At 40.5% G+C, this 144,179-nt stretch overlaps 6 protein-coding genes across 10 annotated transcripts; 4 read left to right on the top strand and 2 right to left on the bottom strand.

Moving 5' to 3' along the window:
* Nucleotides 1-6,567: 6,567 nt before the first annotated feature.
* On the bottom strand, nt 6,568-20,621 carry nol6 (nucleolar protein 6 (RNA-associated)). Its single transcript, XM_074670883.1, has 26 exons — nt 20,456-20,621; nt 20,025-20,237; nt 19,815-19,931; nt 19,512-19,691; nt 19,205-19,373; nt 18,917-19,051; nt 18,659-18,822; nt 18,424-18,544; nt 18,244-18,302; nt 18,052-18,153; nt 17,858-17,973; nt 17,598-17,775; nt 17,237-17,359; nt 16,631-16,779; nt 13,381-13,456; nt 12,178-12,318; nt 11,848-11,965; nt 11,434-11,588; nt 11,146-11,309; nt 10,769-10,921; nt 10,558-10,655; nt 10,278-10,402; nt 8,065-8,154; nt 7,738-7,938; nt 7,128-7,229; nt 6,568-6,941 (listed from the first exon to the last, which is right to left on the bottom strand). The coding sequence occupies exons 1-26, from the start codon at nt 20,492-20,494 to the stop codon at nt 6,792-6,794; spliced, it is 3,438 nt and encodes a 1,145-aa protein (XP_074526984.1). The 5' UTR covers nt 20,495-20,621; the 3' UTR covers nt 6,568-6,791.
* On the top strand, nt 13,402-16,556 carry LOC141790799 (E3 SUMO-protein ligase ZBED1-like). Its single transcript, XM_074670887.1, has 2 exons — nt 13,402-15,160; nt 15,280-16,556. Exons 1-2 carry the CDS (start codon nt 13,661-13,663, stop codon nt 15,835-15,837), a joined length of 2,058 nt encoding a protein of 685 aa, XP_074526988.1. The 5' UTR covers nt 13,402-13,660; the 3' UTR covers nt 15,838-16,556.
* A 919-nt stretch (nt 20,622-21,540) lies between the features above and the next one.
* c20h2orf81 (chromosome 20 C2orf81 homolog) lies at nt 21,541-24,294 on the bottom strand. The gene is made up of 4 exons (XM_074670294.1): nt 23,894-24,294; nt 23,154-23,430; nt 22,840-23,049; nt 21,541-22,753 (listed from the first exon to the last, which is right to left on the bottom strand). The coding sequence occupies exons 2-4, from the start codon at nt 23,385-23,387 to the stop codon at nt 21,902-21,904; spliced, it is 1,296 nt and encodes a 431-aa protein (XP_074526395.1). The 5' UTR covers nt 23,388-23,430; nt 23,894-24,294; the 3' UTR covers nt 21,541-21,901.
* A 50-nt stretch (nt 24,295-24,344) lies between these two features.
* Nucleotides 24,345-27,658, top strand: wdr54 (WD repeat domain 54). Its single transcript, XM_074670295.1, has 9 exons — nt 24,345-24,569; nt 25,231-25,293; nt 25,489-25,555; nt 26,043-26,099; nt 26,172-26,299; nt 26,434-26,534; nt 26,820-26,982; nt 27,083-27,157; nt 27,281-27,658. Exons 1-9 carry the CDS (start codon nt 24,345-24,347, stop codon nt 27,410-27,412), a joined length of 1,011 nt encoding a protein of 336 aa, XP_074526396.1. The 3' UTR covers nt 27,413-27,658.
* Nucleotides 27,659-40,416: 12,758 nt separating this feature from the next.
* Nucleotides 40,417-91,545, top strand: rhobtb4 (Rho related BTB domain containing 4). 3 transcript variants are annotated; one of them, XM_074670885.1, is made up of 12 exons: nt 40,417-40,556; nt 41,262-41,451; nt 68,952-69,153; nt 69,474-69,577; nt 73,114-73,299; nt 73,621-74,440; nt 74,593-74,812; nt 77,252-77,370; nt 85,090-85,240; nt 85,441-85,529; nt 85,703-85,808; nt 86,095-91,545. In XM_074670885.1, the coding sequence occupies exons 3-12, from the start codon at nt 68,962-68,964 to the stop codon at nt 86,271-86,273; spliced, it is 2,166 nt and encodes a 721-aa protein (XP_074526986.1). In that variant the 5' UTR covers nt 40,417-40,556; nt 41,262-41,451; nt 68,952-68,961; the 3' UTR covers nt 86,274-91,545. The 3 variants fall into 3 exon arrangements, with proteins under 3 accessions (XP_074526986.1, XP_074526987.1, XP_074526985.1); XM_074670886.1 differs by lacking the exon at nt 40,417-40,556 and adding an exon at nt 40,634-41,185; XM_074670884.1 differs by lacking the exons at nt 40,417-40,556; nt 41,262-41,451 and adding an exon at nt 62,244-62,561.
* Nucleotides 91,546-102,647: 11,102 nt separating this feature from the next.
* Nucleotides 102,648-141,629, top strand: LOC141791026 (uncharacterized). Of its 3 annotated transcripts, none has more exons than XM_074671209.1 (16): nt 102,648-102,987; nt 125,730-125,785; nt 125,995-126,107; nt 128,867-128,941; nt 133,635-133,778; nt 134,063-134,140; nt 134,246-134,397; nt 134,517-134,571; nt 136,464-136,538; nt 136,710-136,818; nt 136,965-137,486; nt 137,981-138,391; nt 138,564-138,650; nt 138,744-138,877; nt 140,321-140,372; nt 140,487-141,629. In XM_074671209.1, the coding sequence occupies exons 1-16, from the start codon at nt 102,896-102,898 to the stop codon at nt 140,621-140,623; spliced, it is 2,292 nt and encodes a 763-aa protein (XP_074527310.1). In that variant the 5' UTR covers nt 102,648-102,895; the 3' UTR covers nt 140,624-141,629. The 3 variants fall into 3 exon arrangements, with proteins under 3 accessions (XP_074527310.1, XP_074527309.1, XP_074527311.1); XM_074671208.1 differs by having other exon boundaries at nt 102,649-102,987; nt 138,558-138,650; nt 140,487-141,628; XM_074671210.1 differs by lacking the exon at nt 102,648-102,987 and adding an exon at nt 110,482-110,841 and having other exon boundaries at nt 138,558-138,650; nt 140,487-141,628.
* Nucleotides 141,630-144,179: the final 2,550 nt, after the last annotated feature.

The following is a 144,179-nucleotide window of genomic DNA, read 5'->3' as shown; positions in this document are numbered from 1 at the left end:
AATGTGATGTTGATGTACTGTGTTGTAATATGTTCAAGTAGGCCATCTAGTGTCTCAAAGTGGTTATAGCAATGGTTTAAGTTGTTTGGAAGCTTTCCGTAGTTATGAAGTCAGCCATGAGCCTTCTCTGTATTTTTTTACAAAGAGTTGATGTGATATGTTTCTGTGATGAAAGTTTAAATTCTATTCTGAAGCCGAAGGTATACTGATGTATGCTAACTGATAGCATATCAATGCAGTTTCCCATATATGTTAGCATCAAGCTTGCACTATTTTGTTATTTTGGTTAATAAGGTGATTTATACCATTTTGAATGTACTGAATATGAATCTCCTGAGAGAGAGAGAGTAATATAAATTTCTTTATGAAGTCAGTTCTTCAGTAAAACTTCAAGGTGAAATTCCTGAATCAGAGTTTTCTTGAGAAACGTTATCTAACTGCTAAGCTAAGATAGCTGCAGCAGACTAGTTGACGTAAGGCCTGGCGGCTCCGGTTGCTCTGGCACAATGTAAAGAATTGATAAGGGAATCTTTAAGCAGAAAGGCTAACGATATGATGAACGATTGATGGATTGAAGCATTTCTTATCGATTCTCAACAGGAACTGTGTTTCGATTCCCATCCCTAGGCAAGATTGTTTATCCTTATTTTACTGTCCAAAAGTTAAATGCATGGTGCTTTCAGCCTATATAAAATAACAGTTTTTGTGTAGCTTGGCTGTGGTTTTGTTTTGTGCTTCTCTGTCTGTTGTCTTGTCTGTTTTTTTATTGGCCTATTAGAGCCGGTTGCTTGCTGTGAGCAACATTTAACAAACCAAAGAAACAGTGGGGGTCACGATTCACTGGCACCATTATTTTGGGGATCCTGGGCTGAAAAGTTTGGGCTCTCCTGCCTCCAGTGAAAATATTCCATTTCCCCTGGCATGCAGAATGTGTGTCAGTGAGAACAGGTTTCACACAGTTGCTCAGGTTTTGATAGATATGTTACATGTTTCATCACTGCAAACACCCAAGAGGCATTCTGAGTCATGTCTGTCACAGCACTGGCGTCAAACCTACCTTCGTCATAATTGTTGCGCAACTATTCATCAAGACTGTTTCACTGCAGCCTTCGTGGAGATGGGAGGGGACCACAGAGTGAGACATCTGTTTAACGAAGATGTTAATGAGGTTTTTGGGAATACGATGATTGTGGTCCAAGTTGATGCGTGCATGATTGTATCAAACTGTTATCTTCAGACTTTAGGGGTACATGTTAAACAACACTGTGCCTCAGTGTTGCTTGAAATGTAAGCAAGCTGTGACTTTTGGGTTACCTGAATGACAGCCTGCACAAAAAATTCAGTTCTGTGTGATATCATTTGTTTTTTGCTGTCTCACCAGACTTTTTACCTAAAGATAAAGACAACTAAGAATCTTTTCACATAGTTCAAACAAAAGTATTGCTTTTTCACATTCATTGTTAAGTGCTTCATTCACAAATCCTGGACTGTTTCTGTGCATTGCTTTAAAACCAGGCACATTTTGTGAACCTCTCACTTTTTAACTTCCTCAAAGATTAAAAAGTGTGTTTACTTGATTTTCATTTCTGTAATTTAATCAACCTCTCCAGAAGAGATCCCATCCCATCCCCAAGGCTTGTGGAGCTGCATTTTTGGTCCACATGGTTTCAAACGACCCTTCATGGAATAGTTTGGCTCAGGGAGCCCACAGTAAATGGGAGAAGGAAAGGAATGGTGGCACCCACAAGCATTATGGGGTTACAGTAAACTGATGGGAATTTCTGTCGATTTTCTGCTATAACAAATCACAACTATTCAAATTTGTTTGACAGGCTCTGTTTTTTATTCATGGGCCTGAGGTCTTCAGGAAATGGTTCTGATAGCTGTTTTTAATGCTTGTGATTGGTGGCCATGTGTAGCATGTGCCTACCAGATGTGTTTGTCTCGCACATGTGCCAGTCTGACAGTTGTTTTCCATCAGGTGCTGGAGGACAGGGCGGGCGCAGACAGGTGAGGAGAGATTGATGTATGTCAGAGAGACATCATAGGCTGGCATTCTGCCCAAACAGAGACATTTTTCATATTGACTTGACTCTGGCAACAATAAATTAATACCTTCCACAGCTGGTGAGGAATTCAACAAAAACACAGGTAGTGCAGCTCATCTGTTCAAATCTTTGATGTTTTGATCTTTTAAGAAAACACACTTTTAACTTTTTTTTCTGTCTTCAATATAATTGACAAAAAGATAGAGCTTGTCTCTCTGTCTGCAAGAACACAATAAACTACACAGTTTCAGTAGTTGCCTGTTGTAAAAAATGAAACCTACAGTCATGTCAGGTCATGATAATCCTGACTAACCCACTAAGTAGTGCCATCTGATAACAGTGTCATGTACTTCAGAGTTAGGTAATTTCGTCACTGTCAGGTTCCTGGTAGAGTCTTTGTCAATTGTTTAAATGAATCACTCCAGGAAGGTCTGTGCCAAGTGTCAGGAAAACAGACGGTGACTGGTGACACCTGTTTGTGTGTTATGTGTGACAAGAATATTATTGATCATCACTTAAGTTGACCGTATTTATTAAACTCTGTAGATACTGCCTGTGTGAAGCATTACACCTGTCTCCAGTAAATTTCCATGTTCTCCACTTTCTCTATAATTACTGGGTGCAATAAAAAAACAACAGACTTTCTCTGTCAACAGCTGCAGACGCACAAGCACATAAACATCCTATGACACAGCTGGATGTGTCAGCTTGGCACTTAGGGTTTTTTTTTATGTGCGAGATTGTTCACAGTGCTGAGCAGTTTATCACCAAGCAGTACATCTCAACTTCCCAGCTATGTGTCTGCGACTAACTGACAGAAGACCTGTGATGCTGTCGGCCACCCACTTTTCATAGATCTCTTATTTTTCCCATTTATCAATATCATGAACCAGAGTCTTAATAAAGTTCTGCAGAGGAAGTAGCTTTGTATTAAGTATTCAAACAATCTATATGTTCAGCTTTTATTAAATAAAACAGTTTGCAGCCATATAGTCCCCCCCCCAAAAAAAAATAAAAATAAAATAATAATAATAATAATTTTAGAATAGAATAGAATAGAACTTTATTGTCATTGTAACAAGTACAATCAAGAAAACAAAAGTAAGAAAGTGTACAGAAAATGCAAAAGGTCCATAAGAAAATAGATGATGACAGCTCGTCCATCATTGTCCAGTTCAGCCAGTCTCCTCCTCCACAGGGTCCAGGACTGAACTTCTTCAGTCATGCTCCATCTCTGTCTCCTAGATCCTGTCTGCTCACAGCAGGTGAAGCTCTTCCAATGTGGCGTTGGTGTCTGATGTTAGCTCCGTTAGCCATGTCTGTGAATAGCATGATGCTACTCTGCCCTCTAGTATTCTCTCTGTTGCTGGGTTAGCACAGCTAGCTCGTCCATCTTATTGGAGATAGATCTTACGTTCCCAATAACGATGGATGGAAGGACAGGTCCATGTCGTCACTTCTTAGCTCACACCTGACAACCAGCAGTTCTCACCTCCTTCTCCTCACCTTGTGGGAAGACATCAGGCCTTACACCAGTTAGCATTGACATGCTACAGGCTGCTAACAGCTGAGTTCACATGTAAACAATGCAGCCATGGTTACATGTAGGATCTCCAGACAAACACAGGAGAAAAAGTAGTAAATATATCACTGAATCCACAAAAAGTTTGGTGTCCATGACCAACAAATGAGCCAAACAAAGTAATGATCCACTCCAAATACAAAGATTATTAAAAAGAGACAAAAAATTACAAGAAGCGGACAAAGAAGAGAGAGCTGCTGCAAAAGGCAGCCATAGCCAACAGGGCGGCGTCTAGCCCAGTATAAGGTTCATGTGTGTGTTTGTATTGTTTACAGTGACACGTACTCCATCACTCATCAATGACATTTTATAATGACACTAATCACAACCCTTGCCCGCAGATCAGATTTTATAGTCCTTTCAGTAACGGTGTTCAAGTGAAATCTTAGCTGAGACTGGTAGAGAGAGAGGTAGATTGTCACACAAGAAACTACCTCTGAAGCTTTGCATGAGAAGAAAAAAAAAGGTGTACCATTTCCGAATTACAGGGGTCGGGTTTAGTTTAAAAGTATATGAGTATTATAACACTTTTAGATCCTGTAGTTCCATGTATTTCTGCGTTGAGATGGTAAGCACTGAATTGCATGCCTGATCATAATGTAAACCCAACAAGAAACATGCAAGCATAAATTAAAGAATATGAGCTGAGATCATAGTTTAACAAGTTAAAGTTTAAAGGGACTCCTGGTATTCTCAGATTATGTGAATGTGAGGAATCAAGCGTGGTGGAAAACATATATTTTGCTGCAAGGTCTGTGGTGCTGATGCAAGGTGTATGTGGCCTATCGCTATGAACTCATTAACCAGATAACTTACTAACTCAATTATTCTAATCTATTCATCTTTATGTTCAAACAGTGACAATAAACTATTGTACGGCCCTCCCCTTTTTAAAATCACATTCACTTCCTGGCAAGTTATATGCTCAGCATTGTACAATTACATTTTTTCTAGATGTTTTCTAAAATACTATGCAATGTGATTTAATTCAATTATTTACTCAAAATTTACTCATGTTTAAGTTCCGATATCAGTTATTTCAGAGTCTCTAATACCTTTGAAAGTAAACAAAACTAAAATGGACTACTTGAATCACGCTGTGGATAGCTTAAAGTAGAGAACTTAGATAACGACTGAAACCTACAATGACTATTTTGAATGGTAGCTGAAAGCAACACCTTGTATAATAGTAGAAACTACCCTGGCTAGCTTAAACAATGGCTACAGTGGGTAGTTTAAATAATGGCTTATAGTCTCAATGTATCACATAAGACATTTGCATTCTAAAGCTTGCTAACGAGAGCTTCACTAGAAACTTAAACAGTGTTTGTGGGCTCTGCTGTTTAGCTTCCTAGCTGGTAGCTTAAATGCTAAAAGTTGCACTCAAAGTGCCTTAAAACTAAATAGTTTGCGTACAGGCTGGGAGCTAGACATGAGAAAGCTTAACATTCACTGAATGATATACAGCAGCAAGATAAATAAGCCAGATAATATTAGCTGCCAGGATTACAAATGACTTGCATAACTTGATTAAAAGCATGTACTAATTACTCAGTGTAGCTTGGTTGGTTGAGAGTGCCCCCATTGTGGAGCAATAAAACAATTATCTAATCGTAAGAGAAGGGGGTCACTTTATGAACAGACTGTAAAATTTGAGTTTCAATGGAATTGTTTAACGGCTCAAGGCCTCATTAAGAGCTACAATGCAAAGAAAGCTTAATTAGGTTAGATGACAAGCAAAATGCTTACTGTTCTGATGCACCTTTCTGCATGCTGTATTCTGTTGTGACACTGTTTAATCAAAGACAAAATAACACAAATGCTGGGATGAGTCACCTAGTTTGCTCCAGTTTCAAGGTCTCCTGTTGACGAAACGGCAAGTAAATAAATGCTACAGTTTATTCATTCATAAATAATAACAATAAAAAGGATTAGCATATTGCCTCCTTTTGGAAGAAAATGAATAATTTGGGATAATCTTCTTCTAAAACATTTTAACCAATAGTCGCATCAGTAGCCTGCTGTACATCTTTTGACAACAACCCTATGGATGGTACTTGTTTGCTTCTAAACATCCCAAAGAGGCAACAGTTTTGATTTCAGTCTGTCTGAATATTCAATCAGTTCAGGCTGGTATGTGTTGGTGTGGTTTTCTACGTTTTTTGTGTCAAACCTTTGGTCCATTCAGATACCACACACCACAAAGACAATGCAGGTGGCTTTGTCCATCCTTACATGACCACCATGAGTTCATTGTATCTGCTTCTGGCTGTTTTAGTGAGCTATCACACAAAGCTCAACTGGTTCAACAGTCCTCGGTCCATTTTGAATACCTTTGGGGTTTATAGTTACAGGAGATTGGTAGTATATGAGCACAGCTAAAACTTATCTGTTATAACTGTAGGACTCTTTTGTGTGGTGTATTTAATGTCAGGGGAGTGTGTCCAGCTTCTTTTAGTATGGTGCCTTCGAAAATAAAGATGCAAGGGAGACAAAACAAATGCTGATAGCATGTTAGATAAAGTAAAGCAAATATCACTACATGTCCCTCAGTGTTGGATCTTTCACACCTAACTACAGTTGAGTGTAAAAGTGTTAGATATATGACAAAATATTAAAACTATATACAACTGTCTTTACATAGTCACAGTGTACATTAGTCTAATTCAGGATATTTGACTGTTCTACATCCCCTTAATTTTTTTGCTCCATAAACTCTGGCCTTCTCATTGTCAAACTGTTGTTTGTGAAGACATCTATTCAACTTTTGACATTATTCAAATTGAATGAATTTGCCATAATTTCTCATTTTTCTTTGACCCCTTCATCTTTTAAGGTCTTTTTATATTTAACTCTTATTTTGCTGTCGGCGCCATATGACTTTTAGAAATAGAATAACCTAAACTCATCCATATTTCTGGAACAAGCAATGCATAAAAAAAAGAAATGTGTATCAAAACGTCCGATGCATTTATTAAGCTGAAAACAAGTACAATACAAACACAACAACTGTGTTAAACAGGAACATTATTCTCAATATATCAAAAATTCAGCTATGTTTGTTGTCTTGATATGTCAGATACAAACACAAGGTATCGATGGACCTTACATGTGTTACAGCTGGTGAAAGAGGTGTGAGTATGTGTGCTTTTGTAAACATCTCAAAATGACCATTTCTCAGTCCGAGCCTCCACTGATTTGACCAAGCCCTTTCCAATGATCTGGAAGTCCTCCAAAATTGCTTCAACATTCGGAATGGTGTTTGCTTCATCCCCGGTCACCTGTACACTCCGAGCTGATAGCTGTGACGTCTGCAGTGTGGGATGAGGGAGAAAGTAGAGCATTGGGTCAGTGGAGGGTGGTGACACGTGAGTGAAACAGAGAGGGTTGCTGGATATGGAGAATCATGTAAAAACAAAGCAAGCGGCTAATAGTTAAAAAGGCTTTCTCTTGCATGAATGCTCTGAGACAGAGATCATGAATAAATTAAGACTAACCTTAAAGGGTGCAGGGGCGAAGGCTTTTGGCTTCCATACCACTGCGATCACTGTTCCACCATAGGGATCACAGAAGAAGAGGGCCAGGTCTCCAAAAGCATCCTGAAAAAAACATGTTTAGTGATGCCGTAGTAAAAGTTCAGTGTACAAAATATGAAGTGAAAAAAGATTCTCTTTGTTTTTCAAAGCAAGACAGTACCATAAAAATGTATTCGTTTTTTATTCAGGTTCAACCCCTGACTTAGACGTAGATGTGCAATGAGGCAGAAATCCTCTTGTGCCATTAGTTAGAGACAAAGAGACATTCATGAAGATTACTGAAGATGTTTGATTTCAACATATCTGCTAAGGTAAAAAAGGCAAAAACATCTACATCGTGTCTTGGTAGTTTGTGAATAGTGTAAGTGCCACAAAGTATCCCTCATCTGTAATTAATTTTTACAGTCAGGAAGCATCTGGGAGTCTTATTCAATAAATTCTTTGCTTCAACAGTCCAGCTGCAATTAGCTTGTGTAAATCCTGCTACACAGCTCTTCTCACATCCTGTGTCAACAAGTATCAATTAAAACCACACCCTTCTTTTCAACATCCCTCAAAACACGAGACTCACCCTCAGCTCTGCCAGGTAGAGGGACACGGGGTTGTAATCGATGACGGGCATGGCCCCTCCAGACGAGGACGCAGAGCCGGCAATGACGCCCCTGTGGAAGGTGACGGTAGGAGTGTCCACTGCGTGGCTGAGCAGAGGAACCTGCTTGGGGTTCAGGTGGATCAACACATCGTAGGCATCCAGAGGAGGGCGCATAACCACCTTTACAAACACAGACCAGTGTATCACAAGGCTGAATTATGTAAATCATAAATCCTCAGTTAGTAGGCTATGTGCGAAGGAATGGAGTGGTTATTAAAAGATAGATTTGAAGTGTTATTTACTTACCTTGACATCTTGAATCTGGCTGCCGTCCATCAGCTGCTGTTCCAAAACTTTCAGACTCTCAGCAGCCATCATTACAACACGCTGCAGCATCTAAACACATGTGAAAAAAAATGCAACACTTTTTGTTAAACCTTGATTATTTTGATACAATAAGTTTCGAGTCACAAGATGTAACAAGTTGTTGAACTTTTGATTTTCTAAACAAATACAATAAAACAACAATAGCTGATACAGGGCAGTCACAACATATTAAGGTTACATAATGAGATTTCCAGAAAGAGTCTGAAAGGCTTCACTTTTATTTTCAATTAGCGGGATATATGTTTTGGTAAAACTTCTTAGATTTCAGCCAGAACACAAGTTGTTTGAATTGTATGTGTCTCCATACTTGTAAAGGGCAAAATGAAATTTCTCACACCTTAAATGAATAATACTTGCCCAATGTTGGCCTTACTTTTAAGACCAGTCTGATTTTGCTGTGTGCTGTTAATCTACTAAAAATAGAAGCTTCCAAGTGTTGTTAAAAGTTAAAATTCTGCTTGGAATAAACCAACCTTTGTGCTTTTGGGTCATATGAAGGTATCAAAACTAAATCTACACCTCTACATCACCCTGAGATAACTTGAAATAGCTTTTTAGTCATCCCCAACAAAATTATACAACAGCATTATCATAGATGAATGTCTACTGTGCATAACTTGAGTCCTTTAATGTATAAGTTCATGTAACCTTTGTAAAACAGAAAATTCTTTCCTTGCCCATTCATGTTTCTTCAACATTTTGACCCAATAATGGATTTTCTTCTTTCTTAGAAGATCAGCATTTCAGGCAAAAGTAGAATTAAATTTGAACTTATTTTTTTTCTTTATAAATTTTTGTAATGTGCAGTTATTTAATATCTCTGAGCAGTAGATAGTTTCACTCTATCACATCTGCTCCCTAGTGGCCAATCAAGGGAACTGATCCAACCACGAACACACTGAGCCATAACAGCCACTCACCTCAGCTTTTTGTTTTGAAACACTTTCTTGGTTCTGGAGGTCCGTAAAGTGGACATATGAACCAACAAAACTGTATCTAAACCAACCAAGCAGTTTCTACAGTAAATGAAAACTACCATGAATACTAATATTTAAATTATCCTGGGCATTATGAAAAAATGTGGTGAATTAGGCGCACAGTGACGCCTGTCAGGACGTCACAGAGCCCAAAGTTCCTGCTTATAAAGCAGGATGCTGGGAAAGGCTCAGTGTTAATGTTGGGCTTGTTGGAGTGAGGTGGTCAAGCACAGGAAGCTTATCTGGGTCAACTACGCACCATGGGCAGCTTGTTCGAGTACATTTTTTGTGCGCTGATGTGTGCCACTGGAGTCTTTTACAGCTACGCTCACATCCAAACAGAGGAGTACAAACCGAAACATTTACCTTATATCTCCACAGCAGAGGACAGCAATGAAAAGCAACTGGTGAGTTATACCTGATGGGCTCTGAAACTCATTAGTTTGGTTCGGTTTGGAAGGTTGTTGATGTGATCACTGGTTAAATTATTTTTGCCTTGGGGGGTTTCAGAAGGTGTTGTTTATTTTAATATTCCTGAAGAATTTTAACAGAAATCAAAATGATTGATATATTTCAAATTCTTTTTTGTATTTCCAGATCAATGATTTACATGAAGTTTTGGAGAGACTTCAGAATAATCAAATTCCAGCTCTGAGAAAAAAGCATGGCTTTCTTCCTGTGGTATGTACATCTAATCACATCAGCTGTTTTTAAATTTGACAAAACAGTATGGTTAAAGAATTTACAGGAATGTGTTGATTATTGTTCAAGATATCTTCATTGCCCACTTTCAATTTTAAAACAGTCTTTATCTTCTGTTACTGTTTCAGTGTGACCCAGGAGATCAGTGTGCACTGAGGAAAGGCTCCAGGATCGGGAAACTGTGTGACTGTTCCTTGCCCAGAACGTGCAACTCTTTTCTACACCGCTGTTTGTGATTGTGTGTTCATGTAAGATCACTAATGGAAAACAGTAAAAGAAGAAAAACCTTTAAGCTTATTTTCTATTTGCCATTAAGACATCAATTTTGTTTTTTCTTCTAAATTAACTCACTAACTTTAATATTTAAACGTTTTTAAAAATTATTATTGAGTGTAAATCTATTAAATGCTATGTTGTGTGAGTTGTGTACTTGTTCTTTGTGTGTCCACTGACCTGTACGCTTGGTGCTCTCTTGGTCCACAAAGATAGTTTTTTATCTTTAGGCGTAGCTATAAACATGACGGGCAGAGACTCCCTGGAGGCCATGAAATCATTTTTGATCTCTGTATAGTCAGCAGCTACACGTGAGGAAGAGAGAAAAAACAATCACATGACCCAGCAATGGATATGAGCAGGATGTCAAAGTATGTCGGGTGTGTAAATAGAAGGAGGTCAGAGGCGATTTGTTTATGTGACACAGAGGGAAAAGAAGTGTGTGTGAGAGAGTGCTTGCCTGTGAGCTGGTTGTTTAGGTTGACAACCAGCGGGTTGTTCCTCCAGTCAAAGGAAGAGAGCAGATGAAGAAAGCGAAGGAAGCCGACCTGAGGAGAACTGAGGAGGACAGACAAATTCATTCACATGACCTACTGAACGAACAAAGACAAGTAAAAAAAACAACAAAACAAATAAACAAATGAGATGAAAACTGGAAAATAGAAAGTCACCCAGGTGGTGTAAAGGGTGCAGGCTGCAGGAAAAGCGACGCCACCAGCAGGTCTGCTGTGTCCTCTGTTATGTCTTCACTGAAGAGCTGAGCCCCAAGCCAACGTTTGGCCAGACGACACACTGCTCCAAAACACTGGTGCTGCTGCTGAAGCCTACCAGCAGCACAAAACGTGACATGAAGCAAAAAGAAAAACAGGGAAAAAAAGAAACATTCAGAGACTAAAGTGAAAATTTGAAAAAACAATTAATGTTAAAATGTCTGAAGCTGCAACATGTGATGGAGAATGAACTGAGAGAAACAAGCACTCCAATTCCTGCTGCTTCACAGAGACACAGACAAATTTATTACTCATTTAAGGAACTGCTTCAGCTTTACCCATGCAACGTGCTGGTAAGTACGGGCTTGTGAATTGTGGACATCTCCAGAGCCTGAGCCTCCTCGTTATCCCTTACAACCAACATCCCCTCTGCAGTCACACTCTCCCTAAGCACCTGAGGCTCACGATGGTATGCCACATGGACACGGAACAACAAGCCATCCTGGATACGCAAACACAAGGAGGAAAAACACTGTTAATTAATGATGAGTGTAACAAAGAACAGTGATTACAAACGTAATAGTGCTGACTACTTGCACAACAGGTATAAAATCTCAAAAATGTACCTTCCAGACATCCAGGTGTGTTGGGCAGGGCTTGCATGTATAATTATGGTTCTTGTTAAGTAACTCGCCCAGGCGGATGTGAAAAGCAGCTCTGATATGGCGGATGGCGAGGCGGTCGTGTGGCCACTTTCCACTCCCCTCCATGTGGCATATCACTGCAAGTAGGGTGGCAAAATAAGAATTTAAGAGTCTATATGGTTGACTTTTATGCATAAGTAACTCTAATGAATGGTTGTAACTCTGAACCGTTTCGTCTGTCGTCATTTCAGCTCGTTAAAGAAAATTACATGTGCATGTGCAACGTGAAAATAACCACAGAAAAGAAAGTGGAATCAGGTGAAGATTTTCTTAAACTGGTCTTTTGTGTATATATTATATATAATTAAGTTTACTAATACATTTCTAAAACACTACCTGTGATGGGAGTGATATAAGCAGGGCAGGGTCTTTCTTCCTTTGGTACCAAAGAGCGACTTGTCTTTTCTCTGTCAAAGAAGGAGTAGTCCAGTTTCATTGGCACAGGCGGAAAGACCTGCAAGGCACAATTTCAGTTTTAGAACTTTTTCCATGTGAAAATTGTAAGTTTTCACATTTAACCTTGACTCTCAATGTATTAAAATCTATTAGTCATGGATTCTTGTTGTGATAGTGTTGGGAAATGATGCCAAACACTATAACATCTTATTCATTTTAACATTAAAATTAACAGAAGCAGGTCCCTGGTCAGAGACAGAGGGGAGTTACCTGTGTGTATCTCAGTGCAGGATGGGCTCCTTGCACTGCTGTGATGGATAGAGGTAGACCCTCCAGCTTCCACAGTTTCCTACTCAGGTCATCATAAGACTGAACCACTCGCAAACTCTCCTCCTCCCCAGTACTCGGCACCTTCAGACAATAACCCATGATTAGACCTTTGTATAATCTCAAGCAACTATATAAATCTTTATCTTGTTTTTATTGGTGTTAAATATGTATAAATGCATACACATAATCTTCTTTAATCTGAGAAAAATAACCACTGGAAAAGCTAACAACAGAGAAAAGCACAACAAGGTTAAGAGCAGAGCAGATTTTTGTATAAAGGAAGCTGAAATTAGACCCAGGGGAACACTGTTGTATATAAACACACTGAAAATTATTTGTCACTTGCCAAGATTAACATTCTCAGATTTAGACAAGTTAGATAACTTGCCTTGTTTTGAAAAGTGTTTGACTTGTCTTTATTTCCCTTTGAGTTTACAGTAAAATCTTATTTTGAGCATAAACATGCCTTTTTGTCTCAGTAAGTCAGGGGAAGGTTAAAACAGTACAAAACTGTTGAAACAAGCTCAACTGGTTCTTTTATCAAGTATCATATTTTTTTAAAGACTCAGTCACAACTTCAAACTTGATTTAAGATAAAACTGTTTGAAAACACATTTGACCAATTCATTGACTCAGACTTGTACAAACACATGAAGAAATTGATACAGAAAAGCCACAATATGATAAAAACACAAGTATTTATACGGGTGCACATCCTAACACATGGGAATACGTATGAGGGCCAATTAGTCCAAGATTTCTCGTCAAGTAAATTTAACTTGCAACATGGACAAATAATTTCATTAGTTATTAGAAATTTTCTAATCAAATGTAGTGTTTTTATCTGGTCTATATGCTCCAATTTTGCAGTGCATTATACATGAACTGCCGTTTTTAGTGTGCTGCTGTCATAAGGTTTGCTCAAACAGAAGCAGAGCAGAATATCAAGACAGGACAAGACTACACAAGGTCAAGAAAAACAAACTAAGCAATGTGCCTAATCAATACTGGCCCTTGGAAATAAAAACAGTATGGTGTTTTTTTTTTTTTTTTTTTTTTTTTTACCCCTGTCATCGACTTTAATTTGAATTTTAAGTCGATTAAAAACTGAATAAATTTATTTGCTGAGATTTTTCTATTTACCTCACTTCCCGTTTTGATGACGTCATCGGCCATCGTTCCCACATATCGCACAGATGACTCGGGGAGATCTGCATGTCTAATGGATAAAGAAAGCGTTATTCCCCTTTGGAACAATGTGGCTTCAACTAAGTCACACTCACACTCACCCAGCCTTCTCTCAGACCACATGCTGAAATTAACAGCACACAATCTGCTCTTTTACGACCCCCCAACCCCGTCCATGCTATGCCATTAGCTCCTCTGTTTACGTGCTAACGTTTGAGTCGCAGCTCCGCCAAACATGAAGCGCTCAGGGAGGAGACGGAGCTCCGTGTGGGACTGCTTTGAACAGGTGGGGAACTTCGTGCACTGCATTAAATGTGACGCTACACTCAAGTACTGCGGGGGAGCCACTAGCTCCATGATGAGCCACATGAGCAGGTACCATCCCTCTCCAACTCCACCTGACGAAGATGAGAAACCGGTAATCTGCAGCGGTCAGAGCATCGACGAGGAAGGTGCCGCTAATGCAGAAATCATGCAGGTGTCTGTAATGTCACCCCACGTTAGCTTAACAAGCAACCCCCCTGAGCGGGACTATGGAGAGAGGAAGCGCCTGAAGCGGAGCTCCGTTTGGGACATTTTCATCAGAAAGGACGACGAGGTTCACTGCACTGTGTGCGACACAAAGCTGAAATACAAGAGCAGCACCACCAGCATGATGTACCACATCAAAAACAAACACCCGGACACTGTGCCTGGTGACGGTGTGTCACTGGCCACACACGCGGGGGTGACGGAGCTCATATCGAGGATGATAGAGAAGGACATGCTCCCTATCAGTGTGGTTAATGGGGGTGGGTTTCGGGAGCTACTTGCATACACTGTACATAATTACAGAATTCCCACAGCAGATGAAATCACCCGCCTTATTGAAGGCCACTTCCATGAGAAGGTGGATGAGCTGGTAGGACAGCTTGGTCGAGTGGAGAAAGTGGCTCTCACTGCTGACATATGGACAGCTCTCCCATTCCAGAGGTACATCACAGTTTCCTGTTCATACATAACAGAAGACTGGCAAGGGAGGTCAGCTGTGCTGCAGACATGTAAACTATCCTCAGACAGTCTCAGCACATCAGATAACATCACAGAGAGGCTTCTCCACATTGTGCAGAACTGGGGTCTTGCTGGAAAAGTAGCTGCATGCGTTCATAATCACACAGAGGACATCTTGCTCGCCCATGCCAGTACCCCTGTCACCTGGGACTACGCCACTTGCTTTGCCACTATATTGCAGCTCGCAGTCAGTGATGGCCTGAGCCAGGATCTGATCCACATCATTGCTGCAGCAGGGAAACTAGTCAAGCACTTCAGTCACAACCTGCTAGCAGGTAGGGCTTTGGAGCTGAAACAGCTTCAGATGTGCCTGCCTCAGCACAAGCTCATCCGGTCAAACAAAGCCAGATGGGACACGATCTGTGACATGTTTGAACGGTTACTCGAGCAGCGGTGGGCGATAAAAGCTGTGCTCTCTGATCGCACCATCACCAATAGACAGCTAGCCCAGAATCTTGAGATCGGGGATGATTGTTGGCAAATAATTGAGAATTTCACACCTGTGCTGGCAACACTGAAATGGGCAACCACAGTCACATCTGCTGAAACAGAAGTATCCATCTCAAACGTCTACCCCATCACGTTCAGCCTCATTCAGAATCACCTTGTGCCAAAAGAAAATGATGTTGAACAAGTCTCAGAGTTCAAGCTGAAGGTGCAGAAGTCACTTAGAAGTCACATGGAGGTAGGCTTTCAATTTTCACCTCTATTCATCGTTTAAAATGCTAAAATGATTGGAAACATAAACCTGCATCCTATTGACACAACTGTGAATAAATATGCAATCAATTTTACTGTTCACAGGTTGACTCTGCTGACTTGGCTTCCAAACCAGCTCTGATTGCCTCCATGCTGGACCCTCGTCACAAACATCTGAGCTTTCTGACACCATCAGGAAGACTGGCTGCAAAGGTGAAACTGCATGAACTGGTTTCAAAACAAGATGCAATAACTTCGACTGTGAACACAAAAGACGAGCAGCAGGAGACCCCGGTCACACCTGATATCAGACACGTAGCATTACCCTCTCAGCTAAGAAGTAACACCAAAAACACCATGATGTTGCTCCTGGGAGATAACTACAGTTCCTCTTATGCCACAGACTCAGAGGCTCAGGTAGATTACTACCTGAGAGACATCGCTCCTTCCCTGGACATAAACCCTCTAGACTGGTGGAGGGTAAATGGACCGAGATTCCCCAAACTTGCCACTCTGGCAAGTCACTACTTGTGCATACCTGGGGTGTCTCTGCCTTCTTTGTTGTCAGAAGCTGGACAAACTTTTGCCACAATGCGTACAAGACTAAGTCCAGAGCATGTTGACATGATGATCTTTGTAAACAGAAACCTACAACTTGCATGACCCATAATATTGGAGGTACTACAGGATATAATAGATATACAGATATTAGGGCAGCATGACCTCTGTTACTGTTACATATGTAGTAAAATGTGCTTTTAAATACACCATACTACATTATCGTAACTAAATGTAGAGTACAACAAAGAAACCCAGTGATTTTTCTCAACACCTCATTTAACTTGATGGCTCTCTCTCTTTGCTTAGAACAGTGGCTTAAATCATAGCAATGACTTCTGATCAGACACATTGAGACAACAAACTCTTTGCATTCAACATTCAACACCTGGCATATGTATATACCTAGTGGCAGACTTAAATACACCTTATTTAAGTAAACACAGGTATGTACTGTGCAAACTAGGGATGTGGGCACTGAACGTTGATGAACTGATGACACTTCATCACCCTTGTTAGTCAGCACCAGTTGATAAGGAGCCATGGCATGCTTTAAGAGGACAAGTAGAGAGCAAAAAAGAGCTAAATCATTCTGGCATCATCATGATCCCATGTTGAATAAATTGTGTTTTTTTCCAGACTATTTTGTTACTTTAGTCAATTTGGACATTCAAAACCTTATTTCAACTGAAATAGATTAATCAACAACATTTTTCAAATGAGGTTAAAAAAAATCACGACTATGGTCTATGGATGAGAGGAATCACTGGGTTTTCTTTGTTACCATCTCATACCTAATATTTGTATAATCCAGTAAGTAAAAATTAACCACTTTATCAATACCACTTTTAATGTGATATCTGTTCTACTGTTCTGTATGCTATCTTTAAATACATACAGCTGTAGCAGGTGAGTGATGATCTGTTTTGGGACCAGTTGTTTTTGGTACATGCTCTTTCCCTCCCATAGCACGGCCTCAGTGATGGCACCGTCCTGGAAGCGACGCAGCTCAGAGCGAGAACCCCAGAGTTGACGAAACTCAGCTGCCTAAGAGAAGAACACTTGTTATTATCCCTGTTATCAATGAATTTTGAAAGGAGCTAAAAAAAAATATGTACAACAGAAAAATAGAAACAATACAATAAACTAATCATAAAAAAATGAGATGCAAGTTCAAATTCCAGAAACTCATGTGTGGAGAGTGACATCCTGCTCTAGGCTGTGGTCATGTCTGTTTTCTGTGCACTTCTTCCTGTCATGCTTTTCCCTTTAGGAAACTTGCATCAACATGCTTTTGAACAGCTCACTGCCACCACTTAGTAATTTGAAATACAAAACACCAAAAGGAAAAATGCTGCTTTCTGATACAATTGAGGAGAAGGTGATATAGAAGAACAAATTATTTATAGCATTAAACATTGAATTTATAGCAAAAATGACCTTTGAGCTTCTACCAAATGAAAATTATTAGACAGACGTGTAGAAATCAGACTGGTGAGGTTACCTTAGGGCTGTCTGCTGGGGGTCCTCTTTCCAGGACAGAGATGGCCAAATCTGGTTTTAAGAGCAAACCGAAAGATAGGGGAGGCTGGGCTTTATGTTTTGGGGCTTCACTCTCCACAGGCCACTATAAAGAATGAATATTTCAACAGATCAGTGACTGATTTGAAATATTGTTTGACTTTTATTTATTTAATTTAGAAAGGCAAAAAGCATAATGTTATGCTTTAAAATGAAGGATTATGCAGTGAACATTATCTTGAAATATTACTAGAACTGGGCTCTTAAATATCTGCATGAAAGGTCTAAGAAAGTGAGACAGCGTTAGATTTAAGCCTTCCCCCAATATCATCAATATTTCTCACCTCAGGGTCAGGAGAAAGTGAGTGGGTCAGAAGATGAATCCGTTGGCCCAGTCCTCGCTGTAGCAGAGACAGAATGAAAGGCAGTGCAGTGTGGATGTAATTTCCACTGTGGTCCATCAGCTCACTGAGGAGATTCAGCTTCTTACAGCTGGACTGCAGCTTTGCCAGCTCACACAGCCTGAGCAGAAGAAAAACACACACATCAGATGATCTGAGGATGAAGATAGGGGACCATACATGATGTAAAAGGTAACACATACTGGAACACATGGTCACTTGTCCTTATCATGGGTTTAGGGGTCATGAGGAGGCTGTGGAACCCATCCACGGTAGGGTCGTCCCAGAACTGCATTGACACAGATGCCTCATGCTGCAGCTATGGAATAAATACAAAAATTGTAAATACTAGTGCTTAATCTTAGCAGTGAAAAAATGCCTAACTTTTTTTATCTACCTGTTTGTAGGTGCAAGCAGTCATGTCAGCACACATGTTGAGATGTCCAGATGGGTCAACAAACACCACCTGGAAAGCATTGTGGAACTCTGACAGTGAGGGCTGCAGGAAAAAGAAAAGACAGATTTGACTACTGCGTGATGATTCATTAAGAAGTACATTCACATGTCTATTGTTAAAAATGTCACTCACAGCTGTAGAGTCAGGATCTTTTGCTAGGCTGATTCCATTTGCTGTCAGGTCTGTAGAAGCTGAGAGTCAAAAGTAAAATGTGTGAGTAACTAGTCATTTAAAAACCAGTGTCAAGCAAAAAGTGAATCCTTAATTAAAAAAAACAACTGTTTTTTTTCCATCTATTTTAAAATTTCTCACATAGGAAGTTCAAGCTGTTTCGTAGCAGCTGATAGGCTGTCATGGTGTTGCTTATTCTATGAGTCATCAGCAGATAACTCAACAGCATTGAAGCCAGGAAGCCATTAAAACCACCAGTACCCTGAAAAACAAAGAAATGCAGAGCAAAAATGAGACAAATTATGTTAGCAGACTGAGAAATAAACAGAACTCAAAAAGAAGGAAATAAGGGAGGCACTGCAAGCCTCATACCCACCTGGTCAAGCTCTCTTTGACGAAGCCAGACTTTGAGTAAAGCCACTCCATCTGCAAAAGCTGAACACTGGGAGCTAACAGCTGAAAGAAACTGAAGGTGAGCCCTGGGCAGCAAATCCCCCAGAACAGAGCTGTTGTAATGTGGTGTGGGAGGTTCACTGTTATCTGTAAGATTACAAACAAGACGATTAAATAGAGCCCACTAACAATAATGTTTTATTTGAAATATTACTAAAAAAAATGTAAAAATGAATAGTACCAGTAATGGAGGTTTGCAATCCTGTGTACCACTCTGTCCGGATGTTATTCCTCTGGGGATGGAAACGGCTGGGCTTGAAGAATCCGGGAGGTGGACAGGCGTGAACACGTACACTGAAGCTGGATGTGTCTTTACCTGAAAGAGGCCATAATGATGTAAATAAACAAACTATTAAGCTCAACAGATGAAAAAAAAATAAATCCTTCGAAGATCAAAAAAAAAAGTTTATAAACAACCCCGCTTTGAACTGTTGTTGCGAATCAAACTGTCAGATATCATTTACTCTACCTGAAGGGGTCAGCAGCAGGACAGGGCGGAGCCGATTCCCATGGAGACAGGAATAATGCATGGATCCGATGTCAGGAAAGGATGCAAGGTGCTGAGCCACACCCGCCAGGTAGAGAGCTCTTTTTCTGGGATACCTCTGATTTATGAAGTCCTTTGGGTGGAGAATCTCCTAAAAGCCAAGAGATGGAAGGAGAGAAGTCGCTCATATCTCTTCTTATCTGAAGTTAACACTGCTGACTGCATTCAGCACATGTTTCAAGTGTCATTCTGAGTCTAGAAAATAAATACAATGTAAAATATTACTTACGGATGGGATTGTGACTGCCAGGTCCACCACAATGCGTGGTTTGGTGCAGGTGCCAAGGGGGTAGCTGCCAATCAGGTCAATGGAGGCAGGGGGTGCCATGTGGAACCTGCCCTTAGACGTTTTGGGCACCAGGAGGAAAGGGACCTTCACTTCATCGGATAGCCATGACAGGTCACTGACCTAGACCCAAAGACAAATTAAATAGAGAATGGAAATAATGATGTTTCTGTTAGATCTGCATGGATGGATGAGAGCCTGTGTGGTGGGTCCGAAAACCTTTCTCACAGTTTTATTACTACACACCTCAACTTCTGCTGATTCTGGCACAATCTGGAGCAGCATGGTGACCGTCTGAATGAAGGTATCGATTTGCTTTTTCCTACGCTCACTTAGAGTGACCTCTTTCAGCAGCTCTTCCATCTGAAATTGGTGACATTGTAGCAGTTAAAAGTCCAAAGCAGACTCCATTAAAGGAAAATCTTTTTACATCTCTCATTAGGTCAGAGATCTCACCTGCATCTTCAGCAGGCTGCAGTGGAACAGGCTCTCGGTTTCTTTCAGCTGGTTGAGCTCCTCTGCTGTAGGAGGTCTATACAGATCACTACGGGACAGCTTCACTGGATGATAGATCAACTCCTCTTCTGCAGACTCTCGAAGTTTGCTCTTTTTGGCTTTGACTGGAGCTTCATTTTCACTCTCCTCACTGGAGGCATCTGAAGGTGCCATCTGTAAAAATCACGACAAAAGTTACATTAGTCGAAACAATTGCATAATCGAGTTAATGTGTAACATGTTTAAATTGCAACTGAGACATCAGATTAATCAGGGTGACATTAAAATGATATAAAAACACCTGTAACTTGCAAGAAAAAAACGTGTAATTCTGCCCCGGTTATTTATTTGCTAACAAGCAGTTACAATTAAATATATAGTTTTACTCTTACCTCTGAGGTGTCCTCGGTCGCTACCTGCTTCTTCTTCATGTCTGGTATCCTCACAGTATAAAGATAATGACAATATATATATATATATATATATTTTTTTTGGCTAACACTGTTTTCTCGGCATTGCCCTCTCACATGTGCAGAGGGTCAACATAACATGCTACTATACAAAATATTTCCCTGATTGGTCCAGAGGCAGCGGAAGTGAACGCTGATTGGATTACTCGTCGTTGTGCGTCGCGTCATTCTAAAGCAAGTTAGGTTGCAAGTGCAAGCGCTCAAATCCTGGATGAATTGTGGTTGCTGTAGTTTAATTTAGGTGAAGCATCCAACAACTGAAAGTATATCAACAATTAGTTTACGCTCCAGACATATCCTGTGTTTTCTACCGAAATACTTGACTCAAAATTTTAAATCTAACGGAATAGACACGACGTTGGATACCTTCAAACCAACCTTCAAAATAGTTTTTCTATTGTTGAGAATTTTTCAGTTGGATTAAGTGGATGTTCATCGACAAAAACGTAATTTGTGTTTTTTTTTTTAATTACATAAAAAAATAATGTAGTGTGTCTCTGGTTATTGCAAAACCCTGGTTTATATTTTGGCCTACACAAACTATCTTAAACACCAATAACTCAATTAATAGGCTAATGTTGGATCATTAACTGAGACCCAACACAGCGCAGCACTTTGCATCATTTTGCAAGTCACGAGGGCAAGGAAAAGCTTCCTTTAATAGGCTAACCTCAGGCAGTACTAGACTTATGTAGAAATGCAGATAGAATGATATAAATGATCCAGAAGAACCTACAAGATAAACCCAGGGACTCCTAGAAAAGCCTACAGTTAAAACTTCTAATAATGTATGGTAACTTTAAAACATTACATATCACAAACATTTCAAATAACATCCTTCAATTTTCTTTAGGGTTTCCTAAAATGGTAAAAACCTAATATTATGTTGGATATATAGCTCAATTATAATATTTAATGTGCCACTTTAGTTTAGGTATATAAAAATGGCAATAGAGTTTATTACAAGGCACAACAGTTAGAAAGTGTAATAAACTACACAAGGACAGGTTAATATTATATAGATTGTATATACAACATGGAAAAATGTTAGGCCATTTGAATGTGAACACTTGGACGTGAAAACAGAAATTGACTGGAAATCAAGAAGTAATGGTGGATATGAGCAATTCACTTGTACTCAGCTTTACGGGACACCTCTTTTTTAAAAAAAACTTCTACAATTTGTATCGCATCATTTCATTGCAAATCACAAGCATATGACATTAAACTGAAGTAACATTTTCTGCTCCCTCTCACAGCTAAGCCCAAAGCAGACCCTGTATCAATTACTTCGTTATTAGGCTAATTCTACTTTATTAACTTAGCTCCACATAGTTTTGTTACAAATAAAGCTGCAACAGTTTGTAGTCAGTTCTCACAGTTTCTGAATGAAACCAATGGAGTGACCTGAGGTGAATGACCTGCGGTAGCCTGATCAACTGAAAACCTTGGAAGAGCTGCATCATGCTGTATTGGCCGCAGCTTGTTCAGCTGAGCAGGAGGGTTCAATTTGAAAGAGTTAATATCGGCTGTTTGAGAACTAAGGATTGAAACACCTTTGGCCAGCTCAATTTTATCTAGTCTTAAAGGCATAGAGGAAGCTGACCCATCCCTTCTTTGTGCAGAGGATGAAATCTTCTTCAGCCAAATATCTGCCTCGTTTCTTCTCTGAAATTTTGCTGACTTGTCCTTGGAGCTGCTCAGCAACTTCGATGAGAGTTCTGTCCACTCACCTTGCGGTTTGTTAGTTCTTGGTTCAAGTTTGGATCGTGTGCTGGGTTTCTTTGAGAAAGATTCTGTAGAATTGTTTTCCAAAATCTCATACTGAGGAAAGATGCTGTGTTGAGGCAAACAGGTGGGATCAAGCTTTGATATGGCTTTGTGATCCTTTTGTTGATAAAATGATCCAGCCACATGGCTAGGAACAAAGTGTGTCCTTTTTTTATCCTCTACCCCAACATCCCCTATCTTTACTGAGCAGGACAGGGGTGGCAGTAATTTACTTTGAACAGGCTTTGGAGGTAGATTTAGAGTCTGCATTTTACTCCTAATTATTTTTGTTGGTGGATGAGGTGTTGACAAGCACTCTTCAGGAAGAGTCCTCCTAGGATCTGTTTGCTCTTCGTATTGCTTTGGGGAGCTGCTTATTTTTATTGTTGCATGTTGTTTCCGGTTGGTGCTTGCCTCCTTTTGTATTGGGACTTGGCCAGGATCAGTCTCCTGAAAAAAAAACAGATGTGTTTATGAAAACAGAAACAGGTGAAAACATACACTGTTTGAAGCAATGCTATATTTTTCAAGAGAACCTTCTGCAAGTTGGGGTGAAGTCTCTGTGTGGTAGCCTTTACAACAGGCACACATCCTTGTGCCCAGGTATCTGAAATTGTTGGCAAAGGCTCCAAGTCTTCTGTTTTAGCTGTGTCCTCTGGTCCCTCTCCTTTATCTAGGCACAGAAGCTGCTGATCTACAATCTGTGTGAGGTAGCTCTTGGCCCAGAATGCAGAAAAAGGTGCCAGCTTAAGAGCAAAGACAGCAAACAAGGTAAGTGTCATATTATGCATGTCGAATGTGTTACTCTCAACTGAATAGAATGATAAGGGAATAGGCCCTCTTCATTTACCTGTTGTTTAATGTAAACCTTGAAACAGCCTTCCATGACCTTACTCAGCAGTTCCCCCATGATCTCCCCCACTATGTCTTCTGGATCTTCCTGGATCAACAGATCTATCCACCCGGTTTTAGTTAACCAACCTGGGACAATATCTTCCACATCCTCTGCTTGAGGGGTGGCCACTTGCACAGAAGACCTACGCACAGCCTTGTCAGCTTGGGTCTTGGATGCAGGGCGGGGCATTTTGGCTCAGATTCTGGTTTAGCTTATGAAGACCGAAAGGTAGCTGGAAATAATAATAAACAAACAAACAAAACAAAACAAAAAACAACAAAAGCATCAGCACTTGGTTGTTGTTAATTCTGTCTAAGTATCACAGTGGTAAACACTAGCACACTCAAGTGGACATGACTAAAATCGACCCTGTTGGGTCTCTTGGATACATTACCGTAAAACTATGATGCACTGGATTTTGAAATTATTACTCTTCTTTGCATATTCATATCTATTTCTACCAGTATACAGTGAGCTTCATGTTTATTCTTGTACAAGCTACAAGAATAAAATTAAAAAACACCCGTTAACTCCGTGTGCCAACTAAAATCTACGAGGTGTGTGCAACTTTTTATCAGTTATGTAAAGTAATCATCCACTGTTAAAATGATAAGACGTCACCTTTTGCTCTAACACAACCTAGGACAAGTTACCGTTTAGAATAACATTTGTTTAAAGGTGTTCAAAAGCCTTACCTCATAGTCGCCTTTGTATTCTTGGCTCTTCGGTTGCTGCGCAACAGCGTACGCAGAGTGACGTCATACGTAGAGACGACGTTGTCTCTATGGCTGCGGAGGACGCTAAGGTAATCCTATTGCTAGCAAGAGCTACAAATGTGCTTAGTTAACGTTTACTCTATGTAATGGTCGATAAAAACAGCACTAATGGAAGCTAAGCCACTTATTTCAATCTGTCACACAACAGTTACGGTATCCTTATCTGCATTGTGTTGCTAACAGACCTAGCTTTCTGCTAATTGTTCAAGACTGCTAACCCATCCATACCTTTACTGCTGCCATATAACGGTATGTGTTATTTATACACCTTGTTGAACTTCTTGGACTAGTGAGTGGTTCCCTTTGATTTATAGACTGCTATCAGATCGACTACAACTGTCGTGTGGGACACCGTTGCAGAAATAAGACGATGTATCACAAGGAGAAGAGCATCCAGATCAAAAACAGCGCCTCGTCGCTCTACAACAACCTGAGCGTGCAGCGCATCGCCCCGAGGCGCCTCACCTATTTCACGGTGGTCCATGCCAACGTGGTAAACATGGTCAGCGCTTCCTGGGACGGTCTCAACTACTCCCACCGTCAACTGCAGTCCAAGGAGCCCAACGTTGCTACAAGCACATCGCTCATCATGCAGGTGAGGCCACGATCAAACACTCAATTTGAGTATTAATGGTCCATGTAGTGAAATTAAAACACTAGCTTATATGTTTCTTTGACGACATGGATCTTTCTCTTTTATCAGCATCTTACAAAGGTCTGGAAATACAACAATGTGCTTACAGAATTAAGATAGAATACTATTTAAGGAAAACAAGAATTATATACACCATTTACATTTACATTCCATACATTCTATCCTATGAGTCGTTAATTAGAGACTATGCAGCAGGTTGTTACAAAACTTACAGTGTGAGAACACACACACACACACACACACACACACACACACACACACACACACACACACACACACACACACACACACACACACAGTGAATCAAATATAAAAGTGTTACAGTTTGTAAATACAAATCACAAGAAATGACCAGGGAATACAGGAAACTAGTGGAAAGTAGCTGTCATAAAATACAGAGAGAGATTATGAAGAATGACTAGATATAAGCAAGAACAACAACTTGAACAACAAGAAAAAGTACACAGTTCAGTTTAGTCAAGTTAAGTAAATGAAATGTATTAAAGCATCATAACACACTTTTTTCCCTCCATGTTATGCATTCTTCATTTTGTGTAGCTGGATCAAACAAGAAAGAAATCCCATGTTTTGGTTGTTACAGGCTGCATTTTGTGTTCTGCCCTCCCGTGACCTGCTGGTGGTGACTTCTCAGAAAGGCATCCAGGTATGTGTTGGTGGTCAACATCACATTTGGGAGAACCATTGCCAGTTCTGCTATGTTTACACTTTAAGTTACTCCAAGTACATAATGTTATGGTTCTAGTTTCTAGACACAAGTCCTTTGTTGATACTTTAAAATGTTCTAAAAAGTGTGTAATTTGTTAACCTTTTGACTTCAAAAGTAAATTCATTCTTATAGATGTACGAATCAGATGGCTCCATCATGGTGTACTGGCATGCACTGGATACTCCGGAAACACCTACTGGTAAATCTTACACCAAAATGTGGATTTGCTGCACATGTAGGCATCCAAAATCAAAGGAATCATATTGAAGTTGAAACCATATGCTACACAGTACAGTAAGATATAATGCTATTTGCCATTATACAATGACGTGCAACTCAGGTGTTTTTTGTGTTCCTGGAAATGTGTCAAGGCAGCCAATCCATCCTTGTTAAACAAACATAATTTAAAACTTAAGTGGGAGTGCTTGATAATATAATCCAATAAAAGAAATCTAGGCTTCTACATCTTTAATATTTGATCTGAACTGTACCATGACAAACGGTAAGGACATTGTACACTCATGAACAATGTCTATCTGCATCGTCAAACTCTTGGATTTATTTGCCTATTTTTATATTATAGTCATTTTTTATGTGTAGATGCACTTAAAACAGCTCTGTGGGTAAGAGATTCTTCAATTTTAAACAAAATCTAGAAAACTCACATATCTTTTTTTGTGTCCCAGCTCAGGCAGTGTTTGCTCGAGGGATATCAGCCGTGTGGCAGAATTATATATGTGTGGGTAAGTTGAGCAATATGTTAATACATTAATTCAAAATACAGAATACGGCTCTGCAGTGTACTCTTCCTCCAGGTGTTTCATCTGGTTCAATCCTGGTATTTGACGTACCCAGTAAAGGCAGTAACATCACCTTGTCTGAAGTCCTGGAGGAACACAAGGAGTCAATCACTGATCTGGCCTCGGAGTGCTCAGGCAGCCAGGTGATCTGTCCATGAGTTGATACAGAATAGCTCCAATTTTGTCCATGAATAGCAGACATGTAATAATTCTAGGAAAACAATATTATATAACTAATACAATCCCTTTTCCTGTGTTGTTGTCTCTCTCCACTCAGGAGTGCATAGCTGATCTGGTTAGTGCAGATGATGCAGGGAATCTGTGTGTATGGAAGTCTGGGGAGGAATTCCAGCTGCTCAACAAAATCTCTGGCTTTGAGTAAGAAGTGGAACAAAAGTATCATCTCTTTGACTTGCAAAGCTTAACAGCTGAATGACAGCAAAACATTTCTATAAATAATCATCACTCCCCTTAATCTCCTTTGATAGTCTGAGTTCCTTCTTTTTATTTAATTTTCATACATCGTTTTGACGTACTCGACTTGATGTTCCTTTCCATTGCCCTTTGTGTCCTCTTTATTACTCCTCCTTGCTCCAATTCACGGTCCATTATCTTGTCTTTTCCACAATGACACTGATCCTCCATCCTGTCCCCTGCTCTCAGTATGACCTGCTCATCTGTCAAGCTGTGGAAAGGAACAGTGGTGGCAGGTTACGGTACAGGTCAGATTCGCATTTATGAGGCTGTGACAGGAATTCTGCATGCTGAAATCAATGCCCACGCTCGCTGGATATACTCCCTGGACATTGCTCCTTTTTCAGGACTGGTGAGTTTTAAATAAGAAAAGTTCTCAAAGATTTTTTGATATTTTGTCAACATTTTATCGTTTTTGTTTCCAACTCTTTCATCTGCTTTTGTGCTTGTAGCTCCTTTCTGCAGCTGAGGACTCTTTGGTCAGGGTGTGGCACCTGACACTGACCCCAGAAACCAACACTGTGGAGGTAACTGTACTCAAACAGAATACAAAACTTTATTTTACATCATGCAAAATTAAGGCACAGCCATATTGCAATAACCCTCAGATTTGATCTAACTTGACTGACTAACCGTCTCTTTTTCTTTAGGTTGCACATTTGCACAACGAGTGTGTCACAGACACACAAATCTGCGGGGCCAAGTTCTGCGATGGTGATGGTTATGCTTTTGCAGTGACAGGTTATGATCTGAGTGAGATTATCCGCTACACACAGACTTAGGACTTTAATCTTATCATGGCAAAGTGTATGAATGTAAATTTGATGTATTGGAGTTTATGTGGAAAGTAATGGTAGTCAAGAGAGAGTCAACAGGGTCAAAACTGCTGGATCATGGTCAGGTTGAAACCCTGCATGTGTGTATTTTTGAATTCATGTCTATATCACATAAGAAATAAGAAAATACCAATTTTAAAGATCTCTATCCATATTTTATAGAAGTTCAGCTGTATGCAGTTGTAGCATTGCAAGGTAATAAAGTATTCTATTGTTGTATGTGTCTGTGATTCTATTATTCTTTCATATTTATATGTAGGATTTTCCTGTAAAGTTTGTTTGGTGTTACTTGCACTTCAGAAATGCAACACTAGATGGAGCTGTGTGTTAATTTTTGACAGCATTAACTTGTAACAGTGTGGTCCACTAGAGGACAGGATTGAGTTGCCTAGAAGGTTATGAACCACATACAAGTCATTCGAGAAATTCCACATTGAGACTGTAAATTGATAATAATGTGACCTCAGGACACACTAGTGCACATCCACCAGGAGGTCATACACATTTTCATAAAACAATTCTGACAGTGCATCTTGAACACCAACTCTTTTTAATCTAACTTGTGAAAATTGTTTTATGTTTATTTCTACATATTTGATGTTTCCTCTTTTACAGTCAGAGAGAAGTTAACAGAAGTTTTCAGTCTCCTGCCTTAAATGTTTAAAGCATCCTTGATTTTTTTTCTACACTTGAATTTGTGACTTTTTTAAATGAAAAGATGGATTTATTTTATTTTGCAAGACCCTTAACAAAGGGTTTGGGGTGTGTTTTGCTATAAACTGTAAGCTTATCACAGGTCGGTAGTTTCTCATGGTTCATAACAGGTAACCAAGTATCACTGAAATTCCATTTCTCTTATCACTATGAGATAAGAAGAATCAGGTCAGTGAGGAATTGTGTGCTGTTTTTCAGCCAGTCTGGAGCTAAGCGTGTATTAAATCCCAGAGTTCTTTGCTGGTTTGCAGTCAACACTGGTCACATAACATCATCTGACAAGACTGTTGTGAGCCCACACACATGGCAGGTTATGTAACTTATATTTGGTAGGTACCAGCTGACAGTCATGTCAAAGCTGATGACCAGGTCAAATGTAAAGCATAAACAAGCACTCAGTGACATTAACACGCACACAGCTATCATAGAATCAATGCTTTTGAGTATTTCATGTTGTGTCATGCCTCTCTGCTGCCTGTCGGGGAGGGGTTGTGAACTACCGTGGCTGGAGAGGGTCACTGGAAGAGTAAACTGTCAATACCAGGTTCCAAATGACACAGAGATTACATAACAAACTTCATAACTAGCTAAAAGTGATAATGAAACTGATTGAAGGGGCAGAGGAGGTGTGATCATTTCAATGCAAACTTGTTAAGAAACTGCTGAGAGTTAAAAAAAAAAACAACCCAAATATCTCATCACATTTCTTAGAAAAACAGTAGCACTCATTTATTCCTTGCTAACTGAGTCGATTGTTCTTTGTGACGCCATAGTCCCATACATAACCTCAGGGCCACTCATGCTGTGCAATGCCACAACACATGTCAATAACCAGTTTTTAGGTGTAACACAGTGTAGAGGAAATGAGAGCCCATCCTGAAAATGAAGATGAAAGATCAGTGATATTTTTTGTCCTGGTTTTTATCAATAAATCAATCTTTATTTATATAGTGACAAATTGATCCCTTGCTCTTGTTTGGGTTGAGGAGATGGAGAGGCAAAAAGAGAGGGACAGAGAGAAAAGTGTCATCACAACATAGATGCAGAGCAGAAATTGAAGGATGTACTAGTAACTTCCAGTTAATGCAAAAAGGACAATATTAGGTCTCAAAGAAGTATTTATAATCATTCTATGTTAACAACAGGGTTAGGAGTAAAAGTGTCAATCATAGGAGCTGGAGTTGTGCCTGTCCAGTATTAACAATGGTGTTTTAGCAATGATGACATTGGTGATTGCAACAGTTGTAGCAGCTGGAGTCTGACAGGTTCACAGGCCAGGCTGTCTACAGCAAAGATCCAGAGGAACCTACTAAACAAGAGAGCTCAGACACTTCCAGACAGATCCATGGTCTGCAGCGATCATGAGACATCAAAATTTACTAGTATGTTCCCTATCATATCTGCTTGTAGATACTTAAAAATCTTTTTTTAATAAGAGTGATGTGGCAGAAAATTCTTTAGAGCCTCACTGAAAAGTCCTCTGAAAAAATAGTAAAATGAAAAACACTGACCATACTGTAAATAAGAAGGCAACACCTTTGAATCAGCTGTCCAACGATAAGGGCACGTGTCACACTCTTGAGTATTAAAGGTCACAACAAACAAGTTTGTTCAGGGCACATACAAAACTCTTCTCCAGTATCAACCAAGCCCGGCTTGTCAGATGTCACGCCACAGTTCAGGTTCATCCATCAGTTATAACCTTTTTTAATTGTATGTGTGTTTTACGGAGACTGTTTTTATGTTTGTGGACATTCGACGCGGTTTTAGAGCAATCTGTTTGTGTGTCAGCTCATTATTTTGCAGCAGGGTGAGCAATTTATCCCATGCCCACCCAACCTTGTGGCAGACACACCGTGGCCTGAGTCTGCTGCTAAGCCCTGCAGGGATGGAGCCTCACCAGGGGGGATGAAGAGCCTAAAGCCCCTCCAGCCTGCTTCCACAGACACACCAGCACTCCACCGAAGCAACCAGGAAACAGGCTCCCACAGACATGCTATATAAATAGATCTTCCATTTTAAACACACTGAGGGAGAAGGAGGGGGGGATAACAAATTGACAGACCAGAAAAGCTGCCTCTACTGACTGACAGATGCACAGATATGGAAAATATGACATTAAGGAGACAAATGCAGAGATGCAAATCACAGCTGGGTCAAATTCCAGTTGATTTGGAAATAGCATTTGTGAGTGAGATTTTGTATGGTTTATTGAAATTGGCACTGTAATCTCAAAACACCAAAAGCTGTTGAGCTATAAAGTCCTCTTATTCCATGGGAGATATTTTCTGATTTAGTTTGCATGCAGAGACCGATTTTTGGCAAATAATGAGCAGAGATGAGTGGTAAACATCAGATGCATGTATCACCAACCTTCAGATTGATTTGGATATTGTATATTGTCACCGTGTGATATCTGAATACTCATGAAGATATTCCTGTAATTACCTTGTGTTTTTGGGAGAGTTTGTCTATCTGTCTGTTTGTTTGTCTGTGAACAACATACCTCAAAAACTAACAAACAGATCTTGATGAAATTTTCAGTAAATCTTTGTAATGGGATAAGGAAGAAATGATCACATTTTGGAGGTGATCTGGATCACCGTCTTGATCCAGGACCTTTTTACAGAATTCTTTATCATTGTGAGATAGGGTTATTTTCACCATATGTGAATATAACTCCACGCTAAATGGTCGGATTGCTTTGCAAAACAATACAAGACAAGGTCACCATAATGTCTGACAGCTGTTGAAGTATGATAGGTATCTTGACAATATTCTGGATACTAAGATCCGGGATATAAAATATGTACTGGTTTATCATAATTTTCAACACTGCCAGGTCACAAATTATCGTACAAACCTGTAACTAACACCACATTGTAGTAGACAGTCTGCTAAAAGGGAGTATAACATTAAAGTAGGACTAAAGATTTGTGTGACAATCACAGTATGCTTGATGGAGGTCTGCGCTCTCTGAGTGATTTTCTAGTTTTTAGTTGTAGTAAGGTGGTGTCCAGTAAATTCATGATTTTTTTTCCCAGTTTAAACCAGTCATTCAAGTAGCTTTTTTAATTTAAACCTGTCTTGCGGGTTAATCGTCCAGTGTTCTGAATTTGGGCAGTATTAGCTTGTAGTACACTACTCGTCTGAGTACAGCTATGTTTGGAAAAGTGAATTATTTTTTGAAAAAAACAAACAAGCAAATTTTCTTCCCCCCTAACTTTTGCTTTCATTTTACAATAAAAAAGACTGATCCTGTCATTTTGTCAGATTTAGCTTATAGAAACTTATAACCAGGACTGGCATCATGCCACAACATTTGAAGTAGTTAAATGTGATTACACAAACTGATTCGTGTCAAATGAACTCAATTATTTCATGACTTATATGGCCTATTAGTGCACTGTAAAGGATTCATAAACACGGCAGGCATGACAGCAGGTGGAACAGGTTAAGTAGAAAAGAGAAAGGGTGTGTAGATCAATGTTATTCCATCATGATGATTATGATCAAGGGAATGTGGACAGACTGAAGTGGCCTGGTAACCAAGTGGTTCATCCCGTCTGCCAACACGCACCACTGACTAAAATAGGTGGATGGCAATTTAGCTGGGTAGATTTGTTTTTATGACAACTAGATTAAAGTTAAGCTGTGCCAACCCACCCATCTGTGTGCCACAGCTTCTGTACAATATTAGGCTCTATTATGGAAAGCCACAGCCACATGTCAGGTCAGGACAGATCACACTTCCTGTGGGCCTGCTGGAGAAAATGTCTCAGCTTACAATACATACCTTCTTCCTTTAAAAATTTTGTGGACAGGGAAGAAACCACTAACAAAGTGTCAGCTCTAGGGGTGTTGTTCTGAATGAAAGACCAGCTAAAAGTCTTTTTTTGAAAGATTTTAAATTCTAAAATTTAGAAGATCAAAAAAGGACATTGCATCATAATTTAGTTACTTTGGACCACAGTAACTTGTAAAAACAGCCACCATGCTGTTACTGTTACTGTCATTTGTGGTTTTGAAAGCCCTGAGGTGGAGCCAGAGGTGTCAATAACTGGCAGATGGGTGGATGTGTATGGCCAGGTTTCTATCGTGGTTGACAAATTTCAATCATAGGCACACCCAGAATCACACCTTGCTTTATTGTCGAATACATTTTTTTTAAAAAGATAGCAGTCAGCTACATTCAAACCTACTGTGGGGTTATTTTTAAAGCTGGCAAAAGCAGACAGTATATCAGAACCTCTTTTCTGATGGCTGCAGGAAGGCAGCCATCAGAAAGAACATGAGCTTAATATCCTAACTCTGCTTTTTAAACCCAGGAGCCTGGCTTAAAATTTCACATACCCCCTGAATGTATCCTGATCCAAAAAGACACATCAAAACTATATCATTTAAAATCAGGCCATAAAAACATATCCGTTTTCCATAAATGTGTATTTTATAAAGGCACGTCTCATTTATAGCCCTTAAACATACTTGTTGACCTTATGTGGCACCACCATTGTGATCACAGGACTGCGACAGCCCTCATAGGGGAATAGGGCTTTGTGGATACAGGTCTTGTTAATGTACACAAAGTGAACATTGGGTTAAGCAAACAGGCCGTTTAAGTACAGTCCGGCTTTCAGAAGGCCTCTTCTGACCTCTCCACACCCTCTCCACATCCCCAACATCATATAGAAGCCATAGGGAGGCACAGGGACTTAAGTGCATTAGATAAGAGTAGAATAAACATGATCAGACCTTGCCATCTGCACAGGGATGGCATGGTTGCCTAGCAGTGTGCACTGTTTGAACTGTGTGGCATTGATGTGCTGACGCTGGGGTGTGTGTTAGTGTGTATTTGTGTTTATTCCTTTGTGTGTATGAGGCTGTTTGTGCAGATGGCATCAATAAAATGATGATAATGTTCTAGACATTCTTCCAGATACAGTCAGTGTTTTGTCAAATTGTGACTCTTTTTCTTAAGAATTTATTTAAATAAACTGATTTAGGTATTCAATGAAATGCCGAATTCTTTCTAAATTTTATCAACAACGACATCAACACCACTCGAAAAAACAGAAACAAACAAACAAACAAACAAAAAAAAGAGTGTTACTACTGCTTTTGACCCTTCCTTTTTTAAAACTGCCTTATAATTTAACATTGATTGATATTGATTTTTAAGGTCTTCATTTGTCAAGCACAAACATCAGAAATGGGGCTGTGTGTGAGTGTATCATAAAGAGAAAAACAGGGTTTAACTTCTTTTGTCAGATGCAATGTTCCCTTAAGGCAGTCATGGTGAAAGACCAGGTAAACTTATACAGCAGAGGCATCATACAGAGGTTTTAAAGTTGTAGTTTCTGCAGTTGAAAGACTCACTCTACTCAGCAGCCACAAAAAATTTCTTTAGGAGGTAAAAAAGTGAAAGTAAACTGGCTGTTTTTTTTAATATGTTCTGAACAGTAGGACCACAGAGAGCCTAGTTCCCCTCAGCACCTGCTGTGTGCAGACAGAGGCTCTTCAGTTCAGCTCTGTGTGCATGTGGCTGAGTTGTGAGTGTATGTGCATCTACGGCAATGGAGGGAAGTTTCTCATTGATGAAGGCAGCATTTGTTCAGAGGGGTTACAAGCAAGGCTCAGTCTGAGAAAGTACAGTGCGAGGACGAGACATTTTAGTGCAACAGAGCATATCTGTTTCAAATGTCAAATTCATTCATAGAGAGAGCGAGACTTTTTATCCTTGGGGCCAGGGAAACATTTATTAAAATGCTATCCATTCATGGTTGTTAGAGCAACTGCACCAAGGCATGATAAACCATTTTACCCATTTTACACTACGATTAAAACACACAACTGTATTGCTCTACCATTCTTACTCTAACTTTTACCACTGAAAGTCTCCATTTACACAAGAACACATTTAACATTAGGGACTTTGAACTGAAAATGGCTCCTGTTCACATCAGAAAAGATGATTTGCAGCGATGCCCTACTGACCTCTTTACAGAACACATTCTCCAGCTGTTCGGTCGCTCAACATTAATGAGTGTGCACTGCAAATACACAAATAGACACAATAAAAGTGTGCCAAATATACCCACACATACACCCAAATGCTTTCAGAGAATAACTTATTGGCAAGTTCACACAGTAGGTTTAATTTAAGACGACTGGCTCAGTTGTATTCAATCTTTTATTTTTTTGAAAGGCATACTTTTGGGCAACAAGGCTCACAGCTTCTATACACAGCACAAATTGCCTGACAAGAAAAGTGACCTGTCTGTTACGCAAAAATCACTTTATTAAGTCTTTTAGTGAAATGTGTGGGTCTTTGGCTTTCCTCCCAGCCCACAAAATGTGACATTTAATGAAAAAACCTGTACTTAGTAGTGCTTGTGAATGTTAAATCCTGACCTAAAACGAGCTATATAGAAAGAAGACATGCCAATAAGTGGAGAACAAGAAGATGGAGAACCAGACGACCAGCCAAACTCTGAGGATCAGTGTCCCTCTTGAGGGTTGCTGAGTAACCCCTGTCCTTTAAATCTGATTTGTTAACTTGGTACCTGTCCTCTTTTCCATCTGGCCACTGGCCTCCCTGACAGGAGTCAGTAAATGATACTTGATCAAACACAACGCAGTAAATGGAGCAGAAGTACAAACACTTTTCTCCTGAGAAAACTGTCAGATCTCCACGAGAAATGCACTGACCCACACATTTGTCCATTAAGGCTGGTCACTCCCACACCACATGCCTGTGTAGACAGAGGGAGAGAGATGGAGAGGAAAGTTTGTCTTTTGGGGAAAATCACAGAGACATCTCAGTTTTACAGTTGTACAAAGAAGTTCAAGCCACCTCCTCACCTGTAAAAAAGTAGATCACAGATTACACTTGCATGGTTAGATCTTGCATTAATAAATAAATAACTGATAAAGAGTATATTACCTTCACAGTTAACAGTTTATCAGTATGAAGCTGTCTGAAACTTCTTTTTTCTGTTGATAGAGAGAAAAAGGAAAGAGAAATCATGACGAGGATAGGTAGCACGAGGAAAGAAAAATAGGGACAAATACAACCATTGGATGCCAGGGCAGAGGTAGCTGTGCTCATCCCTGTTTCCATGGCGACCTGCGTGTGTGACGCTGGTTGGGAGTGTTACGCTGCAGCCGCGCTGACATGAGCCACGAGTGCCATTACCCAGCTGACAGCCGAGCATACGCCAATATCTATTCATAGCACCTGCTGAGCGACACCAGAGAGGGACGCAGACTGAAAGTGGGAGTGGGCTGACCCTGGACTGGATGGTGACTCCACCTGATGGAGGACGATGGATGCTGAGGGAAACAAAAGGCTGAAGTGATGGGGGTTATGTCATCCCCTCTCTGATCTCTGCCCACACTGAAAGAGGGACACCTGGTCTCTCAATCCTCGTCCTCAGACATGTGCTGATTACACAAGTGAGCACACAAAGACAACACATGTTCAGGGTCATGTGAGGTCAGCTGAATTGGTTTGAGGCTAATCAGTTCTTGGTTCAAGTTCACATGAGCAAACTCCTGCCACATTATTCACCACATACTCAAGTCATGTCTGTTAAATGCACACTGTGTCTTCTTTATATACCATCAGCTATTTGCACTCACCACCATCCTGCACCTATACAGTGCAAAGTTTGTATGGGATTTATATATATAATTATACCATGCTCCATTTGAAGTTCTTTGAGAGTTGTAGTACTTCTGGTGATTCAATGTTTTTTAATGTGGTTCTGTAGCAACATTAAGCATAATAAGACACAGCATGATACACATGTGACCCAAAATGCACTGTCAGCTTGCAACAATGATATTTCAGAGTTTCAGAGGAGGGTTTTCTTTGGAAAGTGCCACTTTCTGGATTATCAGGGACTTTCTTTGAGTAATATGTACTATGGGCCTCCAGTGACCCATAATTTCTGGTTTTAGTAGAATCCTGGGATGAGGGAGGGTTAAACATCCTCTGACTCACAGTCATACTTCCTGAATAATGGGAAATGCTGTGTTCCACAGAATCTGAATGTTTTAGTTTTTACCGTCCCTTGCCTGAAGACTCCGCTGGCAGCTGTGACTCAGTGGTAAGAGCTTTTGTCTTTTAACTTGAGGGTTTATGATTTTGATCCACCCTTGCTGTCATTTGCCAAAGTGTCCTTTGGCAAGACACAAAACCCCAAATTTCTCCCTGTGACATGGCCTATGATGTGTTACAACAAGATTAACAATGTAAATGCGTTTTGAGAGGTTAGACACACATGGAAAGTCTGAAAACGAGGGCGAAAACTGGACCACTTTTATCATTATTTTGCCTTCTAGTTAGTTATTATTTTGGCAGTGTGATGCTGATTGCCTTACCTGACTCCAAGCTTGGTTTGATCTGGCAGCAGTGACAGGTGATAAGCTTCAAAAGGTTGTGTAAGGTAATAGTGTTAATCACCAGCAAATATCTCTTTTATCTTTATTTTACCGCCAATATATCTATTTAGATAAAGGCTGAATATAATGTTTACATATCACTTTCTCTAGACCACTCAAAGTTACGTTATGTGAAGTAGCCTTTAATATTTACTCATCCCATTCACACCCCAGTGGCACAGCCACAGATTTAGTGTGTTTTTAAGCGTGTTTAAATATGTACTTGGAGCTGTGTCAAAGAAAAAATTCTGTTTTTACTGTTGAAGGGACAAATTTTCATCTATCTATCTATCTATCTATCTATCTATCTATCTATCTATCTATCTATCTATCTATCTATCTATCTATCTATCTATCTATCTATCTTTCTATCTATGAGCGTTTGATAGGAGCTCATGTAGAGAAGAGAAACTGAAACTTAAGTATCAATCTCATCAGCCAACTATTGACTAAAACTGATCCCAACATTGGCACCAATATATCAATATTATAGACTGATCTGCACACCCCTACCAATAACAGTATATTTATATATATTTTTATGAACGGATCGAAGAGCCACACACCGGAAAGCAAAGAGCCACATGCGGCTCGTGAGCCACAGGTTGGCCACTCCTGCTTTAGAAGGACTCTGAGCAATGACAGTAGAATGTAAAAAATTTAGATTGAAGAAAAACTAATTTTCTTAGACACATAAAAATTACCTCACAAAAAGATTTAGTCCTTAACCTTTATAATCTTACATGCTCATAAAACAATCTTGGCTGACAACTGGGGGTCCCTTATAAAGTAAGGTGAAACGACAATATAGTGCACAGAAGCCAGATTCATTTTGTGGCAGTAAGACGTATAACTTGTGTATGAAACATCCTTAAATCTGTTAAAATAACAAACCTGAGTTTGACAATGACACTCATTTCAGGTGGAAAATCTCATTAGATGATTGTTAACAAATCAATAACAATGACACACTGAGCCCTCCTGCATGAGGCCAGTTTACCTTCACAGCACACTGCCCTGGATGTGTTTCAGTTGGCAGGAGGGCTGGAAACACCAAGTCAGTGCCTCCTTTGTGAGCGATTGTTCAAGCTCGATTGGTACTTCTGTAACACTGCTTTGTCGGGGAGATCAGGCAGAAGAATAACTGACACTCAGAGGCAAAGAGACGCCTATTGTGGCCGCTCAGGGTCCAAAGTGAGATGTCATTGTGGTCACTGGGTGGCTGGTGTCAAAGGCCATTGTAGCTCCTGACATGCCACAGCGGAGGTGCAGAGTTGCTGAGTGAAATCGATCCGAGTGGGACAAAGATCACAGCTTTGTGTAGCTGTGTGTAAGTGTGAGGGTTTTGTATTATTTGTTTATGAGTGTGGTAAGCACTGTTAGCTGTTTTTGTTTGTTGAAATTTAGCTAACGCAGGCCTTTCACACACATGAGATCAGCAGTTTACCCCCTCAGGAAAGAAACGGACCCACCGGGAGAGGTCAATCATGTGGACAACCCCGCTATGCCCCCATTGTAACCACATTGCAGCATCAAACGTGCTAAAGCAGAAGCTCCTGGAAATGGAAAAGTGCTGTGTCAGACACTTTGAGACAAAGGTTCAGTTCACCTGTATGCAACATAAAGAGCAAATGAGACAATGAGCCTAAAAAAAACTGTCATGTGACCTCCTATCAGAGTCAGCGGGACTCAGATAATATTATAGAGAGTAGAAATGAGGCTCTTTTCTTAGCGTTTACAAAGACAGTCCATCCCATCAGTGTGGTGTGATTGTGTGTGTGATGAGTCCTGTGCCTGCTGGCCACAGTCTCAGTTTGGTTGCCTAGGACTTGCAAACACGCTGAGGTAGGAGCAAGTCTGGGCAGGTCGCTTGGTTCCCTTCACAGGACAATGGCTGCTTCAGATGCTTGGCTGAGCAGGAGTCTGAGAGAATCCGTGAGAGGGAAGGGACCTCTCACGGCCCTTCTGTTTTCTGACATTTATGCTTCAGCCAAGTTCGAAGTGCAAACACAAAAAAACAGTTATCTTTTTTCCCCAACAGAAACTCTGATGCTGCTGTTAAGGAAAAAGTTTAAACCCAAGCTACCCAAGTTTCTTTTAAATGGATAAAGAAAAAAAATTAAGGGATGAGGAAAACTTAATTTTGGCTGTTCAGGAGACCTAGACTGAAAAGAAACTTTCTCCAAAGGATAACAAGAAACAAGAAAACAAGAAATCCTCTTTCAATGTTCCTCTATCTATAAAAACTCTATTTCAACATTAGAGGTCTATGTTTCATAACTGACAGGGCGCACACATACCAGAAGACTGACCAGCAAAAGCTCAACAAAGACTATACGGAGCATCCACCCTGGGTGGTTACCGACTGTACTACACAATAGTGTTTTTGCAAGCTTAAACATCCACCCAAATAGTTTCAAAATAAACTGGGTGGGTAAAAACAGCCTTTGTTGTTTAAAAAACAAAGGTGCATGAATGCTTTGAACTAAATGCTTATGTGTATGGTGTAATGCTATGCAGAAACAGGCAGGTTGAGCAGGTGGACGTGATGATTCAGCAGTGTGACTGACTGATCAGGGAGGACTGGCTCTAAGAAAATACAGGGTGAAACCAAATCACGGGCTCCCTTCAGGCTCCTGAGCAAGGACGAAGAAACTAAGCCATTGCATCCTCATTGGTTGACTGATTAAATATGTACCCTGTGTATCTAACCCCAAATGTCCACCATGTAACCTAAGTCAGACAAAGGGATAGGGATAGATGTGCAGCAAGAACCAGTACACCATCAGGCTTATCATGTGGACTTCTTGCTTCATATGTGTAAAAAGTTGGGGAAACACTGCTTTATATTATGCCTTAGAAATCAAGCCTAACAACCTTTTTTCGTAGCTCTCACCCTTTATCATACACCGGCGCAAGATAGTAAAATAACAGAGAAAAATCTCTGGAGAAGTGTTCGACAGATGACTTGGAAGGCAGAAACAGGATGAGAAGTGAGTTTAAAGAGTAGAGGGAAAGAAATGGAGATGGGCAACTGATGGTTACTTTTGATGAGTATATGTGACATTTTTTGCAATTTATTTATCAATTAAGTCTTTTTTTTGCCCCATTCATTAAAAAAAAAATTGATGAATAAAATGAAATAAAACGATAAAGGTCAAATAAACTAACAAAAAGCTGAGGGGGGTTGCTTTTAATTCCTTTCCTTGTTCAATCAGCACCTATACAACAAAAAGATGTTTCATAGACCATGATGGGAGAATTAAACTTAACTGAATCAGAGCCTTTTCTCTTATAAAATGTTACTTATATCTAAATATTTCATAGAAACTGATTGTTTAGCCACACATTTGGAGATGAAATTTTCACATAGGTTGCCAAATCCTCATGAGTTTACAAAGTACAGTTGTTGAATTTTGTGACCATTGTTCTATTAGTGTCTGCAGTTTATGCTTGTACGTTGTCAGTGATACTGATAAATTGTTTCCCACATGCTTGCAGCATAATCTTATTAAAAATAAAGATCATAAGTTTGTTATTTAAAGAGGAGAGAATGGGAAAATATATTCGGGACGTATAATAAAAATTGTTTGAGTCCCTCGGTGATACTCAGCCATTTAAAAGGCTCCTATGGGATTATGAGGGATATTTCCCGGTCTCCTCCTGTCCGGTCCGTGGGCTGGCACTCGCTCCACTTTATGAATGGATGGGTGTGGCACTGCTGCTGTGACGTCACTGCGCTCGCGGACAGACGCTGGCGCGCTGTGGGTGAAGGCTGGTCTACAGTCAGGCATATCTGGGCTCTACCACCGCATGTGAGAGACAACGAGAGAGGGAGAGGGAGAGGGGAGGCGAGGAGAGAAAGAGAGGGAGAGAAACAGCGGCGGCAGCCCACTCCCCAGCGTGGACTAAACTTCTGGCGACACATTTGGTGAGACAGGGGGGACCAGGATTTAAAAAAAAGAGAAAAAGCTTGACCTTTATTTTGGATCAAAGCTATATTTTTGATCACGGGGATGTACTTATGAGGTCAAATAGAGATGATTAGAGATGATATAAGATGAGATGTGACAGATGTGATGGGGACGAGCTGATCAAAATTTGGGGAGTAATCTCCCGTGCATCTGTGATGTACAGTAAATCGTTATTCAAGAAAGAAAAAAAACAGACTAATCCAGCCATGTCGGGACGCTGTGTAAAAACACAGACAGACAAAAGAAAGTGGAGGCAAAGATCCCCTCCTCCATGTGCTCCCTCCTTGTAGGTGTGACAGAAACAACAAAGGGACGTGTGGAGAAAACTCGCATCAGGACCACAAGGCGGACTACAGCCCAGACAGATCGCAGAGCACAATAGCTGCAAACAACAGCATGTCTGCAGGTTTTGCAATATGCAGCAGTCTTCATGTAATTACATTCCTCCCGGCGTCTCTCGGCTACAACAGTCGGGATTGTTTTTCTTCTGTCACTTCTTCACCAAACACGCGTGTTTAGAAACCAAGCCGATAATTTGAGATCGTTTGAGCCCAGACTGAAACAGAGCGTGTGTTTAAAAAAAAATGTGAGTTGTGATTAAGATGTTGTTATCCACACCAGAGGAATGCTCTGAAGTGATCGCATGTGTTTGTGCCTTGCAGTTTAATGGGGAGAAGCAGGAGACGAGCGCGGCTGCCCAGAATAAACTGAAGAGAGGAAAAGCAGTCGACAGAGAGAGAGAGAAAGAGAGAAAGAGAGAAAGAGGAGGGAGAGGGAGAGAGGTGTGAACTGAAAGTGGACGTCGAGCCGAGAGAGAGACCTAAGCTGATTCCAGAGGTGAATGTCTTAAAGGTAGGAGCATTTTCGCACTTAACTCTGTGTTTTACTCCTGATATGAACTGTTTTCTCGCCACAGCACGCGCTACAAAGCAGACCACATGTGGTTAGACAGGCGAGGGGTTGCATAACGGTTCACTTAGTTTGTGTTGTGCTCAGTTTTGGACTTACAGACAAGACTGACGCTGAACTTGAACGCTCTGGTTTCTAAGTTCCGGTTACAGTAAGTGGAGCTTTTCAAGGAAATAAACTTGTGCGGCATCTTCACCAACTCCTCTTCAGATGTCAGTTTTCTCACGTCTGCAAAACCTTTTTGGAACCGTAAAACTTCTTCTGTCTCGTCCTAACTTATCTCCCCACAGATACATTTTAAAGACTCGGAGTGGGTGTGTCACTCTACCTCATTAGAAGATCTGAGACTATGGATAATTAAAACACCGAAGTGCATTAAAGGAGCAGTTTCATGTTTTTAAAAATGTTTTCTCTTATAGGCTCTTATAAAATGTGGAGATTTTAAGGAACATATCTGTTTAATTGTGGAAAATCCAAGGGTAGCACCCAAAACCAAAAAGAATATGATTTTTTTTTTTAAAGTTTATTTTACTTGTTACAATAAATAACATAGTGGCAAATCCAGAATGAAAGAATGAAGCAACTTTCCCTCATAATAAATATGCAACAGGGAACATTAAAAAATCTGCAACAGTATTTTGCCCAATTCTGCTTCTAACCCCTTTAATCAGGTTTCCCTTGGCGATAATCAATCAGTTTGCCAGAGTGTGCTTTGCAAAGTCTAGTTTACTTGGCCTATTTAAACACAGACTCAGATATCTCCACCACCTGCAGCCTGGATGAGAGAGTCCAGCTTCAGGACATAGCTGTAGAGTTGAGTCACAGGGTGTCTGCGGCCGCTGTACTTAATGTATATGTAAGAAACACTCAAAGGCAGAGGCATGGAAGACGGATTAAAAAAAACACCATCCACAAATTAGCCCAACAAGAATGCCCAGAGTGAAATATTTTCCATTTTTTTGTTCCTGTCTCTTCATTTTTTTCCTTCACTAAGGAGGGTGAACAGATGGTGTGTGTGTGTGTGTGTGTGTGTGTGTGTGTGTGTGTGTGTGTGTGTGTGTGTGTGTGTGTGTGTGTGTGTGTGTGTGTGTGTGTGTATGTGTGTGTGGTGGAGGGTAGGGGGGTGGGGGCTGATGGAGCTGACATCAGTTCCTCCGCTCAGTCCCACTCCTCTATGTTTTTCTATCAACTGTGGAATTTGAACCATTCTTCCTTTGGGGTGAGGCCCGTCCCTCCGTCTGAGTAGGTTGAATCCAGAGTTGGCTGCGAGTGTGTGTGTGTGTGTGAGTGTATGTTTATGTGTGTGTGTGTGTGTGGGTAACTGGGGCTTTCCAGTAGAGTTGCACACCAAACATTCCTGGCTGCTGGATGGCCGTCTAGCGGGCCAAGTCCACACACAGCTGGGAGTCATATAAGAAGCTGTGTCTTTGTGTGGGTTGGGGCACATCGCACACACAATGTTGGTCACATGCACACACATGCAGACGCACAGAAACACACACACAAAACAGTCTGGCTGGAGACCACGCCCCTCTTTAACTGTATCGAGACTCATTGTTTGTATGTGCATGCATGTAGTGTATGTATGCAAGACTGGAGAGTTACAGTTATTAAAGTGGATAGGTGTTCCTCATAGAGAATGCATGCATGCACACAATGACACACATCTTTGCACGGCAGCACAGGCGTTCACACATAGAACAGAAAAATACAAACAGAGACTCACAGTCAGCGTACAACAGTCTTCTTCTCTTACCAGCACCACATGATGTTTGTCCTCTTAAGTAAGTTTCGGAAAAAGAGACAGTGTATGGGGGGGTTGTGCTGGGATGGCAACCGAACAGTTTGTTTCTCTCTTATTGGCTGCCTCTTTGGTTGTTTTTAAACAGGGTGTCAGTGAGCAATGAATGTGTATATAGAGCTAGTCAGCAAGGGGGAGGTCAAAAAGAAGATTCAAAAACATTTAAGAGGAAAATTAATTGTTTGAAGGTGAAAAACTGAGAAATTAAAGAGCAAAGAGAGGAGTAAAAAGAAGTGTGGATCCTGAGGAAGAGGGACACGAAGGGGTTGTTGGCTGAGGGCAAATTAGAGCAGAGCAGGCAGGCAGAGGGAGAGAGAGCGGATGTCAGGCGCTAGATTGCATTTGACTGTAAACATGATAAATCAGAGGGCCAAAACACATTGCTTGAACCCTCTTTCACCTCACATTTTTTCCTGCTTCCTCTTTTAAGCTTCAAAGGAAAAAAATAAGAAAGATTTGGAAAGAAGAAATGTAAATAGAAACAGTTAACCCTTTCACTGTCACACTCAGAGCTTAAGAACAAAAAAGGGGTCAACTTCCCTAAGTGAAACCCAGAACTTCAACCACATTCAAAACTCCTTTAAACATCTGTTTCAAGTTCCTCTCATGTGGTAATCCACTGTACTGTGACACTAACCCACACACACTCTCCGTTTTGAGTGTGAGAGTGAGCCTCTGCAGCTGAATTAAAGTGAGCAAACAAATTCTAACACACGTCTGAGTCACTAAACACACACATAAATCTAAAATTAATTCATAAAGTTGCAGTTGAAGCACTTTTTAGGCAGCACTTTCTATATGTTGCTTGTCTACGTCACATTATCTCCTGTACGTGGTTGAACACACTCTACAGTCACAGACAGCTCATGTGTGAGGGAATGAGCGGTGTGTGTCTCTGTGCACGTGTTGACAGACATGGATAAGGAGGTGTTGTGTTGCTGGCGAGGACAGCGCAGGCCGGAGCAGAGCAGGGCCGGAGCAGAGCAGGGCCGGAGGAGGGCGAGAAGAGATAAGAGAGTCAGTTCATTTTGAGGAGGCTGTTTTTGTCCGGTCCGCTCAGACAGCTCTGAGCTGGTCTGAGGCCAGACCCTGACAGGCTGTAAGGTCCAGAGACACAGGATGGCTGCGCTGATAGGGAGGTGTGTTACACAATCTCACTGCTGACAGAAAGTGGGGAAAGAGATCTGGGGCAAAGGTTTGAAAGCTGCAAGAATTCTGTTTTTTTTTTCTAGAGTAGATGATGCATTTACATGGGCATAAATAAACAGAATCAACAGTTTGTTTGTGTCAGCATCCTTCTTGAATCCTCAAAGACTGAAGCCTTTATGGTTGTTTCCAGCCTGTAACATGCGTCACTTCATGTTGCTTATGTTTGGCGTCCCTCTCTGTCACTTTGACACCGTCACCTGTGGGAAACTCTGCCTTGTCACATATTCTGCACTGTGTGACTTCAGAATGACTGATCACGGCAGACATGAGATAGGACGGGGTCAGGGTCAGGTTTGACATTCCAGCAAGATATTTCCTCAAAGAAGTGTCTGTTGCTGATAATGGAAAAAAAAGGACAGGGAGGGCTCAAATATTTTGGGACAGAAATTCTCCATCCACATAAAAGCGCACTTTTTCAACCATTGACTCTTATAAAACACAAACAATAAGTGAACCATTTTTCTGTTTAATTACAACAAATCTGTCCTTTTTTGTCCTTTTCTTTTCTAATTATGTGTGAGTGAGTGTGTCTTCATGTGTGCTCAGAGAAAGACAGCATGTTATGCCACACACACTAAGAGGCACAGCTTGGTTGCTTGGCTGAAGCTCCTCTCTATTTATGTTCCTGTTTGCGTGTGTGTGTGTGTGCGTACGTGTGCTTTTGTGTATCATGGCGGTACGGATGTATTGCTGCAGCAAATATATCTTCCTGTGTATCTTCGTGTGATTATGCATGCATATTTTTGTATGTGTGCGACACTGTATGCAATTTGATGCCTGGGTGTCTCTTTCTTTAGCATCTGCTCCTCTCATTTGTGGCGGAAAGCCGATCCCCTTGGGTGAATTGGCGCTTAAGTCATATGACTTAGGGTATGCCAGCTAGGTATTTGAGTGCGTGTGTGCTGCAACCACAGATTGAATTTTGTACCATAAGTTCTTTGAGGATTTTACAAAGATGGGTATGAGTGTTTATATGCGGCTGGAGAATGGTTTTCTGGGTGTAGCATTTAGGACTTAAGAGGCTGACCCATGCTTTTTTCTTCCCATGTCTGTTTGAGCGCAAACAGTCCCATATGTCTGGCTTCTATGTTGTTCACACGCAGTGGTGATCTCAGGCGTCTTTCTCTCTTTCAGCGCCTGAAAGTCTTGGCAGTCTCCTTATCTTCCTGTTTGTCTTCACGTCTTGTCTTCAAGTTTGTCCACCTGCTCTCTGTAATAACTCATAGCCCATCGCACTCTTCATCAGCTATGGCTGGGACTTGTTTGAGTGGCAGAGGAGGAAGGTGCGATTGTTTGCTTAATGTCATGTGGATGTAACTGCCTTCATGTAATTTTAGCACTGATTGCTTGTGTTAATAAGACACAAATAGATGTAAATCCATTATAATACCATCGTAGACCTCACCCTATTGTGCCCTCTCCACCCTGACAGCGTTACAAAGATAGCTTCAAAAATCCTCCATCACACCCAAACTCATTAGCAAACAAAACCACAGATTCAGACGCAATGACTCACAAAGAGAAGCATCTGAACTCCCTGCACGCCTTTAAATTGATGCAAACACTTTGACACTTGAGCATGCTCTCCGCCTGTTTGTGAGTATGTCTCCTCACTAGTTAGAGCTGCAGGCTTTAAACTAATCTGTAGTGAGAGCAACGCCCAAGGGTGCCATTCCTGCTAATCAGGGTCAGACCAGTTTCAGTGGTGGCCAAAGAACTCAAGAAACCACAGGATTTCCATCTGTAATTGTGTCAGTGTGTGATGTAGTGTAATCGTACACACCCACAGGTTGAGGTGTTTCCCTTTAGGTTTATTTTTACACTCATGCTTTGTTGTCTTTGTGCTCATAATCGCCTACATGCCATTTGATTGAGATTTTTGCAGTTTCAGGAGGCTGATGCAACCAGACTGACACTTCCACACGGTCTCTCTGACTCCCTCTCGCACGCACACACACACATGCACACACATACCAGAGTGGATGAATCAGATGATAACTGATGGTAGTGAGTTGCTGATGAGAGCTCTGTCATCATCTCAGGCAGTGTTTGTCTGTCTCCAGACTCTGTGTTTTGCTGCTCCATTAAAATATGAAATTGACTCATCATAAATGACGTGGTTTGGTTTACAGGTTTCAGCTTGGATTTTATTTAAGCCCGTGTGTAATTCAGAGACTTTTTTCCCTTCATTTGTGGGGGTATTCAATACAACTGGCATCCAAATAGTGATTGCACCCATGAATGCTATTTAGGCATATAAGGCCACACATCAAGTGCAACGGTAGAGCCAAATAAGCTACGCAAAAAGTTAAAAGTTCAACACATACTGTCAATTTTAAACTCAGAGCAAAAGTAAAAAAACCCAAAAAACATAAAATTAAACAAACCAACAAACACACCAACAGATTTTTTTTAAGTTATTCTTCTTGTAATTTTGTCTCTTTTTCGTAATCTTTGTATTTGGAGTGGATTATTACTTTGTATGTCTCATTTGTTGGTCATGGACACCAAACTTTTTGTGGCTTCAGTGATATTTTTACTACTTTTTCTCCTGTGTTTGTCTGGAGATCCTACATGTAACCATGGCTGCATTGTTTACATGTGAACTCAGCTGTTAGCAGCCTGTTGCATGTCAATGCTAACTGGTGTAAGGCCTGATGTCTTCCCACAAGGTGAGGAGAAGGAGGCGAGGACAACGTGCTGGTTCTCAGGTGTGAGCTAAGAAGTGACGACATGGACCTGTCCTTCCATTCATCGTTATTGGGATTACCTCCAATAAGATGGATGAGCTAGCTGTGCTAACACAGCAACATAGAGAATACCAGAGGGCAGTGTAGCATCATGCTAATCACTAACATAGCTAATGGAGCTAACATCAGACACCAACGCCACATTGGAAGAACTTCACCTGCTGTGACTAAAACTATGGGTTGGGACTTAACTACAAGACCGAGCAAGTCTCATCAAACAGAATTTAAAATGGTGTTATGGTATTGGTGTTCCAAGAACACTTGTGAACTGGTTTTGTGAACACCTGATTTTTACTTGAGTCAAAAAAACATGACAATCGTTACTAATTCTTGCAGCAAATTCCACTCCAGGGACAGCCCACAGGTCATATTGTATAATCTGTTTTCTTATAATCTGTTTAAAAAAAAATGGATTCCTGCCTGTTGACACTGTGGCAAAATGTTTTCTGTTTGTGTTTGATATTGGTAAACATTGTGGTTAAAAGGGGCAGGTCCTGAAAGTCAGGACTGGGAGGAGCTGCTGCTAAAATGAAATGTTTATTCTTTATTTCACAATTTTAATTATATAAGAATATATGCGTCATGTTTGTACATTGTGTATTTTCTTGTTTTTATAAGAATTGAGATTACATTGGAGATGATGACTCAGATAATGCTGGGTGATTTAGAGATTAACCATATTCATAAATTTAATCAATACAATTCAAGGGCAACACACAGTAACACACTTTCAGGACTTTCAAGTTTCAACTTGAATCTTCATCTATCTGACAAAAAAAAAAAAAAGAAAACATTTTTGAAAACACGAGGTCATCCAAGGACAAAGAGTTACCTAATGGTCCTACTGTCAAGCTTTGAAAAAAATCTCTCTCTGTTTATCCCTCTCTCTTCCTCTCCAAGGAAAACATCACTCTCATTTCATGGTTAATATTTAATCAATTTAATCAATATCACTCCTATTTTACTTCATGTGCTACTTAATACTGATGCCTTTCTCTTCAGAGGTCATGCTATGCAAAATCATTGACGTTCTGCTTGTTGTTATGCTCCATTACGGCTCTTAGAGTTCACTGTTAAATCGCCTTTTACCCCGCCCTCGATGCACAGATCAATTTCACAGCAGGGAAACTGTGCTCAGTTATCAGCATCAGTAACTTGCACAGGACGTATATGATGTATATATATATATGCAGTTTAGTGTAGGGGTGTGTTTCATCTGGACATTTCTCGAGTCTAGATGAGCTCCATTCACAAGTGGTTGGGATTAGCTGGGATCAACAGTAAAGCAGCATCCAAAAGAGCTTCCATCTCGTTGCCCCTTGCCCTTATTTAAATGATTAAAGCCTGTGTGGCCGTGCTGCAGCTTGGCCAGAGGATGACATGTGGTCACGATGTGCGGTGACTGTTGTACGTCTGTTGTATCATCAGTGCGGAAATAACTGGACACCCGTATAGATTTTTCCGTTTTACTATTTCAGGCTGCCTGTACTCTGCATATCAGCTGTGTGTTCGTGTGTATATGCATGTTTGCTCTTGTTTGATATTCCAGCAAACTGAGACACATTTTGACCTCTGTTTTATTCAGGTAGCAGGAGGAGTATTTTGTTTTTCTGCTGCTGAAGCCGTATCGCTGTGTTTAGAGTTTTTTGAGTTTTCAGCTAAAGGATCCCTTTGCTCATCTACTGGCTAGGAAAATAGTTTGACCTCTAAGGGTTACAAAACCTTCTGCAGGCCTTATTGGATAAACTCAAAACTGCGTTTCTGTTGAGATGAATGCCTTGCTCGTTTTGCTCCATCTGTGAGCAAACAAAACAGGTTTGTTTTTGTTTGTGCAAGTGCAGCACAATATGAGGAACTCTAACAAACAGAGCAGCACAAATGGATAAACAACATGCCGGCTATTTGAAGTACATACAACAAAAGACCTTCCTGTTATGCCTCAGCTCTCCGTTATGTGGTTTATTTGTCTGTCTGTGTCTCAGCCAGTCTGTGATTTTTGCTTTTTACACTCATGTTTCCCCTCCCCATTCATTTCCTCCTCTCTATTTCTGTATGTGTGAAAAACCCTGAGTTAAAATAGAAGCAGACGGATAATAGATTTTCTTTTAGCTTGATACCAATTTAGATACGTAGAATTAGTCATGAGATAAACAAAACATTTTTAGCAAAATTTCGGAATTTATTATTTGACTCCTGTTAAGAACATAGCACAATTTCATCCTGTACCTGGTAAAATATATGCCAATACTAATGTATTGTTTGTTTGATAACATAACACACAGTTTAAAGACCTAAAATAGTGTTCTGATTTTAGGGGATTAGACTGTTAACTGTATATAAACAAGGATGACAATCCCTCCCTCTGTGCAAAAAAATGAAGCCATAATACATTGAATGATCTATAGCAGAGGTCTGCAACCTTTAATTTCAAAAGAGCCATTTTGCCTCAGCTCACCTAGATTAAAGCCATTCTAGAGCCATAAAAACTAATTTTTCTTCACAATTAAGACAAAAGAGAGCATAAAATTCTTAACATAGCAAAAATCTAGTGAATAATTATCAAAAAAATAAGTTTTTTGTGTTTGTTTAAATGAATTTTTTTTATGTTGTACATGTCATAAATTTGCAAATATTTATGAAATTTTAGTAAGTTTCATTAATCAACGTGCAAAATTTGGGAAATATCCCCCCCAAAATTAAATAACTTGCAAAATTTGGGAAATTTCCAAAATAACTTGCAAAATTTGGGAAATTTTCAAAATAACTTGCAAAATTTGGGAAATTTCCAAAAATCTTATAATTTGCAAGTTTTCAAAAGTTTGCAAAGTCTTCAACCGTTTTGAATTCTTTTTCTACATTTGAAAAAATGTCAAAAATTTGCAAAAATTATAAAATAAAATAAATAATTGATAGCTTTATTGCAAGAGGTGATGCATAAATAGTTTAGCAATGTTAACCTATGATTATATTTAGTGTCAATGTTTTAAATCAGCAATAACCTCTGTAATAAAAATACAAATTTGTTAAGAAAGCCACAAGGAGCCACTGCAAAGGATCAAAGAACTGCATGAGGCTCCAGAGCTGCAGGTTGCAGACCCTTGATCTATAATGTCCATTGTATAAAAATCTAGTAACAGACTCAGACATGACAAATGCACAATGTGTGCATTAAGGCTGATGCTGACATTACTCTGCGTGTTCTCACCCAAACCCAGTTTTAACTTAACTAAAAATACAGATTCTCATGTTGTTTAGAGCAGATATTCATAGTTGTGGACAGTTAACAACCCTGGTGCTAGCGTCAGCTATAGTCAAGGTTTCTATTGGCCTCATCTCTTTGCTGCATATCTTTCCCTACTTTTTGCTTCCCACGTTTCCTAACTGTGTTCAGCGATCCTATCCAGTAAATGCAGCCACATCCCACCCAGAAAGAAGATAACCAATCTGTGAATAGTAATGTAAAACCCCCTTTTTTAAAATGAAGTCTCTAATTAAGATTAAGCTCAAGAAACTAAGCACTTACACATAACTATATTTGATCAGCATGATAAAAGCTAACTGTCATTACAGCATGTTTGAGGAAAAAAAAATCATTTTTGACCCAATTCTGACCTGTTTTAATGGAAGAGGCTTTAAGATGTTTATTGCAGACAGTCTGTAGTGTAGGCTTCAATTCTTTTGGCATCACTTCTGGAGAGATGTAGTGCCTACCATGTTTTTATACAGATAATGGTCCAGACTCACCAATGGGATTGCAGGATGCATCAAGATTGTGGGTTAATCACAATTATAAAAGGAAAGGTCAACAGAAAATGAAGCAGGAGTTGATGCTTTCCCCCTTTTTTTTCTTAATGAATTGATTTTTGGTGAAATACAGGACTTCTAATCTTTCTATGAATAAAAATGCGAAAAGTACATCCACTCTGTGTTACCTATGCAGGTCCCACATATTCTACAGTTCAAGAGGTGAACCACCTATGGTATAAAGCACTTTCCAGAGAGTACTGGGTTGATGCACTGACTGTGTGCAGTGTGTTTCTCGGCAGGCCTGCAGCTCTGCTTCTCTGTGCCAGACTGAAGTCCAGCGGTGTTTGTCTTGGCTTCACTCTCTGTTTGATCAGGCTGTTTCAGGAATACTGACTGACCTGTTCTGGGGCCAAATTCATCCCTGTCTTCACAACTTTATTTTTCCTTTTTTGCCCATCTTCTACTCAGGATTACTGTCAAATCTGTCAGAACGTTGCTCAGCATTATCTTGTTTGATACGTTTTTAATGAATCTTTAATCTAGAGACATTGATGTCCCTGTACATGAGTGATGCCTTACATACACCTGATCTATGATTTCCCCATATTTGAGAGGAATAGATGACTTGACTGTCTGATCTCAGTCCAGTGGTCCTGAAGTTGGCTGTGAGAGCCAAATGTGAGAGCATCTCCAGACCTGTCTTAAATTCACGGAGCAGTGTGGAAAAGTGAAATCGAATGATCCAAGGAAATACAATTCTTAGGATCTATCACATGGACATGGTGTTCCCAGTGAGGATAAAGGAAGATCAGCAGGAATTTACACTGTTTGCTGTTGATTTTTATAAGAAAGTCGCTGAAATCATTCAGAAAGATTGCAGCTCTGACAAACATCAACAGATTTTTTGATACAAAGAGATTATATAATTTTTGATAATCTGCAAAGGAGCTTTTGATGGATTAAATTTTAGCATGTCACTTTCATGTTTTTCAGGAAGGTATTCAGATTTTTAAATGTTTAAGGAGCCTTTTACAGACATATCTCAAGACAGTGTCTGTCAAATACACTATGGCCGTGAATAAAGTATTTGAATATTTCATATCGTATAAAATATCGTTTTATGTCTTGCATTTTTGTTTTTTGGTGGCATATGTGGAAACATCTAACTTTCCTTAAAAAGACAGCCATTATGGTGCCCTGAACCGTAAAAAACTAAAACTAGACGAGGTAGGATGACGATGGCAGTGTCCCTAGAGCACTTTGTGTCAGTCTAACAAATAGTGTAAGCTCTTTAACACAGACTGTACAAGTGAGTCTAACATCACTCCATTTATGTTTTCTCTGCTATCACCATATTAAAACAATATATCTAGTTTAAGAAGCTTTAAAGGTAGTCCGTGATAAGCCCCTCCCTGATCCCTTTTCTAGAAGACAAAGAAGTTACAGGGGACTGTGTGTGACAGATTAAATCAATTTTAAACAGACACCGAACCCTCTGTGTATCTGGGGAGTAGGTGTTATAAATCTAATCAGATGTGGCGTAGGAAACATGTTCAGAGGATTACACTTGTTAAACTTGTCAAAGCTACAGTCTGGCAGAGTTGTTTGACATTGTTACGACCTCAGTGAGTCAGAATCCCACATTTATGAAGGGATTCAGTGACTGTTTCTCTCTTCTCAGAGTATTCTTCAGACTCAGTTTCTGTATATGTCCTAAAAGAGCCTTTGAGTGGAGGGAGACGTTCTGCTGGTTTTTGATGATGGGTGTGTGGTACATGGTCTGCATGAAGAGTATGTATGAATGCAGAAATGACAACGACAAAAAACTCTGACATTTATAGACTTTGGGAGCAGAATGCTCTCTACTTTCAAACACTGACCAACCTGGATTCTGGTGCATATTTTCAAAGGAGTATTAATGGACTGCAGTTTTCTGCCGAAAGCCCTAAGCTTGACACGGAAATGTTTTCCCTGTTGGTATCACACGCCAAATTATCTATCAGATCACTCAGTGAAAGGTTTGACTTACGGTGACAAATGTGCAGAATGATTGTCCATTTCCAAAGTTATCCAAATGGGAGTGAGAGGTAGAAACAATGCGTCACCACTCGCTCCCTGTCTGATTCCAGCCCCGTTAACCCAAAATCACTTCTCTCTCTGACTGCATTAATAAGTGAAATTTGGCTTCATCTCAGAGCCAGCTGCTTCTGCATTTGATGTATTTCCAAGGTAAAACCATAGACTGCTTTACAGATGGCGGTAAAGCCTCAGTGATGACAGTCATTGGTTTCTGAAGCAGGGTTTTGAAGCCTGTAGAAGGCGGATGCTGACCCAACATCAGAGAAAGGGGTGCGGTTGAGGTGGGCCTTTCAGTTTCTTGCTAACAGCTACAGTATGCCTGACTGTCAATCAAGTCATCCATTACCTTGATCATGCATAATCTCAATATTCCAAATCTTATGAGTGCAGTGTGTGCTGAAGAAGATATTCTGACCTGCATCATTTTTTAAAAACCAGGCTGTAAATATGCTCTTGGGCTTATTTTAGTGAGTGCATAAGTGATGTCTGGTGCTTTTGGAGCCAACATTTGAATGCATACATAAGGACCTGCAGGTTTGCATTTGGGCATCTCCTCCTCTGCTTCAATTTTTAAGAATGGGAGGTAACACTTGGATAATACCTGCTGATACAGTGTCCCTTGCTAACATTTGGTCTATTGCATCCTCCCTGATCTTGATGTCTGTCTTCAGCCTGATGACCACATCCCTCTTTGAAGTCATATTTGTCTAGGGTTAGGGTTAGGGATAATCCTAACCTTAACCCTAACCCTTGACCAATGCATGTCTCTCAGAGCAGACCCTAACTGACTCAGCACTCATTTTGCAGGCTAACAGAAGTGATAGTTCACATTGCCAGAGGATTGTACACACTATAGCTGCGTTTCCACCAAGCAGACCGGTTTGGTTTGTCTTGGTACGGCGTGCATTTTGTGGCATTTCCACTGACTTATCCCAGGACATATCCCCAAATAACTGAGACGAGCCGTCCCACTTTTTGGGACCCTTTTGTAGGGGTGCCAAACTGAACCCCTCCACTCTCGAGAGGTGGAGCTACAACACTGCTGACCGTTGATTGGTCAAAAGAATCATCACTTTCCCCATAACAGCGGCGGCATTTCTCCTGGTGGCACACAGACTTCTCTGAAACAAAGCTTGATTGCACTTTGTATCAAAGAGCTACATGCCAGTCACAGAGAGGATGAAATGCTGCATGACTTCCATCTGTGCTCTTTGTTTACTGTGTCGTGTTTTTCTTCTTCCTTGTATTTATTAGCGGGGTTAACTGTGTTGCACTGCTTCGGCGTCAGGCTATTGTTTAACAGCTGCGGCTGTCTGCACATTTTTGCGATGGAAACGCAAACGACATCAGGCCTAACTGTACCAAATCGTGCCAAACCGTACTGAACTGAACCGGACTGCTTTGTGGAAACGCAGCTCTTGTACTACATGATTCTTTGTATGAGTCACTCTGACGCTTTTATCTTAACAAAATCTCCTTGAATCAATGAGTGGATTTCTGAAAGTAGACATCATTGCTCTATGTCTGCTCACAATTTTTAAGAAACAGTTTGAAACCCATACATTAAATATCCTTAGATTCCAATTTTCTAATATTGCAACTATTGCTTTAAGAGTATGTGGCTGAAGAGAGACTTAATCAGATTAACCCCACCACTTGACAGCCACAGCTTAAGAGTCACCTCTGCTGACCTGTGTGGCTCCATCCAGCAGAGTGTGTGTGTGTGTGTTTGTGTATCTATGTGTGTGTGTGTGTTTGTATGTGCCTCCAATCGTGTTTTGTAAGAGTATTGATGTGTGCATATTTACTTGTCATGACACCTGATTTACATTTGAATATGAATTTTTGTAGTTATGTGTCTTGTCCAGAACAACACAACAAGCAGGACATGCCTGTGCAGCTTCAGTCCCTTCAAGTAAGAATGCAAGTAGCCTGTTATGACTCCTGACAGCCTGTGCTCTACACACTTTGTCTTTTCACAGAGGATTTGTGCCATTTAGGAATTTAGAGCATCCTTTAGCTTTCAAAACACCTTTTTCAACTTCTCTAACTCCACACACTCTTCTGTTTGAGGCTGTGAAGACGAAACAGGCTCAAAATTACAGGCAGAGACTGTCAACCTGTGAGGAAATAATTCATCCAAACAAAAGGCCAGTAGACTGAACTGAAGAATTTCTCACTTAAGTGTTTCTAACTTTGAGAGGTCTTAACTACGGATAAAGCTACAGGCCTTGCCAGTGAGACTCTGCTCATAAAAAAGCTGAAGTAACTGGACATGAGTGTAATCTAATAGTGGCAGATGTTCTGTTGGTGGTAGTTTGGTGTGCCAGATACCACATGGCTCAGTTTTGGTGATCTGAAGGGACTGTGTCAATGACTGTTTGGAGTATGCTCTGTGTTCTTGTTCTTTCCAGAAACCACTTTTAGAAAGCCAGACACCTCACTGTGAAACATTTAAGTTGGCATTAATATCATAATCAGAGGTCTGTTTATTCTCAGGCAGACAGCAGGCAGTACAACACAAAGAGCCCCTCCATATCCAGCCTACCCCAGCGTACACCCTCAGCTACCCCCCTCCATCCATCCTCAGAGTCCCGTCTGTTCACTCTTTTCAGCTGCCACTTTACATTCCCCACGTATCCCACCATCACAGCCCTTCAACACCAGCATAGACTTGACCTCACCATACATCAGTGCCATGGTCAGTACACACACCATCAGACTCACAGCCAGACCTTCTGTGCTGATGTGGGATTATTATCTGATGGGATTTATGCTCTTAGATCTTCTCCTCTCTTTGTTTGGGATGATGGGGACTATAGACACAGTTGAACGGGTCATAAATCTAAGCATATCTCATTCTGCTTTAGGACTTTATAGCCATACAGATGGGATTGTACTACTTCAGGGATGTTTGAAAAAACACGCGATCGCAAATTAAACTCAGAATCATGATTTTATACAAGTGATCTGCATCTTCTTTGGGTCAATGACAGGTTTTTAAAGCACAGCTGCTGACACGTCCTCACCTTGCGATACAACAGTTACACCCCACATACCCCTTTGACATCAAATTGAAATTCAGTATTTCTCAAACAATGTTTCATCCACTAGTGTTAGGGTCTGTGTCCACTCATCACGCTCTTCTCTGCACTAAACCAACCCATTTCAGGTTTTTCAGCACTCAGCACCATCAGCTTTCAGTTTCAGCCACATGTATTTTTTGCATTCTGTCACTGACATTCATCAACTTTTGGAAAACTTGCCAATACAACTTCTCCATCCCTCACAAAGAGGTTGGACCATAGACTGTATATAGAGTGGACAGCGTGGCTCCGTCATTTATCATTGTACGGTTTTGAAGCAAAAATTCCTCCGTCACAGGTGCAGCCATTGTAGCAGTTGTGCAGTCAGAGTCTGCTCAGTAGAGACGATGAGGGATTCTGGGAGAATCTGAGTGGAGCTGGATGACAAAAATAATGATACATTTTTTCTTTCAAGAGTCTAATCACTTCTTGACTCTACCTCCCGACGTATTTTACAATCCCCCCCAAAAATACACGAGAACGGCAGCTGTCAGTCATCGTTAAACGTTACGTAAAGCCTTGTTTTAAACCTTGTATAACTACTGAAAACGAAGCTTTTCAAAAAAAAAAACAAAAAACTTAAATACAAGGCAGCCAGGTATCTTCAAATCACCACAACATTCGGACATGAGAAACATTTCTGCGAGGAGTATTAAATTTTTTAAGTTTGACCACAGCCCATCTGGAATGGCTGGAAAGCCAGATTTTCTAACCTATACTGCAACCAGTCACCAGGGGGAGCAGTTTTTGTGGAGACCTCACTTTGAGCCGCGCAAGCGGACGTCCATTTTTTTTACAGTCTATGTGTAGGACGTCTTATTTCAAGTCTACGATGATAGAGGTCCTTGTGGGGTAGAAACCAACCAGACTTGTTTTACTCTGGGAAAAAAGAAAACATCAAGCATTCAGAACATTTTTTAAACAGACATCAAGGTTGCTATCAACAAAAGTGGGATAGACTTTGGACAACTCTTACTGTTACTAACAGTAAGAGGGGATGAAACACACTCTGAAGTTGAGGTCGTTGGTGCTGTTAGTAGACATAAACCCTCCCTTTGGGTATTGACAGAAACTTGGCAAGAAGAAGAAGCAAATCGTCCAGCTTTCTTTTATTTTGAACTTTTGAAAACAGACATCTATGTATGGCCAGCTTACAATTTGGATGATGATCTTGGTCTGCAACTTCAATTCTTGGACAACTGGCTTGTTGTTGTTTGGGTTGCTTGCCAAATTATGTGGAAAGAGAGTGCCACCATCTTTTGTTTATATTTATTCTGCCCAGTATAACCCAAATTATCTTGAGAAGCCCTGATATATATATATATATATATATATATATATATATATATATATATATATATATATATATATATATATATATATATATATATTAATTCAAGGTATTAGAGACAATCCACACAAAAGGAAGTTAATTGAACTGAGTTTTTGAAGTTTAAGCAACAGGCTGTGTGTCAGATTTATTAAACACCAGCTAAGAAACTGGCTTGTATACATTAGTTTTAAAGTGATATCCCATGTTTCAGTAAAGTGTTTTTTATTTGTCTATAGTGTTCTGCCTTTATTATTGTGTAATGAGGCAACAACAGGTGGTCACACACAAGCAGTTTTCAGGCTTACTGGAGATAAGACAAACTCCTGATAACTGTGAGTAAATTAACCCCCCCCCCTCTTTTTTTTTTTCTTCTCTGTCTCTTCCTGCACTCTTTCTCAGGCCTTATCAAGTGCTAAATGTTTTTCACTTTAAACTCACACACTGATAACATGATAACATGCACATCACCCAACGCTAAATAGGCCGGCTGTTACAAAACATGCTGTAGTTCATGCCAGGGTGCTGGCTCTGGCAACGAATCATCTCAGATACTTCTACATGTCAAAAAAGGGAGGGAAAGATAGAATTCTGTCAGAGATAATCACAGATATATGTTTTTCTGTACATTTGTGAGTTTTACACTGCAGGAATGTCACTTTCCCACAAGTGCATTTTACTTAACCCTCAATTCCTTCCATCCTTGAACTCTGACCTCTGCATTTTCCCTCCCAGGGGAACATATTTAAATTCTTGTCTTGTTGCATTTTGCCTTGCCTCTTTGCAAAACAAAATCTGTGCCAAATCCCCCTGAAAAAACAAACAGGCTGATGATTTCTCCCAGCACATCCATCCATATCTATGCCTAAATGTGGTGTGTAAAAACCATTTATGCACAAGTGTGTGTGTGTGTGTGTGTGTGTGTGTGTGTGTGTGTGTGTGTGTGTGTGTGTGTGTGTGTGTGTGTGTGTGTGTGTGTGTGTGTGGCTGAAGGTAGAATTTAATCTTTGATACTGTTATCGGTTCCATGGAGCTGGAGGAGTGTTTGGAAGACCCACTGCAGCTCTGACCTACTTGTGTCAATGCACGGGGCTGAGTGTGTGTTGCATATGTGTGTTAGTCTGTGTGTTTATAGGCACTTGGGACAGTGTGTTTGAGGCGATCTCTCTATGGATGCGGGGAGTGTGAGAAGCTGGGTGTTTTGACAGCTTTAGAGCAGTTCCAGTACATTGCTGGGGCAGGGGGTGTGCAGGCCTGCTGGACACTGGGGGTGAGAACGGGGTCAACAAGGAGTGGACTGGAGAGGAGAAGATGAGGGAAGAGTTTCATTTCAAAATGCTCCACAGACATTAAAATGATACATGATATCCATTTTTTTAAGTCTTGAAAGAAGTACACAAACATGAAGAGCAAACAGCCGGACACTGCAAGTAACTCAAGTATAAGCGACACAAAGAATTGAAACAGCCTCAGAGAGAAATTGTTGGATGGAAAAACAACAGAAGGAACTGAATGAAAACAAGAAATAAAACGTGTTCATCAGAGGTTTGTGGTGACGCGTTTCTTCAGTGCATTGATTCCTATTTTATTGTTTACTGTGTTGAGGACCTCATGGATAGCAAACATTGAGCTTTGTTTTAAAAGAGAAAACCTAAAATTAATTACTTAAAACATTGTGAATATTGAATAACACAATAAATCAAGAAACTATTTCTTTATTTTTTTTTACATAACAAATCACATTACAAAAATATATGAGTGTTAACAGATAACTATGGTGAGGTTTAATCTTTTAAATTAAAAACAGATAAATAAATTATACTTGTTTAAAATTTTGATGGTTTCTGATATTCTTTGGGTGTCACATAGGGATGGGTACTTTTAAAGGTACCGACCAAATTCTGTCCGTAGTACTGTGTACCAATTCACTTAAAATCAAACAGTACCATGTTTAGGTACACATGGTCTTGTGACTTTGAGGGGTTAGAAGAATAGGCAATTTTCTATGCTGATCATGAACACAGCATTGCAAGGTTTTGTTTTTTTTGAGAAATAGCTGTTAAATCATGAAACTCTGAGATTCTATTATTAAGTAGATTCTTTTTTATTACCACATAAACGCACAGAAAAGTACCTAAAATTGGTACTGTTGAGTACCAATACCGATTGCCAGGTACTGGACATAAGTACCAATTTTTTTTGATGTGAAAGGCACCCATCCCAAGGTGACACTTAATTAAATGATGAAATTAATACAACTTTTGTTCACACAATTTTTATGAGTAAACAACTAAAAAAATACACAGCCATTCTTTGTAACAGCTAGTGTCACTTTCTTAAACAGTAGTGACCGCAAAATTGAGATCAGAAAATTTTGGGATGGAAAAGGGTATCCTCTTTTTGTCTTGCAGCTTACCTGGCTACTTATAAATCATTAAACTTTGATGTTTTTTGCTTGAGTCACACTAGAAATGTTTAAACTTAAATTCAGCCCAGTGTTTGAATGTAAGATAGGCTGAGTCTTTCAGTAAACCTTGAGGAAAATATTGGATGTCGTTGAATTCCACAGCAGACTAAAGTGAGTATTTGTCCAAGCAGCAGGACTCTCCTTGTCGAAGTAGTCATGCCAAAGAGTGATCTCAGCTCTTTCTCCAAACTTTAATCTCACCAAAGTGTAAAAGCCATGGGAGTAGACTTCCCACACAGTTAATAAAAGAGCGATAAAGCTTATAAACAAAGCTGCACAGTCCTCAATCGTACTACTGTAGCTGAAAAGGCCAGACACCACCTCAGACTGGGCTGCTTGAGAGTTCTCTCACAAGTACAGCCCTCCTAAAAAGGGGCTGCCTCTCCACTTTTCTAAACCTCCTCTCAGTGCCGCTGCTGTTGAAGCCTTTGCTTTCTCCTGCCCATCTTTCATGCTGATCCATTCGGGCCATGCCAGCTGGGTCAGGGGGCAGTATTTTCTCAGGGCTTCGAGACCACTCTGGACAAAAAGATGTAAAAGAGACATCCCCCTTAGCTGCACAGTGAGCGTCTGTTCACTTTATTTTGATGTTGGAGCAAAAAGGTGGATAAAAAAAACACACATTCTAGTGAGTTCCCATGGATTAAGGGGAATGAAGAGGAACAAAGATTAACATTTTTTAAATTTAGTTTGTACTTTAATTTTCTATATCATTATTCTGCTTTATTAAAATGTGAGCATAGTTTAAAAGCCACAGCTGATCTGCTCAAAGATCTGTCACAGATGTAATCTCTCTGTGTGCTGGCAGGCAGTGACAGCACTTACATAATCTAACAGACAGACTTTATCTGCTGTTTTTTTTTTCCATTAGAGATATCTCAGTACCACTTTTCACCAGTAGAGGTCTGTCTTCAGTCTTATATGACCATGAAAGACAGTTAGTTGATCTCTCAAACCAAGGCCTGCATGTGCCCCAAAACTAACACTTGATCTGAGTGGTTGGACAGAATAAAGTCTAAAAAAGAAGAAGAAGAAGAAAAAAAAAGGTTTTGAAGTACCTGCATGGTTTGACATAACACAGATGCTCTAAAAAAGATCCTGCCTGAGTAACATGTCCAGACAAGCCTTGAGCTGGATGGTATCCAATACACTGATCATTTTAGGTTCACACTATAAATACTCATGCTGGTTGAAGAGTGAGGTATTTCTGCCTCTTGGCGTTGTGGTAGCATTTTTCCTCTCTGGTGCAGATTAACATTCCTGGAAGGAATCCCAAAAGAATGAGATCTTGGAAAAATTGTAGGGGCAAAAGGTTGGATTTTTCTCCATGGTAATCTATGATCTGTCTGTTTTCTTTGCTCGTGTATTGCCTTTTGTAGAAATACACAAGTGTTGCTATGTGGAAGCTAGTTGCTATGCCTGAACACCCAGAATAACCACAGAGGGAAAAAAAACTCAGTCACTACTCACTGCTGCCTCATTTAGCTGGATTTGTGGTCTAATAGAGCGTGATTTGTTAGTTTCAACACAGATTACGTCGGTTTACAGCTTACATCTGTTACTTCGCATCTTATTTATTTTGGCTCTTGTGAACACTGAAATACCCTCCCCCTCTTTTCTCTGAATAATAATATTAGTGTAATAAAGAGAGTGTAAGCTGAGTGATGGATGTGACAGCTCCAACAAAAGTCAGCATGTTTTGTGGCATGCTTCGAGTTAAGAAGATAGAAAGAGCACAGTTTCAGGGCGGGGTTACTACAACCTCAGCAGCAGGTGATTGGCTGCTGCGTTTTTATCTCTGATGTCACCTTAAAGTGCAGCTCCTTAGGTCTGCCGTCTGAGCTCTAAAGTGTTAAACGGAGTTGTTTACAGAGCGCAGCTGACTTATAAAGACAAGAAGAGAAAATAATAAATTACTGTACTTTATTTATTTATTTCTTAGAAGTCACATAAAGCATCAAAGTGTCAGAATATTAAAGAAAATGCAAACGCCAAGGATCAACATGTTCATTCATCAATGCAGAATTCAGAGTTTGATTCATCACTTTGATGTCCTCCGCTTTTTCTGTTCAATCCTAAACTAAACCGGGTGTAATGGTTAAGTGGAACCGCTCTGTTTTAAATGTCCGATGTTTTGACGGTACCTGAACGCAGCACAGGATGTGTTGGGCGCCTTGTGTCGTGACGCGCAGTCGTGGGGGCGTGCCTCTGATGAAATCAGCTGGGGAAACAACAACACAAAAGGGGGTGGCTCAGACTAGAACAATCTCTATGCCAGTCATGTTTGGGTTTCATGCTAAAAGGCGTCAGTGTGAAACCATCACAGCGTTGTCTCAGGTGTGCAGCAGCGAGTGGGTACTTGTTGAAGACTGAGACGCTGGATTAAGGAGACGTTGAGGGGAAGTAAGAGGAGGATGTGACAGGGCAGAGGTCCTGTGCGACGTCCGCTGTTATATGTGCTCTTTTAAAAACAACGGGACCACCGTGAACATCGATACGTTCCTCGCGCGCCTTTGTCCGGTTTGAGAGACCGGCTGGACCACCAGCAGAGTGGCATGTGGGTCAATACAGGAACCGTCGGAAGGTAGGGACCCCTCCTGCAGCAATACTGGGTCACATGCTCTCAATGCACAAAGCAGTCCACACACTGCTTGTAAAATCCTTTACTCCACAGATTATGAAACCGCCAGCTGCGTTTTATCCAAACTATGGGACCATATTGCATGCAGGCACTTAATGGCTTAATCTTCTGTCTTATCTCCATAATGTTCCTGTAATGCTCAGAAAGGCTCATGTGTCCTATATGTCACTTAATTTCAGCAGGAGATGTTGCAAAGCGAGGTTATTGCTGTCTTTGATCTCACACGTGCTACATAGGCTGCTGTTAGCGGAGCATTTGGGGTTTTGTGTTGGTTGTAGTGCTGCGGATGGGCTTGGCACATTACGCAAGACTTATCAGCGCATCCTTTGGGATGTAGGCTGATATCCACCTGCCTTTTTATACTGACTCGCTGATATGAAAAAGAAAACATCCTACTGACGAGCTGAGTATGGTGTGTAACCTGCACTGTGACTACAAACGTGGATGACAACAGAGTAGATTGCCCGTTTTGTTGAATCGGTGTCCTAAAAATATGAATGAGCCAGGTGGTTATGAATGGCTACGGGGAGAGGGAGCGCACAAGGTGCTTTCATTGATGAGTGGAGTGATGCTGCACCACATCATGTACTCAAACCGTGAGTGGGTCTAAACTGGGATGATAGTTAACGTGAGGCAGAATCCCAGTTTGTAAAATCACACTCACGCAAGCAACTATAAGATTTCTGTCTCACACACACACACACACACACACACACACACACACACACACACACACACACACACACACACACACACACACTGTAATGCTGATCCTCTGGCCGTGACGTCATTAGAGGGATATTGTTACGCAGGCAGGTAGCAGGGTGACTGGAGATGCAGCCTCATGCCTCTACCCTGAGATGGATGGAGGAATAAAATGAGTTTTTACCTGACTGTTTCTGTTTTTGTAGTCATCAGCAGTTAATCATGCAGGCTTCAGTTGCGCAAACAATTTGGCACACTTCCTTTCTTTATTGTGCAATCTCTGTCTTTCAGCCAATTCATTTTTCTCCTGGAGAGATGCCTATAAATCACCTCAGTGAGTGTGGCTCATCTTTTATGGAAACACACACTGTTTTATTGTGGACTTTATTTCCCCTGGATCTATTAGAATGCCTTTATGGATTTGGTCTGGGGTCTTTTATCACCAACTCTGTTAAAAAATAAATGATTGGTGCTGTTATTATGTATACAGTCAGACAGATCTGGAGCAGAGCTACTTATTGTCCTGGTTAGGCAGTGCGCCCAACGCTTTGGCTGTGTCAACAGCTCAGAGATAACATGCAGTACAGCAGTGACAGACCCACATGGAAGAGTCAGCCTGCATCAGTGTTCTGACCTCGTTATTAGGCTTTATTATTAGTCTTTTATATTGTGGCCTATTGTTTTTATCGTATTTAACAATATGCACCAAGTTGACGAGTGTCATTTTGCCAAGTGTAACAGTGATTTAAGTTTGCTTTAACAAATATTGTGGACAAAACCAAGAAGCAACCCTTGGCTATGAGAAGAGAAGGAGGAGTACTTAAACTGCAGTTCCTCGAGTGTCCACTTGAGGCTTGCTCTGAAAGTACTATAAACCATGCACCTCCATCCAAAAAACACTGTTTTGTTCAGCAAATATAAACACATCTACTTCCTTGTTCGAAAATGATTTTGGTATGAGACTCTTAATTCTCTGGCTGCACAAATTGTGCAGGGGCTTAATTTTTACACAACACTGCAGTTTAGACATTATTAATTTTTCAAGTAAGTTCTGCCTAATTAGAGGCACAGCTGGTTGAGTCAGCATTTTCAGTACAGCATCATCTGATGATGGGCTTCAAAAGTCTGCCTCAGAAACAAATGTGTGATGTCACAGAGACTATGACCGTGCAATATAAGTGTATGGACAAAACACAAAATTAGCTACTGTTCTGATTATCTCGACTCTCCCTCATGTTGTGTAGGAAACTTCAATGACATTTCACAATAAGTGCAAATCATCTTTCAGTATTTACACAAAGGTAGTTTTTCCATGCCTCTGTTACTTGCTATATCTTGCTGTGTTGATTATGATAAAGAATTCAGTCTAGACTTGCTTATTAAAAGTGTTTAGATTTACCTTAGAACTCTATATATGCTGTAAACATGCTTGAAATAGTCTGTATTGGTCTGAAGCAGTAGTTAGGTTAGGTAAGTTAAAACAGTGTCGGGGCATTTGAAAAGCCATTTAACTGCAAGAATCAAGTGGGAAAGAGTTTGTCTCATTTATTACAGGAAAAGTTAAATTTCTTGTGTGTTGATATGATATGTGTGGGAAATGGTGGAGATTAATTATAGTAATGAGATAGAGAGAACAAGTTTAGACAGCAGCAGAGATGGAGGGGAAGAGTCAGTGGAAAATATGGTCTGTGGAGAGGGAGGAGGAGGTAAATTGGGAGGGGATGAAGGAAATGAGGGCATCAAGAGGAGCCTTCCTGTGTTTACAAAGCATTACCGCAGCACAGGGAACAGAGGAAGAAGCTCCTCAAGGCAGGCAGACGTGCTGCTCCTCAACACCCTCTCCTTCATTAGGATAGATTGGCACATATCAGCACCTGCTGTAACACCAGCACCATCTGCAGTGGGCGATGACGAGTGCGTGCCGGCATGCATGTGATTAAGCATGTCTGAACTAGTGTGTATTTGAGTCGGAGGTCTACTGTCAGCCGTCCAGGGAGCCAAGCAGAGGCTACAGACCGGGTTATGTAACCAGTCTGTGCCAGCTGCGCCTGTGGCAGCCACTGTCTCAAACACCCACATTACACACACACAGCAAAAACACACCTGAGACACTTTCCGTCATGAGGGCAGAGTACTGACAAAAATAGTCATAGAAGATCGAGGTCACTTCACATAATTTCTTCCAACAATTACACATGGACACTTTGAAGTGAAGCCTGTGGCAGTGTAAACCCCACAGCTCTGTGTGAGTGTCGGCCCGTGTGGTCATTGAGGTCACATTTTTCGCAGGGCTGATTAAGGGAAGAGGGGAGGAGAGACGGGCGGTTTCGTCATGGCATTTTGGGTTGACTAAAGGAAGAGGAGAAAAAACACAGAGACGGATAGGGGCTAGGGAGGTTTTTTGGGATGAGCGGCTGCTGCCAGTGGATCTCTGAAGGTGTTGCATAACAGAGCGAGGGAGACAGAGTGAAAGGAGGGTAGGAAAACGGGTGTGGGAGGGCTGTCTGCTTAATGCCTCTGTTTGACTGCTGTCCAGAAAAGTGTGAGGTCACAGATAGACAAAATGAAAAAGGGCGGAGGGGATATGATAGTGGATTGGAGAGGAAATGGAAGCAGGGAGGTGGAGAGAGGATACTCAGACAATGAGCAAAGTGAAGGATGGGATGGCTGTTAGGTGGAGCGTTACATTTGAAGGATAAATACAGGATGAGGAGGAGGGAGGGGTCAGAAGGTGTGGTTGAGTGGGCACCAGCTGCGAACAAAACAGACAGACAGAAGGATAAATGAAAGGATTTTGAGAGGAATGTGTTTGTGTTTTTTTTTTTAAATCACATATTGCCAGGAAGTCTACAAGAAGTCTCGGAGATGAAGCTGTAATCCATCTTCTCGTGAATCCCCTTCAAGCTTAAAGGAAAGCCATACTGAGACACACGCTGTCCAAATTATGCATGAGCTTCTTTGTCAGTCTGGTCCTTCCTGCATGCACATACACTCTCACACACACACACTTGCACACTGACACAATCTGTGGCATTCCAGAGTAAACCAGGAGGTCGGTGTTTGTGTGTCGAGTGGGCGTTTGAGTTCCCGTCACAGTGTTCCTATCACTGTAGTTTTGTCTACACCCCTCAATATGTCACTCTGAAAGTCTGAGCTGCATGCACACATGCATGGAAACTGGGTCACAATCTCATTCTCTTTTCCACACACATTTCATCGTTACATCGTCTGTCTCTGCAGCCTTTTCTGCAGCCATGTTGCAAAGTTGAAACTCGCCTGCACAAGAGGTCTAGACGTCTGTGTACAGTTCACTATAGGTCGTTTGCTAAAAATGAAACCAGAGCTTTGCTGCTCTTTTGAGCTGTTCTGCTCTCACAGTCTCTGGCTTCGGCTCATGCCACAGTCTAAAAGTGACTGTGGAAGCTCATAAAATGTGAATTTAACCTCAGAGCAGGTGCATATCTTTCTGCTGCGCTCACGGGGGTGTAGTTTATATGTTGGCTGATGCATGACCAGACTGAGCCTCAGATGGAGGATGAAATGTGGAAGCTGGGTCCTCTTGATCCCCCTGAGAAACTATCCACACCATCACCAACGACTCCGCCTCCTGGTTACATCACTGCTCGCATCATTCCCTGCCTCACAGACTGGCTCTAAGCTCATTACCACGTGCACGCTCTTGCACGCACGCTGACATACATGCACTGACTTTCTGACTCCTCTGGGTCAGTAGTTGAAGCTCTTGAACTGCACCCTCCTCTGTCTGTGTCTTTGTCAGTCTTTTTCCCACAGAGAGCTCCACATTTGACAGTAAAGAGAAGTGTCTGCAGTAAAAGCTGTGAAATGTTCCCCTGAGCAACCTTGGTTTTAGTTGCTGTATGCCCTTATGATCCCCATGGCATGTCTGAATGATTCTAATGCTGCTCTGACAGTCCATCTCTTTCTCTCTAAGACTCCAATAATCCTCTTCCTCCTGCTCTTGCAATCCCTTTTTGCTGTACTGTTGCATTAAAACACAGGGAATTAACAACACTATGCGCCCTCCTATCGCTCGCTCCTTTTCTAACCCAAAGGGTCCTTTTTGCTCATGTATCCTGTGCCACATATTTGATCAGGAACAACGTGCACACTCTGTCACACTTGGCACCACATCCCTCTGTCCCTAATTCAGCTCTAAGAGGACTTCCGCTCTGGAGGCTGCCCTCACAATCACACAGATAGCCATTTGATAAGTGCAAGGCAGTGGCAGCTTTTTATTGCTTCTTTTTATCTTCTTCCTTTCTCTACCTGTAGTACGTGTCTCTGAAGGTGTCGCAGGCAGACAGGTGGCAAGGGAGAGGAGGGTATTTTTAACTCTGAAAAGCACAGTTTTTATCTGCTCCATATGGACCGTTCAAGAAGAAGCTTCTTTGACAGACATTTCTCTTCAGATCGACAAAGGTACGGTCTGCAGCTGGTGCGAACAAGAGAAATCAATGACTGAGGTCTTTGGGGGAATAAATGGGTTTTATTTTGCAGCTGTAGTGTCATGAACAAGTTGGAGATGTGTGAAGACTGAGAAAGAGGTCATAGCTGAGAGGCAGCGTGCACACATGGCTCAAGTGTCCGATGAATGAGTTCCATTTTTAGCTGCTGGTGTCTGACGGTGCTGGACTGAAGTGTTGCATTGGCATCCACGTCAATGGAATAACAAGCGAGGGCCTTTATGAATGTTTCAGATGCTCTATTTATGGGGCCTTAGGGTGGGTCTTTGAACTCAGCACAGGGACGGATGGACTGATTAGTTGACTACTGGTCCAAGTGTGTGTGTGTGTGTGTGTGTGTGTGCATGTGGGGGCTGGTTATGTAATAGAGCCGAGTCTTCCAAGAATGTTTTTTTCTTTTTGAAAATTGGTACTAACGAGTGTTTTGACATGTCAAAAATGTTTGTAAGCAGTTTATGGAAAGGGGATTTTGATAATCCCTTCACAGCTATGTGTGCTTTTAAAGAGGATATTGATTAAACTGTGTACCTTACCGCTTACCAGAGTTACAGGTGGTCCAACATGCACATACTTTAACTCTTTTCCCTCGTTGGACACTTGCAGTAAATATATTTGACCTCAAAAGATGATGCACGGCTCCTCCTGGGCTTGACCTAAAAAGTTAATTACAAAAGCCTTGAGAAGGGATTTGACTGTTTTGGCGTTGGCATTTGTTCCTGTGAGATGGTTCCTCTGTGTTGTTTCTTGTGGAGATACCTGGATTGAAAGGGGAACAAAAAGGAGAGAGACAAGTGGAGAAAGGGTTGTCTCTGTCTTTCTCTCTCTTTGTGCTGCTTCAGCAATAGCTCTGTGGTCCCTCTATTCCTCAGCTTGTGAACCATGTGTTCAGTTTTGGAGTTTGGCAGAAGATTCTGTTTGCTGGTCAGCACAGCTACAGGGGCTCAGAGCCCTCACAAAGCCCCCCTAGCCTGGACTGATGCAACATGTAAAAGCCACTGTTTTCACACATGCTTGCTGCTCCCCTCGTCAAAATGCGTTGTCATTCCTCCTGGGAATTATAATCAATGTGATTTTAATTTCCCATTTGTGTTAAATTAACCTCTTTCTTCCCCTCTTTCCATCTATTCCATCTGCAATCCTCCAGGGCCCTCTCCATGGATATTGACACAGACTATGAGCGACCCAATGTGGAAACCATTAAATGTGTGGTGGTTGGGGATAATGCAGTAGGCAAGACCAGGCTAATCTGTGCCCGGGCCTGCAATGCCACCCTCACACAGTATCAGCTGCTTGCCACCCACGTGCCAACCGTCTGGGCCATCGACCAGTACCGAGTATGCCAGGAGGTGGGCACACACACACATACACAGACACACGCACACGCACACATACGCACACAAGAGCTACATACAGGCAAACTTTGTTGCACTTTTTGACTTGTTACTGAGGTTCATTATTGTTGCATCCGCTCTTTTAATTCAACTTTATTTGTAAAATGACCACGCAGTTTGACATTATGCAATCTTAATCCTACTGATTACCCAACACCTAAATCCATCAAGAAACTCAAAAATCACAATGAAGTGAAGACCTTTTGACCTGATCTCTTATGTGTGTGTGTGTGTGTGTGTGTGTGTGTGTGTGTGCACATGTGTTTGTGTTTCAGGTGTTAGAGAGATCTCGTGATGTCGTGGATGAGGTCAGTGTGTCCCTGAGGCTATGGGACACATTCGGAGATCATCACAAAGACAGACGATTTGCCTATGGCAGGTAAGTGAAACATACACCCAGATGAAAACACCAACACACACCTTAGTTTCTGACTTGCTTGCTGACCTCAGCGCCCAACACCTTGAATAAAATTTACAGCTGGAATCAAAGCCCATCACACCTTCATGGTGACGTAACCTTCAACCAACAAAAAGTAGTTTTCTGTGTAATCCTGCTGCCACAGTTCTTTGTAGCTGAGCTCTGCCCTCCAGCTGTTGCATCCGTTCTCTGACAAATACAACTGGATCATCGCTCTATCCTCTTTACTCCCGATCCCTCTATTGAAGCTGTGTTAATGGCATAATGCAAACAGATTCAGTTCAAATGTTTATGGCTCATTCACGTCGAATCTGTGTTTATCCAAATGCACATTTTGTATTCAGTGCTGGCACGTGTTAGCCCTTTCAGATAGTTTGATAGCTTAACTTTAGCTTTGTTATTCATCTGTGTGTCACACAACAACTTTTATCTACATCATTTTCTGAGCCTCTCACCTAGTTATTAACCATAACAATGCACTGAGACGCCACAGAAACCCACACAAGCACATATTTACGTGACACTGTTGGTGTGAACTTTGTCTCACCCTATCTATTCTGTGCACTTCTGGGTTGCTTGTGGTTGAGTTTATGTGTCACATTTCCTCCCCTCTGTCTTTTTCACCCCCTCCTTCTCGCTGTCTGTACATTTGCACAGCGATCTGTTTGTTTACATGTGAAATGTGTGTGCATGTCTTTCCACACGTCCTGTATGCTTTGTCAGCCTCTAGTCAGCTGATAAAGACGCGGTGCCAGCTCAGCTGTTTTCTGCCTGCTTGGCTGCCTGGCGTCTGCAGCTCCAGGCAACAACCTCCTCTTCCTCCTCCTCCTCCTCCTCTTCTTCCTGCCCGTCCCCTCTCCTCCAACCTGCACTGTGATTTTTTTCTTCTCTTTCACCTCACCTTACACCTCAATGTGTCTCTCTCCGTCTCCTTAAATCACCCTGTTACTTAACTCCTGCTGCTTTTGCCCTTGACTTTTTTTTCTCCTTTACCCGCTCTGCAGCCTTTTCTGTTCTGGTGTTTATGTCAAAACTCAAAACATCACATTGTCAGACTGTCACATGCTTCATTAGGCGAAGAACATTCTGAGTTGGCAAACAATCTTTGCCTGAAAAATAGGTCAAGTCCAACTTAATCTGAACCATCATCCTTTTATTCGTCTTTAGCATCCAGTTAAAAATATAAAAAGACCCAAAACATGGTTATATTGCATCTGAGGCATTGTTCTTCCAAGCAATTTAAGCAGCATGTTATGTACCTTCATGGTTCTGTTGTGACAGACCTAATGACAGATAAGAGGAGTCATGCCGGGCTGTGTGATTGCTGTGTCATAAATAAGTCTGCATGAGATCCATCTTTATTGCGACGGAAAATCTGATTATTGAGAACATCTCGCCTGTGTTTGTGTGTGTGTTTGTATCTGAGTCCCTGTGTGCATATGTGTGTCTTCTCTTACATAACCTGGCAACGGATGACCTTTGTAGTTTGGATCCAATACAGGCACACACTGGCACACACACACACTGACACACAGAAAAAACACTAGACTGCCAGTCGCTGGTGGAGCTATCTATTATAAATTATTGCTTATTGTGGTTAATTATTGGTGAAAAACAGTGGAGCTGATGGCCTTACTGTCCTTTATGTTTAGTTTCAGGTTTGAAACAGGTCAGTTAGATTAACCTGCATGGTAAAGCCAGAAATAGCCACAGCAGTCCAAAGCAGCACCACTAATTGATTCTTCCTTACCAGTTGTAATGCACTTCTTCTTTAGCTTGAGGGAAATCTTAAGAGCAGACCAGGTGAGAAGCCTCCAGAGGCTTTGTTTGCTACCATCATAAAGCTGTTTTATGCAAAGTGCAACCCCTGAGTTTCTGCAATGTCTTGCTTGAATAATCTTTCCGGACTATCCGTCAACTTATCTTGAAGGAAAAAAAATTATCCTTTAACCACATGTACAAAGGCACGTACACACAACATGACCTGAAACACACTAAGCTGTGGTAATGATCTTTTGACAGGGTGCTAATGGGAGCTCCTATTTGTGTGTGTGTGTGTGTGTGTGTGTGTGTGTGTGTGTGTGTGTGTGTGTGTGTGTGTGTGTGTGTGTGTGTGTGTGTGTGTGTGTGTGTGTGTGTGTGTGTGTGTGTGAGGGAGGGAGAGAGAGTTATGATGTAATGCTCTGGCTCGGTATATTATGAGAGAAGAAGCTTTCAGAGATTGCATTAGTGGAAGTAAAGTTGGACTATGAAACCAGATTTTACACTGCACAAAATGTCCTTTATAAAATTCATTTTGATTCAGCTCATTGCTCCATTAGTAATCCAGCTTGTCAGTTGCATGTTTTCCATGTAGATCAAGTTGTTTCTGAGTTTTCAGCAGGTGGTTTGATTGTTGCTAGCCAATTTCTTCAATTTGATAAAAGTATTGTCAGACTTAAAGGTTGAATAAAAGATTAAAAAAAAACAGATGAGACAGATTATTTTTTACAGTGCAGTCTTGTTGGCTCAGTAAATAGGCCATGTTTGCTGCAGCACAGGTATTCCACCCCAGGGAAATAAGAGAAGTGTTTAAGTGGTGTGTAATGCAGCTCTCAAGTTCAGGATGCGGTTTAACAGCTAGCATCCTCTGACTCCTGTGTGCCCTTTGCAAATGTCAAGAAACTGTGATGTGTATTTCATTATCTACAAGCTAAGAGTAATGGTTAATGTAGCATGCAAGTTACACAAGTTACGTTAATGAAAAACAGCCCCGGACTTCAGCTTCTGGGGTCAAAGGTGAAGTGTTGATGTGATGTTTTTTTGTAAATAAATAATTGATTTTTGCTCTGTCAGAATGTGCCGTCTCACTGATGCACAGTTTCATCTATCAGGAACAGACTCACATGTACAAACGCGCTGCAGAAATATCGACACAGACCTGCTGAGTGCTGCCGTCTGCTTTCTCAAACACATTGGTGAAGGATTTGAATTGGTCCATGTGTGTTAGTGTGTATACGTGTGTGTGTGTGTGTATCGTAATCTATTCTTAGCCTTCTCTTTGTGGTCCATGTAGCCTTGGAGAGCTTAGAGAGATTTACGTAAGAGAACGAGAGAGATGGCTACACAGATCACCAGCCCAGAGGCCGAGACTCACACGCCACACACACACACACACATACACACATCTTGTGACCCCGCTTTTCTCAATGGCACCATCCATGCTCCCACAATGCCTTGCGGCAGCTTAACAAGCTTTTCCATACACATATCACACATGTTTTAACATAATCTGACAAGATGTTCAGTGACTCATACCTGACCTTTTTTTCCTTTTTTTTCTTCTGTCCACTTTGCTCCATCAAAGGCTGCATGTCATCCTTCTGATGACGTCTTCTCACTCATGACACAACAAATCATCTCTGCTCTGCTGTCTTTTTTGCTCTGTTATTTATCATCTCTGTCATCTTGGTGCATCATATTTAATCAAATATTTCCCCCTGCTCCTCTCCCTGTAGGTCTGACGTAGTGGTGCTGTGCTTCTCTCTGGCTAATCCCAACTCCCTGCGCCACGTCCGCACCATGTGGTTCCCAGAGATCAAGCACTTTTGTCCCCGGACGCCCATCATCCTGGTTGGCTGCCAGCTGGATCTGCGCTATGCCGACCTGGATGCAGTAAACCGTGCACGGCGACCCCTAGCCAAGTAAGATGTGTCCCTCATCAGAGAGACTTTTTTCAGACAGGAAGCCAGTTTTTGAGTGATAGAATACAACTGTAATCGCTGTAAATAAGGCACTGACCTTTCCTCTACCTGTTTTTGGTTAATTAGTGTCTAAAAAAACTGTCTTAATTTGGGCTGTAATACAATTTATTCATTAGCTGTAATCTTTGTTTTTCCATCCTTTAAATACGTCAAAGGTCACAGCTGATAAAAGAAGCATGCAGATGGAAACATTGCTCTCCAATGTCTAAATGTTGAGAGTTTTGCAAAGCAGACACATCCTTCTCTTTTCCTGTCTCTCAGACCCATCAAACCCACAGACATCCTCCCCCCAGAGAGAGGCCATGAGGTTGCAAAGGAGCTTGGGATTCCTTACTATGAGACCAGCATTGTAGCCCAGTTTGGAGTCAAAGATGTTTTTGACAACGCCATCCGAGCCGCCCTCATCTCCCGTCGACATCTCCAGTTCTGGAAGTCTCACCTGAAAAAAGTCCAGAGGCCCCTTCTCCAGGCGCCTTTCCTTCCTCCTCGTCCACCTCGCCCTATAGTGGGCATCCCAGATCCCCCTCCAGCAGACGGCGAGGGCCCAGACTCCCTTTTCTGTCTGCCTCTGTGTGCAGATGTTCTTTTCCTCTTACAGGGAGGCACCACTCGCGTCTTTGCACACAAAGTCTACCTGGCTAATTCCTGCTCCAAGTTCTACGACCTCTTCACCCTCGATCTCGGTGGATCCTGCACAAGCCCACGAGGAGAGGACCAGGAGAACAAAGAAAACCTGGAGATTGCAGAGGAAGATGAGCAGAGTAGGAGAGGAGCCAAGGAGCAGGCTGGACGCACTAAGAGCCTAGACATCGATAAAGACGGGGTTGATGGAGGAGTGCGAGGCCTGATTCGACCCCAGCTGCTCCAGCAGGGCTCTTTGAGGACTTCCCAGAGCGATAATGCTCTCCCATCTCGAGCTCTGTACTCCCTAGGAGCACTAGGGACTGGGCGAGCTCTCTCAGGCTGGGGGAGGGGCTTTCTGAGTGTTTGTCTGGAGCATGTAGATGATCCTATGACTGGACGACCACGACTCATGACTGTTGTAGCTATGGATGCTCTTATACAGGAGGAACCATTCAAGGTACAGAACTTCAAAGAGTTTTCCTCCTTAACTCATGGGTTTGGTTTCATTCATGCATCACAAGGGCAAATAATGCAACATACTGATTTCCGTCAGTACAGAAGTTCACTTTCTTGTAAAAACTGCACACTTTGGTTTTGTTCTGCTTTCAGGCGGTGCTTCAGTACCTGTACACAGGCAGTCTGGACGAGGGTCGGGGAGATTTGATGCAGGTGGCAACCATCGCAGAGCTTCTTGAGGTGTTTGACCTGAGGATGATGGTGGCAAACGTGCTGAACAGAGAGAGCTTTATGAACCAGGAGATCACAAAGGCTTTCCACGTCCGCCGAGCCAACCGCATCAAGGAGTGTCTCAACAAAGGGACCTTTGCTGGTAAATCAAAACAGTCGGCAACTCAATGATTTCAGTAACATTGTCTTCGCGGTAGATGTTTTCCATGAACTATATGCATCAGGATGTTTGTATGTAAGTGCATGTATGTGTGTGTGTGTGAGTGTGTGATTGTGTGTGAGATAGGGAGTGATGGAGGTATCAGATCTCGCAAATTTCCAGCATTCTCTCACATTCTCTGGAAATGTATTTTGTTTACATTTCCTCTTGTATATCCCATTGGATATTTGTTGTTGTAAAATGTGCCCTTTTTTTGAATGTGGTTTGTGCTGCCTCCTGTGAAAGTCATCATGTGGTTTGATGACAGTCTGCCTGGTTGTCTGTGTCCACCCTTGTGTGCTTTCCGTGTCTTGTGTCTGTGTTGTGTTTGTCCGTTTGCCCCCTTCAACTGTTTTGTATGCATGTTGTCATTTGCAGCCAGTGCCCGACATCTGCTGTCTCTGAGCACAGCCTGTCTCACATTCACATCTTTCAATACTTTCTCTGTTGTGCCATGAACATATAAATGGAAATTAAAAATGCCATTTGAGTTCCACAAAATTAAAATGCAATATTTTTTTAAAGGACATGTCATTCATTTTATAAGGATGAATCTAAAAAAGACAATTCAGCCCTGAGTGATATGTTGTCACCTTAGTTCTCTGACTTTAGTGCTGTGTTTTCTGTCAACTCTTTGGGATGGTAGTCTTTTCATATGACATCATGAACATGTTTCAGGAAGGTTAAATGAGAGCAAGTAGCTGTTTAGGGATAACTTCCTGAATTAACAGATTTGGTGATTACTTCCCAAACATAAGGCCTGTCATAATAACAGCAGTGTCTATGAGAATGAAACCAAACAGCAGACCCTGGTGTTGAAGGATAAACCCAAAGCAGGAGCATGAAAACAATGGTAGTTCCTCATATGTCCACTTGAGGGTGGCTCCAAAAGCCAGGACACCCCATCAGCACCCATATTATAATGCCTGTTTATACAGCAAAACAGTGTTTTCCTTCAAAACACCTCTTTACTAACATGTCTGAGTGTTGTGTTTGAGACTATAGCCCTGTTTCCACCAAGCAGTTCAGTTGGGTTCATCTCAGCACAGCACGACACAAAACTGAACGGCACGGATTTTACGGCGTTTCTACTGACTAATCCTGGGACAGACCCCAAATAACCGAGAAGAGCCATCTCACTTTTTTGCACCCTTCCATAGGGGTGCCAGTAGGGATGGGTACCGAATTAGGTACTTTTATAGGTACTGACCGAATTCTGTCAAAAGTACCGAGTATCGATTCACATAAAATCAAAAGGTACCATACTTACCTTTAATATATACCTAATATACCTAAATGCATCCTTGTGACTGTGAGGGAGTGGAAGAGTGGGTGATTTTCCATGCTGGACATGAACACAGCATTGCAAGGTTGCATATGTTGAAAAATAAAATGTTAGATTGAAAAATTCTTATTTTTAATTATTAAAAAAAAGATATTTTTTAGCATATAAACACAAGAAAGTACCTAAAATTGGTACCCTTGAGTACTGGTACCGATTGCCAGGTACCTGGCATCAGTACCGTATCATTTAAAATATGAAAGGTACCCATCCCTTGGTACCAGACTAAACCGATCCGATCTCAGAAGGTGAAGCTACAACACTGCCGACCGTTGATTTGTGGAAAGAATCGTCACTTATACCGCGACAGCAGGTGCAGTTCTCTTGGCGGCTTGACACTAAGCTTGATTATTCTTTGCAAGAATCACCTGCCAATCGCAAGAGGACAAATTGCTGGATGTCTTCCATTGTTGCTCTTTGTTTACTGTGTCGCGTTTTCCTCTTCAACGGATTATTTTAGTGGGGTACACCGTGTCCCGCTTCTATGGCCTCACGCTATTTTGTTACTGATGCAGCTTTCGGCGCCCAGCTTACACGCTGCCTTCCATGAGGGGGCACAGTTGGCTGTGGAAACGAAAACAGGACCAAGCTTAACCAAGCCAACCTGTACTGATCTGAACTGGACTGCTTGGTAGAAATGAGGCTTTTGTCAATGGTAACCACTACAGTAAATAAATGTAAATATGTAGCTTACAGGATGTTCAAAATCCCTGCTTTAGTTCAGAGTCCAGACAGGAAACATTCCTCAATCTCCCTCCCTGCGTCTGCTCTTCTTCCCTGACTCTGTGTCAAAAGCTGTTCTGTCCTCCTGTCAATTTATCTCTCTGTCTGTCTATCTGTGTCTATGTCTTTGTGTGTGTCTCCTGTCTTTCTTTTTTGTGTGTTTGTGTGTGTGTGTGTGTGTGTGTGTGTGTGTGTGTGTGTGTGTGTGTGTGTGTGTGTGTGTGTGGATGTCTACCTTGTCTGTCTTTCCCCCCTCTGTAGCTTGGGCTTCTGTGGCACTCCACGAGATGAACACTCTTTTCCCACCCCGGTTTTAGATGTGGTGTTCCGGCTGGATGATGGCTGTCTCCCGGCCCACAAGCCCCTGCTGATCTCCAGCTGCAACTGGATGGCGGCCATGTTCCGCGGATCCTTTATGGAAAGCTACATCGAGGAGGTGAGTGTTGTCATACTCCTGAATTAAACCTGTGGGGTGAGGTGACTTGAGATTGTGTTCAGGGATTTTTTTTTTTCTGTACGATATGTCCTTGTGGCTTTACAGCAGCTAACTCAGGTCATACCTTATCAAACAGCTGTACTCAGCTGTACTGACAACAGCAGTAACATCTTATAAAAGCTATGAGCAAATGAGGTCAAGGCTAGTGGGTTGCTTGGATAAGTTTCTGTATCGGTGCCCAAAGTGAGCCTGGTAAGTCCAGGTCAGCATCCACAGTTAGTGTGTCAAGTTACTTCAGGTGTGCTCTCACCTGAGGTTCAGCTTCTGGTCGTTTAGTGCTATACCAAGGGCACAGACCTGACCTAACCAGACAGGAAGTTCATGTCTCTGTCTGTCTTTAAGTCGACTCTCCTCGGACTGTGTTGCAGAACTAGATCCCCCAGGGTTTGGTTTCTTTCAGGGCCAGCGGGCTTGGGTTACAGAGATTCAGGCGCTCTAAAGAATTGTATGAAAGCCTCACAAAGAGACACAGATGATGAATAAAATGTCTTACACCCAGTTTGAAAGCAGCAAATAAAGTTATTGAAGCTAGTTTGTTTTTGGGGGAAGACTGACGTTTTTTGTTTCGACATTGATAGCCTGGATTTTATTCTGGAGCACACCATGTGAGTGGGTGTGAAAAAAAAGCCTTTGCAGCTATTGTGGATGGTTGTGAAAAACAGGACATCAGCCTCACTGAGGGGGCACAGTGTTTGCTGCTGGTGGGCTGCCCGTGTCTATGGTTACTCTGAATGGTTCATCTTGGTGACTATTGTGGCGTTGCTTTTGGCACGAAGCTGGCACAGCGCAGGGGGCAGGTGCCCTGAAGACAAAGGCTCAAAGAGAGATCACACAATGGAGCTGTTAACATTTATATGTATAAACAGGAGTGTATTCTTGTCATAGTATTTGCATATTTTGCTAGAAGGCTTTGCAGTGCTAATTGAGGTGAATCAGATTTTATGTGCCAACAGTTAATGAAATCATGCTGGACTTATCAGATTGTCTGCTAGCTCTCGAAGAAGAAACTTTATCCCTTTTGGACAAATATGTAGCCCACAAAGTGTTACAAATCTACAGACAGTCCCTGGCTTATTATAACTCATCCAGGGATAAATATTTGTTTTAGGAGCACTGCCAGAAATGTTTACAGTGCTCTTAAAACAAGATAGCATTACACACTTGTGTAGCCTTGACACAGCAGATCGTCGAGCCTTGCTTACTTATAGTGGGAAAGTATTTAGAGGAGTGGTTATAGAAGATGAGGTGAAATCTAAGTAAATGCTAGTTTTCTTTATAACAACTCTATGTGAGTGATTGTTTCGCTCTTCTGTAAGGATCAAGTTATCTTAGACTTCTCACAAAGTCTGTTTCTGAGTTAAACTACACACAAAGCACAGGTTCAAGAAAATAACAATGTTGATTTCTCAGTTATTCAAATGTAGTTCCTGCAATTCCTGTCAAGCTGGTTAACATGAACATTAAATACAGCATCATTATATAATCATATTAGAGATGTTCCCTGGGTAAGTAGAGCATTTTGTACAGTAAACACACTGTGAACGAGGTCATATAGAAACTAGAGAAGTTGCATTTCCTTGCAGGAAATGCGTTGAAATGCTGAAGCTTAAGAAATGAAAATACGAGTGGAAAAAGCTGAAAATGTGAAAGAAAACAGCTAAATAGTTGAAAAACGTATGAACTGAAAATTTGTAGTGTAGAAGGAGGGAAGAGGAAGGGAACAAATTGTGAAGACAGAGTAAAGAAGGAGTAAAGAAAAAAGATGAGGTAAAAGTGATGTAGAAGTGAAGAAGAAAGGCAGAAGAGAAAAAGTGAGAAAGAAAGTAAATGAAAAGTTGAGAGAAAGTGAAGAAAAAATAGTTAAGGAAAATAAAGTGAAGACAAAGTGGATAAAGACAGTGGATACAGTGGAAAATATAAATAAGCCTATAAAAGTTCAAATATATAAATAATCAAAAAAAGAGAGAAAGATCAAACAGTGAAATCTCCAGTAATGTAGAAGAAAGCAGAAATCCATGACTAATGTGTAAATAGCATAAAGGATAATAGGGACAGTTTAATGTGTGAACAGAGTCTCAAATCAAAGTCTGCAAAAGGTAGAAGCAGTTGAAGTTGAAGGAGTTTTAGTTGATCAGCAGATTATTTTAGTGTCTGTCTTTGCTGGTAAAATTGTTATAATAAAGTGTAATGATTTAAAAGGTAAAAAAAGGCTATGGATGTGATGCAGAGCTGAAAATGTGGAATTCATAGATTAAGAAGTAGCAGAAAAAAAGTACAGAGGTTAATGTAGCACTAATATTAGAAGAAGAAGTAGTAATTCAAAAAGAGAAATCAGAAATCTATGACTAATGTGTAAGTAGCATAAAGGATAATAGGACCAGTTAAATGTGTAAACAGAGTCTCAAATCAAAGTCTGCAGAAGGTAGAAGCAGTTGAAGTTGAAGGACTTTTAGTGCAGTGTTTCCCAATCCTGGTCCTGGGGACCCCCTGCCCTGCATGTTTTTTATGTTACCGTCTCCAACACACCTGATTCTAATGATCAGCTCGTCATCAAGCTCTGCTCAAGCCTGATAACGAGCCATTCATTTGAATCAGGTGTGCTGCAGAGGGGTAACATCTAAAATATGCAGGGCAGGGGGTACCCAGGACCAGGATTGGGCGACCCTGATTTAGTTGATGAGCAGATTATTTCAGTCAATGCTTTTGATGCTAAAATGTTTTTAATAAAGTTAAATCCTTTAAATGTAAAGAAAAGGATTGAGATGTGATGCAGAGCTGAAAATGTGGAATAGAGAGAAGAAGAAGTAGCAGAAATAGGGGGGGAAAGTACAGAGGTTAATGTAGCACTTGTATTAGAAGAAGGAGTAGTAAGTCAGAAGTAAGAAATCAGAAATCTATGACTAATGTGTAAATAGCATAAAGGATAATAGGGCCAGTTTAATGTGTGAACAGAGTCATAAATCAAAGTCTGCAGAAGGTGGAAGCAGTTGAAGTTGAAGGAGTTGCAGTGGATCAGAAGATTATTTTAGTGTCTGTCTTTGTTTGTAAAAATGTTTAAATAAAGTTTAAAAAGGCTATAGATGTGAAGCAGAGCTGGAAATGTGGAATGGACAGAATAACAATTAGCAGAAATAGGAAAAAATACAGAGGTTTATGTAGCACTAATATTAGGAGAAGAAGCAGTAGTTTGACAAGTAAAAGCTGTAGAATAAATTGTATGAATAGTGGAGCATGAGGATTAAGTCAAAGGGGGAGGTATGGTATTTTAAGTAACTGAAGTAGTGCTGCAAATATCACTGCATGTAAAGGTCTGGGATGTGTGAGGGACAGAAAGAGCACACACACATGTGTGTCTTTGTTCCTGAATGTTTTGATGAGTTAGTATAAACAGCTGCATGAGAAGAAAGGTTTAATAGATATAGTGGAAATGTAAATCATCCTAACAAAGTTAAAATAAAAGAATAAAAATAAGAGAACGATCAAAAAGTGAAATCTTCAAAAATGTAGAAGAAGGCAGAAATCTATGACTAATGTGTAAATAGGATTAAGGGTAATAGGACCAGTTTAATGTGTTAATGACGTCTTTAAGTCAAAGTCTGCAGAAGGTAGAAGCAGTTCAAGTTGAAGGAGTTGCAGTGGATCAGAAGATTTTTTCAGTCTCTGTTTTTGTTGGTAAAATGTTTTAAATAAAGTTTAATCATTTAAAAGTGAAAAAAGGGGGTTAAAATGTGAACCAGAGCTGAAAATGTGGAATTGAGAAAAGAAGTAGGAGAAATAGGGGAAAAAACAGTACAGAGATAATGTAGCACTAGTAATAGAAGAAAAAGTAGCAGTTTGAGAATTATTAGGTGTGGGAAAAAGTTGTATGAATAGTGGAGCATGTAGATTAAGTCAAAGGAGGAGGTATGGTATTATAAGTAACTGAAGTACATGTGTGTCTTTGTTCCTGGATGTTTTGATGAGCTAGTATAAACAGCTGTGTGAGATGAAAGACTGTCAAGGAGACAAATGCTCGTTAAGGTGCAGCTGCAGAACTTTGCCCTGCTCATGTGTTACTCTGGGCATTTTGTGGTGAAGCAAGAGTCTGAATCTTTTGTCATCTTGCCAAAACCATGAGGGCTACAATAAAAATAAACAAACCATAAGAAGCACAAGATCCTGGGGAAGCTGAAGGTGCAACTTTCATGTATGAAGATGCAGAACTGTGTCATTGAGAGCAGTTTGCAAATGAGGGAAATTCTACTGATCTTTGAGAAAACTCCTCAGGAATTAACATTGGAGGAGATGGCTTGAGGGTGTAAAAACTTCATGACAGCTGGTCATTTTGTGATAAAGTGCTTGATGTTTTTGCTTTAAAAACCACTTTGTCAGAAGCAGGACAAGATTAGCTACCGTTTGATGTATTTTTTAAGATTCTACTGTGAATATTTCAGAAGTTATGACAATTCTTCCAGAGACAGCAGCAACCTGTCATCAGGAGTCGGTCGAGCTCTAGCTAACGATGATTGCACTCTAGGAAGCTGAGATTTTAGGGCAAAGTGGGAAAAGTTTATGTTGCTTAAATAGTGAAATCTCAAAAACAGTAAAAGATATTAAAGAGCAGACAAAAACCTAAAGAGTGGAAAGATAGCTGAATATTTTAAAGTTTAAATGAAATCTGTAAGAGGAAGTATGAGGAGGCTAGAACTTCTGAAAGTTGAAGGAGATTTTTCAAGAGAAGCTGAAGTTTCCAATGCATTTCAGATGGAGTATAATTTTCATAAAAAGCTGAATAATTCAAAAAGTTTAAGGGTTAAATACCACAAAAGTCATAGCATAAATCTCCAAAAGAAGCTGAATAGTTTGAAATTTGAATGGTGAAAATCAGACAAAATTTGAAGGAGTTTTAGCGAACCAAAAAACGTACGGAAGAATAAGAAGAAGAAAAAAAAGAAGAATAAAGTCACAGGAGAACAATATGTTGAAATGCTGAGTCAGCATTTCAACATAACTATAGCCATGTCTGTAAAAGAAGCCTGTGATCAACCATGGCTTTTCTATTAATACCCATGCTATACCTGAATAGTTTGGTAAAGAAATTTAAATTTCTCTAATTGGGTAGAAATTGCCTTTATTTGTAGTTTAATGAAAACTACCTGCTCTAAAAATTTAATTCAATGAACCTACAAGGACCTAAAAATGTGCCAATTTTGGCGCCCCCTTTGGACAAAGCTGTGCATCTGTTCTTATCTTGTTCTGTTTATGTGTGGGTTATGTTTAAAAGATGCTGTAAACTGTCTCATTGGACTCCTTCCCCATAAAACCTGGAATTCTTGTTGCCCATGATCTTGTTTGCTGTTGCAGGCAAAATAAGGACATCACAACTGAAAGTCAGGTTCTGTTTTCTCCAGTTAAATACTTTTCATACTTAATATTGAAAAGAGTAAAAATTGATGTAAAAATGTCTGCGGCAAGTTAGTTATAGTAAAATTGTTTAATAAATGGTGGACTTCCTAAAGACAATTGGACAAAAAGATTGATATAAGGTTTACTTTGTTTATAGGTTGTAAAACAAATGTAACACCTAATGTGTTATCGTACATTTCTGGGTTAAGTGTTACTCTGCAGGTGTGTTCTCCAGGAGCATAAGACTTGTCTGGGCTGGTGACAGTGTGACTCACTTTGAATTTTGACCCAAATTTATCTCGCTCTAAGTTAGTTTGTTGTATAGTCTCAATTCCCTTGTATTGTTGAAGCTGTTCATATTTAATGTAACTCCAACCAGTGCTGTTGGGTTTTATGGGTTTTCCAGTAAAAAAAACTCCCACTGAACTACTAATCGACCGCTGAACATGTGCCAGTATGGCTGGTCTTGCTCATAAATGTCTTGTCACTGTAAATGTGCCCATTCATCGATGCTTCCTGGTCCCAGCTGGGTCTGTAAGCCCAAGCGACCACCCTCATGTTGCTCTAGTGACTTTTTAGTTATAAGGAAAGGTTGCTTCAAATTGACATTTTCTTAATTGGAGGCTAAAGAGCACCTCAGTGGGGACACTCAAAGCTCCTGGAGGGGTCAGGTCGCCAGTCACGTCATCATCTGCCCATTTGAGCTTCAGCTGCATCACCTATAGCTGAGCACCTGTCATCTGACTAGAAGTAATTAAGCCCATAAAAGGTCTCTCATTAGTATGTTTTTATTTATTTAACTTCCCAAAGTTGTTTGCTGGACTCCCCTGACAAGCAGCAGGAGGACCAGTGTGCCTTTAGTGTGGCTTAATGCTGGTTGAGGATTTGGCGACATCTAGGGGTCATTATTCACTCTGCAATTGCAATATTACAATAAAAAAATCAGATGTTTCCCTGAACTCGCATAATTTACTGAGTTTAATGTCTGGTCATGGATTAGGTCAGTGATACCAATGAAAGAAGTTAGTGTTTAGAGGATTTGTTACTTTGTCTACACCAGTGGTCTGCACTGTCATAAGAGCCATTTCACCTCAACTCACCTGAATTAAAATCATTCTATACTCACAAAATGTACTTTAACATAACAATAAAGATAAAAAATTGTGTAAAATTCTAAACATAGTAAAATTTAGTGAGTGATCATTTTCTTAACAGTTTTCTGTGTTTTTAAAATTGTACATGTGATGCCTTAGTTTTTAATTTTTAATACATTTTTAAATATATGAAAATAACAACAATGAAAAAAGAAATAGTATAAATTCCACCAATTTGCAAAATTAATGAAACTTTAATAAGTTGCAAATAATTTCCAAAATGATTAAACTTCAAAATATTGTATTTTTTTCTAGATAAATAAATAAAAAATGTGCAATTTGCAAAAACTCAGTGATTTCCAAAATTTCAGAAATTAACCAACATTTCATATATTTTCAAAAGCATTTAAAAAATGTAATAAAAAAAATCAAAAATTCTCAAAACAATGGGATTCAAATAATTGGCTGGAATTCAAAAATTTCAAAATCAGCAAAACATTTAAACATTTTTAAATTAGCCAAAATAAGAAAAATTGCCAAATCTTCAAAAAAAAATAAAAAAATAATAATAATGATATTTTTAAAAAATTATAAAAAGAAAAGCAAAACTTAAAAAAACATCAAAAATATAACAAACTTAAAAATTTTTGGTAAGAGTTGATGCATTTTTAGTTAAAAAAGGCTAATGTATGATTTTACTTAGTGTCAATGTCAATCATTAATACCCTCCATGAAAAAAATAAAAATTCTTTATTTTAATATTTTTTCTTATTTAAAGCTAAAGGAGTCTCTGCACAGGAGTCAAAGAACCGCATGAGGCTCTGGAGCTACAGGTTGCAGACACTTGGTCTACACCTTTTAAATCTCAGCTCAGGTGACAAAATATCTCAGGAGCTGATAAAACCATGTTTAAAGAGTCAACTCTGATATGCTGAGCATAAACCTGGCCTTATGTGTATAAAAACTGTAAATAGATTCTAATTTTTTCAGAAATGATGCAAAAATGTGTCAGATGCATTAAGATAAATAAGAGTTTTAACCCAAAAAAACATGAGGGAAATATCTGATTGTGGGTCAGAGTTTAAGAAGTGATGTTCTATCACTTTTCAGTTATTTTTCTGCTCTGATCTCCTCTTGGTTCTGATCTTTCTTAATTTCCTTTTGATCTGGTCTCTCTCAGGTCCCCATCCCTAACACCAGTACAGCCTGCATGCGAGGCGTGTTGGAGTTCCTGTACTGCAGTGTGCTGACTCCCTGTCCCGGTCTCGAAGCCATGGAGCTCATCATTCTTGCCAACCGTCTCTGTTTGCCACGCCTTGTGGCCCTCACTGGTACAGACTCTCTACATATTGACAGAATAGTGGTCACGATAAGAATCTTCTTTGTTTAATCAAACTCACGGGATGACGGTGTGAATTAATGTAAATGATGTGAGTTGTGTTACCAGATAGATCAAGAATCTGTGGTAGGGAGATTAAAACTGCGGATCTGTAAATAGTTACATCACTCTGTGTTCTTTTTGCATAATCAGAACAGCATGCTGTGGATGAGCTGCTCCAGCTGGCGGTGAAAGGAGGGGATATTGATGGACAGGTGTTGGCTTACCTCGAGGTTGCACAGGTCTGTTCATTAAAACAGTTGATTATTAATTAATATCCTTTTCAGAGAGATTTTAAGTCTTTGATGTTAAAAAGGTAAATCACCTTATATGAAAATGTTCATGTTGATCCCTCAGCTCCTCTTTTTATGCTGTAATAATGTCATATATCAATCCAGTTTGTTTTTGTTTGCAGTTCCACAATGCCAAGCAACTATCAGCTTGGTGTCTCCATCACATCTGCACTAATTACAACAGCATCTGCCGCAAGTTTCCTAAAGACATGAAGGCCATGTCTTCAGGTAAAGGCGCCTCATCTCTCTTTGACCTGATAATCTGCCAGTCACTAACCTTGTACTGTTAAACTAAAAACAAATATTTCTTTCTATGAACTCTTTTAACCAAAGTGGGACAAACTGTAGAGTAATTTGTTCATAGCAAATTTTTAAAGCTGTAAGGATTAATTGAGCTTAAGTTAAGACATAGGAAGAGAGATACAGCAGCATCTTATGGTCCTTTTTGCAAAAAAGCAAAATAAAATAACAGGATTTCACATTTAATGAGTGTACGTTTTTCCTGACTCTGCAGAGAACCAGAGACACTTTGAGAAGCAGCGCTGGCCTCCTGTGTGGTTCCTCAAAGAGGAGGACCGCTACCTGCGCTCGCAGAAGGAGCGTGAGCGCGAGGAGGAGATCTTGCGAAAGCAACACACCAAACGTGGCTGGTGTTTCTGGAGACACCCGTCCTCTTCTCCACACGTCTCCTAAGGGGTTTCTTCCACTGACTTCCCTGTCCTGACCTGGGTTGTCCAGTCCAGGATCGCTAACCCCGTAACGCTTCTAGAGGAGGAGGTCGGCTTTGAATCGTCAGTCAGAGGAGAAAGACTCTCAGTGCGACTTTGCCTGAATGTCAGCATGTTTCGGGGGAGTGTATGTGCCTCTTTATAACTGTGGGTGACTTCATGATTGCGTTTTCTCGTGTGACAAGTGTAGACTTAATTGAAGGGTATGTGCGTTGGTGTGTGAGCGTATGTTTGCAGTTTTGATGATTGAGTGATGCTTCCGAGTTGAGTGCTTCCCAGACGCCCTGATCTGTAAGGGGGGGCTGCAGCGCTGCAGTGCGGCCCCCTGATCCCCTCCACAGAGCTCCGTCCTTCCACCAGCACTCACAGCGTCCCAGCCTTTGAGTAACTGGACTGGGAGCAAGGGCTCTCTATCTCTCTCAGTCTCCATCCTTCACATTGACCTTAATGACTATGACACGTTGAACACCGCTGCTCCTCTTAGGGAGCTTACCTCTGCCTTCACTTGTTTGCAGACTGTTAGCTTGCACATGCAGACCCGTGCAAAAGATCCTCCCCTCCAAAACCAGCATCAGAATCCCAGGAATAGACACTCACAATGAATTCATTAATCACTGACATAATTTGAGCTTTTATATGCTTCAAGCGCTTTTCAGAAAAGAGCGCTTGCTGATCCAAGGAATTGTTGATAACTTTGATTTCTGCTGCAACTGTAAAGATGGGACTGTTATTTTAGAGCCCATTCAGAGTGTAGGAGCAACCTTAAAACGATTTGTTAGTGAGGGCGCTCCATGAGGCCTAATATTAGCTATTAGCCTCTTGTCTAATTTAGATGTGTTCTTTGCTGTTTGTCATGCACCCTTGCACCTCCAGCCCCCTCTTTGTGCACACCACACGTGCGAGCAAAGCAAAACAAAAGCTCTCCTTGATGCGTCAGATTCACCAAACTGCACTTCAGAGACATTCAAAGTGTTCACTCTGTGACTGGGTAATGAGGGCTAGCCTTACTTTGATATCTCTGCCACGGAGGATTGATGGGTACAGTATTAACTTATGCGCTTGTAATGTCCATGACCACTAGACTACGCTGAAGCACCTCAGCCAGCCTGCCTTTACACCCCTACACCACTAGGGGCAGCAATGCTCAGGGCCCCAGCACTAATCTTCACACTACTAAGACTTTTTATGTCTGAGATGTCCTCACTCTTGTTTCACTCATTATAAACATCAGTATAACTTCAATTCTTGCAAAGTGTAAAGCACAAGCGCAGTTTTCTAGTTTATTTGAAACTAAGCATGTTGATTTTTGATCTATTTCTGAATACCAAAGCTGTGATTTCTCTGATTTCTCTATCTTCCTTACTTTCATCTGCTTCCTCTGGGGAGAAAGTGGGAGGAGGCAGTATGACGAGGTGATTAAACCCTCTTCTTGTGGTGGTGGTGGTGGTGGTGGTGGTGTTCTTGGTGAATAGTGTCAGGAGAAAAGTGTCTCTGCTGGACATTGCCTTCCGTTCCCCTCGCTGGAATTGAAAAATGGTGCTTAAGACACAGTAAGACAGTGTCCACATGAACACACAGCAAACACATATGATTTCATGTCCTCAGTTGAACTATCTGTCTTGTTAGTGTTTATCTGCGATGATTATGCAGATTTGTATTAATGGTAAAGAAATTTGATACATGAGCATATTTTTAAAACCTGTTAACAGTCTGTAAGAGGTCATCTTAGGTCACTGCTTTTTAAGAATGTGTAGATTTCTCTTTTATATACAGTGGTTACATCCCCGTCATGTCTTTTTGAAGCTGTTGTGTTTAGTGTGATCAGTTTTGTGTCCTTGGAGAATATTATTACATTAGATTGAATTTTCAGTCGCGAGTGTTTTCTCAAATGACAAACAGCTTGATATATACCGGCATATGAGAGCAAATTGGATTTTCTTGTTAAGGGTGCTAATTTTCTTGGGCTTTGGAGCTGAATGTGAAAACAAGACTTTGTGTTGATGAGTTTCTATTAACACGTCGTTCTATTTGTGGGTTTGCGCCCCTCAGCTTTTACCCAGGCAAACTGTTGGAGGCGCAGAGTTGGTGTGAGGCATGTGGTGTGCTCTGCCGTTGTCCATGGGTGTTGTGCTAAAATCATTGTCAGCCGCTGAAAATAGAAGTCTGATTGGATCTCATGAGACCCAAGTGAGAATTGAGCTGACTTGCCTCTGAAAAAAAAAAATGAACAAGTCTCAGTCTGCATTATGTGAATCCCCCACGATTCAAACGCATTGAGGATTTAGAAACAAAGAGGGGAAAAGTGGGGGACAGATGCTGATGGACTTCCTCGGCTTCGTTTTAGTCCCTCACAGGTTAGCTATTAGATTTGTCTAGTTGATAATCTGTATGACCTGACAAGCCTCTACTTTCAGTTCATGTGCCTTATAGTTGGACAAAACTAAACGTGGTGTTGGATTTTAGCAAAATCTTCATTGTTTAAACATGCAGACAGGCTCTGCAGTGGTTAAAATGAGAGATGAAGCTGATAACAGTCATTATATTATTAAAAATGTAAAAAAAAAATGTGTTGCTGCACTCTCAGCTAGTTTCTTTCTTAATGGGATTTTTGAGCCTCCTTGTGACAGAATATGTAGGTCTGCTGTTTGTTTTTATGCAGACCATTGATCTTGAATTAATCTCTTCATAAAGTGAAGTATGGTAGATGGTCTAATCACGCAGCTTTGAATAAGCATCTTTTCTAGATTGTGAATTATTTGGATGTAGGACTCTCACCATGGTCTCCACTGACTGTCTGGTTGAGAGATGAAACAGGTTGATTCCTGTGTTTTTATTTTAAAAACCACTGACTTTGATTAAGCAAAGCTTTTTAAGGAGCACTGGCTGGCCTGTGTGCTGGGAGGGTGCAACCACTTTAGGAATGTGGTTCATTTGCATGGTGGCCTATTGTTTGTCATCATAATGACACTCAGTGTTGGAATGCACTTTCTTTCTTTTTTTTGTCTCTGACTTTACCTTTCTGTGCTTAGCATGAATTGTTCCTTATATGTGAGATTGTTTTTAAACATGATTGTAGCACGATGTTTTCACTTAAGTCTTGCAGATTTTCCCGCCACTTGCTCAGTGAGAGGCTGAAAAACAGAGTCCAGCTTTGATGATTAAGGCTGATAATTGGAGCTGAACCCCACAGTAGCTCTATTTTTGCTATGTGGCTTTATGCACAATTTATATTTCACTGCATTAGCCTAGCACATGGTAGCATCACTAAATATTCCCCTCTGAATGATATGCTGCCACATCCTGCAGGGTCACAGCTTCCCCTTTTATGCTGTTACTGTAGTTAAAACAATCCTGCAAGCTTAGTCTTGTGATTTTTAAGATAAATGGTGGAGGGCATGAAAATTAGAAGATTAAAAGCAGAAATGTAGACTGTAATCAAGTCGGGTTATGCAAATATTTAAGAATGTCCTCAAAATAACAAGAATCCAAGTGCAATATTTGAGTTTCTGCATGAGAAGACAGAAGAATTGGGCAAAGCATGGTGCATGTTTCTTTGGTTACACCCAGGCTTCTTTTTATATGGTGGGGTTTCTTAACTTTGGGGTTGGGACCCCAACCCGGGTCACTTAGTGTGCATTTAAGGTCATGAGAAATCTAAAAGTTACATTAAATTAATAAAGTATTGTAGATTTGAATACATGTAACAGCTTTATTTCAATATTTGGATAAAAAAAATTAATAACTGGATAAGTATTGGGTGAAAATTTTGAAATTGGGAAAAATTTATTGTCGCAGGTTTGATAAGGTTTGATAAGGAAAAAAATCCATCAAGATAGCTTTATTCAGCCCATGATTTTTGCTTTCCACACTGACCCTTCCAACTAAATATGTAGAAAAGGGTTGTGATATTCACTTGAAATGTATTTCTCTAAGCACATCATTTCCTCGTCCACTTCTGTGAAGCTTTTCCTTCTTCCCTCCCTCTTAGCAGGCCTGACCCTACTTTTTAAAGTGAGCGAGCACCTTGTTTTTAGTCCTCGGTGTCTCCCCTCCTGTGCCTTCAGTGAAATCTCACTCTTTTGGCTCTGACGGTGCTGCACCTGCAGCCTTATGGGCTCAAAAAAAAAAAAAAAGTTGATAAAGCCAAGAAATACACACACATGTGAGCACAGAGGTGAAAGTAGGCAGCTTTTCTATTATGTTAGCATAGTGAACAGGCTCGAAGGGTGACTTTGATTCCTTCCGATGATAAAGTGCTATATGAAGCTTTAAGTTTAGCATGAAATGTCATCTACGTTAAAGCTACGCAAAAAAAACAAACAAAAAACAAAACAAAATGACCAAGAAACCCAGCAAACCAGCAGTTTAAATGATGTTTTCGCACTCTTCCAGTGCCTGCACTTTCTATCATGTAGCCTAATACAACTTTTTGATAAGTAGGAGAAGTCTTTATATATTTACCAGTGTTCTTCAGAATCTAAATAACTCATTGCTTTCAACTTCTTTATGAACTATCTCTGAAATTGAGTAGTATGCCCTTTTGCTTCCACTATTAAGCTGCAAATTACTCTAATGCAATCCTGCATAAAGTCAGTGTATTCAATGTTTGGGAACAGAATCTGTGAATTAAATGCAGATATTAGATATTATGAGGCTTTAATGATTATAGTTATTATCCAAAGTACAGTGCAGTGTTGTAAATTTGATATGAGTCCATGCTCATAATAACCTCTGACTTTATTACTGCTCACCACACTGTATCTATACATGAAGCAGGTGTATACAGAGGATGTATGCACGGAGAGGCCCGAGACAGGGACAGTATCTATGTACACAGACATGGTGTTATTAACCCCGGGTCTATACTGACATTTTAAAGTGGATCGTATGAACTGTATAGTATTGTTATGCACTTTTGTTTCCATTGACTCATCTGAAGTTTGTTAACATAACTGCTCATGTTACCATGTGTACTACAATAAAGGCAAAAGAAAAGAGCACACCACACTCACAAACTATTAAGGGCTTTCAAGACAAATATACAACAATCAGAATGTTTTGCTGCTGTTGCAAAAAAAAGTTTTGAGACTAAAATTTGTAATATTTTTGAACCACTGTGATTTGTACAAAACTAAAAAAAACAAAAGTAGAAAAAAGTGTTTTTTTTTTTCTTTTTTTTGCCATTTCAGTATTTTGATGTTTGACATGGATTTTATTAAAACTGTTAATCTTTTGAACCTGTCTCTCACCTTTGTTTTTGTCCATGTTCACAAACCTTAAGGGTAGTTTATCGCATGTTCTTTGACTCACCTATAGTTATTAAGTTTCAGAATTCAAAACCAGAACTAGTAATAGTATTCAAGCACACAAGACCTGCTGTAACACAACAACAAAGATGTATGCTAGGTTGTGAATGATACAATTTATGTAATGTTAATACTAGATGCTTTATGGAGATTACACACTGCTTTCTTTTCAATCATCTTTTTAAAATCACAAGTTCCAAGAAGACACACTTCATAATTCTCTCAGCATCAAATTATCTATTTAATTGGATGTTGATGCGTCAGGATGGCTGATCAGTCATTACCACAAAGCAAATAATTCACATGGCACTTACTTTAATGCCTTTAAATAATAATAATAAAAAAAAACTACAAATAATATGTAAAAAATATTTTGTTTAATTGAGTATACTTCTTATGAGTGCATGGATGCTGGATTTAAGTCTTTTCCATAGAAACTGTAGCATTTATCAGGTTTATGCTTTCAAATGTCTGAGAAAACATTCTCCAGCCCAGCCCTTTGTCTTCCTTTGTTCATGCTGCAACTTTTATCCACTGCTGCCACCTGGTGGATAAGTACAGTACTGCAGGTTCCTCAGTGAAATCCACAAATACAACTCTTGAACAACTATCCTGCATGCATGCTTCTCCAGGAGTCATAGTGTTGTGAATGAACCACAGTTATGGCAGATGTGTTGTGCTGATTTTTGCATCATTCTTACCTGAGTTGGCGCCTCAGCATCTTACATTCACAGACAGCCACTCAAATACATGCTACAAACAGAACATTAAAATGACATTACAATACTGATTCTGGCAGCATTGGTTCTATAGAAGGCTCCTCTTCTTTAATGTGGAGATCTTTTAATGACTGACATGAAACTGGGTCAGGCAGGGGTACAAAATGTGTTGAGGTTTGTGGATATTCACAGTTTTCAGGACCCTGAATTCTGAGCTTTGTATTTTCCCTGGTAATCAGGAGAATTCAAACAAACCCTGAAATAAATATACTGTAATGAGTTTCAGAGCCTATACTGCAGCACTGTGAAAAAGTATACACATTTGATTTTATCCCTAATAAACAGGATACAGTCTTTAACATATGGGCACAAAAGGGACTTACCATATTTGGACAATGTCTGGATGAAAATGGAGCTATACCTTTTGAACCTTTTAGAACATACTACGATTTACCACACTCGCACTTCTGGCGGTACTTGCAACTGAGAAGTTATATTCAGAACAGAGATAGGAAAGAAGTCTAGCAGTTAACTTCATCCACTTGTGCAATTTTTGGTAGAGAATTTTAGTAAGCCTAGTGTACCACAGCAAATTTAAACTGTGTACCATATTTTAGAAAATGGTCAGAGCTCTGAAGACTCATAGGCAAAGCTAAAATGGGAGGAAGGACTTAATACATATAACTGAAGATATCTGGAAGGAAATGAGTTGGAATGTGCACACAACCACTATAACCCCTTACTGAGAGAATATGCATGGAAAATACAATCACATTACTTCATAACACCAGTGCAGCAAACTGGGTGTAAAAATTAAAATAAATGATCATACTGTTGGAGGGAATATGATGAGTCCCATGCTGACATGCCACATTTTTTGGTTCTGTCCATTATTAAAAGTAAACTGGAACAATATTCAGAGGGAAATTCCAATTATATTGAACAGTCCCATTCACTTGAATACAGACCTCATTATGCTAGGTAAAAGAATTAAGAAAATTTGCTAATGGTTCTGCGGATTACAGGGCTGCAACAAATATCAAGAAACTGGCTTAAAAGCATTTCCCCTGATACACAAATGGAGAGAAACAACTCAACAAATATATCAGATGAAAGCTTAATTTACAAAATAAGGGGGATTTAAAATTATCAGAAAAAAGATGGTCTAAGTGCTCAGCATATGTTGGACAAAATAGGGACTGAAACTTGGGTTCATGAAAAAAGGATGGACAGTCACTTAAGAAAGCACTATATAAACTTTTTTTTTTCAATATATGACTATTATGTTTTGTGTGTTTGTCTTTCTTTCTTGTTTCTTTCCTTCTTCTTCTTCTTCTTTTTTTTTAAATTTTTTTTTACGTCTTCCTAGTTTGACTCCTCTTGCTTTTCCCTCAAGTCTTACCTTATTTAAATGTATAAACCTATTTTTTTCTTGTTTTTCTGCAAGGTATGAAATACTTTAGAGGAAGTGAAAGAAAATAAGATGATTTCTTTTCTTTTTTTAAATTTCATTTTATTTTTTTTTCTCTAGTAACACAGAGCCATGACACTTTATTATTACTTCTAGTTATTTTTAACAGCTGTAATACATGTCTCTTTTTATTATGTAATATTAATGTCGCTTAAAAAAAAAAAAAAAAAGAAAAAAAGAAATATATATATGTATATATATATATATATATATATATATATATATATATATATATATATATATATACATATATATATATATATATATATATATATATATATATATATATATATATATATATATATATATATACGTATTTATATTTATATATATACATATTCTTTCTCTCTTTTCCTCTTTGTTGCTGTTGTCACAGCCCCCTTTTTTTTTTTTTTAAATTATTGACTTATTTACGTGCCAATTTATTTATTGTCACAGTTGGGGGACACATTTTTTGACACCATATCAATTGAAAAAAAAAGTAAAATATTGTCATCCTTTGGTTGAATTTATAAAAGATTTGTATTGAAGGTAAACATGATGACAATAAAAAGTATTTTAAAAAAGGCAGAAACATAAAAATAACTACAGCTTTTATAGCAATGCTGTGTTAAAATGCATTGGACAGGTAAATTTTTAAATCATGGCGTTGATAATATTAATGTTAGTGGTGCAAACAGAAGGTAAATCTTGAACTTTTACGTAATTATCTTTTCCCTCATTAATATATGCTGCTTTTTCACTTTAATTTTCACTAAAAATAACAACAATAAAAGTTAAAACAGAAAAAGCTTATACATTTTACTAAAACAAGTCAGCCTCTCTGGAGCTTTAGTCTGCCTCCATGGAACATATATAACATTACTTTCCGTTTTCTGAAACACAGGATGAGGCAGAGTCTGAGTCAGCACCCCGTTGTCTCTGTCCACACATACATCATCGTGAATCGCATGCTGTGAGCTGAGACTTTTAATAAAGTTAGTCTGGTAAAAGATCACAGGAAGCCACAGAAACATGGGAGGACTGTGCCATGGGGATGTTTAGTGATGTGGCTGCTGACGCATGACTTCAGACCAAGGACCAGGGAAGGTGGCTGTTGTGGTTTGTCTCCATATGCTGTCTTGATGTGTGTTTGTCACAACAAGACTATTATGAGGACACACAGCAGCCTAACAGCGTGCCAGCAGACTCTTTACATCCAGTGACGTACACTGGTTTTCCTTTTATTCTCCAGTAAAGAAGGAATTTATCACTTTGTATTTTTGTAGCAGGGACCTTAGTGTCATCCAGCTTCACTGATTACAGACCTTTATGCTGCGTCAGCTCCTTGCTCTGCAGGCTGTGTGCAAATTTCCCCCCAGCCTTACCTCAGCTCTCACATTGCAGCCTTGTACTCCACATCTGTGGAGTCACAGACACACGCTGACATCACCACATCTGGCTCTCATTTTCCAGGGTTCCCTTTGCAGCAGATAAGAAGATCTGAATGTAAAGGCCAAACACAGAGCATAAGTGTTGCACATTTTGCACGCTTTTCAAGGACCATAAAGGTGAAATACAAGCCGAAAGAAATCAGCTAGATTAATCTTACTGGTGCTTAAGGCATGGAGGAACATGATTATAAAGTGAGATAGATATTCACAGCTTAAAAAGCAGTTTTTAGTGTTAGCAGTCAAAGATTACAAAGATTACAAAGAAGAACAGCAAAGCATTTAAAAAGACGGTTGACAGAAGTAGGTGAGATGGTTGTGATATATTGATTCCATTGATCAAAACCAACAAGTAAAAAAGTGTAACAGCTAAAATAAAGTACTTATTAAAATTTCGTAAATTTCAGATGTGCAGATGTTAAAATTGAGCTTTTTAGAGCCCGCTGTACTCCACTGTACACTGAACATTTATTGTGCAACTACAGCAATGAAAAAATAAAAAAATTGCAGGTAGCTTATGATGATGCTTTTAGAATATTTCTTAAACTACCTCAACGGACGAGTGCAAGTCACATGTTTGTTTGTAGCAATGTGTTCACATTTTATGCTGTTCTTAGAAACTACATGCACAAATTCATGGGTCGATTGGTTGATTCAGACAATGAAATAATAATTTTACTTGCTCAGTTCACAATGAGCTACACAAGATTTACATCTGGTTACTGGAAGCATTGGTGCAAATGTCTCTGTTTTTTAATTGCTGGCAATATATGAACTGTGTGTTTCCTTTTTAATCTATTTTTATCCATTATCTGTTGTTTTGTTATTGATACAATTATATGGACCTAAGGGTCTAGAATAAAGTATAAACTGAAGTAAAGTAACTCCTTTCTCATAAACTGTATAAAACATAGATACAGTCTTGATGATGTCATCCCATTGGTTTCTGAAGCACACTGATGTTAGAAATGCTGACTCAAAACCATTTCTTTATCAGTCTAACCACAGGCTGAGGCAGGTAGTTTGCCTCCTGAACAGCTTATTGGACACATTTCCATCAACCCATCATGACCCTAAACAAACATGGATTCATGGATTTAAATATACTCTTTACGTCACAAAATGAGTTGACTTGATTAAAATATTCAACCCTCATACAGTGATTGACTTTTCACCATAGGTGTCAATGGGGTGTCCTCTGGTGAGTCTCAAGTGGACACTCAAGGAACTGCAACTTTTGGTGCTGCTGCACGAGTTTCATATCCGCACTGAGTTGCCATTTGTTCTGTTTCGAACTCAAACATCTTTAAAAGTGCCTTAAATGACCACAGAGGCTGCTTAGACCTGTGCTGGTTCCCCAAAAGGTGACTTTTTACACCAAGGAAACAAAAGGATCCACTCCGCAGAAAAGAAACAAACCCTCCACTTGGTATGACCCAGTGATCACAAACACCCAAAAAGTCAGGGGTGTGCTGGGCTAGGCCTTCTCTGCAGAAGTCCACCATGTGTGACTGTAGATTGGATAATACCATACATGGACCTCACAGCAAGAAGGTCACCGGTTCAAATCCCCACCTCGGCCTTCCTGTGTGGAGTTGGACCACAGTCCAAAAACATGCTCGCCAGGTTAATTAGTCACTCGAAATTGTCCCTAGGTGTGAGTGTGTGTGAATGGTTGTCTGTCTCTATGTGTCAGCCCTGCGATTGACGCCTCTCGCCCAATGACAGCTGGGATAGGCTCCAGCTACCCGTGACCCTGAACAGGATAAACAGTATAGAAAATGGATGGATGGATACATGGACCTCTAGTCTCCATGTGTAGGCTACATCAGAAGTTTTTAACAAGGGGTCTTCACTGATCCCAAAGTTTTTTGTTTTTTGTTTTAACCAGGCTGTAAACATGTTTATTTTTCCGATAAAAAATCTACTTTTCTGAATTGGTGTGTATGTTTTGTCTGGTGCTTGTGGAGTCAGCCAGCACATGAGGAACTACAGATTTTAGAACTTCAGCATGGGCTTCATATGTTTAGACTGGTGACTGGCTGCTTGATGACTGTACAATACAACACATATAGATAAGTACAAACAAAAACACTACTAGGTGTACTGTGTTTATGTCTGCACAGTAATAAATGAGACTGACTTATGGATCTCTTAAAGCTTCAACATTCTCACTTTTTATACCAGAGAAAGCAAGCCAAGGATACTGAGTGGTTACAAAAGCAAAGGTTCACGGCAAACTGAAGACAAGCAGCAAATAATGTGGTGTGGTATGTAAAGAGGGCATGTAAGGATTATGGGGGACAAGGGGCTTAGGGGAAATTGTCGCCTGCTAACAGAAATTCAGCACCTACAAATTATCATGGTCACTTCTTCACAGTGGACTGGGTGGGAAAACCAAAGAGGTCCTTTAGGCTGTGGAAGGATGGCACATTCCTCTTTATTGAGTCTCATCTACTAACACACACACACACACACACACACACACACACACACACACACACACACACACACACACACACACACACACACACACACACACACACACACACACACACACACACACTTTTATAAATCAGGGTCACTCAGAGCAGAGTTTATGAATCCTTACACCACGGTCTCATTTCAGGGTCATTTTATGGGGGAAGCAGACAAAGTTCTTCTTCTAACATAAATATGTGGTTTATTGTTATTTCTGTAATTCCTGGCAGGGTTTACCATTTTTCTGAGAAACAAAGTCTGATTGCTCAGTGTGAGGAAGTACAAAGCTTCCTCAATGTTGTCAACAGAGGAAACAAAGAAAGTCACAAGCAACATTTCAAAAAAAGAGGAAATAAAAAGTGTTTTTAGGGGTAAGAATATGATTTGAAATTGCAAAAAGCACATGAATGCAGACATTGAGAGGCTCAGGGGGTCTCATGGTTGTTGTGAAATCACATAGCTGAGCAGTGACCTCACCTGGAGGACCATTAAGAGGAGAACTGCAAATGTATGGACCCCTTCTTTTCATGCACTATCTCTCAACACACAAATGCACATCAACAGAAGGTGTGTGTGACTCTGAAATGCATGTGTGCGCTGTAGCGGGAGTCTTTGCCTTTTATTGTGGCCTTTTGTTTCCAGCTTTGCGTCACATCACTGATAACTCTTTTTCTTATCACATCGGTCCACCACCTGAATCAACCTCATTTGTCTTTTGACACAGAGCAATCAAAAGCAGCCACTGATATGTTTGTGTGTACACCGCTTGCAGATCACTTGTGACCGACTTCCACTCAGCTGTGTCCTCTCTGTGAGTGAGTCTCTCCCACACACACTTCATTATCCACCTCCAGGAGAGCAATAACAAGACTCCTCCACTGAGCTCAGCAGAACCACAACAGGGAGTGGAGGTAGGACATCCGAAATGTGCTCAGCACATTGAAAGAAAAACAGGTTTCTCTGAGTTAAACTGACTTTTGTATGTACTTGTCCCAAAACAAAAACTATTGCATGAAGAGAAGAAATTGTGCAATACACAAGACTAAAAAGCAGTTAATTTTATACCCTGAGTGAGTTAACAACTTTAAAATTTTTACATCTCAGTGATATTTTTTTACCAGGAAAAGTAGTTCCCATCTGTACGGATCTCGACAAGAAACTTTGATCTAAGAGTGTGATCAAGACTTAAGACGATATAATACATGGACGTAGTCTCTGTGATGTCACCCATCTGCTTCTGAAGCTGAGTTCTGAAGCCCACTGTCTGAAGCTGCCATATTGGAAATGCTGAGCTCACTCTCACTTTGGTCAAGCTAGGATGAGGCAAACGTCAGGAATGCACTGGATGTGTCTCTGACTCAGCTCCATTGCATTTTGACTGTGTGCTCTCTCTCATCCCTCAACTCACTCCAGCTATGTGTTCAGTCTGGCATGTTGAAGACAGCTGGAGTTGTGAGACTGAGGAGTTCCCTTGATTCCCACCCTAATGATGAGACTCTCTTCATTCACATAAGGGCCATAAAACCTCAAACCTATCGACTCCTGGCATGGCTACGCTCATGTCATCAGTACGATCTGGTTCTTATACATTTCGTTTTATTATGAACGTTACAGGGACCTGACTTCCTGTTTCTGCTTTTTGTAAATTAATGAGCCACAGCTCCAGCGTCTGGCAAAATTGGAAGAGTGTGTATCTGATGCATTCAGCTTCGACTTGCTGAAGCAGGGGTGCAGCCAGGCCGCAACAGAGCAGACCCAGTGTGAGTTGACACTTTGACTTAAGTAGAAACCTATCTGATTCAGTCCTGTGACAGCTTAGAGCTGGACTGGAGTCACATCTGGTGTATTTTGGCCAAAAGAGGTATATGGAGTGTACCAATGAAAATGCAAAACTCATTGACAGCTTAGTTATTCAGACTGAAGTTATTTTTTTGTGCCAAATTGTAAATGTATATCTTTTCTGTAAAGTTCAAACTTTTTGGAATTGATGTGGTTTCTGTAACTTCTGCAATCAGCCTCGAAGAACCTCAGTTTTCAGCACTTCTGCATCACCTGCATTCCTCATGGCCAGAACTGCCAGTTGACCATGACGAGCTACAAACAGCTTTACACACAGTCACTGAGGCAGATCTACTTTTTGAGCATTGAACAGGTTCTGGTTGGCAGTGTGGTGGACCCTCTATGGAGAGTAGAAGTGTGATGGGAGAAGGTTTAGTGGGCAGTTATGGGAAGATCCATTAACTCACAATTTTCAGAAATTTCATAAGAGGTTTGGGAGAAGAAAAAAAAAGTTGGGTTAAAAGTCTGGTTATCAATGTTCACACAAAAATTGGGAAATCTTTAGAAGTGTTGTGGAAGTGCAAGGGTTTTTTAAAGATGCAGTTGTAAAAGCATTTACTTGAAGTACAGGGTATATTATGAGTTATTTTCTCACCTAATTTTAATGAATAAAGTTCACTAAAAAGTATTTTCTTCTGAAACTATGATTTGAAATAAATAATAAACTTATAAATGTCTGATTATTTCAAGGATCAAAGGTCAGTACCAAACACTGTGAGTTTGAAAAATGGCACTCAAAAGGTTGGACACATTCCAGCTCCTCATGCTGTAAAACACTACTCAAGACATGAGATGATGTCATAGCAAAGGTGATACTTATGACAACCTGAACAGAAGATTATAAGCATTGCACGTATCTAAGTGTGACAACATGCTGTCACGCAAGAGGCATGCAGGTCTTTCCTCTCAAACTGTGCAGAATGAAAACACATTTCCAGGACCACAGCATGACAAAGCTCACACTGTGACCCCTGAACTCAAACCCATCTCTGACCTTTGACCCCGCCCATCAGGTCCGAGCACACATAAACCTGCCACACAAGCCTCGAAACACACCATGCAGGGAAACAGGATTTGGGCTAATCCGTGCCTACAAGGAAGTGGTTTGTTTGGTTGCAACAGTTTATTTTTTCAATTCAGAGTGAGATTATGATTTGTATGTTGTGCAATCCCACACAATATTACAAGGCACAGTTGAGTACACACTGACTGGAAATCAAAGAGAATCCTGAAAACTTGTTCTCAGATGAATTCAGAATTAAAGAGAGCTCTGGGAGACTTTTAGAGGATGTGTCATGTGGTCGGACCACTCAACACCGTCACCCACACTCTGTTGGTTTAGACTCTGCCAGGAAGGCAGGAAACTGCACAAGAGGCCGGTGACAATTAGAGAAGGAGTCTCAGTAAATGAGTTGAAACTCCCCCATTAGCACACACACACAGTAACACACACAAACACAAGTCCAAATCCCCACTGGACATACAATCATTCCCACATTTAGACCCCATCTTGAACAACAGCTGCCACCGCACCCCAGCAGAGGAAATGCCAAAGTCCTCTGAAGTAGAGCATAACAGCTCTGCCGTTCACATCCACAGAGAAGGGCTGAGGGCTCGAGAGGGCAGGAGAGCCTCTAATAGCAGGAAGTTGTAAGAATAATAGCGGCGTGGGGATGTCATGCCCCCTGTCTTTCTGGCATGCAAGCTTCAGCCAAGATAGCAGAGTCTGTTTGTGCTGCATGCTTGCTTGTACAACTAACGCAACACACAAGTTTCACACAAGTTTCACACAAGTTACAGTGAGGGCTCGGGAGATGTGAGCTGTTTGTGAGGGACATGTAATCCTGTCCAAACTTATACAGTGAAGGCCAACAGTTACGATGTAGCACGCTAGATTTATCACTGTGCGACTAATTTATTTTTTCAGGGATTTGTTTCTCACGGGCTCGCTTTCCATTTATCGAGATATAGTTTAAGACCACTGGAACACAGCTTCATGTTTGTTGTACAAAACTTAAATTATTCTTAACCAGTGCAACACTAACCATGGAAAATGTATCAAAGAATGGGTGTCAAAAAGTTTAAAATCTGATCTTCTTTTCTTGAAGTGCAGTATTGTGTCAACCACATTGTAATTAACGAATCTTGGCTGTGAAAAGCCCAGCACAGTGTTTGCCTTGCCAATTAAAGTGATCTGGAGTCAAATGTCATGGGGTCAAGTCCAGCCTGAGCCTGACACAACAGAAAATAAAAACCTGTGACTTTTATCCCTTACATCTGTCCTGGATTATCTAAGAATGGCTGCTAAGTAAATTACTGAGCTCAGGAACATTCCCATAATCCACAGTCTTAACCCTCCCATGCTGCTGACCCACAGGTGAACACAAGTGCACGAGTGTGTGAGTGTTGGCATGACTAGAAGAAGTGTCTTTGGTTAGAGTTCAGGGGAAGGATGTGTAAGTCATTCCAGTGCATGGCAGCGCCTGTGTTAAATGAATTTGTCTGTCTGTGTGACACTGAGGGGCAGAGACCCCAGGTGATCTTTAACACAGAGACAGCCTCCCTTGTTTTTTTAATGCACTAGCTGCTTCAGACTCAGTTCCCATGAAATTGGCCCTTCTATGACTTGTTCTGAGAGCGCCCACACTGTAAAAGGCTTCTCTGGAGTCTGTCAGGGGCCAGTTGGGGCCAATTCAAAGATGGCAAAAAGGCTGACAGGTCTAGAGCTGCAGCCCACCCCCTTTAAAACTACATCCACAACTTCTAATGAGGATTTCTAAAGAAAGGCTCTTCATCCAGAAAACAATACTTGCTTTATCAGTTGACTTTTAGCTGCCATCCATTAGAATTATGATTACATAACAGCCACGATGGTGGTCCTTGCCAATTAAAAGCAATCTAAGTAGCACTGAAGTTGCCCCCCTGCACGCCTGGATCGTGTGAATAATGGGATACTCATTTATTATCCGTAAGTGTAGCTGACTGGTTGCGTTTCTTCAGAGTGACCCAGTCCGTGAAGTCATTATGCTTTCCACTCTCTCAACGGGAGGTGGGGCTTTTAGTGCAAACTTCTTCTGCCCCGCTGCACAAAGACCAGTGTGCAGTCGCAGTCTTCACTACGCTGTGAGTGCGCAGCGCCTCCACGGACCTCTCTCCCGCTTGGATCTTAAACCCCGCGTTGCATGAACCTGCAGTTGCTGTGCTGCTGGTTCCTCGCCTGTGAACGACCCTCGGTGTTCCGCTGTGGCTGATTTACAGCTGATAGTCCGACCCGCGGGGAAACGTCGGGACCAGTGAAGAGAGAAGAAGCTTGCAGGAGTGGTTTGGAAACTTTTACCATCATGAGCACGCGAGGGGTCGACCTTGATACCTACAGCCTGTCGCTGCTCACGGCCAAGGAGGACATCCTCAACCCCCGGTCCTCCACCAACTGGTAACTCAAAATGCTCTTGGTGATTCGTTTACAACTCTGAGTCGTTGTATTGAGATATTTCAAAGACAGAAGCCTCTGTTTAACTTTCAGGAAACTTTCTACCTCCCCATCTTACTTTACTCTGTATTGAGTCAGAGTCGTTTTACGCACAACCAAGTGTACTGTTGCGTAACCAGAGACTTGATTTCTATTAATCCAATGAGGGGATCTGAGGTGCCAACAAGGGGACAGCACGCAACCTTGATTGCCCTTTATTTACGTTCAGCAGTAAGTAATGCACCCAGGCTGGTTAATTAGCACAGAGAGAGCTGTGTGAACCGTGGTCAGCCGTCCATTACGCACACCAGGCGGCTGGTGTGGCAGAGAGCGCAGCACCTGGCAGGCAGCTCCACTCGCCCTGCGCTCCATGACTTTGCTTTTCTCCCTCAGGATCAGCGAGGCTTCATTCTCTGAGCTGCAGGGTCACGTTTCTGCTGATGACCTGATCTCTGACAGGGGTTTGTCTTACAGGGAGAGGCTCTTAAATTTGACACAGAGCTTGCACGCACCAGAACCATGAACATAACCACTTGATAACAGTGATTAAAATGACAAGCAATTGTGTCTAAATACAGAGCAGGGCGATCTTTGCACGGATAGAGCAGTTTCCAGTGGGCAAGGCAGGTTTCAGCACATAATGAGGAACTAAAGCTAACAGTTTTGAATCAGCTCTTGTAAAAATAACATAAATGTTGACATAATTTTAATTCTGCTCTGACATGTTTGAGACCACATCATGCTGTAACCTGACCTCCAGATACCTGGCTCGGTCTGGTTTTTGCCTCAGGGTCTGTAACTATGGAGAGCTATCTATCTTTTCCAAACAACAACAATCCTAACTTCTCTTTTCTTTGTCCCTCATGTTGTCTCACTGTGTGTGTGTGTGTGGTATTGTCATCTCTATCTGCAGACATGCTGTCATTGCTAGTGCAGGGAGAACTGAATATACTGTTCCATGATGCTGCTTATCCACTTATACACCAAAGTTATACCTTAAAGAAGTGGGCCAGGGCTCACATGTCTTCTCATGTGGAAGTGAAGGACTGATTCTGTCCATCCCTGTTACATCTCCCTCTAGCTTACACCTCTCTTTGTTTACCGTCCTGGTTCTGTGTGATACCATGAATCATGAGGAGGTTAGATTCAGCACTTTATGAGTTAACTTTGACAAGATGAAATCTGACATCTTCAAGAAATTCCACATCCCAGCAGAACATGCTCGGTATTATTCTTTCTTTTTTTGAACTTGGAAAATCTCAAAAAGTTTCCATGTTCAGTTTCATTTGGAAGGTTGTGTCCCTTAGCAACACCCTTATACTTGATACCCCATCTTTCCAGAAGACATGCATGATTTTTTGTTGTGCTTATGTGAGAATAAAAGAAAAAAGATTGAAAGGGAGAAATCCCCCAGCATTCTCTGAACCCACTTAGAAGGCTAAATAACTCTGCTGTGACTGAATAGAGAGGTGGGAGGGGTGCACAATGATGTCATGATTCCCACTGTCAAACCACAGACTAGCCAGCCTGTGCATGTGTGTGTGTGTGTGTGTGTGTGTGTGTGTGTGTGTGTGTGTGTGTGTGTGTGTGTGTGTGTGTGTGTGTGTGTGTGTGCCCGCACTGAGGGGATATTATGAGCGGGCTTGTGAGTTTGCATGTGAATGTGTTTGTTTCAGGGTGTGCACATGCATCCTGCAGAGGCTATTAAATTAAAGGCAGGGGTGTTGAGAAGTCTGCATGGAGAGAGGGGTAGGAGGAGGGTGTTTTTTTTTCTGTGTGATCCCGCCCCCAGTGTGTGGCCTTGAGATCCCTGAGTGTATTATCTCATGCCCTTGTGTGTCCTGAATGGGAAACAGACCCTTTTGTGGGTGAGACTGTGAAGAAAAGGGGAGCACTTTCAATGCATCCTTCGTTCAGACCTCTCGCCTCAACATGTAGCCTTGGAGGTCTGCCTTCAGTCCCAAAGACCACTGAGGAGTACAAAGTGTCTCACTCGTGGGCTGGAAAACACTGTCTGCATGTGTTAGTGTGTGCTTTTGGAGACAGGAAGAAGAGAAACAGTTAAAATGCTTGTACTCAAGGACATTGTCTAATCCGCTGTGCAGGAAATTCTTCCAATTCCTAGCAGCAGAAACCCTGTTTCATGTCCCGTTTACACAAGAATAAATGACTCACATAAGCACTGTAGGTACTGTAAGGTCAGTGTTTCAATCAACAATGCCGAATTCTTCTGGATTTACTTTTCAAATTTCCCCATTGTGTTGTTTTACAGTCAAACAAACCAGTTCTCTCTGTGCTTCTCTCTGCAAATTTAACACACATATTCACATCAGCCAATAACTGCAAAAGCATGTTTCCAAAGCACCATGCATCAGTAGAGGTTTAGTTTTTGCACAGTACTTGTGCACTAGTGTGCAGCACTAGTTTGTAGAAATGTTTGCAGCATTGTGTCAGCTTTGTAAAACACATCCAATGGGAATTTCTACTGAGCCGTGGAGCAATCTGAACTCTATTCATCAGACTCGGGCGTGGGCTGAATTCAGACATCTGTGAGCCCTGCTCACTCTGAACACACCTTCATTGAGATATCTGTCTTACAGTTCACACTCAGTGTGCTGTGCTAGTTTAAAGTTTTTCACTTTGTGCTCTTGCAGAGAGTGTGTCAGGCAGTGATTCATAAAGTAACTGAGTCATTGCACTAACAAAGTGATTCAGTTTTTTGAGAATTCGGAGACCAGTAAGACTTGTCTCTGTGCATGACCTGTTTACAGTTTAGTCCTAAAAAAAGGTAAGATGTTTTTAATGAATTAAAAACCAACTATGTTTGTATTTCCACTCAGAAAGAGAAGTGGCAGATTGCACAATCAAAATGAGATAACATGTTTAACAACGCTGAATGAGGCAGAAAATGTTCATGTATGTTGAAGCAGGTTTTTTTTTTTTTTCATGTACCAAGTTATGTAAAACATTATTCTGAGACAACACACTATCCTCTCATCTGCAGACTTCTGATCTCCTGAGAAGAGACTCTCCTCTTAATGATAAACGCAGCAAACCTTTATTTTAACTTGGGCCTGGGGTGTCTGTGTTGCTGCTACTTGCCAGAATTTCCACAGGCTCATGCATGATTGACTGTGACCTGAGGAGCTCCTGTGTCTAAAGTTACACTGCATGGAAGACACCTGTGGGTGTGGGGAGAGGATGAGAGGAAGGTAAGATTGTAAGGCTGCCATTGTGCATGGATGCACGCAGTGTAAAGCTCCTGCTTGTGTAGGTGTATGGTAATCTGGCTGCAGAGGAGTAGAGATTATAAGTGGAAGTGTGTGAGACAGATACCTTTAAATAATCTTTATAATCACAGAAGTTCCCCACTGTTTGAACTTCCCTGCTGAGGTTCAGCTCTATTTTAGTTCCTTAATTAAAGATCAGACGGTCAAAAAGAGGCTAAATGGCCTATCAACGCTGGCTGTTCATGCATGAGCTGGTGTTTAATCCTGGCTGAGGTTGTTATTGCTGTTTATGTTGAAACAAATCCTCCTGATCACCTGTCCCACTGGAGGAAACCAAGCAGTCTGGCTGGTTTCCTCTGACTGTTTTGGATAAGGCTTCAAAGACCGTACACAGAGTTGCTATCAGGCTGGATGATAACAGGACATGTTTGATTGGTGGCTGCATAAATAACACGATATTGTAAACAGCCGGTCACAGAATGGTTACTCTGGACAAATGCCCAGTCCCTTATTTCTCTGTCAATCCCTGACCTGACTTAATCTCTGCTTCCTGTGCAAACCTTAACTTTAGATGTCTGTGTGAAACAGATCCCAAAGAGATATGCATCCTTTTATCCTTCTGTTGTGACTGTGCAGCAGCAGTGTTGATGTAGCTGAGTAAACCAAAGTCATGCATGAGCCTCACCTCAAAATCAAATACTGAGGCTGTCTCAAACCAAGGAGTGCACAGAAGTTATCAGAGGTAGATTTTTTTGTGTGGAGGTTAAGTGAGAACCATCTAAATTGTTTTCATTTTTAATGAGTCATATGTTTGTATAGGATTAATCAACAGCTTTAGACTCCACACTGAGGAGTGATTGGTTAATGAGGAAAAGAGGCAGGAGTTTTACAAGATTCATGTGGTTCAGAGACTTATCCTGGTGGAGTAAATGTTTTTAAAAGCTATGAATGCCACAAACTTAGCTCCCATCACAAACGTGTGTAGCCATGTGTAGATTTCACCCTCAGCCACTTGTGTGAGCACGTCTGTGTGTAGCATGATGACAGATAATGGCTGTAATGGCTGGTATGTGCATCTCTGTTTGGATGAATTTAGAGGTGATTCAAACAGTAATCACCACAGAACTGCTTACTGCCAGGTTAAACATTGTTTAGATCCATCTGAGGTCTCAGATGAGGCAGTCGGGTAATGGCAGGAATCAGACATGATGAGACATGACTGCAGGGCGTTATACTGTGTGTGTAGTGCGTGAACATCTCTGTGTATTTTGGTTCATCAGCATGCAAACTACTGGGTGCAGGACCACAAATAGACACAGTAACTTATAATTGTCCAAAAGGAGGATGCAGAGGATCAATGTTTCAAGCTGTGGCTGGTGGCTCTGCAGTGCTCACTTTTTAATGGGAGACTTCTCTCATAACGAAGACACTGAAACCGGAAGATGTAGACACTTTGTTTTCACTTTGAAAAGTTTTAAGTAAAGAACACCATGTATGTATTTCCTCTCATTCTCTCACAACACCTTTCTATCAAAATTCCACTTTTTACATTTAAGTGCTTCACAAGAGTCAACCCAGAGGCCTCCTGCACATTGTTTCCACTTCACAGTCTTCATGCCCAAAACCTTGAATTTAACAAATACAGGACTGTTTCCCTTTGTAGTTCAACACCAAGGCTGGGACACCCAGCTGGAAACATTGGCTGCCCTTTTGTGGAGGCAGATGACTTCTAAATGAAAGTGCATATTAAACAAGAAAAATGAAGCTGGTTTGAGGTGAATTGTTTGTTTAATGGAACTAATGGGCTCTGAGTGTTGCAGTCAGAGTGGGGTTTCAAGGGTGTGTCAGAAAGCTAAGAAAATCTGTATTTAAGCGTTTCTGCAAACATTGGCAGCAGGATGAACACAGTGCATGGCGTGCTTGTTTATGTGTGTCATAAATCCAGCTGAGGCACTTTAAGGAGATGTCTGAGCAACATTATGAAAAAACGAAATACTTCTGTTGATTTCCAAACTTGTTATCTGTGTCACAAAGACTTCAGTGGCCTTGTATCGCAGTATAAAAGATCTGAGAGAAGCTGACCTTGATGTTATTTTGGCTATTGGGCAAATTATGAGTTAACACAACACTCTCTTGTGTTGTTTTGACGTCTAAATTGATCTCAGATGGCTGAAATTTATATTACGTGATAGAAGTTGTACAGTTACAAAATAAAAGTTTAATGTTACAACATAGAAATTGTAATTCAATGAGAAAAGAACTGTGATAAAGTTGTATTGTTGATTTAAGCTGAGACGTTACAAATTATTTTTATGACACAAAAGCAAAAACATTAGAAGAATAAAGTTGGAATGTGTAGAGATTAAAGTTGAACTATAATATAATAAGTTTGTAATTTAAGGAGAATTAAGTCATAAAGTACATGAGAAAAACATTTTTTGGTCAATGGTTAGCCTGTATTCTATTTAACCCTTCAAACCCTGCCTCTTTTTTTGGGTATCTTCTAGAAAAGTAACATACTCAAATAGAAAAGGGTGTATCTGTGCATCTACCAGGTCTATCTGAATTACTCTGGTGTCATAATAAAGGGAACACATGTGATTTTTTTTCAGAGGTGTCAGTATGGGCCTTTGAATGTCCAACAGAAAGTTTGGTTGGAGTATGACCTGTCAATGTTTTAACCAGAGTTTTTCCTGTTAATATTCATAAATTCAGTCTGTTCATCCTCTGGGGTTGAAGGTCCCATATTGTTCAAAAATCACTTTATTAAGTCTTTTAGTGAAATTTGTGGGTCCTTGGCTTTCCTCCCAGCCCACAAAATGTGATATTTAATGACAAAACCTGTACTTAGTAGTGCTTGTGAATGTAAAATCCTGACCTAAAATGAGCTGTTTTGATTTTGGGGATTTGCCGACGTCAGTGATTCCCTTTTTTGACCAATCAGGAGCAAGTTTGACCTGACTGGTCCACTGGAGCAGATACCCCCGAACCCTCTCCCCGCTGCTGGAGAGAATGCCAAAATTGAAGAGCCACCACTGCTCTGTTTTTGGCTGTAAACAGCCACATAGTTCCATGCACAAGCCTCCCATCTCAGAAGAAGACAAGTCCAAGTGGCTAGAGTTCATTTATCAAGGAAATGTGCCAGCTACACTCAGTAAAACTGTGCATGTGTGTGCTAGTCACTTCACGGCCGACTGCTTTTTCAGCTTTGGACAGTACAACAGAGGGCTAGCCAATAGACTGGTCCTGAATCCAGGCGCATTACCAACCATCCACCAACAAACCTGGGACCTTGGAAATGTGAGTATTTTAAATGCTGTGTGCTGTGAAGCAGATGTAAGAGCTTTTCCTCAGTGTCCCCCCTGTCTCTGTGTTAGCTTCAGGATGCTAACTTTAGCTGCAGTTACCCTGTTGTTTTAGCCTGTAATGTTACAGTAAACGAGCTTCGCTCTTTTTCTATTTGTGGACTCGGAGCTCGTAGCGCCGCTTTCAGTGACACGGAAGAGCGGGGCGGTATCAGCGGTGGCTCATTTACATATTAAGGTCACGCCCACTAAATCAGACTGTAATGAACAGAGGGGCTATGAGAGCCTGGAATCAATGCTGCTGTGCTTGATTTATTGGCTTTTTGGACCAAAACATGTTACTAAAAAGTTTCATCATATTTTGTGCAGCTGAGGCTCTCCTCCAAAAACGATCCGTCCGTCTAAACAAAGACGTTGCTAATTGTTCTTTTGTTTTAATTACACAGCTAGAATATCATCAGCAAAAGACACATTTCAAAGAAGTATGAAACAGCCAAATGTAAATGTTAGCACACACACACATAGAAGCATCGTGAGTAAAGGGGGCGCACCCCTCATTCCCAGAGTCGTCCTGATTGTGAGGTACATCAGCTGTGTTTGCTGCCTCATCACCATGGTATTAAAGGAGCGTCGGGGTTATAAACATGACATTCTGGGGGTTAACTATTAGCATCTTACAGGGCCTTGACTTGAAACTCCTCTTTCCTTTTCTCTGTCCTGTTTGTTCATTTGCTGCTGGTGGGATTGGGTTTGTCAGGGCTCTGTTGTCCTGACAACCCTTGTGGGAAAGCTAGGTTGTTTGTCGAGGGAGGCTGAATGAAGCAGGGGAGATGAGTGGAGAGGGACTGGGGGAGGCTGGGAAAGGGGTACAAATGAATGGGCAAGAGCATTAGGTAAGAAATATCGAGGGATAACGAGAGGAGAGAGTAGAAAGAGTGAGAGGACAGAAAAGATTTGCAGTGATAAAGAAAGAGGGAGCAGGGTGGTCTCGACAAGTGGTTGTTATAAAAACTAAACTGGAGAAAGATTGAAGTTGGGGGAGTGACAGAGCAAAGAAGAAGGAAAGATGAGAAGGAGACAGGTGATGGAGGATGAAGAGGAGTGAAGGAAAGATCAAAGCATGAAGAGAGGCAGCAAAATGAGCTCTGAGTGGACACGTGATACTTGGGAGTTTGCTTTATTTAACTGAAGGAAACGGATGAAGATAAGATGCCATCAACTTTTAATGGCCCCATAATAACTTTGATATGGAGGCTGGAGGTTTCGACTATGACTGTGTGCCTGTGAGTAACAGTGTGAGACTGCATGCACAGGAAATGCCAGAGAAATCCCAGTAGACCACAACTTTGGAGGGTTTTTATCTCCTCTGCTCTCTCCTCTCTTCTCACCCTGTTTCTTCCCTTCTCTCCTCTTCTCAGGTGCTGGAAAATAAATTTTGTTCCCATCCACTCTCCTGTAGCTTAACATCCTTGTAAGAGTCATAACAATTTACCCCATGGAGATCTTTTCTTTAAGACACTTGCTCCCAATAACCACATACTCCTCTGCCCCCTTGGAAACCTCCCATACTCTCAGGCAGCTTCCCTTTGTGTGCCTTTGTTAAACGTGCCCCTCTTAGCCTGCCCATTTATACCTACCCACACCCCCTGCTGCTTTTCATCTTTTCCCCCAGTGTGAGCCCCATCTTTGAGTGTCTTTCTTCCACCCTGAATACATATCGCTGCCTCTCTCTCACACTGTCTCATCACTCCCACACACCCACCTGATATGACTCTGAACCTTGTGTACTCATCTTTAACTAAACTTTGAAGACTGTTTTAGCCACAGGTATGCTGCTGTCTTCTCTTACTAGTACAAAGCACATAAGGGACTGAAAATGTTTGAGTTCAGTTCTTTCTGTTTTGTCGGTACACTATTTAACTACACATGAAACAACTTGAAGCTGTTGTGAGAAACTCTTTCTGCTTGTCAGCCTTGGTAACACTTGCCAAAAAAGGTTTTATATTTCAGCTGATCTTGTAAACGAGTGTAGAAGAATAATTTCCCTCCTGTTTACAATCAGACATATTGCTTACCGTGAAATAGGACTGCATGACTGGTAAAAGCGTCAAAGTTTTTCTATTACCAATGCACTGTGCTGCGCCATTGCTGTATTAGGCCCCGTTTACACGGAGACTCCTGCAAAGATTCTTCCTTTGCGTTTCCAAAAGCCACCCGCGTTTACATGAGGACGGCGTGAAAACGATCCGCGTTCATACGACTCCAGGAAGACAAGTCACTTCTTCTGTTCTTTCTTTTTCTGCCGTTTTGTTGTGTGAGACGGTCGGCAATCCAACCATGACGCGCATTACCGCCACCTACTGGACCGGAATGGCTCAACTGGAAATGCGGCTGCGCGCGGAGCCTTCACCTGAAACTGCGAGTGCGCATGCGGTGACGTCAGCGTTTCACCCTGAAACGCTCTGCTCTGTGTTTACACGAGGCTGGATGGAGGAGTGGATTCAGATCTTTCCACTCTGGGGAGCGTTTTCAAAAGATTGCGTTTTCACTGAAAACGCAATGTGGTCTCATCTAAACGGAAGGCCAAAACACAACGAAATATTTGCGGAATTGACCGTTTTCGGCGTCATGTAAACGGGGCCTTAGTTTGTCTTCAGTTTGTTTGCCTTCTTCCTTTTTGTTGGATTATTTAGCGGTTGGCAACTAACTGAAGGTGCATTACCGCCCCCTACTTGACTGGAGTGTATATTACCTGGGCTGCGGGGCTGTCTGCGTCACATGTAAACAGATCAGTGTGGTGGAGGAGAAGCCAAGCCGGCAGGTGAGGGAAACAAGTAAACACATGAATAATGGCAGAGCCGGAGAAAGCTGTTCGTCAAAAAAAAAAAAAAAATTAAGTTTGGGAGTATTTCATGCGAAGTAAAAGCACGCAGTGTGTTAATTGACCAAAATGACCTCGCATGGCACGGCAGTACAACTGCAATGATCCAGTACTTAAAACACAACCTAGTTGGACTTATCGTTGACGAGCCGGGGAGCTCAACAGTGAGGCGAGTAGCTACAAAACCCCATATACACTCCTTTTGTATGTTGGGAAATGCATGGTATGTCTTTTAGCACTCGCTTATTCTTTTTATTAGATTGTCCCTCCATTTGAAAACCCCAAGGAGTTCATTAAACCAACGTTAGCATTAGCGTTAGCTGCTACAGATAGTGGTAGGGCAGAGGGGGTGAACTGTTTGACCTGCAAGTGAAAAGATTGGGGACTCATTTTTATTTATTTGCCTTTTTGGCCCTTAGTCTGAGTTCTTAGTCTGATGACATAACAATCTATTTTGCCCATACTGTTGATTCTTCAAGAGACAGAACATTCATGGTTTTTTTTTCTTTATAAATGTAGCATCTGATCAGTTTAATTATGTTCAAATATGTTATCTCTTTGTAAATATCTTTGAGAAAACAATATTTTGTGAATTCTACTATTATGCATTCTCATCCTTTTTTTTTTGCGATTCATCGATTAATCGTAAATATAATCTATAGGGTAACGATTACTAAAATAGTCGTTAGTTGCAGCCCTGCCATAGAATATATAAACAGAGGCACTTCAGGCTGCATTCTGTGAATTTAAAGTCAATTACATTCATCAAAATAAGTAGATAGAGAGTGTTTCCCACATAAAGATGATGCCTGGGTGGACTGCCCAAGTAGACCCACCAAACATTTTTACATTGTTAATTGAAAATTTACATTACATAACATTAATTTCCAGTTTGTATAAGAACATTACCCACCATAAATAAGACCATATTTCATCTTGCTCTGCTCCTTGAGTCTGATCACCTGTAGCCAAGTGTGACTTGTCAAAGCTAAGTCTGAACTGTCTCATCTCTGCTGTTGTAAGAGTTATGTGCAGGTAGTGCTGCTGTTTTTAAATAATTTGAATGTAATTCTACTTATCAACAGGCCTTGTCTACCCGTATAACCCGCATATAACCTGTATATTCCTGAATGTGAGCTATGTTTATTGGATGTCTTTTATTTTAAGTGCTGCCAGGTAGGATATAATACTGTGTGTAAAAAGAGGAGAAAATTGGTGGTGGTGTGTGTATAGGAGGGGTTTAAAGTTGTTGAAATAACTTCAGTTAAAAAAAAAAAAAAGATAGTTGAGCAAATGAGGTTCACATATTGTCAAACAACTCACTTAACCACAGTCACAGCATCATTCTGTGGAAAACACTTCAGTCTTAATCCTGATGGCCACGCCTTCCTGTGTATGTGGTGCAGTAGCATCATGATCATATTTGAGTAACTTTAGCTCAGTGGTAGAGTTTGTCTCCTGATCAAAGTCGGCAGTCAGTGTGAATATGTATAAATGGGATGTATCTTTCGGCACACTTTGTGTTAAATCATCTGCCACCAGAGTATGATTCTGTGTGTGTGTTCAGTTGTGCAGTTCGATATCAGTGTAGTCCATTTTGTTGATTTCAGTCTGTTCGACAGCAAATTCAGGAGTCATGACAGGATCTGTGGGTGGGCTAAAATAAAACACACCAACCTCCTTTCTTATCAACATCCTATGAGCCAACAGATGAGGTCTAAGCTGTTTCCATAATACTAGATATCATATTGCTTCAAAGACTTGCTTCTGTTTGTCTGCAAAAACTATCACGACTCAGCATCTGACATTTTATACTGCCATTCATCGAAAAAGTTCTCTTTGTGTGCAATATAAGACTTTTAAGACTCATGTTGCGCATCTCAAGATGAAAAATGTTGTCAATTTGTGAGAAACAACACTGAAGCCCCTCACACACAAACAAACTCATACACCGGTTTGTCCTGATGGTACAGATTATATTTCACAGAGCGAAATGTGGTAGTCAGTTAATTACTATGTGTGCAGCTCTATTTACACGCTGACTGGCTAATGCTGTCACTGGATTAACTCAGTGGCTGTAACAGGAGACTAAATGTTGCCTATGTGATCTCCCACTACACTCACACATCATCACAACACAACACAATGTTCACTTCTGTTTCACATCTGTCTCAATGTCAGTGTTGTTGTTTGTCTCTATTTGTGGCACATTTTTGTTTTTCAGACTTTGTGAATTGACATCTGACAACACAGCAGCACATTGTGTTATGTCTACCTCTCTCTGTCCAGCCCCCACTCTTTCCATCTGCCTCAGAACACAGAGGGCTGTTTCCTCTCACTGGTCCTTGGCACAGATTTAATTACTTATTTGTTTAGTTTGTCGTATTCTAAACTTCTCTGGCGCTGTTATCTGCTGAGAACTGAGATTTCTCCTCCCTCCTCCTGTCAGCATTCCTTCCAGTCTCTTCCTCCACTTCACCCCCACTGCCTGACATCGTATGCTCTCTGTATTTTTTCCCAGAAGCCAACATTTGAATTAGCTATACTTTCTCTTCTTTCTTATAATTTTGTCCTACATCACCTCTGTCATTTAATCTACTATTTATGTTTTCCTTCAGGCCAAATAGCTGCAGTGGTCTGTAATAGTCTCCGGGGAAATCTGATGTGTCCTCCACCCAGTTAAACCCTGCACAGATCAGTCAGTGTTACTCAGAGGGAGGATCTGAGGCAACTTTACATATGGGTCAAAGATGAGGTCAACATATACTTCACACTGACTTGCACAGCTGTTGATAATTGAGTTGTTAAACATGATTTATCACTCATTTGAGCCATTAATCACCATTTATCCTATATTACACCTAGGACAGCTAAAAAGATGAGCAAGCATGCACACATAATTCCAATAGTTACATTTTTACAGGTCTCACATGTCAAAGACACAATGTGAGGGGGATCACACCTAAGAAAAAGAAACATTGTGAACACGCGACTCAAATGAGGTCAGTGTTTCACCCTGACATGTTTCAACACCCTGTCCTTTACCTGTCAGGAGATTTCAAAAGCATCTAAAGCATGTAAAGCAGGTAGTGATTTTGGCAGAACCGTGTTTTCTGGAGTCAAGGACCCCTCACTGTACTTTATTGGTACCTTGCGACTTTTGGACCATTTTGAAAGTTGAACTGATGACAACATAAAACTTTACAGGCACAGCTGAAAGTTTGACTTTCCATGATCTGTAACTTTGATACTCCAAAGGGCTGTGAGGAATTTCTGGAAAAGCTTGTGTTCTGGGATAAAAACTGCATTTTGCATGAGCACTTGCACCTCCTGTTACCAAAATGTGCATTAGTTTCCAAGCAAATGGACACTTTTTAGCACTACTTTTCTTTGTTTAAGACAACTTTTACTGGGTACAAAGCGATGAGGTAATGTTTTTATCAGTAGTTTTGTCGCACTGTCGTTTGAAATATAACAACAAGCAAACTTTGTAAACTCAGTTTGTACCTTATTTGCTGGCTATATTTACCGCTGCTAAACAGCCTGGTGCTCTGAGATGTGTCGGTAACTTATAATGTTAGTGAATCCTGGTTATGTCCTACCAGTGCTCATCAACCAACTCAACCAAGCCAGACTAAACATAACTTTACTCTGCATTTTATTGAAAGACCAGAACAGACCACTGCAGAGTAACTTCTGCAAGCGGAGTTGAATCAACATTATCACAAACAGCTTAACCCATGTTTAAGCCATGCTCTGTCACTCTCCTGTTTGTCTTTCTTCTGCTCCTATCTCCTTTTTCTGTATGACAGTCCAGCTCCAGTGTCCACCATTACTACAAAATTAACCCAAGAAATCATTTTCAGCAGAAATAAACACAGATGTGTCTTTTCTGCTGATCTTCATCGGGGAGCATGGTGCTGTCATTGGGACTGTGTGCTGTAAATCAAGCTGAGAAATAGCAGAGATTTTGCATTTATCTAAGTTTTGTCAGAGCAACTGGAAACCGATGGGCTACAGTTATGGAACCAAGTCAGTGTCTTCTCCTTGTTTATAGTCTTAGTAGCTTCTTGAGACATGAATAAAGTTGGATCTGGATTATTTATGTTGCAAACAGGGATTCCCAAACTTTTCAGCCCACCACCCCCTAAGTAATAGTACCAGAGACCTGTGACCACCTACTGTGGGAATACTCTAACAGGCCAACCCATGAACAGATGAAAAGAATAAAAGAAGGCTTATGCGACTTAAATTCAGTGAACAATAGAAAATTAGACGACCTATGTGCAAATATTGGTGTGTTTCCTGTTTTAACCTGGTGCATGACACACTCTTCTGGTTTTGTCATATCAAGGGTTGTGTGGCAACAAAGAAATGTGAAAACTAGATCAAACCTTTCCTTTTTTCCTAAAATGTAAACCCTATTCATGTTGATATTTTTAATAATTATGGATGAAATGTAGAAGTGGAAGTAGTTTTTGATTTTGGAAGGCATTTCATGAACCCCAACACCAGTCTTTCTTGCCAACATTCATACGCAACCCTTCTTGAGATATATCTGGCAAAGGCTGCATGATTTTTACAGGAAGCTGTACTCAACATGAAGTGAAGTGGATTATGTGTGTTTTTCTCTACTCAGATTTTTTTCAATAATAGGGGTAAAATCTACTTTTGGTAACTATTGAAAAATGTAATCTTTTCATCTCTAATACTGCTTTAATGAATTGAACCCGAAGCTTTGCTGGATGCCAAGCAGTGACTGTTTCAATGTGTATGTGTGTGTGTGTGTGTGTCAGGAAGGATATCCTTCCAGTCCAGCAGGCTGGTGTTAATGGCGTAGATTGGGGCTTGGCATGGTTTGGTAATTGGATCAAGGTTTCTGTGCTAGGCACCAACATCACACCATAACCCTGACCCAGAGCCTCTGCCAGGTTTATGTAAGAACTTTTCCCACAGCCAGCTTTACTCCTGGCACAGTGACAAGTGTGGAGGAGACCAGACACAGCAGTGAGGTTAAGAGACTGATGGTATATGTTTTGAAATAAAATATGCTTCCGTGGGGAAGGGGTGTTTTAAGTTGAAACGTCTGCAAAGATACACAACAGCTTACTTCACGAAAGACACACTGCTTGAGAATGTTTGGTTTCAGTGGATGAAATGTCACTGTACATCACTGTGGCATCCTGAAAACTTCCCCCTACTGTCTTTGCTAAGTGAGCACTTAGAGCCCTTTGACTGTTTTTTTTTCCAAGGAGCAACACGTTTACATGCTAATAACATTTCTCCATTTGACTTCAATTATAAACCAGCTCATGCAATGTTAAGTTTTCCTCTGGGAGTCTCTGGACCAGTGTTTTTCTGCCGTCCTTCTCAGATGATCTTATTAAGGAACCCTGATGCTGGCTCTGTTGGGATCACAGGTTACAGCCCTGCTCTGTGAAGCACCTCACTGAACTCTGTGTGTCTGGCCCAAGACTCCTTTTTGTATGCTTCTCCATTCTCTATGTTCTTTCAAGTTTCCTTCTATGAGAAATTAATACACCTTCTCTCGTTCGATAAGCACAAAGAAGTGTTCACGCAAACACCGTCCCTCTGCTGCAGTCCACATGATTTTCACACTCATGTTTCATCACTAAAGGGGCCGTTTACACAACAACGGTTTTAGAGTGAAATGCAAAAGTTTTGTTGCGTTTCAGCCTCGCGTTTACATGGAAACGGCGTTTCAGTCGACCTAAAATGCAAACTTTTGAAAACAGCCTCCAGAGTGGGATTTTTCTGCCGACACCATTGCTGTGTAAACAGTAAGCTGTCACTCCAATTTTGCACTTAGTATTCCCTAATACACCAGATGATCAACTAAACTCTACTTCGGTGGAGATTTCCCAAAAACGGCTTCTGGACAAGACAGTTATAGCACCACCTGCATGCCTGGCATGCTTACTACAGCGTTTTTAGTCTCTCTGCTTTTTCGTGTAAATGCAGATTGTTTTCACTGCGTTTTCCTGTTTTCAGATGAAACGTTGTGTAAACGGAGTTTAAACGAGAAACACTGATTAGTTGCTGAAATTTAACAAACCACTGGGGATACTGAGGCCCCGTTTACACGACAACATTTCATCTGAAAAGGCAAAAAAAACTTTTGAGTGTCACCCTAAAACCGTTGTCGTGGAAACGGCCCCTCAGTTATCTGCACGAGTTTTACCTGTCAAATCTTTCTCACTCTTGTTGAGAAAAGCAGAACAACCTTTTTATTATGCCTAGAAGTTATCCCCAGTCCCTCACATTGAAAACATCACTATTTAATTGTGTCTGTAATTAACCAGGACACATTTTTAGTTATGATGTGTGATGTACTCAGTCTGTAAGCCAGACTTGCTCTGTCTTTATCCTCTTCTTCTCTCTTATCAATCCCTGATGCCATCACTTCCTCTGGTATTCACTTTTCTCAGCTTCTACCCATAAACCTCTACATGTGTCTGCAGTCCAGACGGATGGAGGAATGCTTGTTGCTGCATGGACTCTACATGAGTAACATGTCAGGCAGGGGGGTAGGGGGACTTTTTCAGTCTGGCTGGACTCTTTTTGCCCATGTTTGGCGAGAGGAAATGAGCGCTATGTGCCGTGGGGATGTCTCTGACTTCTCCCTGCTCTCCAGCACAGCCGGAGAGGTAGACAGGCTAAAAATAGCACCAGGAGCCCAGGTCAGCTTTGAGCAGGGAGTAAGATTTGGGGGGCCAAGGAGGAGGAGGAAGGTAGAAAAACATATGATGTAAAATGAAGTGAACAGAAAGACGCATATGGGAAGATGAAATGAAAACCTGACAGATGTGTGAGCATGAAATATGCATTTAAAAAACTGCGCCTTTAATATCTCAAACCTTGACAAATGCTTGACAGGAGAGTTGGTGGGACCACTGGGAATGTTGGTGCAATATGTTTTAGGGGAACAGGAAGAGGAGAGAGCGAAAGAATGATCTGATAGAGAGCTTAATCTGAGCAGTGAATTCTGGCAGGAGCTCCCAACCTCTCATCTATTTTCTCATATCTTTCTCTTCATGCACCGTTTATCATATCTCCACGGCGTACATAACCACAAATCTCTCATATCTCCCCCGCTGGCAAAGATGAAATGAATAAATGACCTATGAGCCCACGAGAGCCTCCTGTCAGAGACACAGAGGGAAGGAAGTGTGGAGACGAGGGAGAAAAGATGAGGATGAGATACAGCTGTGGTTTGTGAAAGAGGTGGTACACTACAAGATTTAAAGTACAAGGAGGAGGAATATGTGCTGTAGAGAACAGAGATCAGTGTAATGAATGTGGAGCTGTAGTGCTGGTAAGATATCAAAAAATATATTAAGGGTATGAGTTAGTGAAGTGAATGAGGAATATGAGAAATGGTTATTGGTTCTGGGAGAAAATGTGATCTTTTTGCTTTTCCTCGTCACAGTATGAGCAGGAGCAAATTAATGTTTCAGAGCATCAAAACAAGCTGTTTAAGAGAAAAAAGGATAGATTTTACAAGAGAAGTGTGAAGACTGTGTTCAAACATTTCCTGCATAACTCCACTCTGAAGCTGTGGTGAAGCTGAATGCCAGGAGAAGTGAAAACAAGACATTCTCCTGCACAGAGCATCTGCTTCTGTTATGTTCATCTCAAAATGGTAGAGCCTGATAATGTTCTGAGGTATTACTCTGGTAGTCCAAAACAAACTTTTCCTATTGTTACTGGCTCAAGCTTACAGCTTACAACTGTGTGTGAGCAGGTCTGTGTTTATGTACTGCATGTCTGCCTTTGTCTTGAATGAATTGCAGTTTATTTGCTTTATTGCATCAGCGTAGCTGTGGCAATGATGCAAAGATTTCATTCCTCAGTGCTAATTGCTTATAAAAATGTTGGTATTTTTTCATTTTGCCGTCATTGTTTTTCTTCTCTGTGCCCCACCCTCCCTCCTTTTTTTCATCCTCCTCGCCCCCCTTAATAATGGCCTCTCCTCCTTCATTTATAATGCCTCTTCTTTCCTCTTGTTTTCTCTCCTCCACCCTCTGTTCCTCCCTCTCTCGTGGCTGAGGTCATAGCTGGCTGGGTTTGGAGGTGGGATAGAGTACAGACATACGAGACTCTGTTTTTCTCATCAGCCAGTTTGAGTCTTGAGAAGCCCACATATGTGGAGGAATAAAGGTTCATCTGTTCTGTTAGTGGGGATAAATCACAGTGAAAGATAATCATAAACACAATGACTGAGAAGGGTCAGATAAGAAATACTAGATGTAGCACTATTTTATGATGAACAAGGACAATTGAGGTGGTTATGTACTACACTCTAGGGCTGAACGATTTTGGAAAATAATCTAATTGCGATTTTTTTTTTTTTTACTAATATTGCAATTGCAATATAGCATGCAATTTTTTTTGAGGGGGGGATGTTTATCTGCTGCATTATTCACTAAACACAAGCAATAAACCGTTCTATGGTATGACCAACACAACAAAGGATACGTCAACAAATAAACAAGTCTTTCTTCTAGGTCAGGCCCACGTGTTATGATGAAATGAGATGAATTGATGCATGTATTGACAAAAATAACATATCTTTATTTAACTACTACAATCAGCAGAATATTGACTGATTGATTTAGCTTCAAGCCTTGAAGACGTGTAATAAAATTATCATTAATTACCTTAAATAAAATCGGAGAAGAACAAAACACTGCAGAACAACTGCCCTAGTATGAACAATAATATAAAAAATAAATATGAACCCTCTCTTTTATGATTCTCACACAAAATAAAGTGCAGAAATATGAATAACACCAAATCTCTGGCTCAACCACTGAGGTGTGTCAACAAGTGGAGTGCACTTTTTTTACAAAATGAAAAAGAAACACTGTGTGAACATACATCAATCTTACTGATCTCTCATCTGTAACAAAACACAAACTAAAGCGCAGAAATACAGATAAAGACAAATTTTCGGCTCAACCACTGAAACATGTGGATTGCACTTTTTAGACACTTAAATTTTTTTTTTTTTTTTTTTACAAAAATAGCAGCCTTTGCGATCTGTAAAATTGCATACAATTACATTGCGATGTCGGTTTAAATTGGATGAATTATTCAGCCCTACTACAGTCATTTCAATGAAAAAAAACAAGATATCAGATTCAATCAATCTAACAGAAAATCTAAGACAAAAGAGGTATGGGTACCACCTGATATTAAAGTGTCTGAAAGCATGAACATATATCAGCCTTCGATTTTATTTTCAGACACTTTTTTCAGCTAAATCAGCTTTTTTTCTATTTTATTGCAATTGATATTTCCAGTTTTTCAGCAAATTAAATGTATTTAACAGAAGTAACTCCTCCAGGCCCCGAAAATAACTTTTTGACTGCGTTTTGGGTGCTTCTGTTTAATCATGGCATACTTAATTCCTGAGGAGTAAAATGCTAAAGGATACAACTTTTCCAACTCCACCTTGGATGCGGTTCTGCAGAGGGACAAAGAGCCTCCCTCATCGCAGCATTTCCTCACGTGCCAGCCTGCTCTCCATGGGTAGAGAATTTGCACATGCAATTAAGACTCCTTCAGAGGCTGAGTGACCTTTGACCTGTACTGATTGTGAATGGTGACCTTAAGGAATGTCATGAGGACCAAGATTGGTGCAAAAACTCTGGATGCTGGTGAGATTGGGGAGTAGAGCGTATTGTTTCTATCATTACTGTGCTAAGACTGATCCATGCAGGGGCATGTGGATAATTCAGTAAACACACAGCTATCATGATACTGAGCCCTTGAGGTTTATAACACTAATTGCATTATGTTCTGATTAAAACTGAATTAATAGTTTGTTTTGCTTGATGACATAATAGAAATCACTCATCAGAATTACTGTATCTGCTGATTAAATAATGCCTGCGTACAGCTTGCTCAACAGGGCATACAATAAGCTTATTGTGTCCCCAACACACTCACACACACATGCTGATTGACTTTTGTAGCTCTTTGTTCCTTGACAGACAGAGACTTGTTGTTTCAGGGAGAAATAACAGAGTGATTCAGAGATTTGAGCTGAGCTAGCTGACTACCTTTTGTAGTTTGTTTTTTTTTTTGCTAAACATTTTTGATTTTGTGTTTGTCAATCAAACCGTAAACCCTAATACTTGCTCATTTTCTCTCTGTTTCTGTGTCTCGTGCTGATCTGTCTCTAGCTCCAACCCTCACAAGTCCAAAAACACACACAGACCTTTCACCTTTGGCCCGTTGTAATAGCTGCTCATGGCCTTATGCTCTTGCTACAAAGCTCCAGATGTTATTGACCCCCCCCAGGAGACACAGACCACAGACTCGTGAACATACTTGGGCACACACACACACACACATACACACACACGCAGTCCTTTAAACCTTGGACAATTTTTCTCTCTGCAGGCAGCCTCGTAAAGTCACACAACACTCACACACACATTTACCCCCAGTTGTGCTTCAAACACACACATGAATTCAAGATTACGCTCAAAACATGTCATGTCTGTCTGTAAGCATCTGGGTGTCATTTGGAGTTATGAATAACCAGGAGTGTGTGTAGAAACATATAAATTATAAATTGTATAGATCTTATGATACTGTCACTTAAATCAAATTTTGGTTGTTCAGTATAGATATATATTTGTTTTTGTTTGTTTTATTTAAGATAGAGGATAGCACACATGTAATGCTGATCATGGACATGTTGATGTGCCATTAGCTTATTTTCATTCAGAGTGCCCTGCAGGTTAATTGTACACATACGGTTTATCAAGCGGGCACAGACAAACCAGGAACTAAGTGACCATCAGCGTTGCAGTGCATTAGGTATATAGAGTGCATATAATGGATATGATGGAAGGCAGTGTTCAAGAGAGTTAAGTGCTTAATTGCTGGTGTATTTGCACGTAATTGTTAAGGTGGTGATGTAAATTGCACATTTGCCCAAGCCTTCTAATTTAACAGGCTGGTATAATTGCACATAGCTCTATTGAATGGAAATTGCATACACAGACATGTTTATACATATAGGCTACCATTGCACAGGGTTAGCAAATACAGCTTTGTGTGAGTATGCAATACTGCACAAGCATTTCATTCATGGGTTCATGGAGGTTATGAGGGCTGTATGTATATTGATAGTTATGTCACAGATCTGTTTTTTTTGTTGTTGTTGTTGTTGTCTGAGCCACGCCTCAAGATGACCCCTGAAAGTTGCAAAGCTGGAACTGGAGCTAAAGCTTTTAAGCTTTAAATAACATATTTTGACCAGATCTTAGTGTTACCTCCTGTAACATTTGCTGCTGTATATCAACTATGTGGCTTTGACTTCCTTTTATCTAACTCAGGATGAAACTGAGCCATTTTTCAGAATCTTATTGGTTACTAGTCTGTTTATGTTAGCAACAATTTGGCTAGCGGCCATGCTAGCTTCTCCAAAAAGAGAAACACAGGGTTTTGACCTAAAATTATGTATATTCAGGGCTTGACATTAACTTTTTTGCTCACCAACCACTGTGGCAAGTGGTATCTCTAAGTTACCAGCCACTCAGTATTTTCACTGGCCACAATTTGTTGTTGGATAATTATGTTCAATATGATTAAAGCTGATGATGACATGCTAAAGTTTACTTGAAAAAGATTTACAACCTCTTTAAATGTAAATGACTCCTATGCACACTCAAAACAAGACTACATCAATGTTAAAATCCACAGGTCCTTAATCAGGTATTCAGCTCTGATAGTTGTGTGTAACATTGTGCTCCTTTCATATGAAAATATGCCATCTGTTAAGACATAGTGATTAAAATAGTAGTTTGTTATTGCTTATAATAAAATGGTAAAGGGGATTAATTGAACTGATAAAAACTCAGCAAGAGACACTGTCTGCTTAAATATTTATTAACGATTGTAATCAGAAAATCATTTCTTTTTTCATGAGAATGACAATGAAGGAGAGGTAAATTATATTTCCTCAGAGCTTTCATCATCAGAGTCATCTTTTTGCTTGTCTCTCTGCTCCATGTTTGAGATAAAATTCAACCCGCCAAAGTGGCCAGTGGGAGCTGCGGTGTTACCAGCCACTGCCGAAATCCACCCGCATTTGGCCAGTTGGCCGGTGTTAATGTCAAGCCCTGTATATATTACTTCAGTAATTGTACTTGTTAAATCCTCTGGTCGGCATAATATTTAAAGAATCCTAATAAAAGAACAAAAACTTTTAGATAATACACAACAAAGTAATCTAAACCTTAAAAATAAAGCTAACTAGCGCCATAAAAGCGAGCTGTACTTCCTGACGTCCTATATAAGACTGGTAAAGTAGGAGAGTGTTTAGTTAGCACTGGTTTTTAATGTTACATGGATTATTCAGTCTTATATCTGCTGTTGGTCTTGAACTAGTGTACAGTGCCGCTAAAGGAAAGACGTGCAGATAAACAAGCCACAGGGTCTTCTTGACTGACTGGTGATTTGAATTGTCGACTTTTAGGGAAAAAGGTAAAATCCATGGTATGAAATCAAATAGTCTATAGGTCGATTTATTTTTAGCTGTTTGAGAGGAGGCTCTGCTTCAGAGAGAACTTGAATGTACTTGAATCCAGCTTTCAACAAACACTGCTCTGGGTTTGTTCAGCACTGGAGTTGTAGCGCAGTGGTCTCTTGGAAACACATCAGAAGTTGTCGAATTGCCAAGGTGACATGAAGTTTGACTGACTGAAGGGTGGGGTGAGGCAAGTTTTCACCTGCAAAATGTCAAAAAGCCTGTAGCTGTGCTCGGCATTTAATTCACATTCAGGAGCCATCCATCCATGGGGCTAACAGTCTGAATGAAGGTTTTGTGCTGGTAGGCACCTTCCTGTTTTACACATGCACTGTAAAGCCCTTTGGGAACAAGGGTTGGAAGGGCAAAAAGCGAGCATGCACGTGTCACAGCTGAAGATTATTCATTTCTTTGGTGAATTGCAGAGATGCTCTGCACAGCAGGAAAGCCTTTTATGGTTTAGACAAAGTATGTGTGGTTTGACATCTGGCTACATGTGTGTCTGTATGAGTCTCTGGAAACATTGTGTGCCCAGCTGTCCACATGCTCTTGTGTTGATAAACATTTTTGGATGAGCTATTACATTTGGGCAAATAAATCCAACCTGTAACATTTAGTCCAGAAGATTAAACCACTGGTAATATTTCATGAAATATGTAGCAATTAAAATGTCTTTTTAAGCATCTGTTGCTTAGATGATTTTCATTTTGTGTTTCTTGTAGGGCTATTTTCACATATGACGGACTCACCAACAAGCTCAAACTAGCTGACTCAGGAGGTAAGGCACCTTCTTATATCTAGGTAGTTTGCAGCGCAAAATTACAATTTCAAGCAGATTAGTTGTTGCCTCATGCTTATTTTATAATTTTGTGAACTTTTTAAAACTTGTGCTTGGGAAAATGATAGCAGACTGTTTTTCCTGTTCTCAATCAGTCTCTGTTTACCGGTGTTTTCTATCACTAACCCCTGTCTGTATCTGTCTAACAGCGGGTGGTGTGGCAGAGCTGGCAGAGAAGTTTCACATCTCCAAGCCTCAATATGGTCTATGCAAAGTGGGAAGCGGGGAGACAGGAGGCCCTCGGATCGCTCTGATCAGCTGGGTGAGTGGCAGACAGGCTCCTGGGGCTTAGCTCATGCAAGCGTTATTAAAGGCATACCAGCACAAATGACTGAAACACACGTATGCTAGTACATACATATGACATTAGCAGACACACGGGGACCTACAGACTTGCATTCTTTGGCCACAGTAAAGTCATTTAGCAGTCCCAAGATAATGGGTTTAACATCTTAAGTGGTCACATACTGAAGTATCTATGTGCTTTTTAATCTGTGTAATACTCTGGAGAAAATCCTAAACAGCTTGACTTATTCACATTGTATGGTCCTGTTTTGACTTAGGCTTTTCTCTGATTTGACATGTGGGAAAATTCTGTGAGCTGATTAACCCCCAGCAAAATAAAACTTACTACGATTAGAAAGATCATATTCTCAGGTCTGATACTTGTCACACCCATGGTCTGATTGTTTTTTAACCTGTTGTAGAAAACAGTATGTATACAAGTTTTTTATCCAATTCATGGGGTAAACACAAGGGGCAGCAGCTGGTTTAGAAAAATGAAGCCTATGAGGAAATGCTAAAGGCTGCTGTTCATTGAAAATATGCTTGAGGCTGGCTGCAGAAAGACCAGAAACAACATACACACCAAATATGGCCAACCAATATGGCCGCGTCCACCGATTGGCTCCATTTCATTCAACACTGCAAGATGTAAATACCCATTTAAAGCTTGATTCATACTTTCAGAAAAATGTCCCTGATATAGAGACTTTTTGATGACCCTAGAGGTTAACATGACTGAGTTTCTCATGGTGTACCGTATGTTAAGTTGTTTTTCATTCCTTCATCTGCTCTACAAATTAAGGCCGCACCAACATCATGTTATAAATATTGAACATGTTTGTTCTTTTGTATCAGACATCTGGTTATGTGGGGGGAACCCAAGCAGCAAAATAAGAGCTAATAACTTTAGTTCATTGAGTGTGGCTAAAAACAAACAAACAAAAAATTTAAAAATTTTGAATAGCAATAGTTAGAGCAGAAAATCAATGGGTTTAGAGTCAAAACTGTTTTTTTTTTCAGAGTGGACCAGGTTTTTTTGCATATCCATTTTTTTAAGGATTCACTTGCTTTGTAGATATTTAAGTAATGAGATTTGAATCATAATACACATTATGGTGTTAGCTGGGGAGTTGAAGGCCTGCCTCAACTCCACCTCTTTGCCTCATGGAAGGTTGACTGAAAGTTTGGTTGAGTCAGCATGACTAACATTATGATCGTTGTCAACAGACTTCAAAACTTCTCCAGAAAAAAAAAAATGCTTGACATTATTACAATCGTTCATGTTTTTACAGTCTGTGGGGGAACCCCAAGGACAGTTGCACACACATTCTGATGTTAGTCACTCTGAATAAAACAATAGTTATATGGGAAGCAGGCCGACTGAGGAGGAAGCACAACAAACCCTGACAGGGTAAATTTGTAAACATGACTCATAGAGAAAGCCAGATGTCAGAAATAAAGAACTAAGCTGTTGATTTGTGATAATCTAAAATTTTTCCTATAAAACATCCAGAGGTAAACTGACAACAACAAAAAATGCTCCTTAGCATTTAGCTTGACAACCATCCTGTTTGTGAACTTTGATGTCATATCTGTACATGAAAACATTTCTAGATTTGGGAGTCCAGACTCATGTGTGGGGTGGGGATGAGAATTGAAAACCGGTTCCGGTTGAGAATCGATAAGAAATGTTCAAATCCATTGATGTGCTTAACGATTCTCTTATCAATTCTTTACATTGTGCCTTATGTCGACTGGTCTGTTGCAGCTATCTTAGCTTAGCAGTTAGATAACGTTTCTCAAGAAAACTCTGATTCAGGATTTTTAGCTCAAAGTTTTACTGAAGAACTGACTTCATAAAGAAATGTACATTACTCTCTCTCAGGAGATTCATATTCAGTACATTCAAAATGGTATAAATCACCTCATTTACCAAAATAACAAAATAGTGCAAGCTTGATGCTAAGGTATATATAAACTGCATTCATATGCTAGCAGTTAGCGCACATCAGTATAACTTCAGCTTCAGAATAGAATTTCAACTTTCATCACAGAAACATATCACATCAACTCTTTGTAAAAAAAATACTGAGAATTTCAAATGTCAAAAGCTAACAGGCAATAAAAGGCTCATGGCTGACTTCATAACTATGGAAAGCTTCCAAACAACTTAAACCATTGCTATAACCACTTTGAGACACTAGATGGCCTACTTGAATAATTAACATATCACAACACAGTACATCAACGTCACATTGTGTGCAATTTTTACCTGTTTCTGTTTAATGATACCCAGAAACATCTAGACTCAAGGACCAATTACATTTTATTCACTTACAGTATAAACTCAATTAAATGTTGTTGACACAGAAAACCTGTAAAGCTACTTTTTGTACCAAGAAAATTCACAACAGGAATTGATAAGAGAATCGATAAAGAATCAGATCGATAAGCAGAATTGATATGGGCATCGGTATTGATAAAATCTTATCATTTCCCATCCCTAGTGTGGGGTCACACAACTTTCAGTTTCAACAACTGTCAAGCATGCTTGTCAAAAGACTTATATTTGGGTTTTATTTTCCCTAAAGGCTAAGTAATGAAACAAAGATGAGAGTGAACCACAGCATTGTGAATCTAAACATTGCACAGCCTGTCTTCTTCCTCCTCTTACTGTTTCCTCGGAGAAGAGGTATGACATGAATGTAACTGTTTACATCCTGTGTTTGTCCGCAGGTCGGCCAAAACGTGGAGGAATACCGGAAGACTGAGTGTGCTGGACACATTTCAGCCATCAAACACTTCTTCAAGGTGCAGTATACCACCACGTGCTAAATCATGAACCATTTACCTTAGGAACTGACGTGCTGAGGTAATTTGTTTGTGGCCCAGCAGTCAGGTACTTGAAACATTGTCAACATACCAGGTCGTCTTTGTGTCCCCAGCTACAGAGAAAAGGTGGTGTTTGTTCTTCATCCCTGGACTCCAGACTTTGTACTCAGAAACTCTAAATTTACCCACAGTAGTTTACTTTGTATTGTTTTGAGAGTTTCCTGTCCACAGTCCACTTCCTGTCCAGTGTTGGTCCATCTGTCCGCCTGTCTGTCAGTGTGAGTGTGTGTGTGTGTGTGTGTGTGTGTGTGTGTGTGTGTGTGTGTGTGTGTGTGTGTGTGTGTGTGTGTGTGTGTGTGTGTGTGTGTGTGTGTGTGGAAGGGGGGATGTCTGAGTTATTAGGTTGAAAGCTCCATTGTTTGTGGTGCAACCTCCAGAAACATCTTCAGCTTAAGTGGTGACAGAGGAGACAGGAAGTAAAGGGAACAGAAAAAGGGGACTTCTGTATATTTTTAGAGACCTGTCAGAGATGATGTGTCAGCTTATAAGAAACTCTGTTATTTGTCATATTTGAAGTAAGGTCTTGTCTCTATATCTGGTCCTCAAACTGTGTTTATTTGGTGTTTCAATCTGAGAGGAAGAGTTTAGCTGACCTCTAGGTTTACTGGTTTCCTTATAAAGGCATCACTGAGGCGACTGCAGAAGCATCCGAGGAATGTTTGTTGTTTTTTTGTCTTTTTTTATGAACAGGGAATGTTGTTTCTGGGATTTTGTGAGCCACTGTAAAAAAAGCCCCCCCTCTGTCAAACTTTGTGTCTTTGTGTGTGTTTGAGAGCATGTGTTTCAGTGTGTGTACTCTTGTGCCCATGTGCATTTTTATGTTGGTTTTCATAACAGAGGCAAAAGGATTACATGGTCAATGTGGCATGTAGTTGGGGGAATCGGATCACCATGGGGGACAAGTTGGAAAATTATGACTTCTGGCCTCCAGATCTGCGTCACAACAGTGAAATAACCTGCTGTCACTTCTTTGACTGCTCAAGTCACAGAGGTGTTTGTGAATGTAGACAGATTAGGAGCAGAAAGGATTAACTGAGGACTAAATCAAATATCTTTCATCTTGAACTAAAAGTTAAGTTAGTGTGTTTTCTAACCCCCCACTTAAACTTTGATTTATCACATAAAGGTGATTCAGACTAAATGAGAACATACTGTATCAGTGTTTATCATCACAGCCAAGCATATGGATTGCATTTGCAGAAATACCCTCACTCAACCTCTGTAGAGATGATACAAACTCTCCTGTTATGCCTTCTAAATTTTCCAGACGTGACCTTTTTCACGCTCTCTCGTGGCCACGTGATCATCTTTCACAGACAGATGGCAGGAGTTAGCAAATAGAGAAGTTACTATAAATAGCATATGACATTTATATAAACTGATAAGATGTTACGGACAGCTACATACTTCACCAATACAAAACACGTGAAGTGTCAGAACTGAGTGGAGACCAAACAAACAGATACCTGAGCCTTGAACAACTCTGGTTTCACAAAAAGATAAAACGATGTAACTTTGAGGTGACCTGAAAACAACGCTATGAAGAAAGAAACCAAGATTCACAGATGATGTTAACTTGGGACTCAATTTGTTAGTTGTATTTTATTATCTTTCATCGCCCCAATTAGCATCTCCCTCAGGACTTTGTTAGTTTATTTACCTTTTTTCTTTTTCTTCTATTTTTTTTTTGAGTCTGCTTTTCTGGCCTGCTATGCTGCATGTCCCGGCTGGCAGCGAGGGGCTTTTATTAAGGCGAGTCTGCAGCAGCATTGTGGTATTGCACAGTATACTCCACTGTGGCTTTGTGTTATGAAAACCCAAAATATGAATAGAGTGCAGATGTTTCCATTGTTATAAATTTCCATTACAATGAAAGCAGAAATAGGCTGCAACATAAGAGCCGTGTGAGTGTGTGGTTGTAGCTGTGTGTGTGTTTCAGGTCATTAGATGTTAAAACACAGAGCCATTCGGCGGCCAGGGGTTAATGCAAATGTAATGCGTAAGTGTAACCAAATTTGGCCACATGACAAACTGGCGAAGGGCCAAATGGCTTTGAAGGTGGAGTAGTGAGTCTGGATTGCCAAGAAGAACAGCAGTTGTTTTGTACATAAGGGATAAAGACATGTCCGGGTCAAGGTTCTCAACCTGAAGCGCTTTAGATCGATCAAATCTGTCATCTTACCTTGACACGCACTTCAGAACAAAGACTTCAGTTTCACCTCAACAAATCATTTGCTCTTTCTGTCAGATTTCAGCTGAGGCTCTGGTTACAGCTCAAAATGACTTCACTGGAAATAAGAAAGATGTAAAACTGTAACAAGGATCTCATCTTACTGTTCATGAACCAGATTGCATTGCTTTCTACACTTGTAAGGCAATATACATTTTTGAAGCATTAATGATTTATGTGAGAGGGAGCAGTTCTTCATCCATAAGTAACTTTTATTTTAGGTGTGTGTCAGCTCTTCTTCCCCAAAGAGGTTATATCAAAGACATGCTATTATCTGTGTAATTTTATAAGAGGTTTTCAGAGGATTCTTGTAGCGACATAGCAGACTTTACATTAAATTTCCACAGAACATTTCCTCTAGGAACAATATCAAACTACATCTTGAAAGGTAAAATAGCGTAAATTGGATTGGATACAACACCTCAAAGACAAAACAATGAGACATTTACAGGTGATTAGTATTATTCCAGCGGTGACGTGATTTAAGAGGATACAGAGGACCCAGAAAGCCCCAGATTAGAGGCTGGGACAATGGGCCCCAGTGACAGGTAGGGTCATAACCACAGAGGCTTGTGGTGAGCCTGGAGCTTGCCCTCTGTTTGTGCCCTGTTAGCCAACCTGCTAAGGGGGACCCTAATTAGCAGGATAGAGCTTACCACAGGGTGTGGATGTTTCATCTCTTAGAGAAGGGAAGTCTGAAGAGTGATAAGAAAAGATAAATGAGAGCAAACTTAACAAATATTACTCAGTGATAAGATGCTGTAGTGGATGAATGCAGTGAACTTTCACATGGACTGACTTTAATGACAGACAAAAGATGAACTCAGGGGGGGCCTTGTAACAGATCTTCAACATGTCTGTTCCTAAACAGTCGGTATATGATAAGCTGCGATTGCAAAACACATTTTGTTGTGATATTTTAAAATACGATAGTGGGCATAACTTTCAGAAAATCAATAAAAGGGGGGATCCCATTAAAGTTTTGTGATTTTTTTAAATTTAACTTTTTTTACTAAATCGCCACCTTACACAAAAAATAGTCCCAGTGTTTTACCATAACACATGAGCAAATCATGATCAGTTAGTTCTCCCGTTAACCTTTTTTATTTAAAAAAAAAAAAAAAAAAAAAAAAAAGGCAAGGAAAAAGGTTTCATTCATCATTTTGAGAAAATTCTGTGTAAGTCTGATCATTAATGAATGAATAAATATTTTTAAAAAAACAAAACAACTTAAACTTTCATGTGTTTTCATTGATACAATAACACAGTTTAGCTCCGGTGTTTCTTCTTGTTGCTGTTACAGCTCCCGTTATACAGATAGGGATATGTTCAAACTTTAATAGTTTGTGTTGTATTTTGTTGTAAAGGCTTTGATTTTTGCTGCCCTCAAGTGGTCAAAGAATCAACTTTTAGAAGTGTTGGGTCTGTTAAATCTCTTTCCTGTGAGTGTACCTTCATTGGTATAAATTATGTTTTAATTTGAAATGAAGTAACACAAGTGAAGCTTTGTCTTTTTAAAAGTGCCTTTTCATAATAACAAAGTTTAATGTGTTGGCCTTTGTGTGTGTATGTGTGTGTATGTGTGTGTGTACTTGGCAGTGACAGTCAGAGTGATATGGATTATACACTGTACTGACATGTATTACAGGGCACACTGGATGCTCTGTTCAGCGTCCGTGTCGGTGTTGTCACTCAGATAAAGCTGTGGTTTCCTCTTGGAGGCTGACAGACCTGGCACAGAGTCAGCAAGCCTGGATTGGCTCTCTTTAGGAAAATAGTCAGATGTCCAAGCCACATACAAACAGAAATATATGTACAGGAGACATGCAAGAGTTTAACTTATGCTTAAGTTCATACATAGGAGTAGAAGCATTGGAGCACTGTTTGTCCTTTGATTCTTTATAATCCTGAAAGCTTCCACTGATTTTTATTTAGGCCTACAGGGTAAATGTTGGACATTAAATGAAGTACACGCTCTTCTTTTCTACATTTTGCAAAGCCAAAAGCTTCTTCCCCTCCTCTTCCTCACTTTTTTTTAATCCCACCTCATGTTGTTCGCTTCTTCCCAACTCCCCCTCTTCATGTAAAACCATCCAAACCAATGCATTCCTCTCCTCAAACTGAAGCCAGGAGTATTTTTTGTTCCCTCACATTCTCTATAACTGAAGCAGTTGCACAACTCTTTGGCTCAAAGTTTGCATAACTCCAAGTCAGACCAAGAGAAAACCACCACAGGGACTGTGTGTTCTTGTGTATGGATTTCTAGGCTTTGTGTGTGGTTGTGTGTGTGGCTTCAGTACAGCATGTAATGGTGGATTAAATTCACATCTGTCTTGCTTTACTTGCCATCTCACTGTGATTCCTCGTCCCTCCATGTTTCAGGAAGCACATGTGTTCATCAGTGCAGAGAAGGTGGAGGATGTGAGGGAGGAGAAGATACGGGAAGAGCTCAGCAAGGCCCAGGCCCAGACTCCTGCACAGTGGGTGAGGAGGAGCTCCAGGTCTGCAGACAAGGAGGAATTAGTGGTGAGTCTCCTGTAACACCTTAACAGTCCACAAGATGGAGACAGAGACTTTCATATACACATCAAATGGAGATGCAGTATTGTAGAATCTCAGTTCTGTAAGCTGTATCCTTAATAGATTTGTGTCAACTGTATTTTTACTCAGGGATGCTGAAAAAAGTAACGTTAATATGTTTTTTGAAAAGTTTTAAAACACTGAGAGTCATTGGAAATATCACATGAAAAGTCCTCTTAATGAATTAGTTTGTAACTCTGTGTTTACTTTTCCCATCTTTTCCCTCCCAGGGTACTAACTACAGAAAAACAAACGCTGCCATGGAGATGAGACTCATAAACAGAGACTCCTTCTGGGCACGTGCAGAGGTAAGACCCTTCCCTATATCTGTAAACTGATATTTACACTCAACTTATTAAAAGTGACATTAACACATGCTCCATTTCCTCGTTGTATTCTGGTGTGTGTCTCAGCGAGAGGAAGAAGAGAGGAAAGAAGAGGAGAGGAGGCGAGCAGCCGAGGAGAGACGCAGACTTGAAAGAGAAAGAGTCTTGAAGGAAAAGAGGGATGCAGATGAGAGAGACAGAAAGATGAACGAGAAGCTACAGATGCTTGAGGAGCAGAGGTTAGAACAATGGTCCCCTCTAGTGGTGGTATTCTGTAAAAAAAAAAAAAAGTACACAGTTAAGAGCATCAAGTTTTGGATAATGATTTTCCTAATGTTTATTTTTTTCTGTCTGGCAGAAGGAAACAAGCAGAGCAAGAGGAAGCGCTGCGCAGGAAAGAGAAGTTAAAATGGGTGAGTGACATATTTTGTTTCTTGTTCTGTAATTTTTCACAGTTTGTGCTTATGAAATTTCCAGCATTCAGATTACATACTTATTTGAAAAACCTCTGATATTTAACTTACTAAGCTGATCCTGATGCTAATTGAAGTAGAGAAAAATCAGTTTTTGAGTTGGGCTGAGTGGTTCTATGGAGAAAGTCCTCTCTAATGTTTTGAAGACAAAAAGCCTAAATTCTATAACAGAAAATGAAAACTAGTTAAGTTTAAAGTCTGTTTAAACTAGTTAGTTAAGATCATGTCTGTTTTCCTCTGGGTTTTGAAATTTGAGTCAGAATTTTTCTCTAAACCTAAGATTCTGGCATCTTTCCTCTGAATTTTGAAATTAAACTCAGAATTTTGGGGAAAAAAGTTTTAATGTTAACTTAACTTAAGGCTGGTACACATTACAGGATTCTCCAAAAGTTCACACATTTTGAGGCCACACACTTGATGATAACAAAAGACAGATCCCACAAGATTTCTCTCTCCTGATCTTTCAGTGTGTGGTCTGCAAGCCGAGGACACGACACACTAACAGATTCTTTAGCAGAGCTTCAGCTTCTTCCTGCTCTATATTCTAAATCATTTCCCGACATGACGGATGTGCATGAAAAAGCAAAAATGTTTGTTTTCGGGTGCTAGAATTTAGAAAAAAACACACAAAAGAAAAGGGATTATGGAAAGTGTTGTGGAGATGGCGGGGATGTGGGCTGTATAAATAACACTGCAGGTTGGTGGTGAGTAAAGTCGTTTTAAGGGTTACAGTTAGATTTCTTACTCCCTCTTTGGTCAGTTAGCTGAGTCAGCTTGCGTCTTGATTGGCTTTGCTCCGGTACCCATGACATTACACGCTGTACCTGCTCGGCTCCTCTCGGAGCGCCCCACACACGACAGGATTTTTAGTCACAAATATTAAACATGTTCATTATCTACGATCTCAGCCTTCTGAGTAGAAGTCGACCGATATGGGTTTTTTGGGGGCCGATGCCGATGCTTTCCAAATTTGGGCAGCCGATGCCGATATGCATAGCCGATTTTTCCAATTAGATATTCAGGCCGATTGTTAAATAAATATATATTTATCACATTTTTGTGAAACGCAGCAATTTCTGAGCAACTAAAAGAAATCTTTTACAACAAGTTGTGTCCAGTCCTCTGAACATTTATTCAGCTTTCAAAACAATGAAATATTTTGTCTGAGTAAACACACAATGTAACGAGCAGTAGTAAACATTCACACTCTTCTTAAAATGTCAAAAAATAAATTTAAACTTATTAATATAATTTGAACAAAAGTATGTAATGTATCCAAGTGGTTCCACAAGTTTGAGGTGCTCATCTTTTTGTGCCTGATCAAAAATTGCGTCATTTTATACAACGGATCAAAAATCGGCCTTTTAAAAGAAAATACGGCCGATGGCCAATAGAGACAAATGTCCAAATACTGGCCCGACATATCGGCCGGCCGATATATCGGTCTACCTCTACTTCTGAGCAGCCCCAACCAGAAGAAATCACTAACACACCCCACACCACAGGAAAATCACACATGATGTCATCAGACAATCGGGCCTTTGCTGGCTTTGATTGTAAGAGGGAGATCAGGACAAAAGTCAGCCCGATTATCCTGTAGTTTGTACCCGTCTTAACAGAATTTTGATTTTTAAGTAGAAAAAAATCCCATTTTCCTCCAATTATTTTTAAGAAACCTTGTTTTCTTTCTGTAAACTTCTGTACAATCAACTGGCAGAAAAATACAATCAAAAAATCCAAGTCTTAAGATTTATCAAGTAAATATAACTTTGTTTTGATTGAAAAGACTTAGTGCGTGTCTTGAGTGTGCTGGTGTGTTTTTGTGCTGACAGGAGCTGCAGCAGAGGGAGCATGAGGACTTTATGAAGGCTCGCCTCAAAAGGAGTGAGTCCATAGAAAAAGCAGCAGTAAGTAACATTACACTTTTATTAACTTAAAGAGGAAAAACTGACCAGGACTCTTTTGCTATTAAAATGCTAGATTTTTTTTTCGATCAAAACCTTCTTCAGGGACTCAACTGTAAAGCCTGTGAAGTCAGTTGAACTTATTGCTGACTCTGTTTGTGACCTGACCTGTAGGAGGCAGCAGCATTAGTGTCCCAACGCCCCATGAACCCCAGAGAGTTCTTCAGGCAGCTCTCATCTTCTTCATCACAAAGTCCCACCAGCCCTGGATCCTCACGCTCAGGTGTGTGTGTGTGTGTGTGTGTATGCTGTGTATGAGCTTACACTGGAACTGCTGCAAACAATGAGAACCAGCTCAATTTACAGCACAAAAAAATGGTTTGTTTTTGGTGTTACAGTATGTTTCTAAACAACCAACTCTCTCTCCAGGCAAACCATTAAGGAGATACCAGCGCAGCCTGACAGACACAGCCTTCATCTTCTCCAAAGCCGAGGAGAGCACATCATCATCACCTCACAGCTCCCCTCTCGTCTCCCCCTTCTTACGTACCTCCCCCTCCCCTGTCTTTCGAGCCACATCTCCCCCTACTAGCCCCGATTTCTGCTCTCTTATTTCTCCGCAAAGGTCCAAAGCCCCAGTGTCTCCTCCCACTTCACCTTTACGCCCTGCCCCTCCGGTCTCAGCTCTGCCTTGTGTCCCACAAACTCACAACCAAACACAGGCCGTCGTTGAGGACAAACCCAAATCACCCACACAACCTTCTGCACCTCCGGCCTCACCGACTCTCTTTGCTTCTTTAAACAACCCCTCCCAGCCACATGCGGAGGCCCTGACTGCTTCACTGAATAACACCGAAACCAATCCAGAGAACTCAGTTTTCTGCTTCGAGTCTGCTGCAGCTCTGCAGGCTCCAACAGCTCCTCTTCCAGAGAGACCACAGACAAACACAGGTAGGCTGGAGCAGCATATAGAGAATTATATGGCTCTCTGATTGTTGTGTATTTAATTTTGTCTTTCAAATGTGTCACAAAATCATTGAGTGTGATGATGAAGAGCACATTACTGAGCTTTTATTTAATTTTCTTGCCAAAGTCATTATTTCTTTTACCTCAAATTTCAGTTCCTTGTAATATATTCCAGACTAAAGTGACTTAGAAGCTTCTGCCAAAACCTACTCCACATACATGAGCCAGACACTATGAATAAGGGGACTGCTGTACAAAAATGACAGTCCAGTCACAATTAAATATTCCCAAAGCGACCACACATTTTCAGTCATGCCAAGCTTAACTTTGACGTAATGACTTTGAGTTTCTAATGATTCTTTTTTTTCTGTTTTACCACTGCCTTACTGTACAAAGCTTTCTTTGTCATTTTTACAGGCTTGTTTAATGCAAACTTGTCTTTAAATGCTCCGACAATAATGATAACTCTCTGTCCACAGACCTCAACACAGCCACCCACAGGCACACTGAGCTGGTCTCAGACTTTAGCTACAAGGTACAGGCTGTGCTGGTGGAAGAGGATGAGGAGGAAGAGGATGAGAACAAAGAAGAAAAGGCTGAAACAGAACCACCGCCCTGTTCTGTAACAACAGGACCAGTCCACACTGAACCAGAGGAGCAAGAAGAGGAAGAAAAGGAGGAGAAGCAAGAGAGTGCCCTGGAGGAAGAGGAGGGGGGAGTTGAGGAGGAAGCTGAGAGAGCTGCAGAAGAGGTGGTGGTTCCAGTGGAAACGGAGCAAGAGGAAGAGGAGGAAAAAGATGATGGAGAGGAGAATGACCAATCAGCAGACAGTGAAGCTGCTCCTGAGCCTGCTGAGCTTTTGGAGAAAGAGGAAGAGTCTGCAGCCATAGGTATGATTTTCTCCTTTTATGTTAAACTACTCTTAACATTTTTTGATGGGTGTGAACTTTCACTGAAAGTTATACTCAAACAAAGAAGTGCAGCTTTTTCTGTTAAAATGACGTTTGGTTGCATGTGACAAAAAAACAAATGGCAACAATGAAATCTTTGTTTCAGATGCAGAACCAACATGTGAAGAACTCAAACACGAGGCCATAAAGTCAACCAATGGGATCACAAATGGAGACACTCAGCAACAGAATGGCATAGGTTTGCACACTCTGTGAACAGCAATTGCCCTTTAAGGATACTTTAGTCTCCATGCTAGCTGTGATTAATGCTTTTCACACTCTACTTTCTCAGAGCGATCTTTGAGCCCGTCTGACACTGAACTCAGCTCACCTGAGCTGGCTGTATGTTTGGATGTACATGGCAAGGTAGAGGAGAACAATGTTGAGGAAGATGAGGAGCATGAGATTTCAGAAAATGGCCAAGAGGTAATGTATCAACACTGAAAGACCACTATTTGTAGCTGCTAGATTGAGCAAAGGTTTTGTATTGAAAATATCTAAAGGAAACTACCGCCTCAATATTTGAAGAGGGATATGAAGAGCTCAAACAAGAGGCTATTGTACATTAAACAAGAGCTGTCACATCAAAGTCTTAAACAGGGCAGGCAGCGGATGAGAGTGTGTGATGGTATTGTTGTCTGGAACATAAAGAAAAATCAACAACAAAAAACTTTGATGATATATATTTCAAGGCTTGCTGAACTGATGCAATCACAAGAACTGGAAAAAATTAGGTCAGGCATATTTGTTTATCATCTTTTGCCTTTGACTTTTAATCATAGACTGTATAAAACATGGACGTAGTCTCCCCGACGTCACCCATCTGTTACTGAAACGGAAAACGAAGCACATCGGCTATAGCGGCCATATTGATAGTGGTAAGGGCTTCACGTACAACTATAGGGTGCCTGTTGGTCACATGACCCTGAGCTGTGCCTCTGATTCGGGGAGCAGGCTATCTTAATATCTTCTGAATGGTCCAGTTAGAAAAAACTTCACCCCCCGTACAGTGTGTGCTGATGGTGAAATCAGCGACTCAGACAGGAGACGTTTTTTGAACCAGGCTGTAAATAGGTTAATTTCTGCTTGGAAAACATTTTTTTTCTGGCTTGGTGTGTATTTGACTTCTGGTACTTCTGGAGCCAGCCTCAAGTGGACACATGAGAACCAGCAGATTTTAGTACTTCCGCATTGTCTCATATTCTTAGACCGGAGGTTGCTGCTTGCTTTTAATCTGTTGTCAGTTCACACTCAAACTCAAGTGACCACTTGTGCGAAACAGAGGATAGTCTCTCCAGGTCTTACTGAGACACAGCTTTGAAAGAAAGGGAGGGTACAGAGATTTTTTCACAGGGTATATAATGTCACAGTGAAGATGACCTTTGACCTGTAGACAAAATATCTTCAGACTCTTTTTAAATTTGCATTACTCTTGTCTGTAGTATGGGTTTGAATTTTTTAGTTTTGGAAATTAACTTTTTTTTTTTGACACGAGACAAGAACTCATTTGACCCTTAACCTTCTCCCTAGACCACTAAAATTTGTGTCAAATATGCTTCTCAGGGTGCTCAGGACAACATGATGCCTTCATCTGTGGATGTTGCTAAGATTGAAATCCAAAATATATAGTAAATATATTGTTAAGTCAGGTGCTAGAGCTCTAAGCATTGGTTGGGGACTATTTTAAAAAGTGGTCTAAAACATTTTTGCACTGGGACATTTTTTCTGATTTAAGTACACCAAACAAAATATCAACATTTTTTTCTTATAAGTTTTAGACGAAATAAAGAAATGTTCTGTTGGCTTTTTTTCTGCTGTGCATTCCATGATTACAGCCTTTCTCTACCTCCATTTTCTTCTCTCATTCAGGTTTTAGCCGAGCAACAAATGTGCGTCCGAGCTCTATATGACTACCAAGCAGGTAGGCTGCCATTTAGAGGATAATCACCACGCATGTGCATGTAAAGTGCCTCCACTTACGGTAATTACACTGTAATTAGTGGGTCCTCACCATGCTGTCTTGCGTTTCCCACAGAGGATGAATCCGAGATCTCCTTTGAACCTGGTGACATCATCAGGGACGTGGAAACAGTGGACAAAGCCTGGTGGAGGGGCTGGAGCAAAGATGGCCGTCAAGGCTTATTCCCTGCCAATTATGTGGAGACCATATGAGCAGGCAGAGGCACACCAACACACACCCAGACTCTCATACACACTCAGGGACACCATCTCCCCTCACTTTTGTTCATGTTTTTACCTTAATCCTCCCACTGAAACTTTGTACTCTCTTTTCTGTGGGAAGGAAAAAGAAAAAAAAGTGAGTCTCTGTTTTGTAGAAAGCAAAAAGAACAAGTGTGACTATATTTTGATGTTTCTTTTTTCCAGAAAAGCTAAACATTCTCACAAGTGTGTAGAAATTACCCAGCCTCATTTTCCTGGATAAAATAGCAGAGACCTTTCTTCTTGGACCAAAATAACTTATTACCTTTTGAGAGGGAGCAGGAGTGTCGGTAGGAGGGATCAGATCACTGTGACAAATGATCACAAACTTGCTTTTGTTGTAAGAACACAAACAGATTTTTTATAGTGTATACTCCTCTTTTTGATCCACACATATAACAACCATTCCAGTCTGCTCACCTTTTGCTATGTGAGAGTTACAATATTCAAAAATAATGTACTGATCTTCACTGATATATAATCAAGATACATGCATGAGACATCAGCTAATAATCATCGTCCTGTGTTTCCTGACTGTACTTGGTCGCACTGTTTTTGTTACTGACAGTCTCACAGCACATATTAATTATCTAAACCTGAAAAACAACATAAATAAGCATAAACGAGCAGAGGTGAAGCCACTGTATTGACACCTGTACGCCTCTGTCACTGTGCGTTGGATGTAATATTTTTCTTTTGTTGACATCTCCCATACATTTTGTTTCATTATGTCTCATCTCAATTTTAGGTAGATTTAAATAAATGTAAACACTATTTTACCATACACAGGTGACATGACAAGAACCTTTCAATTTTGATCTTCTGTAATATCTGTATGTATGTATAAAAACACATCAAAGATCTTCCTTTTTCTATTCTTGGCTTGTATGTTTGTACCATGTATGTTCTTTGCATTTACTCTAAACTTACAAATATATACCGTAGACAAACTCAGACCTGCTTAAAATTTTTTGTCTCTGCTTCATTTCACACTATTTAAGTTGTTAGTACCCTCAATTTCATGAAATTAAGTAATTGCTTATTCAGTTATGTCAAGTTCTGTACCCTTATGCAAGTTTAAAATCAAATGAGAAATTTCAGTTTTCTTTCTTTCTAGTTTTGGGGTAAAGATTGTATCAACAACCTGTTCTTTTTTTTTTTTTTTAACAAAAAAGCCACTAAGGTTAGTACTTATTGCAATATTTTTCAGAAATATGTTATTTTGTCCTTTTTGACACATTGTAGTTTAGCTGCTGCAGTGCCTTCCAGCTTCCATTTGCTGTCATGGTGGAAGAAACTACATTTTTAAACGGCACATTTCACAAATCTCTCAGACAGCTTGGTTGACAAGTCAAAAGTGATACACCCTGTTAGAGCCAAATGTGTAACTTTGACCCTAAATGTAATTCAAAGAAAGAAAAAATTCAAAATGATTGCTTAATATTTAAAAAAAAGGCTAAGCCCCAAAAACTGTAAAAAAAAATCTAAAATTTAATAACTGATTCAAAAAGTTGTTATGTTGAGAGCAAAAAGTTATTATGTTTTGAGCTCAGCATCTTGTTATATTTTGGGTCAATTATTACATTTTGGGTTTTATACATTTTAGAGTTACATTTTGGGTCACTGCTTTAACATGCCCTCTTTACCAAATAGAATTAAAATATGGCAGAAATCCTCAGACTTTGAATGACTATACTAATAGCTACCATGCTAACAGGACTGATGTCTGCGTGTGAAGTCAAGAAGGCAATATTTAAAAGTGTGCATCTCCACACACTGGAGAAAATAGCCACAGCTGTGGCAACTAATTTCATTTTAAAGATTCCAAAATATACAGATCTGTCAATGTTATCATTGACTTTTAACAGTTTAAACTGTAAAATAATTTTAACAATACAGTTAAAAATACAATTAAGTACATCAATTAAGAGATCTATTTAGATTAAAAGGGTTATTTGACAGCCAAAATGAAACATATGTTATAAATAAAAGTAGCAAATAATAAATAGTACTAAAAGAACAGAATTTACACTCTGTACAAAGTCATCAGATAGTTTTAAGAAAAGCAAAATTAATAAACACAACTGTACAGTTGGTACGGTGATTAAACGATGTTATTTTATGGACAATTTTGAACTTTGTCACAGCAATGAAAATACAGACTGATCTCTTAAAACTCATGTACTTTTGAATTCAGTTAGACAACATTGGAGATATGTTGTCATTATTCTTTTTGAAGTTTTTGAATACTGATTTATCTTGTTACCTTACATGAGTTGTAGTACCACACTTGCACCTATAGGTGGAGACATTGCCTTCTCCAGATTGTCACTCACAGCTTTACTGAAGGAGCGCTCAGTGAAATGAACAGATTCCTCAGGACAAAAGACAAAATATTTTGACAAGCAGAGAGGAGGCTCATTGTTACTCACATTTTAGAAGCGGGATATCCAGACATTTCCAAACGCTAAAAATTGCTAATGCTGCTACACCTTAAACAGGATTTTCCCCTGGGGTAATAATGATTGATTGCATATGACATTAATATTCCTTAACCATACACCTTTAATATTTATGGAGGGTGGGGGGCTAGGTTACGCTCTGGTGGTGCCAGTTCAATAACAGTGTTTGGCAGATGTGCCTCTGTTCTGAAATAGAGAGGTAATGTTTGACATGGGTCTCATCCTGCATGAACTGATGCCTGTTGACAGAGTGACTAAATCCATCCAGAAGAATATTCTGCAGAGGTTATCCCAGGAGGCTAATCAGCAGTGATATGTGTGAAAAGGTGATGAGCCTCTTACGAAATACTAATTGGGATGCATGGAAAAGACCCTGGAAAGCTTACATGAGCAAGATTGAGGGAAGAAATACTTAGTTTGAGTTTGAAACGGTTAAAAAAAGAAACTTAATTTAATCTTTTAACACCAGTGTACATATTTTTGCATCAGTAAGGCACCAAAGAGTGAGGGAAATATTGACAGAGAGAGGACATCTGTGCTCAGAGGATTTGAAGGCGGATTGATCCTGACATTTGTGTCCCCTCCTCCTCCCTCTGCAGCCAAATCCCCGTTCACATGGTCATCACTGCAGCTCAAGACATCCCTTGTCTCTTTAGATTAAGCAGACTGATAGGGGCACCAGATAATGCACCAGTCAACTTTCAATGCCCTTTTCCCCCTCTGTTAGGTTCTGTCTTCCTTTCCTGACCCTTAGACCAGTTACAAAAACCACCTCGGACACTAAACTAGTAAAAAATGATCCTGTTGTTTTCTTTTAATCACCTCTTTAACTGACAGGCCCTATCTGACCGAGATCAGTGACGAGTCTGAGGTGAAATGGTGGTAAGGAAGTGCCACTACTTGTCATGTTATCCCAAGAACGGACAGGGACCTAATCTGACCTGGCTGCTGATGGATTGTTCTAGCAAACTCTGAGGTTAGTGCAGACAAACTCAACTCTGTTCTAGGATACACACACACACACTCCTAAAATGTGTGAAGCAGTC

Source organism: Halichoeres trimaculatus, unplaced genomic scaffold (genome assembly GCF_033239565.1).
Source record: "Halichoeres trimaculatus isolate MK-OKI-2021-1 unplaced genomic scaffold, fHalTri1.1 fHalTri1_scaffold_5, whole genome shotgun sequence".
Classification (NCBI taxonomy): domain Eukaryota; kingdom Metazoa; phylum Chordata; class Actinopteri; order Labriformes; family Labridae; genus Halichoeres; species Halichoeres trimaculatus.
This window is presented reverse-complemented; position numbering and strand designations above follow the sequence as displayed.

Bases quoted from the DNA above. Each gene is read 5' to 3' on its own strand.
- c20h2orf81 (XM_074670294.1), bottom strand. From the start codon at position 23,387: ATGCCCCGCCCTGCATCCAAGACCCAAGCTGACAAGGCTGTGCGTAGG. The intron at 23,050-23,153 runs GTAAATGAAGAG...TTTGCTCTTAAG, and splicing joins AGGTTTACATTAAACAACAG to CTGGCACCTTTTTCTGCATT. The intron at 22,754-22,839 runs GTTCTCTTGAAA...TTTTTTTTTCAG, and splicing joins TTCACCCCAACTTGCAGAAG to GAGACTGATCCTGGCCAAGT.
- LOC141791026 (XM_074671208.1), top strand. From the start codon at position 102,896: ATGAGCACGCGAGGGGTCGACCTTGATACCTACAGCCTGTCGCTGCTC. The intron at 128,942-133,634 runs GTGCAGTATACC...TCCATGTTTCAG, and splicing joins CCATCAAACACTTCTTCAAG to GAAGCACATGTGTTCATCAG. The intron at 136,539-136,709 runs GTAAGTAACATT...CCTGACCTGTAG, and splicing joins AGTCCATAGAAAAAGCAGCA to GAGGCAGCAGCATTAGTGTC.
- wdr54 (XM_074670295.1), top strand. From the start codon at position 24,345: ATGTATCACAAGGAGAAGAGCATCCAGATCAAAAACAGCGCCTCGTCG. The intron at 24,570-25,230 runs GTGAGGCCACGA...TGGTTGTTACAG, and splicing joins GCACATCGCTCATCATGCAG to GCTGCATTTTGTGTTCTGCC. The intron at 25,556-26,042 runs GTAAATCTTACA...TTTGTGTCCCAG, and splicing joins TACTCCGGAAACACCTACTG to CTCAGGCAGTGTTTGCTCGA.
- rhobtb4 (XM_074670884.1), top strand. From the start codon at position 62,533: ATGTGGGTCAATACAGGAACCGTCGGAAG. The intron at 77,371-85,089 runs GTGAGTGTTGTC...GGTCTCTCTCAG, and splicing joins TGGAAAGCTACATCGAGGAG to GTCCCCATCCCTAACACCAG. The intron at 85,530-85,702 runs GTCTGTTCATTA...TTTTGTTTGCAG, and splicing joins CTTACCTCGAGGTTGCACAG to TTCCACAATGCCAAGCAACT.
- LOC141790799 (XM_074670887.1), top strand. From the start codon at position 13,661: ATGAAGCGCTCAGGGAGGAGACGGAGCTCCGTGTGGGACTGCTTTGAA. The intron at 15,161-15,279 runs GTAGGCTTTCAA...TACTGTTCACAG, and splicing joins CACTTAGAAGTCACATGGAG to GTTGACTCTGCTGACTTGGC.
- nol6 (XM_074670883.1), bottom strand. From the start codon at position 20,494: ATGAAGAAGAAGCAGGTAGCGACCGAGGACACCTCAGAG. The intron at 11,589-11,847 runs GTAGTGTTTTAG...CCCTACTTGCAG, and splicing joins TTATATCACTCCCATCACAG to TGATATGCCACATGGAGGGG. The intron at 10,922-11,145 runs GTAAAGCTGAAG...TGCTGCTGGTAG, and splicing joins CTTACCAGCACGTTGCATGG to GCTTCAGCAGCAGCACCAGT.